Raw genomic sequence first — 144179 nt, 5'->3', positions numbered from 1 at the left:
CTGTGAAGTGTCTGACATAAATGTACGATCGAAAATGGTTTATTGCCCAATGGATGGCTGCCAGTTCTTGTTCCGTTGTATTTTTGTTACTTTCCCCTTTTATGAATGATCTTGTTTCATACGCTACCGGTAGCTGTGTCCCATTATAATTATGTTAGTACAGCCCCACAAGCTTGCTTCTTTGTTAAAATCTGGGTACTGTAACAACGTAGGCTTCATCAACTGGACTTTTAAATATTCGATTGCCTTTTTACACTCATCTATCCACTCAAATTTAGCATTCTTTCTACACATTCTTGTTATGTGCCGTGAATATTCCGTGAAAATTTTTATAAAACGTCTGTAATAATTGCAGAATACAACGAATCTTCTAGAGCTATCAGCGTCCGTTGGGACTGGGTACCTTTCTATGACATCATATTTCTTGCTGCCTGGCAAAATTAAGGGTGCACTTATGGGCCAAAAAGGTTACGTCGTGTCTGAAAAATGAACACTTTTCTGGGTGCAATTTAAGGTTGTGTTTTCTACACAAATCAAAAATGCTTGTACGATTTTGTTTTTCTGAACACACGGCAATCAGATCATACATATACAGGAATGCCTGAAATTCATATACAGGTTCTATACCAGAAAATGCGATTGTCATCATTCTTTGAAAGGAATTTGGTGCTATTTTTAAACCATATGGTAATCGTGTGAAGTGATAGGAATCATTGATCGTACAAAACGACGTTATATTTCTGGATCCTTCCTCAAGCTCTATCTGATGAAATCCTGACATATCGGATCCAAACATGAGAAGTACTTAGCTCTACCCAATTGATCGAGAATATCATCAATTCTGGGCTATGGAAATTTACCGGACAAGATTTTTTTTATTAATCTGGCGGTAGTCGACCACCAAGCGCCATCTTTAACTATCCGAACCAGGCAATGATTTCTTTGGAACTATCAATAATGGACTATTGTATTCTGAGACTGACGGTTCCACTATTATGTCTTTTATCAGTTTTTCGACTTGCTTTTCCACCTCTTCCTTTTGGCTATGTGGAATTCTATAGTTCTTAATATAGACTGACTAATATAGACACCAAAACAACAACAACAGAGAAGAAAAAATCTGGAGACCGTCCCTCCACAAAGGCCCGAAGGAACTGAAAGTTCCGCAACGATAGGAGCCGTGTCTCACCCACGCTCTGATGTTACTAAGACGAGGCAGAGCCACAATGGCAAGCATAGTCCCCATGCTCAGACCTCCACCGCCAACCCGAAGGCCGTTCCGAGCATATTACCCACCCTTGGCTGCTGGCACGCTTGCAACGGACGCGCCCGAGGGGAAAGCGATGGGTGGAAAACGAGCAGAGAAGATGCCAAGAGTAGATCCGGAGAAGGCCGGATACAGCGAGCGACGCGCGGCAGCTCGGATACTCGGAGCAAGCGACGAAAGAAGAATTCAAAAGAATCCAAGCGGACATTCGAAGCGGGGCGAAGCGGGTGTTACCCAACTTCGTTTATAAGCTTGAAGTTAGCAACTCCAAGAGACAGCGTTCGATGGATGAGGAGCAGAGTAAAACGCCGAAAAGACCGAAGACGCAGGGCAAGTCCTGGTCCAAGTCGTTTGCGGAGGTGGCCAAAGACCGCAAGGTCTTGGGGGTCATCGACCGCAGCAATGAAGAAGGCAGAATCCCAAGGCACCAATGGCGATGGGTTCAAGTAGCGATAGCCACGGTCGCGGTTTAGGTGCTGTAAGATAATCCTGGTGAACCTCCTCAGTACACTGATGCTGGATGGTACCAGGGCGGTATCAAGCTCATAGCTTGTGATGACGAGAGGTCGGCTGAGCTATATAGGCAGGCGATCAACAGAGTGGGGGAGGAATACCCGGGTGCACAACTAGCAGTGGTTGATGCAAAGGACATACCATCCCGTCCGAGGGCCAGGGCCTGGATCCCGGCCAAGCCCGCAGAGCCCGCAAAGATTCTGGTGCTCATCCAACTTTTCAACACGAAGGTTAACACCCAGGGTTGGAAAGTAATAAAAACTGAGGCGACAAAAAGAGCTACAATGCAGGTCGCCCTTATGCTCAAGAATGAGTGCATAGAGCAGTTGAATGCGGCGGAATGTCGCATCAACTACGGGTTTGACAAGATCAAACTAAGTATATACAAGGCGGACATGGGAGCCGCCCAGTGAGGACGAGATGGACGTCGACGCAGAAGACCCCTCTGGAGATCTACGGGACGACATCTCGACCGACTTCAATTATGGAAACACGCTGAGCAAGCTCTATTCCGAGCGGGAGCTTCTTGAAGACAGCAGTGGAGAAGCCGACGCGACGCTAACGGAGGAGAGTGCGGAGAACACCGGAGATGCAGGTCCTCCAAATAAACCTGCATCACTGTAAAGTAGCAACAGCTGCTTTAATGGTTCGTCTGGCAGCAGGCGAGGCGGACCTAGTCCTAATCCAAGAGCCCTGGGTAAATAACAGCAAAATCAGGGGTCTTGGATCACCAAGCTTCGACCTTTTTTACAGGAGCGGTAAGGGTAAACTTAGAACTTGTATTCTAGCTAAGAAAAAACTTAACGCCATTCTAATTCCTCAATTCAGCGATGATGACCTAACGACGATCAGTCTACTACTTGGGGACATAAATGGTGAGGCTAAAACTACCATACGAATGGCTTCCGTCTATATGGCCCATGACCAAGAAGGCAGCCCCCCCTCACAGCTGCTAAGAACCCTAGTCGGCAATAGCAGTGACAACAAAATTAGCACGATCCTAGGCAGAGATGCCAATGCTCACCATACCCAATGGGGTAGCAGTGACATTAATGAAAGTGAAAGGTGAGTCTTTATACGACTATATTATAAGTAGTAACCTGCTGATCTGCAACGTAGGGAACGACCCCGCCTTCGTTACTAAAAATCGCAGCGAGGTGTTAGACATCACGTTAGCGTCTGACTTTCTTTCGCATAGAATCCTTGCCTGGAGGGTCCTGAAGGATCTTTCATTCTCGGACCACAGGCTCATACACTTTAGGCTTGGGTACCATACCCCAGCTACAATTAAGAATTTGAACCCTAGAAAAACCAACTGGGGGTATTATCTGAGACTTCTTGTCAAGAAAGTACCCCCCCCCCCTTCAAAACTCTGAACCCAGTACGGGAGAGGAATTGGGCAAGTTGGTTGATACTTTTACTAGAACGTGCACGGAAGCGCTTGAAAAAGCCTGCCCTAGCACAATTTATAAAAACAAAAGCAAACCACCCTGGTGGCTCACCGAGATAGATGGTCTTCGTGTAGAATGTAGAAAGCAATTCAATGAGGCTAAGAGATGCAATACAGTACCCAGCTGGGAACTGTATAAACGTAAACTTGCAGCCTTTAAGTCAGCCATTAGGAGAGCCAAGCGCACCTCATGGGCCAATTTCTGCTCAAGCATCGAGTCAACGTCTGCAGCATCGAGACTCAGAAAAGTGCTGGCTAAATCACCCTCTCCACCAACCCTTCTTCAAGGGGACGATGGTAGGTGGTTGGAATCCTGCAGGGACTCCCTAGACCTGCTTATCAACACACACTTTCCGGGCGGTACTGACAGCAGCAGTGCAGCCCTCATCCCCCATACGAGTGGGATATCTAGGCATTTCATAGGTAGCATCGTTACCGAAGAACGCATACGCTGGGCAGTAAAAACTTTCCAGCCATACAAATCTCCTGGGCCGGACGGTATTGTCCCAGCCCAACTCCAATATTCCTTGAGGCACATCATGCCATGGTTACTGACTATGCTTAGAGGTTGTCTAAGAGTCAATCACATTCCAGCAGGCTGGAGAGAAGTAAGGGTAGTGTTCATTCCCAAAGCCGGGAAGGCATCACATGTAAAAGCAAAAGACTTCAGGCCCATCAGCCTATCCTCGTTTCTTCTAAAAACTTTGGAGAGACTCATTGAGATATACCTCAGACAGTCCATTAACCCGGCACTGCTGTCGAACTCTCAGCACGCATATAGCAAAGGCAGGTCCACTGACACTGCCCTCCACTCCCTTGTCTCTAGAATAGAGAACTCACTCCACGTTTCTGGACATAGAGGGCGCCTTCAACAATATATTACCTTCGGCAATCACCCAGTCGTTGACGGATCTTGGGGTGGATGACTCCCTGGTAAGCTTCATCAGCCAGCTGCTCACTAGCAGGACTGTGAATGCCGAACTAGGGGGACTATCTTGCCGCAAGTTCGTGAGCAGGGGTACCCCTCAGGGCGGAGTTCTGTCCCCGCTACTGTGGGTGCTGACGGTAAACCAGCTACTACGGCGCATGGAGATAGAAGGCCACGCGGTCACAGCTTACGCTGATGATGTGGCTATAATCTGCAGTGGTAAATACCCACAGACACTTTGCCACCTCGTGAGGACAGCAGTATCAAAGCTCTCGCAGTGGGCGTCCCCCTGCGATCTAGGAGTAAATCCTACAAAGACCGAGCTAGTACTTTTCACAAGGAAGTACAAGATTCCGGAACTCCAGCCACCCACGCTAAAAGGAGTTCCCCTCAAATTCAGCTGCAGTGCAAAGTACCTGGGAATAATCCTGGACAGCAAACTGCACTGGAACGAAAACACAATTGAGTGGGTGAAGAACGCCACTAATGCACTCTACACCTGCAAGAGGGCCATAAGCTCCAGATGGGGATTCTCACCAAGCATCGTACAATGGATATATACGGCTATCATACGACCGATCCTCCTATATGGAATTGTGGTATGGTGGCCTGCGCTGGAAAGATCGACCATCCTCACTCTGCTCAGCAGGGTGCAGAGATCGGCGGAAATAAGCATAAGCGGGGCTCTTCGCACAACACCAACGGAGGTCCTTAACATAATGTTCCACCTCCTCCCACTGGATATAGTCGGGAAGGAACTAGCCACAAACTCAGCCCTCAGGCTGAGAGAAACCTCTGCTTGGAAAAGCTCAGCACGAGGACATGCAAGTGTACTCCATCTGCACCCCGGGGTTCCTACCCACACGGACTACTGCATACCAAAACTTATTTTTGATAAGAAATATGTTGTCAGGATTCCCACTCGAACAGAATGGGACAACCTACCACACTACCAGAACAACGCCATCAACTTCTTTACAGATGGCTCAAAACTGGATCAGAGAGTCGGCGGTGGCATATTTTTTCCGGACCTGGGGATAAAACTGTCATTTCGCCTCCCAGATCATTGCAGCGTCTATCAGGCAGAAGTGGCTGCGATACAAGAGGTCACTAAGCGCCTATCCCCCGGCACGGCAGACGGCAGACCGATTTTTTTATTTTTCGGACAGCCCAGCGGCGCTCAAAGCGTTGGAATCCAATGTGGACAACTCAAAAATTATTACTGACTGCCGCAAATCTCTCAACGAGATGGCCCAGCAGGCCAGTACCACCCTCATATGGGTGCTAGGACACCAGAATATTGAGGAAAACTGCATTGCAGACGAGCTGGCAAGGGAGGGAACAAACGCAAGCATTCTTCCCGACAGAGAAGGCATGGGAATGCCGTTAGCAACCTTTCGGCTCATGACACGCAATCATGCGCATTTCATGGCACAGCAGCGCTGAGAGAGCACAAACACATGCGTTTGTGCCAGGCTTACCTGGCCATCCCTTGATACAAAAAGGACGTTAAAGCTTGTAAGGCTAAGAAGGGCAGATATGTCCATGGTGGTGGGGGCCCTCACGGGCCACTGTCCGATTGGCAGACATGCATCAAGACTGAATATTCCGTTCAACGACTTCTGCAGAAGCTGCAGAGACGAGGAGGAGGAGGAAAGTGTGGAGCACCTTCTCTGCCACTGCCCGGCACTGAGCAGGCGCAGGCTATGCACCTTAGGGAAACCTTTCTTAAGCGACCTCTCGGAATTAAAAGATGTGGAGCTCGTGGACTTAGCAAATTTTTTGAATACCACAGGGTGGCTGAAGGCTCACCAACAAAACTAGGGATTATCATCACCCCCGCCATTTCAACCTAACCTAACCTAATATAGACTGGTTCATCATTCTTCATTCTTATCTTTTGTTTATAGAAATTATTGGTTGATATCGATTCGGTTTCTATTCCGAATACGTCAATATATTTAGTGCATAGCTCGGAAGAGCGGGCTTAATTTTTATTTAGTTTATCCAAGACCTCAACGTGATTGTTGTACGCGCTTGTTTCTATTATTTCATAATCATTTAACGGTTCAAAATTTACTGCGTTTAATTGAATGATTGCATTTCTATCTGTTGTATTCAATATTCGGACAAAAATATTTTTAGAGTCTGCAGTGGAGTTTCCAATGTATACTGCGTTTTGAATTTCTTGATTTGCTTGCAGTGTTTATTGAAAATTTTCGTATGCTGTATTGGGATTTTTATTGAGTGATCAATATTGTTAGGTCTCAGTATGAGCCAATCCATTTCCTGATTTAAGTCTATTTGACAATTATATTTCTTAATAAAATCTGTACCTATTATTCCATCACATGGAATCGGAAAATCTGAATCTACTGTATGAAAGTCATGAGGGCTGGCATAGCATGTTGATAGAAGTTCTATCATTGCCGATCCTTTGGGATTGGTTGTTCCCTCACCTATACCGGACAATTGAAAAATATTTTTATAATCGACGTTATTAAACGTGTCTGTATCTTCCTATATTAAAGAAACGTCTGCACCTGTATCAACCAACAATGTGTACGACTTATGTGTTGCTTAATTTTTTAGATTATCGTAAAGACTGAAATTAATTAATTCTACTGTTTTGTCTATCTCAAGGGTTTTTTTTTTATTGGTTTTTCCGACGTGGTTTGCACCAGTCGGACATTGTTTTACTGTCTGTTGTTATTGGCGTTATTGTAACCACCACAATTAGTGCCGTTATTGGGTCTAGTACGATTATTTCCCCTGTAGTTTCTACGGCTTCTATTACAATTATAATTATTGCTATTTTGATTGCCATAACTTCTGTTGTAATTGTTATTATAATTTGTGTTATAGCTCGGGTTATTGTTTGAGCCATACCCACGGGTTCTTCCTCCGCCGCGATAATTGCCTCTATAGCTACTACCGCGTTGGAAGTGTCCTCTTTGGGCATAAAGTATAGCACTCTAACTGCCTGTCATTCCCGTACTGCATTGTATGTACTTGGTGACGGCATCGTTCACCGTTGTGAAATTTCCTGCTTCTACGATGGTCTTAGGTCGATAATGTTCACAATTTTTAACTATTGTGGTAATGGCTTCTTTGGTGCTAAACTTATCGGCATGCTCGGCTGTTAGACCCTCGTCGATATATGTAGCTTCTAGTAGCTTTCGTAAATTATTAATCTGCGAAGTGAATTTTTCAGCCGTTTTGCCCCTTTAACATTTTGCCATTTTTGCTTTTACTACGTCGGATGTTTCTCTAACAATAGTGTCTTGTCATTTCTTTATTATAGCCTTTGTTTGGTCAAGCAGCAGGCGCAGGCAGCGCAGTCGTCCGCAGCAGACGCATAATTACTCATATATACAAATTGTACCTTGCTCTGTGAAGCAAGAAGCGCTAAACGTTTAATAACTCTTATAATGTTTGCTTTGATCGCGCTCAATAATTGCTTTATTTGTACATTTCCTTTTGTTATCCTTTTCTTAGTCTCTGCAGCTGCTAGTGCAGCTGCAATCAAAGTTAGTTGACCTAGATTCGCCGTGCCAATCTAACGCTTCTCGCTGTGCTGTTGTACGAGACAACGCACTTCTACTTTTGCGCATATTGTTTAAAGGCTCAACTATTTGAGTTGGTGGCCTCTTAAATTCGTGTATATCAATTCGGTTTATAGACACACATAATTGGCCTGCGCGGCAAAATATACATATGTACATTTAAAAAGATTTTCAAACTGAGAGCAGTACCCATTAGAAAAACAAGTAAAAAAAGCTAAAGTCGGGTGTCCCGACTTTGAAATACTCTGTACATATGTTTACAATAATTATAGAAAATAAAAAAATTAAGAAAATAAAAAAAAAAAATTTGATCGATTTTACCTCTCTCGGTATTCGAACTCACGTAAAGGGTGTATAATTGCACATTTACATAGCAATTGCGTCTGTGTGAGTGTATGTATGCCTATGCGCATCTATTCGTGTCTGTGTAAGCATTTTCGCAGTCAACCAAACAGCAACATCAACAACAGCCGCGGGCAGCGCTTGAGCAGCGCTGCAGCAGCGCTGCATCAGCAAATATATTTATGGCTATAACTTCTTGTTAAATCGCTCTATCATAATGAAATTTGGCATACGAACACATAATAACCAACTGGGGGTATTTCCGAAATTTTAGTTCGAAATTCCAAGAATTACGGGAGTTCCGATTTGCTGGGTAGAGGGGGGAGGGAGGGGAATTCCAAAATATACATTTTCTGCGTATTCACATAAGGCATCTGGGACTAAAATTTGGTGTTCCTAGGTCTTATAGTCTCCGAGATATAGGCGATTATACGAATGGAAAATCGGGAAAACCCCCATAGGGGGGAAGTGGGGGGGAAAATCAAAAAAATAAAACAAACTCGTATAGAATACACACATAACGCATCTTTGTGCAAAATTTGGTGTCTCTATCTCTTATAGTCTCTGAGATCCAGGTGTTCATACGGACGGACAGACGGACAGACGGACAGACAGACAGACAGACAGGGCTAGATCGACTCGTCTCGTCATGCTGATCAAGAATATATATACTTTGTGGGGTCTGCCACGCCTCCTTCTGCCTGTTACATTTTTCAGCTCCCGCAAACCTAATATACTCTTGTACATTTCATGTACAGAGTATAATTACATATTTTTCTCTCCATTTGCACGCCTCTTTATTTTTTTTCGCAGCTAGTATTATTCATCTAGATTTCAATAATTTTAAAGTATGTACACGTATGTAAATACGAGTATATAAAACTTTATCATTTATGTAAGAAAACATAATTTCAAATTAAGTTAAATTTTACACTCTCGATGTCGCACGGGACCAACTTTATATTAGTTCCACGATCACAAATCTTCTTATTTTTTAGCAAGTTTTTTAAAATTTTATTGCATTCAAAATTTCAAATTTTCATTATTTTGAAATTAATTTTCCCTATTTTTCCATATTTTTCATATGTTTTTTGTATAGTGCAAATAATATGATAGTAAAAAATCGGCCAAAAAAATCTTGCCCCCTGGACTAAATCCTGGCTACGCCCATGGATTGCACAAACCAAGTTTGCAGCCAATCGAATGAAAATTGCAGATTTTTCATACAATCTTTGTGAGAGGGATTTTGTCTCCCAATTTCAGCTTCCGAGCTCTTACCGTTTGGGCTGTGCGTTGATTGCCAATCAGTCAGTTAGGACAAACTGTTTTATACATATATATAGAGATATATAGAGATACAACCTAACCAAACTTAGTTATATTTTGTATCGAAGCTAATGGTATAGTGCAGTCACTTCAAGCATATGTTTCTGCTGTACATGTTATGGATTCTTTTATCCTTTCAATTAGTTTTGCTAACAGGTGGGCGGTACACAATTCTAGCTTTGGGATAGTTTTTCTTTTATTTTTTTGATTTACTTAAGTTTTGCTCGCTATTATCGGAATCGAAGTACCTACTTTAGAATATACCACAGCAGCGTATGCTTTTTCGGGTGAGATAAACGTGAATCCCAAAGGCTTTAAAATCTCCCAAGTCCTTGTCTTCTTTAAACGGAATTGTTGCTTTTGATTAGGGCATCCGGATATAATCCAGCGAAAATATGTACTATGGCTGGGGATATAAATGCACGTACTGTGAATGGCCCATCAAAGCGAGGCGCCAGTTTGGCCGCAAACTGCTCTGCGGCGTTGGACCTCGTCGCCTAGTTGGGATCGCCACTCGCGCCTCCGCAGATTATACTGACGTGCCTGATCCTCACTGGCCACCACTTGGTTTCTTTTCGCTATTCGGGCAATGAACTGTACCAGTGTCGCGTGTGTTTGTGGGCTACCTGGTACTGCCTCAGGGGCGTCTGGATCCCTGCCGTACAGTGTGCGTGGATGCCTTGGTTCTCTCCCAAATAGGATGAAAGCCGGTGAGTAGCCCGTTGCGTCTGAAAGTGCTGTATTAATAGCCAATTGTGCTTCCGGCAGTTGTTCGTCCCACGTGTTGTGCTGCTCGTCCGCCAGTCCCGACCAGGCCAGTGGTATCGGTCTGCGACGCGCGCACATGTTCGGCGTACTCCCATATGGCCCGCCGTTGCGTCATCGTGGCATTCTCTCAACACCTCCTGTCGTAAAGGCGCGGCCACGCATAGCCTCCATGGTGACACCTCATCTTCTCCCAGCACGTTGGCAATGCGGCGGTACAGCCTGTCGTTCTGGGTATTTGCGGGGGCTCTCCAACACCGCTGCCGTCAGCCGCTGTAGCCATTTACAAGTTGGCGCTGCCTCTGGCTCCACGTGTGCGCGGCCGGCCACCTCGCGCGGCTGCCGTGACAGCGCGTCGGCCACCACGTTCAAGGCTCCTTTTCGGTACTGGACATCGAATGTATACTGTTGCAGCTCCAAGGCCCAGCGTGCAATGCGCCCAGTCCATACTCGCTGGCGTCAGTCTGTAGGCAGAAGCGTTGTGTGAAATCGGGGCACGCTAACACCGGTGCTTCCATGAGCTGTCTTTGGATACAATCAAATGCCTCCTGCTGCGGTGTTCCCCAACTCCACTTGCGGCCTTTCTTTAACAGGTCGGTGAGTGGGCCTACCGTTGTGGCGAAATTGGGTACAAAGCGGCGGTACCACGAGGCCATCCCGATGTACTGCCGCAGCTGTTTTAGGTTGGCCGGGGGCTTCAGTTCACGTATGGCTGCCACCTTTTCTGGATCCGTCTTTATTCCGTCTTCTGTCACCAGGTGCCCCAGGTAGCGTATGGACCTGCGAAAAAACTCACACTTATCTTGATTTACCCGTAGGTTTGCCGCTCTCAGTCTTCGAAACACCTCCCTCAGGTTACATAGGTGTTCTTCGAATGTCTTCCCAACCACAACTATGTCGTCCAGATAGGCAAACGCGTGTGGAGCCATATCCGGTCCGATGACGCTATCTAGCGCCCGCTGGATGGTGGCTGGGGCGGAGTGCAGGCCAAATGGCATCACTCGCCATTGGAAAAGGTCCCGTCCGGGCACTGTGAAGGCGGTGTATTTGCGGCTGTCGGGCTCCATGGGGATCTGCCAATAACCGTTTCGCAAGTCGATGCTGCTGATGTACTTTGCCTGTCGTAACTGTTCGAGAATATGTTGGATCCTCGGAATGGGGTATGCGTCTGGCTCCGAGCGCTCGTTCAGCTGGCGGTAGTCGATGCACATTCGCCACGCCCCATTCTTCTTGCGTACCAGGACTATGGGCGCGCTGTACGCGCTATCGGACCGCTCAATGCAGCCCTTCGCCAGCAACTCGTCAACCTCGTTGTCAATTACCGCTTGCATCGCCGGATTCCTCGGATAGTAGCGCTGTTTAATGGGCCTGTCGTCTTTCACGCGGATCGTGTGTGTCGCCACCGACGATACGCCCACAATGTTCTCAAAGCGTGGTAATTCCTCCTGAAGGAACGTGGCAGCCTGAGCAGCCTGTTCATCTGTCAGCGTAGCCGCCGATGGAGCAATTGGCTCTGTGGTCACCAATGCCGCACATCGTACTCTGCGGCGCGCCTGACGCCTTCTCCGCCGTCGTCGCTCACGCACATCTCGCATCTCCAGCTTGTGGCTGCCGGCGGTGAGCGTACCATAGGCCTTCCTGATGAAATCCAGCCCTAGTGAGAGATCGTCCTCGCAGCCCGGCAGTGTCAACAGTGGTATCGAGATGCATTTGTCGTCCACTGTATGGACATCCTGATGTCGTATCCTGATTTTGATCGCTGGTCGGCTGTTGCGGTAGATGAGCCTCAGCTGCTCCTCTCCGGGCATGTCTGCATCGAGCATCAATTCCAGCATCGCTTGGACGTAGGTCGCAGTGGACTCCGACTCGCCCTAAAAGCGTCGTTGCGCATTCTGTCGCCACCGCTCAATATGAGGAGCGGCCGGGTACGCTTCTAGCAGTTCCGCGCGGAACTCTGCCCACGACTGGGTCGGGTTTCGCCTTGTGCGGTCCCACGTCAGTGCCGCGCCCTCCAGAATGTTTGGTAACATCGGCACCAAATTATCTACCGGCTCCCCACTCACTTCCGCTTTTTCTTCTAGCCTGCGCAAGAATGCTCGTGGGTCCCCGCTGCCGTCGAAATGCACTCCCCACTGTGCCACCTCCGTGCTCAGGGCTCTCCGCTCCGCTCGTGACATTGTCGAGTGGGCCGAACCAGCCGCGGATGCGGTTGACACGACCGGCCCGACCGTCGAGACCATCGACGGTGTGGCGAGGGTCGTTACCACCGTCGTGGCCACGATCTGGTTCGTGGTCACGCATGGCGCCGCTGGCGCTTCTGTCGTATAGGTGGTGGTGGCGGTCACGGTCACTGGAGCAGCCCCAGCGGGTGCTGTTGCCGCTAATACCCCCGTTGATGGTGTCTTGGGATGCTCGGTCGGTGTTCTTGGCGCTGCCGCAGCTTCCGTAGGCGGCAGGTGCATGCCGGGCGAACCTTCCTCTCGCTTGGGGACCTCCAGTTGTGCCTTCGGCGGTACAGGACTCACCGGACGTGACTCATAGCGGGCCGCTAGCAGTTCTAGGCGTGACTGGTGTTCCGGCCCCGCCGCTTTCACAAACGTGGCGAAGCGTGTTCTCAGCGTTTTCACGGTGCCCGCGTCGTCGATTCCAAACTCCTGCAGCAGCTCGATCAGCTCCTCCTTCCTCAACGCTCGCACCCAGCTCGTTCGCACCATCACGAGTCAACAATTCTCGCCTTACGTTTTCCAACTCGCCGCGTGGTCGCGGTCGTGTTTAACCTCACTTTATTTTGGGGTCCCTGCTCGGGCGCCACTTGTAACGTTGCTCTGGCCCGGGTATACTCGTCGGCCAGAGTCGCTGCAAAATTCTTGGTTTGGTCCCCCAGAAATAAAGCAAGCCCGCAGTTACCACTCAAATATGATCCTTTTATTTATCCAAATCAAATATCGAGGGTGCGCTTCAATGCGCGTTTGTTTGCCTCTCCAACCGAACTAACTCCAAAAACTCTCTTCAACTTACAACTACTTACACCTACTTAAAAACTACTCATCGGCATCGTGACGACGCGTTGCGTAGCTGGCAGCTGTGCGTCGTTACAGTATACAAGTCGGCACCTAATATTACATCTATTCTACTTGGCTTATCAAAATTAGGATCAGCTAATACATAGATGGGCCACTTTGTTTTATCGATATTCATCGATTTAGACAAAAAAGCCTTCATTGACTTTGGCAGGACAATTGCTTTAACTTAAAAGCATTTTTTTTATAATCTCTAGTTCTTACGAATAGCGCTACTTTCCTTTTAGTTGTAATTGTTTCGGTAGAGGATACTCCACTTATTTCTGTTTAAGTTTTTATTCTAGGCAATTTTTAAATTTGAGCCTCTTCCTCAGAAATAAGTGTCCTTTGAGAACTTGCATCAATTAAGGCTCTTAGAGTTTCACACATTCCATTTATTGATTTCACTCTTATGAGTGCCGTGGCTAACAGTGTGTGATCTTTTATCACACATGTATTTAATTTAAAATGAAGTTTAATGCAACTTTTATTACCAAAGAGCTAAAGGCACCTGGAGCATAGCTGAGCATGACTTTCCTAGCTATCTCAGCTCTTTCAATTCGAGTCATTTACTTAAATTTTGGCATTTCTGACAATTATCCTTCTAAATGATATTTGTCATTTTCACTGATTTTTTGTCCTCGTCGTTTACAGAACTTAACAAACTAAACCGCTGCTCCAAATATTCAATTACATCGCCCAATACTTGCATTTTCCTTAGTTTACATGATTTTCATAAGACAGCAGTATCTCTCTATTAAATGTTTTAAAAACCATGTGGGTAAAGATCACAATAATTTCTTCAGCGAAATACGATTTTATTTTAATAAAATGTACTGATTTATTTAAAGTACCAAGAAACATTTTAACATGTTTAGCTGAATCGTTATTTACGATGGGAAGCTCTATCAAACAATTCAGCTTCTCGGAGAATATTTTTTATTCTTATACCGCTTGGTTAGTAGTACCCAAGTGGCTTCAAAACTTTCATCTTTTAATGCGGAATAATTAAATTTCACAGAAAAACTAAGATCTTCTCTTGCGTAAATGAGTTATACAAATAACTTTGAAAATAGGTCCTACTTTTTGAAATCACCATAAAAGATTGGTACCTGTATTTTTTGTAGTTTTGAGAGGAATTTACAAACTTCTTTGATGCCTACTCCCTCAATTTTCAAATTTGACTAAATTTTTTTTCCTACAGTGCTTACAATATTATTGACATCAAATTCCAATTCACATAGTCTTTTTTCTTGTTTTTCCCCATACTTCATATCTCTGTTTTTCCTTCTGTAATATCTTTTATAACCTCCTCCACATATCTTTTTAGTTGGTCGACTTTGTCCTTGAAATCTTTTTTTAATTTGTGAACATTTACAAGGGCGTTATGGTTATGATCAATAGAAAAATTTCAAGAAATCCAACTTATTTCCATTTTAAGTCGAAATAGTGCGCCCTTGAATATTTATATCTTGTTTGATTAGTTTAGGTTGTAATGGCTAGGGTGATTATGCTCACCCTAACTTAAGCCCATGAGCCTCATTGTGATGCCATATAATCTCTAATTAGTCTACCCTTAGCACCCGGTGATATTTAACTCTTGTACATTTCATGTACAGAGTATAAAAATCTTATTAATCTCTCTCTATATTAATTTCTGCAGAGAAATCGTTTAGAAAAGGTTTCCCTAGAGTAAGTAATCTACGCCTGCACAGCGCTGGGCAGTAGCAGAGATGGTGCTCCATACTTTCTTCCTCCTCTTCGTCTCTGCAGCTTCTGCAGAAGGGATGCCTAGTCTCACAGCGGGTATTGCAATCGGACACTGCCCCGTGAGTGCCCCCATCACCATGTAGATTTCGGTTCGTTTCAGCTAAGATATCCTTCTTCCGTCAAGAAATGGCCAGATAAGCCTTGCTCGCATGCTTGCGTGTCAAAAACCGAAAGGAAGCTAACAATGCAATGCAGTTTCCCTCGATGCTTTTGTGATTTGCGGCAGTTACTGATAACTTTGGATTCCAATGCATATATAAATATCGGTCTGCTACCTGCTATTTTGGGGACGCTACAATGATCCGGGAAGCGCAGACTCTCTGATCTAGTTTTGAGAGAAAAATAAGTTGGAGTATGCAGTAGTCCGCGTGGGTTGGAACCCCTGGGTGTAAACGAAGTATGATTGCATGTCCTTTCGTTGAGCTCGTTTCTCTTAGCCTTATGGCTAAGTCCTTGGGAAGTTTGCTTCCTATAATGTCCAAAAAGGCTACCCGTTCTTTAACAAAAACTGAGTTCTCTATTTTAGAGGCAGATAGTGGAGAGTGAACTCCAGGTCAGTGGACCTGCCCTTGCTATACGCGTGCTGCGAATTCGACAGTAATACCGGGTTGATTGACTGTCTAAGGTATACCCTATTAGTCTCCTTAGAGTTTTTAATAAAAATGACGATAGGCTGATAGGCCTGAAATCTTTTGGTTTGACATGTGATGCCTTCCCAGCTTTGGGAATGCACACCAAGAACAATGAACAGAAATGATACTCTCCAGCTGGCTGGAATGTGGTTGACTGCTAGGCAGCTTCTGATCATTACCAGGATCTACATGAAGGAGTGTTGGAGCTGGACCGGGTCGATGCCGTCTGGTCCAGGAGATTTATTGGGCTGGAATGTTTTAATAGCCCTGCATATGCGTTGTTCAGGTACGATATTGTCTATTATGTGCCTAGGTATTTACCTCTTCACTGTGGTCCCCTAGTCTTAAACCGATCAACGTGGGGGAAGTATAATAGCGTCAAGTTGATTTTTCTATAAATACATGTTCTATGTTAACCTTTCGTACAGAACAGCGTCAAACTTGAGGAGCCAAGACCCCGGATTGAATTGTTGTTCACCAAGAGTTCCTGAATCAAGACTAGGTCTACATCGCCTGTTTCCAGACGAATCATAAGGGCCTCTAAATATGATACAGGCTTACTTGCAAGACTTGCTTCAACTGTTGTTCTTGTTGATTTTTTCGTGGTTTCATATGAAGCAAAATTTTAATCATAATTATGCAGAAATGTATGATTTTGTAGTTTCGTTGACGATGACACAAAATTTGTTTGTTTTTGTACATAAGCATCGCTTAAAGCCATTTTGTCAGATTTTTTTACTGGCACTACAAATGGCACGTCCGACAAATGCGTAAATCGTTATTATTCACGTATTTTATGTAATTAATATCGTTTTTATTTTAAATTTTTCTAATTGTAGCCGAAGATCCGAAATTTGTCACGGTCGCCATGTAAAGATATGTGGAGCCCCATCAAATGCTAGAATTGACAGGGCCGCATTATAAACACGCGGTGTGTGTTTTGTTGATACTTTATTAAAACTCAGAAGTCAAACTGAAACTAACTCTTACTTTTGGGCTTAAAGTAAAACTAAGCTAAGGCGCATAAGTGCGATCATGTTACGTCGTGCCTGAAATATGCTTAGGTCCCTAGTTTTTGTAACCACTGCAACAGAGTGTTACAGTGTGTGCTTTTATAAATGCACTGCGTACAGTGTGTGCTCTTTATGTGCGCATACTACAGAAGTATTTATTCTAAAAGTGCAGACTGATGTCATTTACATTTGACTCCATGTGTACCATGATCTTCTACTCTTTACTATACTTATGTATGCTGATGATGTGAAGATTTTTCTGTCTTACAAAAACCCTCTTCAACGCCTGCAGGATGATCTGAACTGCATGCAATCTTGGTGCTTAGCTAACCACTTGCACCTCAATTGCACTAAATGTAAGTTCAGGACCTTTTATCGAGCTTTGCCACTTTTAGTCATGTATACGATTAACAATGTGCCATTGCTGCGTATATCGACTGTTGAAGACCTTGAGGTTCTTTTTGATTCCAAATTGAACTTTAACCTTCACATATCCAGTATTGTCAATAAGGCCAAGGGATTACTTGGATTCATTACTCGTTGGTCTAAGGAATTTAATGACCCTTATACCACTAAGCTTCTTTACACTGCTCTAGTACACCGTGGGCTTGTTTGGTCTCCGCAGTATAGAAAGCATCAGGAAAGTATTGAGTCTGTTCAGAAGCAATTCCTTCTTTTTGCTCTACGTGGTTTAAGCTGGGATCCCAACCTCTGCTTGCCATTGTACTCTAGTAGACGGATACTTATAAACCTTCTGTTGAGCGACCAATATTTTTTGGTAGCTGTATGGACAACTATAATCAAGCTTGCTTTCCAACAAATAAAACAAGTTGATTTTCGACAACGACGTTATAAAGTTTATTGTAAATATGCACTGGCTTAGACCAATTGTCTTGCTTCGCCAAAAACAACAACAAAGGGCGAGATCGAATTAATCGTGCACGAAGAGACTAAACTGCGCGGGCGGGCTGCAATTTTAGACTAGACTTTGACGAACGCACGCCCTACCACTGCAGCTGCCTTTGCAGATCAGCCGCTGCAAATGAGAGCGAGAGCGTTGCCACATTATAATGTTAATTAGAACAAGAGAGCGCCGCATAAGCAGCCGAATTACATGATGTTATGTTATGAATTTACGTTACAAGTTATCAAATGTTAAATCTATTTTGATGACTTCGCTGCCGCTGCGCCGAACATACTCCCCCCGTTGGAAGCTTGTCTTTCAACAGAATCCTTGAGGGGCAGCAGGCACAACTTGTTGACGGCCCTCCTGATAACTCCAGATGCAGTCTTCAGATCAGCAACACGAGAAACGCCATCCTTTCCAGGAATGAGTTTGACCAATCGAGCCAGCGGCCATCGCATAGGAGGAAGGTTCTCGTCCTTTACGAGCACAACATCGTTGACACACAATGGACGCGCAGGCATGCGCCACTTGGCACGTTGCTGGAGGAGAGTAAGGTACTCCTCACGCCAACGGGCCCAAAACACCTGTTGCAACTGGGATACACGCTGCCAGCCATCTAGACGATTGTAGTTGAGCTTCGTAAGATCGGGCTCAATGATGGTTGCTGAAGGACCACATAGCAGGAAATGGGCAGGCGTCAAGACATCTATATCATCGGGGTTCTCTGAAATTGACAGAATTGGGCGTGAGTTTATAACTGCAGCTATCTGTGAAACAAGCGTGCGAAGCTCATCAAAGCTGAGCACTGCGCTTCCAGCACAGCGATAAAAATGGTACTTCGCCATCTTCACCGCCGACTCCCACAATCCACCAAAGTGAGGAGAGCGAGGGGGAATAAAACGCCAATCGATGCTATCAGCCAAGCAAAACTGATGAACCGCTTCCATGTGAGAATCGCTTAGTACGAGCTGCTTCAATTCCAGTAGTTCATTTTTCGCGCCGACGAAATTGGTAGCATTATCAGACCAAATCTGGCTCGGCTTGCCACGAGTAGATATGAAACGCTTCAGAGCGCTGAGAAATGAAGCTGTCGACAAGTCCTTTACCAGCTCTAAATGCACCGCTTTACTTGTGAAGCAAATAAACACGGCAACATAGCACTTGATTGGAGGCCTGGTGCGTACGTCTGATTTGTAGAAGAAGGGTCCACAGTAATCGACTCCAGTGACTGTGAATGCCCGGACGGCCTCAAGACGCTCCTTCGGTAGATCTGCCATAATATGCTCAACAAGTCTTGGCCGGGCCCTGAAGCACTTCACACACTTGCCAACTGCCTTTGAGACCGTTCGCAAGCCGCCGATTGGCCAATACTGAAGACGAATTTTTGCAAGAAGTGAACGAGGACCGGCATGCAAGTTCATTTCATGTGAATGAGCGATGAGTGCCATTGTGATTGGATGACGGCGAGGCAAAATGATAGGAAGCCGAGCATCATATCCAAGCGACGAATTTCCAAGCCGTCCACCAACGCGAAGAACTCCACTGTCGTCAATAAACGGAGCGAGAGAAACGACGGAACTCGATTTTATGACCATGCCGTTCGACTGCAACTCCTTGACGTCATCATACAGATTAGCCAGTTGCACAATACGAAGCAAAATCTGGGTGCCATGATGCACGTCCGACACAGTAAGGCCAGGGTGCCTTACCCGATTAATAAACTTGTGAATGTACCCAAAGGTTCGCTGCATTGAACTAAAAGAGTTTGTGTGCTTGCATCCAAGAGTGACATCTAAATGCGGAGATTTAACCAGCAGAGCATTTTTCCGCAATTCAAGTGTCTGCCGTTCGTGGAGACAGGAAACTGGCCAGTCGGCGTGATCACCAACCAAATATGAAGGACCATGCAACCATAGCTCAGATTGGGCTAGGGCTTCAGGAACAGCGCCTCTCGACAGAATATCCGCTGGATTGAGTGTTGTGGGAACATAATGCCACTCCATATTGGTAGTCAGCTCCTGTATGGCTGCTACTCGATTTGCCACAAATACGTTGAACCGGTAAGGTTCGTCTCTGATCCAGGAAAGAGCCACGGAGGAATCGCACCAGCAGTAGAACTTGCCGACGAAAATGTTTGTGTGCTGAATCTCATGCATAAGCTGAGCTAGTAGTTTAGCACCACTCAACTCGAGCTTTGGCACCGACAACGTCTTTAATGGCGCAACTCGGGACTTTGAGCATAGAAGATTACTTGCAGCAGCTTGCCCTCTGGACACAGCGTACACGCAGGCGCCATAAGCCTCAAAGCTAGCATCGCAAAAGCCATGTATCTCCACCTCAGCGCCAGCCTTGAGAGCAAATCTGGGAAACGACAGTCGACGAACGTTTCGAAAGCAGCTGCTTAGCTCAATCCAAGTTGTGTTGCGTTCAAAAGGCAAGCTCTCATCCCACGTCAGTTGGTCCTTGCAGAGCTGTTGAAGAAATATCTTGCATTTAGTAATGAATGGCCCAAGAAGCCCAAGCGGGTCGTAGAAACGGGCTATTGTAGACAACACTGAGCGTCTGCAAGGCTTTAGAATTGCTTCTGAAGGCGCTAAAGAAAACAACAGCTGGTCGGATGCAGGATCCCAAGCAAGGCCAAGAGCCGTGGTTATGTTGCTGCCGTCATCAAATGTGAGATATTTCTCCTTGTCTTCTTCATCTACTCCCTCGAGGACCTCTGGATGACTAGAGCACCATTTTCGCAGCTTAAAGTTGCCAAGAAGCAGAATACCGGCAGTCTGATGCATTTTATCTCTAGCTTCAGCCACTGAGTTGCCTCCAGAAATAAAATCATCCACATAGAAGTCTCTTCGCAGAGCAGCTGAGCCGACAGGGAATGAGTCCTGTTCATCGAGAGCCAGCTGGTGCATCGCACGAACGGATAAGAAAGATGCCGCCTTCGTGCCATATGTGACGGTATCCAATTTGTAAATTTCCACCTCCTTCTGAGGGGAATCTCTCCACAATATACATTGAAGAAAGCTATCAGGAATGTCTACTCGAACACAGCGACACATTTTGCAAATGTCTCCTGTGAGAGCCACCAAATACGAACGAAATCTAAGCAAAATATGAAATAGCTTCGGCTGTATAGTTGGTCCTGCCATCATCACATCGTTTAGGGAATATCCAGTAGACGTTTCTGCCGAGCCATCGAAAACGACACGAAGTTTTGTTGTTGTGCTGTCCTCCTTAACGACGCAGTGATGCGGGAGAAAGTACTTGCACAAGCCAACGGATTCAGGACCGACCCGAGACATATGCTTCAAATCAGCATATTCGTTGATGAATGCAGAATATTGCTCTTTAAGATGCGGATGTCGCATAAGCTTGCGCTCGAGGCTGAGAAATCGACGATAGGCACGGTTATAAGATTCTCCCACCTGATCAGCACTGTGCTTTAAAGGCAATCGAACGGAATATTCACCGGAAGCTAAGCGAGAATAGTTGCTAACAAAGTGCTCCTCGCATTATATTTCTTCCTTGCTGGCCTTAACAACGGCTTCTTCACAGCATTCAATTTCCCAAAATCGGCGAACTAGTTCATCCAGTCGTACATCAACATGAACATCATCTTCTTTTTCAACGCAGCGAGCTCCCAATAGCGAAGTGTTGATTAACCGTTCGCCACCGCCTGACACGATCCAGCCAAGGCGAGTTTTTTGTAGGAGCGGCAATCCTGTGACCAACTTGATTTGGCCGACACAAAGAAGCTCATAAAAGAGGCTCGCACCAATAAGAAGATCTACACGCTGTGGTCTGTTGAATGCAGGATCAGCTAATTCAATGTTCGACGGAATGTTCCAATTTGCTGTATCAATAGCGAAACTAGGCTGACTATCAGTGATCGTAGGCGCCACGAGAGCTGAGAACCTGGTGACGTATTCCGAGGTTCGAGATTTCAGGCAGATATGGACAGCGTTTCCATCGGTTGACACGCTTGTGTCACCAAGGCCTGAGACGGTAGCTGAAGATCTTGTTTTCCTTAGTCCCAATTGCTGCGCAAAGCGAGAAGTGACGAGATGCAATTGAGAACCTGAATCCAATAAAGCTCGACAAGGAACAAGTGTGCCGGAGCAATTTTTAACGAGAACGATGGCTGTAGCCAGGAGCACAACATTAGATTGGAGAACCTGGGCAGCAAGAGAGGTAGACGTTTGAGGCTGAATTGTAGGACTGTCAACATGAGCCGGCGAAAACGATGCAGCGACCTGAGGCGCTGCCGAAACATTTTGCAAAGTGGACATCGAGCTGCCAAAGTGCAGCAAGGTGTGATGCTTTCCACCACAAACGCGACAGTGGCCACTGCTACAAGACCGAGTTTGATGCCCCTTTTTTAGGCAGTTATAGCAAAGAGCGAGCTTTTTTACTTCCTTGTGGCGCAGAGAAGGAGACAAATTTCCAAATCTACTGCATGAGTAAATTCCATGCCCAATCGCTTCGCAAAACAGACAGTTATCTTGGTTAGTTCGGGCAGCAACGAAAGTCTTTCTACAGTTGTTAGTACTTTGGTTGGATTTTCCCACCTGAATGCTCGGCGTATTGGTTGCCATAGCGTGCTGCACGTTTTCCAATCTTCGGCATCGCTTTTCCAAGTAGTCATAAAACTCCGAGGCAGACGGTATCTGGTCCGCTGACGTTGCCTCTTCCCAACTGGCCTGAGTTGCAGCGTCAAGCTTTTGAAGCAGAATACACACAACCATGCAGCCTGAAATTTCCTCCAAATTGCCCAGCGTTTGCAAGGCGCGAATGTGCGAGTTCACCTTGTCCGAAAACTCACGAAGTTTTGCAGCGGACGACGAATCTACCCTCTTGAGCCCAAGAATCTCCTTTATGTGTGCCTGGAAAACAAGACGTTTGTTACTAAAACGTTTAGATAGGATATCCAGTGCCACACGATAATTGACACTAGAGAATTCAAGCGATCTCACTGCTTCTAGAGCTGGACCTAGCAGGCAAGATCGTAAATGCTGAAGTTTTTCGATATCCGTCAAGTCGACATCGTTGTCAATGACTGAATTGAACATTGCAATGAAGTCCGCATACTCCGTATATCCACCAGAAAAAGTAGGCAATTTTATTTCTGGCAGACGTGGCCTACTTGCCATGATCACGGTTTGGCTTACTGATTCCTCTAGACGGCCAAGCGTAGAATGGGCAGGCAAATGAGATTGGCGGCGTTGTTTGTTCTCACGCACGCGGACATCTAATGCGTCTACCAACAAATTAAAATCAGTTCGCGACGGACTTCCAATCTCACCATGATCCAGCTCTTCCAATGAGCTGTGCAAGCCCTTGAACTCTATCTCGAACTTCTCTATTCGATGTTGAAGCACTTCTAGGTCGTGGATGGTGCAACGATTAAATCGCTCATCAGTGTAGGCCTGATTAAGATTTCTCATCTCCTCAATCATTACAGAGACTTTGCGCGTCAAAAAAGGCACCCTGTTGGGCCCTGGCGCGCCAACTTGCACTTCATCTACCATTTTGACACAAGGCACGCGGTTTTACAACAACACGCAATCGTCCGATAAAACCGCAATGTCTTTGCGTGGGCACTGATGACAACGAACGGTAAACTAAAAGCAATTGTTTTTGCGCGGCCGTTAGCATATACGTATGTATGTATGCTAGCGCGACGAATTTGACGAACTGCAAGCAACGGTTCTTACAGCGTCCACTATGCATGTGCATATGTATATAATGTTCAAATTTAGCACTTTTAACAATGCACTTGCTTACGAATAGCACTAATGTTCGCTTATTAATTGTTTTTAACTCGCGACAAACGAAACCACGACATTCAATCTCGCCGGGGCCTCCAAATGTTGAGCGACCAATATTTTTTGGTAGCTGTATGGACAACTATAATCAAGCTTGCTTTCCAACAAATAAAACAAGTTGATTTTCGACAACGACGTTATAAAGTTTATTGTAAATATGCACTGGCTGTGGCTTAGACCAATTGTCTTGCTTCGCCAAAAACAACAACAAAGGGCGAGATCGAATTAATCGTGCACGAAGAGACTAAACTGCGCGGGCGGGCTGCAATTTTAGACTAGACTTTGACGAACGCACGCCCTACCACTGCAGCTGCCTTTGCAGATCAGCCGCTGCAAATGAGAGCGAGAGCGTTGCCACATTATAATGTTAATTAGAACAAGAGAGCGCCGCATAAGCAGCCGAATTACATGATGTTATGTTATGAATTTACGTTACAAGTTATCAAATGTTAAATCTATTTTGATGACTTCGCTGCCGCTGCGCCGAAACCTTCCTTTCTTGGTAAATCGTAGGACTGTTCTTGGATAACCGATTACGCTTTGCACAATCGCAATGAGCATGGCCCAACCGGTGGGGTCCGTGGGCTTGCAGATCCTCTCCAGGACCACTATCGGGCACTCGATGACCATGCTACCGGGACCCTTGTCCCACGCCACGTACGCCGGCCAGGGGAGCCGCCGTGGCGCCACTTGCGACGGTCGGGCTCGCAGCTCCTGGAGGCACCGGTCAAAACTCAACCGCGCCTCCACGTGCTGCTCTTGCCTGCGCTGCTGTTGTTCACGCTGCTGCTGCTCCCGCTACTGTTGTTGCAACTGTTGCCATTCCAGCATCTCCCGTTGCGCCCGTTGCCGGTTCTCCCGCTTACGGCGCCCTCCGCGGCATCCTCGGCATCTGCGTCGGTTGCCCTCTGGGGCCGGTGCCGTTGTCGTTGTAGACGACGCCGACCACTTCCCGAATGCGGCAGATCCGGGCCGATGACGCTGCTAGCACCGCTGCAATCGACCTGCCCCCCGGAAACCGGGCTCAACTAGCCTGTCGCTGCTGAGCGCGATGATGCGTTTTCGAAATGCGCCGCCAGCTCTTCCAGGCGGGATCGATCCCCTTCCTTGGCCGACTTTATGAACGAGGACAGGCGCGACCACAGCGCATCCACGTTGCCGGTCTCTTCGATATCGAACCCGCGCAGCACTGCGCTGAGTTCCTCCTTCCCGTGCGTACCCAGCTTGATCGTATCATTATGAATCCACGCGCTTCTCTTTTATATTTGGTCGAATGTATCCGTTTATTGGTGGGCCCCAAAGTACCACAGAATAAAAGAAAAAATATGCGACTTCTTTCTTAGTCCCTCCAAAACTCACTGACTAACCTCTCAATTCGCGGCCACCCCGCCCACTTAAAACTAGAGATCCGACTTCAAATTTCAACATTTCACTTATCAACTACTCTCATACTATTATTCTTGTTCTCTTTTCCTCTTTCTCTTTCTACTCCTTACTTTTTCTAATTAGTTCTTAAATATAATTAAATTTCATCCTCTACATACTTTTTGTTTAGTTTGTTGTGAATCGGGGCATAGCTGGCCAACTGGCAAATAAAATTCCCCCAACATGTCGGACGCATTAATATACGTTATTGTACAGCTTTTTGTTAGGCTTTCTTATCTTTTAAGTTGAGATTATAATGTTATATTAAGTTATATCATCATTTTAATTTTTTTATTTTAATATTTATAAAATGTTTAAATATATTTTAATAATTATAATCGACAGAACTATTGTTGAAGTACTAAATAAATAAATAAATAATTGTTGAAAAAATACAACACAAATGTTGAAGAAGCGCATCTGATCCCACAAAAGAATGTTGCTTATTAACAATTAAATTTATTTTACAATTTTTTATAACATCATTTCGATTTTGTCGCAATTACGGAGTGTACTCCCGGTAATTGCGTCGTGTTGTGGCGATCTATGTTTTGCAAAAAGTAGCATTTGAAATTGAATTCAGAAATTACAAAAACGTACTCACATATTATTTCCCTGAACCGTATTGTATATTCAAATGGCAGTTTACTTGTATGACCATTCACATTTTCGCTAACAAACATACTTGCGCAATCGGCGTTTGTTTAGTTAATACACAGATATGTGGTACTTATTTGAAACAATTGCATCAAATATATATTTTATTTTTAACTTTCGTTTGACTCACAACTTCACACTTAACTCAGGAAAATGTGATGTTCGAAAAATGTAATGTTAACAAGGCGCTGGCCAGCGAAGAACAAGCACGTCAATACAACTTAAGGAGACGTGAATGGCAACCTTGAGTCGGTACTTTGTAATAATGGCTGCTTCGTCGAGCAAATGTTGTAGTGAGATGGGTTGCTCCATGAAATGAAAAAGGCTGGTACTGCTTGTAGTTTTGTTTGGGTGTTTATTTGTATGTTAGGTTGTCAAATTGTGTGTATAGTATATGTATTTACAGTTGAGGAGCGGGAGTTGGCACCATAGAACTGCTGAAGACACGTTTCACCACGTTTACTAACGCCGCGGGACCGCAGCATCAAGACCACCTGGAAGAGCTGTCGGCACACTATGAGAGTCTCCAGACACGCTCGCTTAGACCCGCACCACCGAGAGTGCACCTAGAAGTCCACAAACGGGAGGAAAAGCAGAAAAATTTGTACCTGTCACGGCAGTGACCGGGCTGGTGGGCGCAGCCACCTCCCCGGTGGAAAATGCGTCGACCCAAACGGCGGCCACGACAACAGAAGCGCCCACCGCAGTAGTACCAACCGGTTTTTTGCTGGTCCATATGCTACCTGGGGCATCTGGTGACAGAAGACGGTATACAGACGGATCCACAGAAGGTGGCAGCCATACACGGGTTGAAAACCCTTAGGAACTTAAAACAGCTGAGGCAGTTTGCAATTTGTTACGCAGATGGTACCCCGAATTGGTGACGAAGTTCTGGTCAAACAGTACCAGCCAATAGCAGAACGTAGGGACACAACGGCACAAGTGCGAGACCTCAAAAATACGGCTGCCGAGGCACAACAGCATTCCAACAGCCTCGCAAAATTAAATTATTAAAAAAAAATGAATGAATTAATTAATTAAAATAATTAATTTAATTTAATTAGAATACATGTTTATGTTCAGTTTTAACAGCATACATTTACATCACGTACCTATGCGTGTATGTATGCAGCACAAAGTTGAACAAAAGCAGCAACAACAACAACAGCTGCGGGCAGCGCTGCCGACAGAGCTGCAGGCAGCGCATGAGCAGCGATTTTACTTATGGCTATAACTTTCTTCAGAATTGACCTATCATGATGAAATTTGACACACGGACACATTAGTACTAACTGGATGTACCTACCAAAATTGATTTCAAAATTCCAAGAATTACGGAAGTTATAAGAAAAAATACGAATTGCGGGGGAAAGGGGGGGGTGTATCAGAAAAAATAAACAAACTCGTTCTGCCTAGGGCTTATAGGAACCTTGATACCAATTTTGGTTATCCTAGCTCTTGTACTTACTGAGATCCTTGCGCTCATACAGACAGACAGACAGACGGACATGGCTATATCGACTCGTCTTCTCATCCTGATCAAGAATATATATACTTTGTGGGGTCTGCCACGCCTCCTTCTGTGTGTTACATACATGCGCACAAAACTAGTATAGCCTTTCACCCTTTGAGTACAGGCTATAAAAATGGTAAATCGCGAATTGCGGGGTTGAGGGGGAAGGAGGAAATTACAAAAGTACAAATTTTCTGCATATTTGGTTTCTGTAGATCTTATAGTCTCCGAGATAAAGGTGATTATACGAACGGCTACGGAAAACCCCCATTATCAGGCAAGAGAGGAGGAAACACAAAAAAATAATACAAGCTCGTATAGCATACACATATGAGGCATCTTTGCCAAAAATTTGGTGTCTCTATCTTATAGTCTCAGACGGGCAGACAGGCATAGGCAAATACCCCCCCTTAGTGATTTTGTGTCTGTATGCCGAATTTTATTATAGTAAACCGATTTAACAGGAAATTATAGCCATAATTATAATGGCTGCCCAAGCGCTGCCCGCAGCTGTTGTTGATGTTGGTGCTTTGTTGACTGCAAACATGGTCACACAGACATGAATAGACACGCATAGACATGCATACACTCACATTGACGCAATTGCTATGTAAATGTGCAATTATACACCCTTTAGGTAAGTTTGAATAGAGAGGTAAAATCGATCAAAATTTGTTTTTAATTGTTTTATATTCTATAATTATTCTTAACATATGTACAGATTATTTCAAAGTCGAAACACCCGGCTTTAGCTTCCCTACTTGTTACTTTATAACACTTAGTATGTTGTGGTATATCGTCTAATACAAGACAAAATCATAAATGACCGTTTGTGAGCGTGTTTTGTTTACTGTTTGGACATTCCCTTAAGCTTTTGCCGATTGATTTTGATGTTCATATTTATTAATATTTTTAGTTTAATAATAATATAGTATAATAAAATACAAAAAAGGAATCACCTGCCGGGAGCTGCCCAGCGTCATACTATTTTGATCCGAATGCAGCAGGTATTTGTGTTTTGCTGTTTGTGCTTTGCAATTGATTTGTCTTGGTTTTGTTATTGTTATATGTGTACACATAGTCAAATTAGTTTATGTTTTTATTTATTGTTATTAATTTTAAGTTCGGATTTTTCGAATTGTGTTGTTCTGTGATTCGTGTCTTAGCTCCTGTTGTGCATTTCATATTAGTATTTTATGTTTTTAGTATTTTAGTCCACCTGTCCGCCTGTCCGTCCGCCCATCCGTATGAACATCTGGATCTCAGAGACTATACGAACTGGGGATACCAAATTTTGCACAAAAATGTCTTATGTGTGTATGGGGGGCAAACATAGTAAGCCCTGAGACGAAGCTAAAGTTGAAGACGAATTGCTTGCCTTGTGGGCAAGCTGACAGTTGTTCATAGTGAAAGATGCGTATTTATTTTCGTTAGTCAGTTAGTCGTTAGTTAGAAATTCTTTACTACTTGTCCATCACTGAATTTTTATTTTAGTTTGTTATACTTTCTTTGGTTTTTGTTATATTCTTTAAATTTGTGAAAATATCGTTTGTTTTGAAACCTTTTGTATTTAATTAAACCATCACCTTTATAAATAAGATGTCAAATCAAATTGATGTGCCCCATGTATAGGCATTAATCAAACCTATTTGAAAATTCGTTAGTAGAGGTTCGACGCATCGATAAATCGATGTTTTTGGTTTTTTTTTTTAAATTTATATGCAAAATCTTGTATATGAATTCGCTATTAAACTAATAGTCGAAAAATCAATAGAAAATGCGCAATGACAATGAGAACCGCGATCATTGTCGGTGTCATGACCCGAGAATTACCCGTACTCTAGCGAACATTTGGGTCATTCAGGTGTGATTGTAAATACGACGTTCGATCATTGCTTGTATGCAGGCAAACCGTTGCGTTCATTAGTGATAATTTCTGAGTCATTGCAGTTTTAATTCGAATTGAATGTTCGTTGAGCGCCAATTCACAACCAGTCATTGCTTGTCACTATACCCAAATGAAATAATCATAAGGAGTACGAGTGAATACTCGGTTATACTTTGGTACTTCGCTTTCACCTTGGCGATTTCATCTTTAACAGATCCCACATTTAAATCTTTCCGGATATTTTCACTCCGTATGTACCTGGGTGCCCCAATGATGGTTCTCAGTATCTTCGATTGAGCTCTCTCGATTAACTCTAAATGGAAGCGTTTCCCATTGTGCAATAGTACTCCAGTTTTTGTGGTGAACGGACATTTATTTCGTAGCAGCTCTTCAATATGCCTGGGAACACGACTGCTTTTGTGAAGTGGTTTTTGGAGTGGAATGTTTGCCGCCAGTGACATTACAGACACTTATGCTTCAACTGAGGTATCTATCTCATCTTTACAGATAATGTTTGGGCAGCCATCAATATGGGAACTTACGTACTTCCTGTATTTAAGCCAATCTGTTTTTTTAGAAGTTAGAAAGTGTGGGCGCTCCGAGTACTGTGGGTGGTCATAGAGGTGAAGGATTGGCGAGTGATCCGATGATAGATTTTTTAAGTGCTTCACACAAATCTGAGCCTATGGCACTCTTCTTGTAACAGCAAAATCAATGAAGTCTGGTTGCTTCTTTGGATCTGTGCGCCAATATACAGGCCAGCCCGGAGAAATAAAATCACCAGCTGCTATAAAGCGGTCGCCTAGTAGGTCAAAGAAATGTACAAATTCTGCCTCAGAAACGGAGAATCGCGGTGGGCGGTATGCTGCGGCTAGGCTTAAATAGACACTTTGTATTTCGATATGAATTGTTGTGGGCTGTAGATAAGTTGTAGCAAATGATGGCAACAAATAGTGCCTGATGTGACGCTTTATCAGGATGCCAGTACCTCCATGAGCCTTACCATTGGGATGATTAGTCGCATAGAAGGTGTAGCCATTGAGATGAAAATAATTTTTGTTTGTTAGGTGAGTCTCTAATACAAGTATGAGCATGGCGTCAATGTCATGTTCATTGAGGAACTGCAAGAGCTCGCATTTATGCTGTGAAATGCCATTCCCATTCCAGAAACATATTTTTAGTGAAGCCATTTAAGTAGATTTCTGTTTGATTAGTAATTCCAGAAGGAGATTTTGGTTGCGCATAATTTCCTGCATCGTTTGTTGTGTTGCTACCATTTTATTTGTTAGAGTTGCCAGAATTGATTCAATCCCACTAGGCAATTGGGATGGATTTGCAGTGGTATGTTGGGTAGTAGTTTCATTATTCCTGCAGTGGTTTAGTGCTTAGAGACCGAGGCGTGCGACTCGTTGGTGTAACTTAAAGCCTTAGAACGAAGATCGTAGTTGATGGTATATACAGTTTTGTCGGATGACTGGATTTCGAGCTGCGGATTTTTGTTGGCTTAGGCGACTTTTTAACTCTTTGTATACAGGGTAACCTCTTTAGTTGGCAGTGTGGTTTCCCCCACAGTTGCTACATTTTTTAACAGAGGGGTCCTCCTTATCTACAGGGCAGGGTATATATACAGTATAGGTATACAGTCAGGTGTCAGTTCTACCTTGAACATTGGTTGGGGAATTTGATTTCTATTGCTATTTTGACTTCAAAGCCCTTATCTTTAAGTCCATCTTTCGCTGACTGGAACCGTTGGCTCGATTACTTTGATAACCACTTGTAATCTCTTGCTAATTTTAAGTTGGTAAATGTCGTAGTTCGTCTTTTCATCGTCGAGGTATTTGGCCACTGATCGATAGTTATTTTCGTCATTCACTTGTATTTTAGTTTCATTTATGCTACCTGAAAATTTATATGATTTTATATAAATTATTAAAAACAAAGAAAATGGGACGCTTGCTTTTAACTACTTTTATGCGGAAAATTGCGAACGATTCGGCGACAATTGTGCTTATATTTAGTTCTATTTTACAACTCGCTTCAAAATTCGGCTTACATGCTAAACTAAGCCTAAGGCGGCGAAAAAAGGGCGCGAGGCGACGTCCGCAAACGGCCGCTCTCGCGCTCTCTTTTCGCCCTAAACTAAAATTCAAATATTTCTCTTAAACTATCCTAATCTAAAACAGCATCTGCGCCAACACCGGCCCCCTTGGAGGGACATCGTCCTTCAACGGGCAATGGCGCCAGCCGGTGAATCGCCCTTCGAAGATTGCCGCTACTCGTGGCGACGTTGGCCACCCGCACCTTCCCGTCTGTCCCGGCGTGAGTCGTGGTGACCCTGCCAAGTACCCACTTTTGTAACGGCACGTTGTCTTCGGCCACCACGACGAGTTGTCCCACGACGACGTTGGGTTCCTCCTGGAACCACTTCGCTCGCACCTGGAGGCTCGAAATGTACTCCCGGGACCATCGCTGCCAAAACCTGTGCTTGAGACACGAGGCATTGCGCCATCGCCTTAAGCAGGTTTGGCTGTCGATGTCCGGGAGCGGTGGAGCTGGAGTCGCCAGAAGAGGCCGCCCGATTAGAAAGTGGCCCGGGGTTAGCGCCTCGCCGTCGCTGGGGTCCGCGCTGAGTGGTCCCAGTGGCCGAGAGTTCAGCACCGCCTCGACGCTCGCCAAGAGTGTTCCGAGCTCTACTGCGGTCAGGAGCGCATTGCCCATCGTCCGTAGGAACAGGTGCCTTGCAGACTTGACACCTGCCTCCCATAGACCGCCGAAATGAGGTGCTCTGGGTGGTATGTACGCAAACTCGCATCCTTTTCTTGATGCGAATTCGCGTACGCCTTCCGCCTCCTTCTGCCATCTCGCTCGGAACTCCTGCAGCTTCCTGTCGGCTCCCACGAAGTTCGTTGCGTTGTCGCAGTAAACTTTGCGAGAACGCCTCTCCTGCCGGCGAACCTTTCAAAAGCCAAGAGAAAAGCATCAGTGGTTAGATCTGACACAAGCTCTAAGTGAACCGCTTTCGAGGCAAAACAAAAGAAAAGAGCCACGTACGACTTGTACGGTGGCTTGCCACGGATGCGAAGCGTTGTGCTTACTGGGCCACAAAAATCAACACCACATACTTAGAACGGGTGGAACGACTGGAGCCTTTCTGCCGGAAGATTTCCCATTACTTGGGAGGCCAACCGGGGCTTCCATTTGAAGCAGAGGATGCACGAACGTATTGTTCGGCGACACACTTCCTGAGCGTTAACCAGCCAAACTCGCTCACGAAGTAGGCTCACCAGCGATCTAGGGCCAGCATGGCAATTTGACACATGCAAATAAGATACGTACGATCTTATGAATTGCGACTTTTTAGAAAGCAACAACGGAAACTTGGCTTCGTACGGGATAGGAGCATTTAATAATCTTCCCCCCACTCTCAGCAAGGAAAACCAGAAACCGTCTTCTCTTCTCTGTAGAAATGGACTCAGACGCTGTAAGTTAGCGTTAAGTGTTCTCTTTTTTCGAACCTTGTCGATTTCGTAACCGAACTCATTGTCCTGGATGACTTGAACAATTTTGTTGAATACTAAATTGAGTTCGCTTGGCTTGGCTATAGGATCAAAGGGCTTCGAGACCTTTCTGCACCTTTGTATAAATCGAAAAACCCAAACGAACACCCTCAGCAATTTTGAATGTGACGAGTAGCTTTCGATAACTTCGAGAATATAATTGGCTTGCCGATCTGCGAGTAAAACTACAGCAGACTTACGAATTTCTAGGGCAGCTGAATTTTTAGGCGGCTCGAAGTGAGCATTCACATGTCAATTTTCTTCCGATTCCATGAGGAAGGCTGGCCCTGTAAACCAAATGGAGCTACGCAACTCGTCTACATTACATCCTCTGGACACGATGTCTGCTGGGTTGGATTTCGTTGGGACATGTCGCCACGTTGCATTCTCGGACCACTCTTAGATTTGAGAAACCCTGTTTGAAACGAAAACTGACCATGATGGATGTGACTTGATCCACTGGAGCGTTATTTCCGAGTCAGTCCACATAACTATCTTGTCTATTGGAAAATTAAGCAACGGGCGGACTTGACGAAAAAGATCTGCGAGAAGGTGAGCTGCACACAGCTCAAGACGAGGCAAAGTTTTCGTCTTGAGTGGAGCTACTTTGGATTTTGAGGTCAAAAGTGACACTTTCCAACCATACGCAGTCGAAACACGAACATAAATACAGGCGCCATAAGCTCGCATTGAGGCATCGGCAAACGCATGTATTTGAATGGGTGACTGCGTATCTGTATGGACGAATCTAGGGACTTGAATACCGCTGAGGTTCAACAAATTCTGCTTAAATGAGTCCCAAACTGTATGAAGATTCTCAGGGATGGATTCGTCCCAATCTAGTTTTTGTAGCCACAAATCTTGCAGCAACATTTTTGCTTTGGTGATCAGCGGGCAAAGAAGGCCCAGAGGATCGAAAAGCCTGGCAGTCACCGATAATATGTTCCGTTTTGTCGAGCGGAGATCTAGGAAGGAATTTTCCAACTGGAACTGAAATACATCTTCCTTCGGCAACCACATAACGCCGAGCGCTTTGGTTGGGTCTGAGTCGACTGTGGCTACTGGAATAACTGTGCTATCAAATGCGGACAGTTCCGAGCAGTTCGAAAACCACTTTGCCAATTCGAAGCCTGCACTTTGAAGAACGTGCGACACTTCTGCTCGAAGATTTTTTAGCTGTTCAACGCTTTCCGCACCAGTTAACATATCGTCGACATAAAAGTCGTTCCGAATAACTTCAGCAGCTGTTGGATGTGAGGAACGGACCATTTCACTCAGCCTTGTTAAACACCGCACCGCCAAGAACGGAGCTGGCGACGTGCCATACGTTACAGTGTTTAACCTGAAGATTTTCAAAGACTCAGGCGGATCTCTTCGCCACACTATGAGCTGATAGTTTCTATCTGCTTCGTGCACCATCACCTGACGGTACATTTTTTTAATGTCTGCCGCCAAGGCGAACTTTCGCAAACGAAAACGAAGCAGCGTAGAATAAAGCTCCTCCTGAATTATTGGACCGACCATTAAGGTATCATTCAACGCAATCTGAGTGGACGTGCGGCAAGAGGCATCGAAAACGACACGCAACTTGGTCGACGTGCTTTGAGGCCGCAGGACACACTGATGCGGAATAAAATAGTGTGGAGTATCTGGAATTTTGTTGTCCGTTGAGGACATGTGACCGAGCGAAACATACTCGTCCATAAATTCCAGATACATGCTTTTCATTTGAGGGTCTTTTGACAACCTCCTTTCAAGCGACAAAAAACGACGTTTCGCAATTTCATACGACGAGCCAAGATTTTTTGTATTATCAACAAAGTGTTGTTCACAAAGCTGTTGCTCAGGTGAGAGAACTTTCGAATTATTAGGCAAGTCCTCAATGGACCAAAACTTTTGTATCGTTGCGTCTATCGAAAGTAATTGTTCTTCTTGGCAACTTAAATTCACTGCTCCTTCTATACTCGTTTTAGGTTGAGTAGAGCATCTGCCTGACACTATCCAGCCGAGAAGCGTTTTTTGTAATGTGGGAGACTCAGGGCCTTGCTTTATTTGGCCTACCGACAATAAGTCGAAGAATGACTCTGCTCCAATTAACATATAAATTTTTTGCGGTTTATGGAATTGAGGTTCGGCCAATTTAATATTTTTGGGGACCCTCCACCCGCTGGTGTTCACCGCTTGATCGGGATGATAACCAGAAATCGATCCCAAGATCAATCCGAAGCAGTCGCATGCATGGCATGCGAAGTGGAAGAGCTATCTTGAAGATGTGGTGGCTGAGAGGGTGGTGGTAACGCAAGATTTGTGCTAGCAGTATAAATATGTAGCAGTGTGTGATGAGAACACACGCTACATTTCATTGCCTTACACTTCGCTACTGTGTGGCCTCGTCGAAGACAGTTTATGCACAAAGGCGCACCTTTAGCAAAGTCAAACCTTTGCTGCACTGACAAGGCAATATATGCCTGGCAATTGCCAATCGAATGGTCAGCTGAATTGCAAAACTGACAAAGGTTATTCGACTTTTTGAGTCTGAGTGTTATTGCTCGACTGGCTGCCCTTCGCTTGAGCTTTACTAGCTTCTTCAGCAACAATATGCTGGTAGCGTCTGTTAAGAGCAGTCTCACAATCTCGCCATAGTGAGAGCGTTGTGTAGTCGACCTGCTCTTCCCACTTCTTTTTTGTGGTAGGATCGACTTTGCCCATAACTAAATAAATTAAAATGGCATTAGCGATTTTCTTGTCGTCACCAATTGACAGAAGTGAGTCATAGGTGGCCGACACTGTGTCGATCAGGCTTCTCAACGCTGACGCAGATGGCTGGGAAATCTTTTGCAGATTGAAAAGTGTCGATATGTTATCGAAAAATATTAGGCAGTCATTATCGTACACCCGCTTTAGACTTTCAATGGCTTTGCTATAATTGTCTTCCGTCACTTGGAAGGCGCGAACTGTGCCTAAAGCGTCACCAGCCAAACATGATATTAAGTGATTGAATTTTTCAATATCATGTAGTGTGTCATCATTGTGAACAAAAGTTTCAAAAAGACTCATGAAATTTTTAAATTCAGAATGCTTGCCGCTAAAAGTTGGAAGAGCGACCGCTGGCAATCGACACCTCGGCTTTTTTGAAGTAGACGGTGCAATACCGTTTGCCGAACTTGAATTGTCGATGCTTTTTCTTCTTAGTTTTTCCAGCTGGCCTTTTAATAAGGATTTGGTCATAATGCAAGTTTCTTCCAATTCTTCACGGTAGTCATCTTCTGTATCTTTTGCTTCAATTTTGCTTTGCAATATATTTGCAGTTTCTATATGAGTTGTTAGAAGCTCTAACCTGCATTCTAACTCGATTGGCTCTAACGAAATCGAGCCTTCTTTTAATTGCCGTTGCATACGACATATACTCCTCATATAGCCCTCGCGCTTCCTTTTAAGTTCTTCGATCAAGTCCTTACTCATATTGATTTAAGGTTTTAAACTTTGATCGAACGAAAATTGTCGAGTGACAAACGAGAAATCGAAAATAATATGCTGTTCTCAGCAAGTGTAGGGGAGCGCAACAGATGGTCGTCTAGCAGTGCGAACGAAAACGAGAAGAACTGCAGTTGACTGACCGTCGAAGGCAATACTTTTGGAAGCAGCAGCGAAAGTGGCGACAAACGAAAAGAATAATTCTAATACAAATGCCTTGTGTGCGTTAGCAGAACAGCTAATTCTTATGCATGTATTATGCGAAGCGCAGGCAAACAAAAGATGCAGCAGCTTAAGCGCGAACACGACAGCAATGTATTAGCTAAGTTATGTATGCGAGTATGTCGGTATATATGTACATATGTAACAACGACAACGGCAAATTTGATGAGAACAACGAGAGCAAGCAACAAACGAAAACTGCCGACGGTTGGCTGAGATTGACGTGGGGGGGATGCCGTATGTAAAAGTGGCTATGTATATTTATGTATGTATGTATGTATAACAAAATCAACGACAATAAATTGGCACTTTAAATAATTGCCTATAGCGGTTCACTTTTATTTAATATTAGTACGACATGCGATTTATATTTGTGTTAATTATGCCCAACTATCTACCGTATTATATTATGGTCACGTATGTGCCAAAGGTTGAAAGTTGAAGGCCGAAATAAGCAATTCGCTGGTTAAATTTCACTTTCAAACTTTAGCACAGTACCTGTGAAGTCGACTTTGGCTCAGGAACTTCCCTTTGGTCGACTTGACTCATCCTCCAAATCCAGTTGACGTGGCAGCAACACAACACAATCCCCAGTGCAGCAACAACAACACGACCGACGCGGTTCCGCACAAATTAAAGTTTTTAATTTAAAAAAAACAAGCAAGTCCCTGCTCGGGCGCCAATGAAAATTTATATGATTTTATATAAATTATTAAAAACAAAGAAAATGGGACACTTGCTTTTAACTACTTTTATGCGGATAATTGCGAACGATTCGGCAACAATTGTGCTTATATTTAGTTCTATTTTACAACTCGCTTCAAAATTCGGCTTACATGCTAAACTAAGCCTAAGGCGGCGAAAAAAGGGCGCGAGGCGACGTCCGCAAACGGCCGCTCTCGCGCTCTCTTTTCGCCCTAAACTAAAATTCAAATATTTCTCTTAAACTATCCTAATCTAATACAGCATCTGCGCCAACACTACCCCTTTTTATAGACGTAACATAGAATTTGTTTTCGCCAATTTTAGTAATGAGTATTTAACTAATTCTGTACAATTTGCCTGACGCACATAAATAGGTGGTGGCTTTAGTTGCTTGGCCTTAGCTGTTTCGGCGTTATTTTCTTCAGGTAAACTGAGAATCGCGAATCTATTGTTTTTCAGCGGCTCAGTTGGCACAGTGTTTTTAGCTGTTTTAGTTATTTTGGATGCGTTGTTTTTCTTAGTCATTTCTGGGCCTAGTTTTCGTTTAATTTGCACATAGCGATCGAGTTCAGTCTGTATTAACGCTCCGTTAGCGCTTTGCGTACTTTTCGGTTGGGAGATGGGGAGGACGCTGTAAGTTGACAATACCGGGCGCTGAGAGACTGCTGTTGTTGTAGTTTTCAAAATGGACGACACAGCTGTAAGCGAGGGTATTATACTGGTCGTTGTTGTTATTAGCAATTCATTGGTAAAACAGTACTCCATGTCCCACTTTGCAATGTACTGGGTGAGCATATTATCGCAGGGGACAGCGAGCGTTCTCTTTCCGAAATTACATCGAGTTACATCGGGTGCGCGTATAGAAACGTACGCGTTGTTACGAAGTGACAGAAGTCGACTTTCGTCTTGTTGTTGTTGCTGCCGAGCACGATTCTGGTTAATTTTTTCTTTGTTGTTTCCAGAGCTTATGCTCTTACCCGTTGGCATTACTTTATTTTTTCACAAAATTTAGTTCCTTTTTCTTAGTTTTAATCACAATATATGATAAATTTACATGGGTCACAAGAGTATACAAGTATACAAAGAGCATGAGCATGAGCGTCTTTTCGCGAATTCATTTGGTTAATTTGTCGTTAATTGCACTATATTTTTAACACACGGCGGAGCGAAATAAAAATACGTCCGACGTCTTCGACGTTCACTTGATTGGCTTCGTATACTATTAGGAAACAAGATGGAACGCTACAGTCAAGCAAGCCCGACAGTAAAATAGCCTGTACTCTCCACATAAAAGAAAAATTAAAAAAAGAAAATATTTAAAAAAAAATTAAATAATTAAACAAATTTAATTAATTTATTAAATTAATAGATTAAATGATTAAATAGATTTTCTATTTAATACATACATATAAGACATGTTTATGTACAGTTTAACATTTACATCACCTGTCTATGCGTGTTTATATGCGTGTATGTATGCAGCACAAAGTTGAACCCAAGCAGCAACAACAACAACAGCTGCGGGTAGCGCTGCAAGCAGAGCATGGGCAGCGATTTTATTTATGGCTATAACTTTCTTCAGAATTGACCTATCATGATGAATGGCATACAGACACATAATCACTAACGGGATGTAGTTACCAAATTTTTTTCGAAATTCCAAGAACTACGGGAGTTATGAAAATAAACATGAATTGCGGGGAAGTGGGGGGGGGGGGGGGTGGGGGGTGTATCAGAATAAAAAATAAACTTGACCAGCCTAGGGCTTATGGGAATCTGGATACCGAGTTTGAATATTCTAGCTCTTGTACCTTCTGAGATCCTTGCGCTCATACAGACGGACGGACGGACAGACGGACATGGCTATATCGACTCGGCTTGTCACCCTGATTAATAATATATATCCTTTGTGGGGTCTGCCACGCCTACTTCTGTGTATTACATACATTCGCACAAAACTAGTATAGCCTTTTACCCTTTGGGTACAGGCTATAAAAACTTAGAAATTTTAAAAGTTAAGAATTTAACAATATAAGTATATCATACAGTTCTATGGAAGCTTTAAGATGCAGTTGACGTACGAAGTAGAAATTTAGAGAATGAGTGATGAATGGGTTAAAAACGAGCTATTAATAAATTTTCCCAGCAGAGCTATGTGGCCCACTGTGGTTGGGTTTGATACGCTCACTAGTTATTACATGTGCCAAGAAAATGGTCTCCTACCGCATGTAACCTAACTTTAAGTTTGCGTCAGGCAATTTTTCGAAAACCAAATGCAAACAAGTAAAAAGCTAAGGTCGGGTGTCCCGACTTTGAAATACTCTGTACATATGTTTAGAACAATTATAGAAATTAAAAAAAGTAAGAGAATTACAAAAAAAAATTTTGATCGATTTTACCTCTTTTGGTATTCGAACTCACGTAAAGGGTGTATATAGTAATTGCACATATACAAAGGAATTGCGTCTATGTGAGTGTATGTATGTATATGCTCGTATATTCGTGTCTGTGTAAACATGTTAGCAGTCAACCTAACAGCAACATCAACAACAGCCGCGAGCAGCGCTTGAGCAGCGCTGCAGCAGTAAATATATTTATGGCTATAACTTCTTGTTAAATCGGTCTATCATGATGAACCTTGGCATACGGACACATAATAACCAACTTAAGGCATTTGCAGCGCTGCAGCAGCAAATATATTTATGGCTATAACTTCTTGTTAAATCGGTCTATCATGATGAAACTTGGCATACGGACACATAATAACCAACTTAAGGCATTTACAAAATTTGCGTTTAAAATTTCAAGAATTACGGGAGTTAGAGAAAATCGGGAGAGGGGGAAGGGAGAGAAATTCCAAAATACACATTTTCTGCGTATTCACATAAGGCATCTGGGACAAATAGACGATTATACGAATGGAAAATCGGGAAACCCCCAAAGGGGTTCCGTAATTCTTGGAATTTCGAACTAAAATTTTGCAAATATCCCCAGTTAGTTATTATGTATGACAGGTTTCACTATGATAGACCGATTTAGAGAGAAGTTATAGCCATAAATATATTTGCTGCTGTAGCGCTGCTCAAGCGCTGCCAAAACGTTGCCCGCGGCTGTTGTTGATGTTGCTGTTTGGTTGACTGCTAACATGTTTACAAAGACACGAATAGATGCGCATAGGCATTCATACACTCACACAGACGCAATTGCTATGTAAATGTGAAATTAAACACCATTTCCGTGACAATACCGTGAAAGGTAAAATCAATCAAAAAATTTTTTTTAAATTTTCTTAATTTTTTTTATTTTCTATAATTATTGCAAACATATGTACAGAGTATTTCAAAGTCGCAACACCCGACTTTAGCTTTTTTACTTGTTCCTTATGTACTAACAGTATTCAATATTGCCCTTTCTTATACTCTAAGCATCGTACTTATTCTAAATGTACATACATATGTATATTGTTTGTCTTATTTTATCCTGACGATCTCAAGTGATTTTCCCCTGAATATGTATATTTCTGAGCCTTTCTTTGTCTGTCCCCTTAACCGCTGTCGCGGTCCTATTTATATGCCTTCCATGCGTTGGCCTGCTGCATGTATGCATGTGGGTATATTAGGCTTGTGCAGAGTAGAAGGAAGCATATCCGACCCGAAAAAGTATATATGTATATTATTGATCATCATGACGAGAGAAATCGATCTAGACATGACTGTCCGTCCGTCCGTCTGGATGAACGCTACGACCTCAAAGCTGGAATAATCCAAGTTGGTATCCAGATTCTCCTAGGTCCGAGGAACGACACAATTTCGCTACAGAATTTCATCACACCCACAAACTGCAGCACCAAGTTCGCTGTTCTTCTTCTGCCATTACCGCATATAACTGAGTGCCAAAGAACCTGAGGCAAAAGATATTCAGACACATTAGTGAGTGTACATCAGATGCGCTAATAATCAAAAAATAAACAACAGTTTTAACAAAAAAACCGACTTCAAACAATTCTAACACACATTTATATACACTAACAAGTAAAAAAGCTAAAATCGGGTGTCCCGACTTTGAAATACTCTGTACATATGTTTACAATAATTATAGAAAATAAAAAAATTAAGAAAATAAAAAAAAAATTTGATCGGTTTTACCTCTCCCGGTATTCGAACTCACGTAAAGGGTTTATAATTGCACATTTACATAGCAATTGCGTCTGTGTGAGTGTATGAATGCCTATGCGCATCTATTCGTGTCTTTGTAAACATGTTAGCAGTCAACCAAACAGCAACATCAACAACAGCCGCGGGCAACGTTTTGGCAGCGCTTGAGCAGCGCTACAGCAGCAAATATATTTATGGCTATAACTTCTCGCTAAATCGGTCTATCATAGTGAAACTTGGCACATAATAACCAACTGGGGGTATTTCCAAAATTTTAGTTCGAAATTCCAAGAATTACGGGAGTTACGATTTGCTGGGTAGAGGGGGGAGGGAGGGAAATTCCAAAATATACATTTTCTGCGTATTCACACAAGGCACCTTGGACTAAAATTTGGTGTGCCTAGCTCTTATAGTCTCCGAGATATAGGCGATTATACGAATGGAAAATCGGGAAAACCCCCATAGGGGGAAGTGGGGGGGAAAATCAAAAAAATAAAACAAACTCGTATAGAATACACACATAACGCATCTTTGTGCAAAATTTGGTGTCTCTATCTCTTATAGTCTCTGAGATCCAGGTGTTCATACGGACGGACAGACAGACAGACAGGGCTAGATCGACTCGTCTCGTCATGCTGATCAAGAATGTATATACTTTGTGGGGTCTGCCACGCCTCCTTCTGCCTGTTACATTTTTCAGCTCCCGCAAACCTAATATACTTCTGTACATTTCATGTACAGAGTATAAAAACAAGATAGAAGCTACAGTCGAGCAAGCCCGACAGTAAAATAGCCTGTACTCTCCACGAAAAGGAAAAATGCGGGCAGCGCTGCCGACAGAGCTGCAGGCAGCGCATGAGCAGCGATTTTACTTATGGCTATAACTTTCTTCAGAATTGACCTATCATGATGAAATTTGACACACGGACACATTAGTACTAACTGGATGTACCTACCAAAATTGATTTTTAAATTCCGAGAATTACGGAAGTTATAAGAAAAAATTGCGAATTGCGGGGGAGTGGGGGGGTGTATCAGAAAAAATAAACAAACTCGTTCTGCCTAGGGCTTATAGGAACCTTGATACCAATTTTGGTTATCCTAGCTCTTGTACTTACTGAGATCCTTGCGCTCATACAGACAGACGGACAGACGGACATGGCTATATCGACTCGTCTTGTCATTCTGATCAAGAATATATATACTTTGTGCGGTCTGCCACGCCTCCTTCTGTGTGTTACATACATGCGCACAAAACTAGTATAACCTTTCACCCTTTGGGTACCACAAAAAAACGAAGTAACATTCTTTGTCCATTTGGATAGACGGCTTACTTAGCGTAAACATATCGAAGCGATGAGAAATCAACTGAAAAGAAAGGCTAGTAATCTACATTGCACTATGGTTTTTTGCCCGTTTTTTTTTTTTTTTTTTGACAGAAAGTCCAAATAACTTTTTTTTCCAAATATAAAAAATTTTATTTTTATTTTATTATTAATTGTTTATTTAAGCGAAAATTAAATTAATTCCTTCTTATATGACGACACCATTTTCTTGGCGCGCAGTCAAAGTTACCTGATTGTGTGAAACACATATTAACTATTATAAGTATGTATGTTTATAATTGAATTACTAAAAAACTTCGTCCCAATTTGCACGATTTCTGTAAAATTGCGTTTGTTGCAGCAAAACTACTGTTTGGACATGCAGAAATTGTTGACATTTGTAGCAGCAACAAGGACTCGGAACACGCATTTATTGCAGATAATTAACGTAAGCATCTTAGATGAATACAATACTATGTTAATATCGGAAAAAGTAAAATCCACGTTGTAATCGAACTTTAAAGCGAATCAAAAAAACACTAATTGTTTTGCTTTTAACATGATTGTTGATGTTAATGGCCATTTTGAGCCGTGATAGAAAATGCTTCAGTCGAGTAATCCCGACAGTGAAATACCCTGTACCCAGACAAACTTCAAGCACTGAATTATATACGCCCATTGCAGAAGAAAAAAAAGAGAAGAAGATGAGGTAACTTGATGCTGTACCTTGTGGGCGTAGTAAGTACTAGAGTAAAATTTTTTTGTCTAATAACTTTTCTAAAAATTTTCCGATTTGATTGATATTTAATAATAGATAGATGATTGTATATAAATTACGTGCGCAGCATTTATGTAGCTTTCGAAAAGTCGACGGAATTAACGAAATTCTGTAGCGTGGGAGAGAGGGGAGGGGGGGGAATCAAAAAAATTAAATAAACTCATATTCAATTATTTTGAAAATGCAGCTGATAATTGAAGCAACGCAAACTTTTTGTATAATTTCTATTTGTTGGAGCGATTACACAAACGCACCATTCACGAGCACCATTCATCCAGTTACTGCTTATGTGTCTTTATATTAAGTTTCATCATTATAGGTCAATTATTAAGAAAGAAAGTTGCCATAAATGTAATGTCTGCCCAAGCTCTGTCCGCAGCTGTTGTTGGTGTTGCTGCTGTAACATAATTATGTACTTCGTATATACAAGTGCATAAGTATTTAACTTAATTAATTAATTCAGTAATTCTCTTAACTTTTTCTTTTGTGGGGTGGGTACAGGGTGTTTAAGATTTGAGCTTACCCGACTCTAGCATTCATTTCTTGTTAAAAAAGTTATAGTTATATATAAATGTAATCAGCTATAGCTGTTGGCAAAGCAGCTATACCTCAAAAATCAAAATTAATAAACGAAACTAAATTCATTAAGGAAATTTAATTTTTAACTTTATAGCCTGTCTCCACTTATGCATGTATGTATTGAATATTTTTTACTTAATTAAGTTAATACATTTAATTAACATTTACAGGGTATTTAAGAGTTGAGCCCGCTCGATTCTAGCATTCCTTTCTTATTTTATATTTTATATTCTAAGTATACATTTTTATCTGAGCTATAAGTCATTGTACGTTGTCAATTAATTTGTAGACTTAATTTGCAGTAGATTATTCTTCCCATACTAAAGCTGGAAATTTTGGAATTTCTAACTCACGTTATTTGCAGAAACCCAATTGGGAGAAGTCCCATTTAAAAACTGCTGGTTACAGCAGCTATTACTGACGACGCGTCGTGACGTCACGAAAGAGAACATAGAAAATGGCCCTGTGTCTTGCCATACTATTAACAAGTAGTTCATTATACCATGGAGAATTTAATTCTTTAAATATGAACTTGCTCACTATACGCTTGATAAAAGAACGTAACAAAGTGAGCAGAGTGGACACTGAAGACAAAGAGCCAGCTGTGCGCTCACAAACTTAGTCAAACCAGCCAGCCAGCGCCGTTCCAGTGAAGCTTGTCGACAAGTCAGTTAGTAGCTATCGAGTTCTGCTTAAAGTTGGTTGTCAAGTCGTTGGATCGGTTGTAAGAACGCGCTTTAATATCTGGGCCACATCTTAGCTATTTGTTTCTCGTTGTCATAACCTCGTGAACGGTGCGTTTGTGTAATCGGTCCGACAAATAGAAATTATACAAAAAGTTTGCGTTGCTTCAATTACCAGCTGCATTTAATCGGATTTCCCGGCATAACCTTCAACGATTTTCTAACAACATGTTGACGCATTGATGTAGGCATGTGTGTATATTAGCAGAGTTCGATACAACTACTAAAGATGTATACATAAATAAGTAAAAGTTATCATTGTGTATGTTATCAAAAAAAATCATTCTTAAAAAAAAAATATATATATATATATATATAGCTGCAGAAACAACAACATTAACAAAGAAAACGGAACATTTTTGCAAACAACCAAAAATTAAAATAAAGAAAAATTAGTCAACAGCAAAAGATCACAAAAACACGCCTTCGTTGCTTTTAATTTTGTTACTATGAGCAAAATAACATCGGAAACCTGTACATTTTCTATACATTCACGTCAAGTCATATCAAAAGGCTCCATATATTTTCTTAACAGCAGAGATAAAGTTTTCGTTACTCATATGTATGTATGTACATAAACACACGCGCAAGGCGATAACGAATTTTTAGTTGATGGATGTTTATAGTATGTAAGCACATACTACGTACATTTAAACCCAAACGCTTACTAACTTAGCCACTGCACATTGAACCCAAATGAAAACTTTTTTCGCGGAAACGCGAACAATGTACACATATACAGACCTTTTGGTTGGTACATCTGATAGTCCTAATAACAACAAAGAACATACGTTTTTTCAAATCATCAAACTTTACTACGAGTATATGATCTTCCCATGTTTTTGGATTTGCCCCACAAATCACCTTAACAATAAATCGCGATTTCCGGAAAATATTCAAAGATAAAAGCACTTTCCATAAGCTCCGGAGGGTTTTCGAAAGTCAGACCATTATGCACTAATTATGGTTATCACCTACAACTTGAAACAAACGAGAGAGAACGCTACAGTCGAGGAAAATAGCCTGTACTCTCCACAAAAAAGGAAAATTAAAAAAAAAAAACAAGAGAGAACGCTACAATCGAGCAAGCCCGACAGTAAAAAAAAAATTAAAATTAAGGGTAAAAGTTTTGTGCGAATGTATGTAACACAGAGATGGAGGCGTGGCAGACCCCACAAAGTATATATATTCTTGATCAGGATGACAAGACGAGTCGATATAACCATGTCATTCAGTCCGCCCGCCTGTCCGTCCGTCTGTAAGGATCTTAGAATGTATAAGAGCTAGAATAAAATTTGGTATCTAGATTCTCCTAAGTCCGAGAAAGGACGAGTTTGTGTCAATTTGAAAGAAAGTTATAGCCATAAATATAATCTCTGCCCAAGCTCTGCCCACAGATTTTGTTGTTGCGCTTAATGCTTACATACACGCATATAAACATGCATAGACATGATTCTGATGTAAATGTATGTTGTTGTAAACTGTAAATATGTCTCTATTTATGTATGCATTTAATATTTTTGATTTAATTTAATTTATTAATTTAATTTTTTTTTAATTATTTAAAAAAAAATTTTTTTTTCTTTAAATACCTATTTTGTGGGAATAAGTACAGGGTATTGTATCCAATAATTTAGAGACGACAAATAATTTACCTCTCTTTTTGAGGAGCGGAATAATGAAGGAATTTTTCCAAATATTTGGAAAAAATACATTATCAAGAGACAAATTTAAGAGCTTTGCAATTAGGTTGTTGTCTACCCCCTGGGTCAGGAGAGCATGGAGATTTTGCAGACCTAATGCTAGAAAGAATGCAGCATCTGCTTATTATGGGCGAAGATATAGAATTTAAAGAGGGAATCCTAAAGGTGCACGAATTGCGATTATAGGGAGGATAAGTGAAAAATATCCGATTCATTGCGAAATTTATATTTTGAAGAAAAAAGAAGAAGGTAAAGCTGACGATTTACGTTTTCAGCTTACAAAATTGTAAAGCTGCTTAGGAACTTGGACAAATAAAGCTTTACAAGTACAGTGTTCAAGATACTCAAAGTAACATTGAGATTTGAGATTGCTTTAAATTTAAGCTATTATTTAATTCATTCGAAATAGAGAAGTCATGTTGTGCTAAGGGAGTAATTTGGTTCAAGCCATCAAAATACCAGGAAATATTTGCACTTAGGTAGTATATCCTACAACGCTTTGCTGGTTATCAACATTTGGATATAAGAGCATTCTTTACTAGCAAATATTTAAGCGCTCGACGAGTTAGCAAACTTTGTGGCGCAGAAATCGATTTCGATATCTTACTTTTTTTAAATCCAACGAGATATTAAAATGTAAATCGACATTCTGCGCGATGTTAAAATCTTATGTGTTATTTAATGTGGAAATAAAGGAATATGAGTTCCAGAGATCAGGATTAAACCACAAAAGCTACCGTTATTATCTACTACTACTCAAATAAAACTATACATATATATTCATCTCATTCATAATAAGCTTTCCAAGTCGCGTCAGTCCATAAAAACTTTATAACAAAGTAAAAAATAAGATTCTAACCTGTTAGCAGGCCAGTCCTTCAAAAAAAATAAATTTGCTGCATTAATAGGCCCAATTGCAGCTATGATACTTAGTGCACCGATTAAGATGCAATTTCAGATTACTAAATTTCGGTAAAATATCTTAATAGCCATCAAAGTTAGTCTAATATATGTATATGACTCTTAGACAGATGAAGGCAGTGACAGGCGGACATGTCTATATTGATACTCGTAAGCCTGAGATGTGCCACGCTTAGACTTTCTAGTATACTTTATATCAGCGATGGGCACGTAATGGCTCTTTGGGCTCCCAGGGCTCTTTCCGTTATGTTTTGGTAACTGGCGACAGCCAGACGCACAAGCAAAGTACCGATCTCGAGCAAACTTACAATAACAAAATACACGCAGTGTTGTCGCCAGCCAGACGCACAAGTAGATCGATGCAATAACAAAATACACACAGTGTGTGTACTGATGATCGATTTGCAATACCCGCTGACGGTCACTTATGCACTGACATTCAAAGTGTATTGACAAATTATAAATTATAGTGTTTCAGTAAAACTTTTATGATTTTCGTCAAGTTATTTACTTATAATCTTACTTATATTTGATTTAAAACTGAACAATGGCTAATGAAATTAATATTTCCGAGATTGAGACGCGGTATTTGAAAAACGATTCAACGATTTCGATGAAGCTAAAAAGTTGATAAAAATATATTTGAGTCCAAAAGATATAAATATAAAAGAACAAGACTCAAAATATCAAATGGAGCTATGTGACTTACAATCCGACTACCAAATACTTTCAGTGAAGGAATTTGGAAGTGAATTTTGAAAAAAGTGTGTGGCAAACAGTATCCAATGCTTCAATTAGAAGCAAGTTTTGCCAGCACTTATGTGTGCGAAGCTGCATTTTCAAACATTTAATATATTAAAAATGTTTATAGGAATAAATTAAGTGACATAAATTTATCAGATTTATTACGAATTGCTTTAAGTGAAGAGGAAATAGACTTCGAAAAATTATTAAATAAATGTTCATAAATGTGATCAACATTTTTTTCGGCGTACTTTTTTTCCCTAATTTTTGCTCGCAGTTTATGATGTTCTCATAACCCAAAGGGTAGTTTTTGTTGTAGATGTTGTTGTAGGACTCCCAAACTAAAATTTCGTGCCCACCGCTGCTTTATATAGTACATTGCGGGTATTATGAAGGTATAAATGAGGGTGTAATGAGGCGCAAATTATTAAATCCTTTTAAGAAGACTTTTTACCTAACTTGAAAATAACCACCGTTGGTTTATTAAAACACGCTTGGAGTGAATTATGTTTTTTTCTTTCCAATGAAACGTGCAGATTTTATCTATTCTAAAGGGGCAACTGTTGGATATTTTTGCATATAGACTGAGGAAAAAACGCATTTAAAACCAAAAATGGATTACATCGTTAAGGCCTACAAAGATTGGAAACTGCACTCGCAGGTAAGCTTGGCGAATACAAAAGTGTACATTATTGACAATCATAAACCAATATTTCCTGATATATTAGTGTAATTCTATAAGTCTTTACCTAGACATTTTTATACCCTGTACCCAAAGGGTTAAACGGTATAATAGTTTTGTACGAATGTATGTAACAGGCAGAAGGAGGCGTGGCAGACCCCACAAAGTATATATCAGTATGACAAGCCGAGTCGATATAGCCATGTCCGTCTGTCCGTCCGTCCGTCCGTCCGTCCGTCTGTATGAGCGCAGGGATCTCAGAAGGTGCTTGAATCTCTGCCCGCAGCGCTTCCCGCAGCTGTTGTTGTTATTGCTGCTTTGGTTCAAATTTGTGCTGCATACATACACGCATATTAACACGCAGAGACGCGATTCTGATGTATTTGTATGCTGTTGAAGCTGTAGACATGTAGCTAGAATAACCACTATACTATACTATACTATACTATACTATACTATACTATATTATACTATACTATACTATACTATACTATACTATATATACTATACGATACATATACTAGTACTAACTATACTAGACTATACTATAACTATACTATTACTATACTAATACTATTACTAACTATACGATACTATACTATACTATAACTGATACTATAACTATACTATACTATACTATACTATACTATCTATACTAATACTATACTATACTATATACTATCACGAGACGAGACGAGACGAGACGAGACGAGACGACGAGACGAGACGAGACGAGACGAGACGAGACGAGACGAGACGAGACGAGTACGAGACGAGACGAGACGAGACGAGACGAGACGAGACGAGACGAGACGAGACGAGACGAGACGAGACGAGACGAGACGAGACGAGACGAGACGAGACGAGACGAGACGAGACGAGACGAGACGAGACGAGACGAGACGAGACGAGACGAGACGAGACGAGACGAGACGAGACGAGACGAGACGAGACGAGACGAGACGAGACGAGACGAGACGAGACGAGACGAGACGAGACGAGACGAGACGAGACGAGACGAGACGAGACGAGACGAGACGAGACGAGACGAGACGAGACGAGACGAGACGAGACGAGACGAGACGAGACGAGACGAGACGAGACGAGACGAGACGAGACGAGACGAGACGAGACGAGACGAGACGAGACGAGACGAGACGAGACGAGACGAGACGAGACGAGACTATACTATACTATACTATACTATACTATACTATACTATACTATACTATACTATACTATACTATACTATACTATACTATACTATACTATACTATACTATACTATACTATACTATACTATACTATACTATACTATACTATACTATACTATACTATACTATACTATACTATACTATACTATACTATACTATACTATACTATACTATACTATACTATACTATACTATACTATACTATACTATACTATACTATACTATACTATACTATACTATACTATACTATACTATACTATACTATACTATACTATACTATACTATACTATACTATACTATACTATACTATACTATACTATACTATACTATACTATACTATACTATACTATACTATACTATACTATACTATACTATACTATACTATACTATACTATACTATACTATACTATACTATACTATACTATACTATACTATACTATACTATACTATACTATACTATACTATACTATACTATACTATACTATACTATACTATACTATACTATACTATACTATACTATACTATACTATACTATACTATACTATACTATACTATACTATACTATACTATACTATACTATACTATACTATACTATACTATACTATACTATACTATACTATACTATACTATACTATACTATACTATACTATACTATACTATACTATACTATACTATACTATACTATACTATACTATACTATACTATACTATACTATACTATACTATACTATACTATACTATACTATACTATACTATACTATACTATACTATACTATACTATACTATACTATACTATACTATACTATACTATACTATACTATACTATACTATACTATACTATACTATACTATACTATACTATACTATACTATACTGCCACGCCTTCTTCTGTCTGTTACATACATTCGCACAGAACTAGTATACCCTTTCATCCTTTGTGAACAGGGGTATGCATGTGTTGAATATTTTATATTTTTTATTTCGCTCTGGCGTGTGTTAAAAATATATTGCGATTAACGCCAAATTAACCAAATTAATTCGTGAAAAGACGCTCAGGGTATGCATGCTCGTGTGACCCATGTAAATTTATCATATATTGTGATTAGAACTAATAAAAACGAACTAAATTTTGTGAAAGAAATAAAGTAATGCCAACGATTAAGAGCATAAGCTCTGTAAACAACAAAGAAAAAACAAGTAAAAAAGCTAAAGTCGGGTGTCCCGACTTTGAAATACTACTTAAAAAACAATTTTTTTTTTCGATTTTACCTCTCTCGGTATTCGAACTCACGTAAATTGCACATTTACCTAGCAATTGCGTCTGTGTGAGTATATGTATGCCTATGGGCATCTATTCGTGTCTGTGTAATCATGTTAAACATGTTAGCAGTCAACCAAACAGCAACATCAACAACGGGGGGCAGCGCTGCAGAAGCAAATATATTTATGTCTATAACTTCTTGTTCAATCGGTCTATCATAGTGAAACTTGGCATACGGACACATAACAACTAACTGGGCGTATTTTAGTTCGAAATTCCAAGAATTACGGGAGTTACGATTTGCATGGGAGAGGGGGGAGGGAGGGAAATTCCAAAATACACATTTTCTGCGGATTCACATAAGGCATCTTGGACTAAAATTTGGTGTTCCTAGGTCTTATACAAGGTGTGTTCCAAAGCAAACAGGACTTTAAAAAAAAAACAGAACAAATGGTTTTTTCGGCAAAATCAATTTATTTTATTCAAAATAGTCTCCTTCTGCCTCAATACAGCTTTTTGCACGATCCAAAAGCATGTCGAACGAGTGTTTTACCTCGTTGGTCGGTATGGCCGCCAGTATGCCGGTGCAAGCCTTTTGAATGGCCTCTACGTCTGCATAACGCTTTCTTTTCATGGCCAAATGCATTTTTCTGAAAAGGTAGAAGTCGCACGGTTCCATATCAGGTGAATACGGCGAGTGGTTAATGGTTAAAATGTGGTTTTTGGTCAAATAATCCGCCACAAGCGTTGATCGATGAGACGGATTCTGAGCAATTTTTGGTCGTCAGTCAATTTGTGCGGAACAAACCGTGCACACACCTTTCGTAAGCCCAAATGTTCGGTCAAGATGCGATAAATCGATGTTCAATTCAATTTCCATCAATTTCAATTATGATTTCGTCTGATTTTTGATTAATTCACGCACAGTTTCGATGGAATTTTCGGTGATCACGAATTTTGATTGGCCCACATCTTGATCATCATTTATGTCCTCACGACCACTTTGAAAATGTGTGTAGGCAATCATCGCCATAAACTTGTTCCATCAATTGAAACGTTTCGGTAAAAGTTTTACCAATTTTAAAACAAAATTTAATGTTGGCTCTTTGTTTGAAGCTCATTTTCGCACCGATAACACAAACATACTAACACTTAAAACGCAATAACTTCACTTCCAATCAATGAAATGTCATTAAATTCTCACTGGACAATCGATAAGGATAGCAGATTCTAACGCACCAGTCGACATATAGATAGCGCCACCAGGGTGCGCTAGATTCAAAAAGGCCAGTTTACTTTGGAACGCACCTTGTAGTCTCCGAGACATAGGCGATTATACGAATGAAAAATCGCGAAAACCCCCATAGGGGGAAGTGGGTGGTGAAATCAAAAAACTAAAACAAACTTGTATAGCGTACACACATAAGGCATCTTTGTGCAAAGTTTGGTGTCTCTATCTCTTATAGTCTCTAAGATTCAGGTGTTCATATGGACGGACAGACAGACAGGCAGGGTTAGATCGACTCGTCTTGTCACGCTGATCAAGAATATATATACTTTGTGGGGTCTGCCAGGCCTCCTTCTGCCTGTTACATTTTTCAGCTTCCGCAAACCTAATATACTTCTGTACATTTCATGTGAGCCAGAATCGTACTCGGAAGCAATAACAACAAGACGAACGTCGACTTTCGTCACTTCATAACATCGCGTACTTTTCTATACGCGCACCCGATGTAACGATACCAACAACAACGGCATTACTGCAAGCTAATTGGGAAAGAGAACGCTCTCTCTCCCATGCGTTAATATACTCACCCAGCACATTGCAAAGTGGGTCATGGAGAGCCCAGTGCCCGTCTCCAGACCCCTACTGTTTTACCACTGAATTGTTGATAACAGCAACGACCAGTACAGTGCCCTCGCTTACAACTATGTCTTCAACTTCGACAACTACAACAACACCAGCAGTCTCTCAGCGCCCGGTATTGTCAACTCACTGCGACCTCCCCATCTCCCAACCGAAAAGTACGCAAAGCGCTAACGGAGCGTTAATACAGACTGGGCTCGATCGCTATGTGCAAATTAAACGAAAACTAAGCTCACAAGCAACTAAGAGAAACAACGCACCCATAATAACTAAAACAGCAAAAAACACTGTGCCAACCGAGGCGCTGAAAAACAATAGATTCGCGATTCTCAGTTTACCTGAAGAAACGCCGAAACAGCTAAGGCCAAGCAACTAAAGCCACCACCTATTTATGTGCGTCAGGCAAATTGTACGGAATTGGTTAAAAAACTCACTACCAAAACAAATTCTATGTCAATAATAAGGGGTAGCATATATGAAGCTAAAATACAAGTCAACGATGAAAACACCTATCGATCACTGGTCAAATACCTCGACGATAAAAAGATGAACTACTACACCTACCAACTTAAAAGTATCAAGGGATTACAAGTGGTTATCAAAGGAATTGAGCTAACGGTTCCAGTCAGCGAGATAAAAGATGGACATAAAGATAAGGGCTTTGAAGTCAAAATGGCAATGAACATAATAAATAGAAATAAAATTCCCCAACCAATATTCAAGGTAGAACTGACACGTGACTGTGTGCCTATAAATAAAAACGAAGTTCACCCAATTTACAAGCTGCAATATCTACTACACAAAAACCTATTGTATCCTACGAGCAGTCTGTGTTGCCTGCGGGGATGTACATCTCAATGAGGCCTACCCTGTAAATAAGGAGGACCCCTCTGCTAAAAAAATGTAGCAACTTTGGGGGAAACCACACTGCCAACTAAAGAGGTTACCCTGTATACAAAGAGTTAAAAAGTCGCCTAAGCCAACAAAAATCCGCAGCTCGAAAACCAATCATCCGACAAAACTTGCCGTACATACCATCAACTACGATTCCAGGAGTATCTTTTGTTAAGGCGGTAAGTTACACCAACGAGTCGTACGCCTCGGTCTCTAAACAAACCACTGCAGGAATAATGAAACTACTACCCAATATACCACTGCAAATCCATCCCAATTGCCTAGTGGGATTGAATCAATTCTGGCAACTCTAACAAATAAAATGGTAGCAACACAACAAACGATGCAGGAAATTATGCGCAACCAAAATCTCCTTCTGGAATTACTAATCAAACAGAAATCTACTTAAATGGCTTCACTAAAAATATGTTTCTGGAATGGGAATGGCATTTCACAGCATAAATGCGAGCTCTTGCAGTTCCTCAATGAACATGACATTGACGCCATGCTCATACTTGTATTAGAGACTCACCTAACAAACAAAAATTATTTTCATCTCTCATGCGACTCATCATCCCAATGGTAAAGCTTATGGAGGTACTGGCATTCTTATAAAGCATCGCATCAGACACTATCCGCTGCCATCATTTGCTACAACTTATTTACAGGCCTCAACAATTCAAATCGAAACTCAAAGCGGCTAAAATTCTTCGATCTGTTAGGTGACCGGTTTATAGCACCTGGTGACCACAATGCCAAACACACACATTGGGGATCCCGACTCATCAACCCAAAAGGAAGATAGCTATATAACGCTATAACACCACGAAACAAGCTTGACTTTATTTCTCCGGGCTGGCCTACATATTGGCCCACAGATCCAAAGAAGCAACCAGACTTGATTGATGTTGCTGTTACAAGAAGAGTGCCCCACTTCACCACTTCACCACTTCATAAAACCAGTCGTGTTCCCAGGCATATTGAAGAGCTGCTGCGAAATAAGAGAAGGCTTCGGCGGGAGTGGCAAGCGCACAGATCACCTGACTCAAAGGAGCGGTTAAAAATAGCCAACCATCTACTACGCAAAGCCCTAGAAGATGAGAAACACCGAGCTCAAATGGACTACGAGATATATGGATCAACTCTCCCCAAACAGTAAACGATTCCCATTGTAGAAAGCTAAATCAGGCGTATGTCCACCAATCGAGAGTGAATCACCATTACGTACAGAAAGGGAAAAGTGGGCTCGCAGCAACGCAGAGAAGGCAAATCTATTTGCCGCCCATTTAGAAAAAGTCTTCAAACCACATCCAGCAACAAATAGCTTTGTGCTCCCACTAACCAATCATCTTGAAGCTACCACGCCTATCGTATTTCAAGTTGGAGACGTTACAAGTGTCATTAAGGGCCAAGTTTCAAAGCAAAAACAAGATAGAACGCTACAGTCGAGCAAGCCCGACAGTAAAATAGCCTGTACTCTCCACAAAAAGGAAAAATTAAAAAAAAAAAAAAATTTTTTTTAAATAAATTATTAAAACAAGTAAAAAAGCTAAAGTCGGGTGTCCCGACTTTGAAATACTCTGTACATATGTTTACAATAATTATAGAAAATAAAAAAATTAAGAAAATAAAAAAAAAAAACTTTGATCGATTTTACCTCTCTCGGTATTTGAACTCACGTAAAGGGTTTATAATTGCACATTTACATAGCAATTGCGTCTGTGTGAGTGTATGTATGCCTATGCGCATCTATTCGTGTCTGTGTAAGCATTTTCGCAGTCAACCAAACAGCAACATCAACAACAGCCGCGGGCAGCCCTTGAGCAGCGCTGCAGCAGCGCTGCATCAGCAAATATATTTATGGCTATAACATACGGACACATAATAACCAACTGGGGGTATTTCCAAAATTTTAGTTCGAAATTCCAAGAATTACGGGAGTTACGATTTGCGGGGTAGAGGGGGGAGGGAGGGGAATTCCAAAATATACATTTTCTGCGTATTCACATAAGGCATCTGGGACTAAAATTTGGTGTTCCTAGGTCTTATAGTCTCCGAGATATAGGCGATTATACGAATGGAAAATCGGGAAAACCCCCATAGGGGGGAAGTGGGGGGAAAATCAAAAAAATAAAACAAACTCGTATAGAATACACACATAACGCATCTTTGTGCAAAATTTGGTGTCTCTATCTCTTATAGTCTCTGAGATCCAGGTGTTCATACGGACGGACAGACGGACAGACGGACAGACAGACAGACAGGGCTAGATCGACTCGTCTCGTCATGCTGATCAAGAATATATATACTTTGTGGGGTCTGCCACGCCTCCTTCTGCCTGTTACATTTTTCAGCTCCCGCAAACCTAATATACTCTTGTACATTTCATGTACAGAGTATAAGAATAAAAAAAAATTGGATCGATTTTACCTCTCTCGGTATTCGAACTCACGTAAAGGGTCTATAATTGCACATTTACATAGCAATTGCATCTGTGTGAGTGTATGTATGCCTATGCGCATCTATTCGTGTCTGTGTAAGCATTTTCGCAGTCAACCAAACAGCAACATCAACAACAGCCGCGGGCAGCGCTTGAGCAGCGCTTGAGCAGCGCTGCAGCAGCAAATATATTTATGGCTATAACTTCTTGGTAAATCGGTCTATCATAGTGAAACTTGGCATACGGACACATATTTACTAGCTGGGGGTATTTGCAAAATTTTAGTTCGAAATTCCAAGAATTACGGGAGTTAGAGAAAATCGCATTTGCGGGGGAGAGGGGGGAGGGAGGGGAATTCCAAAATATACATTTTCTGCGTATTCACACAAGGCATCTTGGACTAAAATTTGGTGTGCCTAGGTCTTATAGTCTCCGAGATATAGGCGATTATACGAATGGAAAATCGGGAAAACCCCCATAGGGGGGAAGTGGGGGGGAAAATCAAAAAAATAAAACAAACTCGTATAGAATACACACATAACGCATCTTTGTGCAAAATTTGGTGTCTCTATCTCTTATAGTCTCTGAGATCCAGGTGTTCATACGGACGGACAGACGGACAGACAGACAGACAGGGCTAGATCGACTCGTCTTGTCACGCTGATCAATAATATATATACTTTGTGGGGTCTGCCACGCCTCCTTCTGCCTGTTACATTTTTCAGCTCCCGCAAACCTAATATACTCTTGTACATTTCATGTACAGAGTATAAAAAATGAATGAATTAATTAATTAAAATTTATTAATTAAATTAAATTAGAATACATGTTTATGTTCAGTTTTAACAGCATACATTTACACCACGTACCTATTCCTGTTTATATGCGTGTATGTATGCAGCACAAAGTTGAACCAAAGCAGCAGCAACAACAACAGCTGCGGGCAGCGCTGCCGACAGAGCTGCAGACAGCGCATGAGCAGCGCATAAGCAGCGATTTTACTTATGGCTATAACTTTCTTCAGAGTTGACCTATCATGATGAAATTTGGCACACGGACACATTAGTACTAACTGGATGTACCTTCAAAATTCCGAGAATTACGGAAGTTATAAGAAAAAACACGAATTGCGGGGGAGTGGGGGGGGGGGGGGGTGTATCAGAAAAAAAAACAAACTCGATCTGCCTAGGGCTTATAGGAACGAGCTATGCAGTATATTTTCTCACCATCATTTTCAACAGCATGATGAAATGGGGCTATTATCCTCAACAATGGAGAAAACTTGTCATCACAATGATCCATAATGCCGGAAAGAACAAGTCTCAGCCATCATCATATAGACCTATCAGTCTCCTGCCGCGCCTATCGAAGATATTTGAATATACACCTGAATCACATCAAGCAGCACCTACATACCAACAGTGTAATCCCAAATCACCAATTTGGTTTTCGCGAAAAGCATGGAACCATTGAAGAAGTCAACCGAATAACCTCTGAGATACGAAATGCATTTGAAAAACGAGAGTATTGCTCCGCCGTTTTTCTAGATGTCGCCCATCCAATTGAAGCTGGTGTACCTTAAGGAAGCGTGTTTGGACCGACACAGCAGATATACCGACAATCAGTCAACAACAATTTCGAAATTTACTGATGATACTGCCATCCTAAGTCGCTCCAAGTGCCCAACAAGAGCTACAGAACTCTTATCATCTCACCTCCATAAAATAATGACTAGCAAACTGGCGCATACATGTAAACGAGCAAAAGTGCAAACATGTCACCTTTACCCTAAATAAACAAACTTTTCCTCCATTGTTGCTAAACAACATCAATATTCCACAAAAAAACGATGTAACTTACCTTGTTGTCCATTTGAATAGACGGCTTATTAAAAGTTATTAATCTACATTGCCTTATAAACGTCCGTTCAACACTAAAATGGAATATAAAGTAATCTTGTACAATGCAGTTCTCAAACCAATTTGGGCATATGGCTCTGAACTATGGGGAAACGCTTTCATTAGTAATTTAGAGTTAATCGAGAGAGCTCAATTGAGGATACTGAGAACCATCACTGGGGCACTCAGGTACATAAGAAGTGATAATATCCGCGAAGATTTAAATGTGGGATCTGTTAAAGATGAAATCGCCAAGGTGAAAGCAAAGTACCAGCTTAAGCTTCGGAACCATCCAAATAGACTTGAGACTTTAACTTGGCAGGCTAGCCAAACACGGCTCCGACGAAGAGACCTCCCAACCCAGCAAGGGCCGTAATTCAAATATTTAATTGTAATTAATTAAAGAACTATATTAATATAAGATTTGACTACTTATCGTAAGTCTCCGAGAGAGAAGACTCAATGAATAAGTAAAACTTCAAAAAAAAAAAAAACAAGTAAAAAAGCTAAAGTCACTTTGAAATACTCTGTACATATGTTTACAATAATTATAGAAAATAAAAAAAATAAGAAAATTAAAAAAAAAAAAAAAAAAACAAGAAAGGTATACGGATTAATAATCACTAACTGGGTGTGTCTACCAAATTTTATTTCAAAATTCCAAGAATTACGGGAGCTATAGAAAATCGTAGGGGGGTGCATCGGGAAAAATGAACAAACTCGTACTTTTTCGGGCTCAGGAGATCTGTATAAGTTCGGTTATTCTAGCTCTTATACTTTCTGAGATCCTTGCGTTCATACAGACAGACGGACACACAGACAGACGGACATGGCTATATCGACTCGGCTTGTCACCCTGATCAATAATATATACACTTTGTGGGGTCTGCCACGCCTCCTTCTCCCTATTACATACATTCGCACAAAAGTAATATAGCTTTTTACCCTTTGGGTACAGGCTATAAAAATACTTTTCATATCTGGGCATCCCAGGTATGTATGCTGTTGAAACTGTACTTTTTGCTGTTGAAACATACACGTAGAGAATGATAACTATCGATAGTAGAGTATGAATCCTTCGATACTATCAATAGTTCCATCGAAGTTTGAATGCAATGAAAAGAATTAAAGAAAACCATAATTTATTTATTTATTATTGTTAATTATTGAGAAGATATATTCTTGTACATGTTAGTGTTGAACAAGCGTATTTTGTTTTAAATGCTTTTTTCCATCAAATGTGTCCACAAAGTTTCTCTCTTTGCTGTGGCGCTTTCAATTTTGGGTACAGAGACTGTTGTTTCTTAAAAAGAAAGTCTTACTCATTGAAACATGATACCTTTAACTTTTGAGTAATTTGTCCACTTTTTTCCAACTCCAACCTCAGCCTACACCACCAATCGACTTCCACAAATATTATATTTGTGTTGTAAACAAATCATTGTTATTTAGATTTTTCATGCAAACGTTTGAGCTCGTTTTCCCCCCTTTGGAGCTCGAATTTTCCAAAATCTTCTTAGTGGGCACCTAGACTATGAAAGGATACTTGAGTCCAAATATCAGCTTCCTAGCCTTTACCGTTTGGGCTGTGCGTTGATCACCAATCAGTCAGTCAGTCAGGACAAACTGTTTTATATATATAGATTAATAAATTAAAATTGCACTTACCTATTTTCTGTATTCCTTTTAACGTGCAGTTCTACGAACGAACTATATAACTATTAACTTTAATTTTCTTTTCTATGGCAGTAGGTACAGAGTATTAAAGAGTTGAGCCCGCTCGCAAAGGCAAAACTTATAATTCTTGTTAGCACTATATGTACTATGATTGTTGCTAAGGTTGATTCACGACAATTGCTCTTTTTCAAGATAATTCCAAAAACAAGTAAAAAATCTAAAGTCGGGTGTCCCGACTTTGAAATACTCTGTACATATGTGAAGAATAATTATGCGTGTATGTGTGTGTTTGTGTATGTCTCCTGTGCCTGAGCAAAGCAGTAACAACAACAACAGCTGCGGGCACTACTTGGTCTTATATACATATATGGCTATAACTTCCTGTTAAATCGGTCTACACGAACATTGTGGGGCTTGCAACGCCTCCTTCTGTGGGTTGCATACCTTCGCACTAAACTATTCTAGTTTAGCGTATTCACTCAACATTTAATGTACAGGGTATAACAAGAATGGAAGGTTGGTGTTGAATTTGAATTGTCTATTTTAATTTCTTAACTAAAAAAAATTACAATATATCGATCGGTTTCCTTCTGCTTTATTTTCACTTAGCCAGTATACCCTTTTTCTTTTGGGTAGTGGGTATAAAAAATACGGTGCTTATACAAATTTCATGCTTATAGCCATGTACATATTTATATATCACCTAAATTTTACGTTTGTAGAAAGCTCTGTATCTCCGAAAAGTATACTTTCATAATGCGACCTCATTCATTATAATTTGACTATTTAATCTCCCAGATTACGCTAGCTATTAGTGCTTCGTTATTTGTAAAATCTCTTCTATATATATAGTACTAGCAGGTATTGCCCGTCAACCCGGCTCAATATAATGTTTCCAATTGTATTTATTTTGTATGTGCATAACCTACCCATATGTTTTCACCTTATAAGTTACCAGTAGGAAGGCATTTAAGGTATTTAAATGAACATGTTCTGTTCTTGACAAAAAATTGTTCAGTAGTCCGTTACATTTTTGTTCTTGCCAAACTATTTCGTTAAACGTACATGACCACTATAACTAATATTTTTTAAAGCTCGTTTTCCCCCCTTTGGAGCTAGAATTTTCCAAAAGCCTTTCTTTGTGTGCTCCTACACTATGATGGATACTATGAAAGAATACTTGAGTCCAAATTTCATCTTTTACCGTTTGGGCTGTGCGTTGATCACCAATTAGTAAGGACAAACTGTTTTATATATAGATAACGCAACGTTTTAAGATAGACTATGTGCAAAAAAGGGGAATAATTATAAGGGTATATCCTAATTTTAAATTCACATTTGAGTCTTTTCGTGCCATATTGAGTCAATACGGTCACGCACAAACTCGGAATATGAAACACGGCCTTCGTGTCAATGCCGTGCAGCGATGAGCCACGATCAAAAAGCACTGACAATTCTCATCTCAATTTGCTAGAGTAAAACTTTCGATATTTGAAGCCACCGATACGATTAAAATATCGAAGTTTGAATGCAATAAGCAGAATATTTAAATAATATAATCTAATTATTTATTGAGATCAATAAGAACAAATCATATACATACATACATCTGCCCGCAATGCGAAGCAGAATATGCGTAGCTCCGTTATTCGGTTTCTTCTTTACTATCGCTTACGCAGTCGTTGCCTAGCGACGGTAACTGTAAACTTTTGGCGTTTTGCCTTTGCAATTAACATTAAATGGTCAACACGAAAGAAGAAGAGCGAGCCAATGACTTGCAGTTGTTGTTGTTTTTAGAGCATTATTTTTTTTACAATCAAACAACTGTGTTCGATTGCCCAATGTATACATTAATACGAATGTACATACATGCTATATTCATACACAGGCATACATACATACATATGTATGTTTCTCTTTACTTTTTCAACCGTACGTAGAGAACCGCACACATAGACACGAACTGTTGCTTGTTGTGTGTGTGAGTGTGTGTATGTGATGTCCCCAACTATTTGATATTTGTTGTTGCTGCATAAAGTTATTAATGAAAACACTAATGCCAAATGCACTAAACAAAGAAAAAATTACTTTTAAAAATGTTATATAATTTTCAATTAATTAACATATCTTGCTCTGTCAGTGCAAGACGAATGTACATACATACATAGAAGTGCATATATGTATGTATGGACATTCACACATTAGTGTCTCACATTTTGCTTTGGCTATTTCAATCGTTTGCACGCAACTACACGAACAGCTGCTTGCATGTATGTATAGTATACTTAGTTGTCCCCAACTGTTTGATATTTTGTATTGTTTGTTCTGCCTGCTTTGGTAAAATGCATATTTTGAAAATCCTTGAATGCAAAGTTGTAGATTTAGTTACGTAGATTACATTACCCAAATTTTAAATCGAACGGACTAAATTTATAACACAAACTTTTCATTTGAAATAGTGAATAAATATTAAAACCCCAATAATTCAAGCTCCAACACAAATTTCGAAAATCTAAGTATGCAGTTTTGATTGTATTCTTTAATTGATTTGATTTAGAAACCAAGTTTTATGTCGATCGGCTAAAAAATGCGGATTTTTCAAACAAACTTTGGAGCTCGTTTTCCCCCCTTTGGGGGGCGCATCTACACCATGATAGGATACTTGAGCCAAAATTTCAGCCTCCTAGCTTTTACCGTGTGGGCTGTGGGCTGTTGACGCGGTTTGCTTTTGTGCCCCAAAATTTTTTTACAGGAAAACTCTATTTTAGGCTCCAAAAAAAAATATCAAAATACCAAGTATACAGTTTTTCTTGGAATTGTTCTGAGAGTATACAAACTAAGTTTGAAGTTAATCAGATGAAAACTGTAGATTTTTCATACAAACGTTGGAGCCTGTTTTCCCCCCTTTGGAGCTAGAGTTTTCCAAAATCCCTTCTTAGTGGGCACCTACACTATAAAAGAATACTTGATTCCAAATTTCAGCTTCTTAGCTTTTACCGTTTGGGTTGTGCGTTGATCACCAATAAGATAGGACAAACTGTTTATACTCTGTACATGAAATGTACAAGAGTATATTAGGTTTGCGGGAGCTGAAAAATGTAACAGGCAGAAGGAGGCGTGGCAGACCCCACAAAGTATATATATTATTGATCAGCGTGACAAGACGAGTCGATCTAGCCCTGTCTGTCTGTCTGTCCGTCTGTCCGTCCGTATGAACACCTGGATCTCAGAGACTATAAGAGATAGAGACACCAAATTTTGCACAAAGATGCCTTATGTGTGTACGCTATACGAGTTTGTTTTATTTTTTTGATTTTCCCCCCCACTTCCCCCCTATGGGGGTTTTCCCGATTTTCCATTCGTATAATCGCTTATATCTCGGAGACCATAAGACCTAGGAACACCAAATTTTAGTCCAAGGTGCCTTGTGTGAATACGCAGAAAATGTGTATTTTGGAATTTCCCTCCCTCCCCCCTCTCCCCCGCAAATGCGATTTTCTCTAACTCCCGTAATTCTTGGAATTTCGAACTAAAATTTTGCAAATACCCCCAGTTAGTAATTATGTGTCCGTATGCCAAGTTTCACTATGATAGACCGATTTACCAAGAAGTTATAGCCATAAATATATTTGCTGCTGCAGCGCTGCTCAAGCGCTGCTTAAGCGCTGCCCGCGGCTGTTGTTGATGTTGCTGTTTGGTTGACTGCGAAAATGCTTACACAGACACGAATAGATGCGCATAGGCATACATACACTCACACAGACGCAATTGCTATGTAAATGTGCAATTATACACCCTTTACGTGAGTTCGAATACCGAGAGAGGTAAAATCGATCCAATTTTTTTTTTTTCGTTTTTTTTTTATTTTCTATGATTATTGTAAACATATGTACAGAGTATTTCAAAGTCGGGACACCCGACTTTAGCTTTTTTACTTGTTTCTTATAACTTCCGTAATTCTCGGAATTTTGAAATCAATTTTGGTAGGTACATCCAGTTAGTACTAATGTGTCCGTGTGCCAAATTTCATCATGATAGGTCAATTCTGAAGAAAGTTATAGCCATAAGTAAAATCGCTGCTCATGCGCTGCCTGCAGCTCTGTCGGCAGCGCTGCCCGCAGCTGTTGTTGTTGTTGCTGCTTTGGTTCAACTTTGTGCTGCATACATACACGCATATAAACACGCATAGGTACGTGGTGTAAATGTATGCTGTTAAAACTGAACATAAACATGTATTCTAATTTAATTTAATTAATTAATTCATTCATTTTTTTTAATAATTTAATTTTTTTTTTATTTTTCTTTTTTGTGGAGAGTACAGGCTATTTTACTGTCGGGCTTGCTCGACTGTAGCGTTCTATCTTGTTTGAAATTTGTCTTGGAGCTTGAATTATTGAGAAGGAGGCATGGCAGACACTCCAAAGTATTTCCTGTGAAAATTCCCTTGGTCGGGCACTCACATCCTTGCATCCTTTTGGGCATTATGAAACCGGCAACATAGATTAGCTATATTTTTTGCCGCGCAGCTTAATTTATCTCGCTACTTGGATGAATTAAGCTGTGCGGCAAATTATCACTAAGGGCACAATGCAAATGTTATGGCAATAGAGCCTACTGTGATGTACATAATATATACTACATACATATGTATGTACATACGTGCGCAGTAAGAGCGAACAAATTGCAGTCTTCTAGTCTCCCACGTACATACAAGTATTCAAATTATAACACACACAATTTGTATATACAAAGAACATATCTACAATATAGCTCCTTCAGTTTGTACTGTTTGTACATAAGTATGTATAAAAACTAACAAACTATTATAAACTATATAATAACTTCGAAGTTGGGTTTGACGCCTTAATTGATATAGTAGTTTCCTTCCAGAAAAAAATCTCATATACCGAAGCTAGAAGTTATTGTACATTTCTAACACTATGAAAGCAAATATATTCTATACATATGTATGTATATAATCACAAGTTATTAACAGCCATACTGCGGCGACCGTAAATATTTATTTTTATACACTGTACCCAAAGGGTGAAGGGGTATACTAGTTTTGTGCGAATGTATGTAACATGGAGAATAAGGCGTGGCAGACCCCACAAAATATATATATTCTTGATCAGCCATGTCCGTATGTTCGTCCGTATGTCTGTATGAACGCAAGGATTTCAGAAAGTATAAGTGCAAAAATTAACAAACTTGGTATCCAGATTCTCCTAAGTCCGAGAAAGTACGAGTTTGAGTTTTTTTTTGAAAAATCGCTGGTCACGTTCTGCCTGCAGCTCTGCCCGCAGCTGTTGTTGTTGCTGCTGCTTTGGTTCAACTTTGTGATGCACACATTCACGCATATAAGCACGCAGAGACACGATGATGTAATTTTAATCTAATGAAATTGTGCATAAACACTTATGTATGTATGCATGTGTTGAATATTTTATAAATATTTAATTTAATTAAATAATTAAATTTTTTTAAATAATTTTTTTTCTTAAATTTTCCTTTTTTGTGGAGAGTACAGGGTATTTTACTGTCGGGTTTGCTCGACTGTAGCGTTCTATCTTGTTTCAGCTGTTAAGTTGTATTTTGTTTTTGTTCTTGCTGTGCAGCTGACTTCTTAAACAGGTTTAACATAAACAAAAAATTACAAAACTCTCACCACAACACATTGAAAAATACAATATACTTACACATACAACAGCCTACGATTGTTATCACGGAAAATATAAGTCGACATCTTGCTGTTTAAGCAAAAACACTCTTTGGTGACGTGTTCCATCTGAAACAGTATTATACAAGCTCTGAATGCTATAGCCGTGCGCGGTAGACCTCTTAATAGAAGACAATTTCGCCTACCCCAAAGTTACTTACTTACGAGTACATAGCACCGAAAAGAGCTGTACTGTGCTTTACATAAAAAACTATGGGCTGCGATAATTAATTAATTAATTTTTTCCTTACTGTCTAACTAGAAAGAATTTTTTACATATACTGCAGCATCTTTTCAAAACGCGATTCAGCTCCAATATTTCTACATATAAACAATAAAGTTATCTCTTTAAATTATGTTTTGATTTTTTTCGTCAGGCCTATTATATACATATGAATATATACATATGATAAAGTGAATGCCTCTTATATTTCCGGTATTACGGCAAAAACCTATATATTGTATTCCTTTACACTTTTCAATTCAAATTAATATACATATCAGAAGCAAACATTGGACTGTCTAGTTGTAGATCTAGCATCGGAAAAAATTAACAAACCTTATATTTATATTTATCTATATTTATGTATATAGTATGATAGGTATAAATCAAGGCGAGTAATTTCTAGAACTAAAAGATGTACAATTTGACAAAGTTATTTGGTCAACTTATGTAACTGCACAACATTTCAATATGTATATACATATGGATATCATAATTATTTCTTCTACTCTTTAATGTAAAGTTACTCAAATACAACGCAGTTTATCTTGTATTCTTTCTCGAGTAAATACATAAACCAAGTTTAAAGTTAATTGGTTTTCTCATTTTCTAAAACCTCTTCTTGGTGCTCACCTACACTTTGACAGCTTTTAAACGCTTACCATTTGGGCTGTGCGTTGATTGCACATACTTACATACATATGTATGTAAATTATAAGAAGAGTGTATTTGGTAGGAGATATATTTATTTTATTTAATTCTCCTTTTTACCTCCTTTTACATCTCTTTTTTATTTAATTAGTTACTATTATTCACTATTATTATCTGATCACTTCAGGAACTGGTTTAACCAAGCACTTGAGTGCCGTAGTCTAATTAGGATAGCTTAAACCAGTTGTGAATTACTATGTAATTCTATTGTAAATTCGGGTCGCCGCGCCGGTGTAACTCCGCTGCAGCGCCAGTGGCAGAAGCCGTGACGGTGTGACGTCACTGCAACACCAGTGGCAGCGCCGATGCCTCGCTTACAGCAGAGGCAGCGGTACGCCGTTCTAGACGTTTCTTTGCTGGTGATAACTTCTCCTCTGGCTAAGTGAAGGCCGTCCTCGGTCTTCGTTAAGGCCGTTTCTGCATCTGCTATCTGCTTGGTGTTGTCCTCCACAGAAGTACTACCTTCACTACAATGTCACGTTCACTAATGGCAGAGATTCTTGTGCCACAGTCGGCTACCATGTTACTGTTTTTATAGCCTGTACCCAAAGGGTGAAAGTATGTAACATGCAGAAGGAAGCATCTCCGACCCCATAAAGTATATATATTCTGAATCAGCATGACGAGAGAAATCGATCTAGACATGTCCGTCCGTCCGTCTGTCCGTCCGTCTGTCTGTCCGTCTGGATGAACGCAAGGATCTCAGAAACTATAAAAGCTAGAATAACCAAAGTTGGCATCCAGATTCTCCTAGGTCCGAGAAACGACGAGTTTTTTTTTGTTTTTTTTTTTTAATTTTCCCGCCCTCCCCCCGCTACAGAATTTCGTCAATAGCGTCCACATTTCAAATGCTACTTAACCCAAACTTTGCACACATTACATAACATATAATTTATATATAATTATCTCCTGTTGCTTAAAATTTTATTCAATTCGGTCAATTCTAAGAAAAGTTATTAGCGAAACAAATTCTCGCCAGTACAACCCCCCCAAACTGCAGCAATAAGTTCGCTCTTCTTCTTCCTTTTTTTGCTACTGCTTTGGGCGCATATAACTCAGTGACGGAAGTTTACCTGGGTACAGGGTATTACACTGTCGGGCTTGCTCGACTGTAGCGTTCTCTCTTGTTTTTAATTATTTAAAAAAGTTTTTTTCCATTTTTTCCTTTTTGGTGGGAGGTACAGGGTATTTACGAGTTGAGCTTGCTCGACTTTAGCATTCTTTTCTTGTTTTATTTTAATCTAATGTTGAACTGTATTAATTTTCTTACAGAGGTACCAAATTTCATTACTTTTCTTAAAGCTAGTTTAATTAAGAGGTACAAATTTCATTACGTTTCTTAAAGCTAGTTACGTTAACATTCATGAGGTGCTTGCTGGTCACTTCTTTATATTTTATATATTGATTTTGCCAGAACCATTAAGTTAAGTATGAAGCATAATGAATTATTATTGTCTGAGGTTGTCCTTTTGGACCACCCTCCCTTTTATAAGAACTGTCGTGCCCAAGTACGCTTCTACAATACCCTCTATGCATAATGGTGTTAACTTATTTCCCAGGCGCTTATTTGACCTAACCCATACTCTGTCTCCGACTTGATATTTTTTGTTTTTCCGATTTTTATTTTCTTGTTCCAACTTCCTGTTTTGCGCTTTCTCAATTCTTTCCTTAATTTCTAATTCTATATCTGTCATAGTTGATTGAATTACCTTAATTGGTTTTTTATTCGTTATGAATTGTCCTATTATACTTTATTGTTGCTACTAGGATAAGGTCGGCAGTTTCACTAAGGTGTCTTTCGAGTTTCATGCAACCGCTCCACCTGCCCGTAGGAGAGACTATGCAAAGGGGGTGCGTTTGAAATTTGGATGTTGAAATTATTAGAATTATGGCAGATCGGTTGAACAACTGCAAACTTTGAGAATTTACACGTCAGAAAGTATTTTCGATCCCTGGAAAAGATATCGACATGTAGAATCTCTCCCGCATAAGACTGAGTGAGAGTTTCTCCCAATATTTTTTTCTTCGGATGACGGTCATATTTTGCCATTGAGCAGACCCTACAGTTCGCAACAATTTCTGTTGCCAATCTGCTCATATTCGGAAAGAAATAGTCACGCAAAATTTGTTTTTAACATTTTCCTGCCCTGCTCGGTGAGCCCTATTGTGCTCCGCTGTCACTATTTCTCTTTGTTCGATTTTATCCGGAACATCCATTATGAGATATTTAGAATATCTGAATGTCGTTATGGGAAATCGATTGATCAAGTCATGTTGGATGAAGGCAAGAATGGGAATGGAATGTTTTAACGGCGGGAAAATCTGCCACTTCAATAACGATTTGGTTACGGAAACAGTTGATCGGTTTGTCAGTGGTGTCAATAGTGTATGTTAGGGATTCTTCGCTATGAATTGTAGCAAGGTCCGAACTTGGGGAATTATGAAGGGCGTTTATATTTTGGCGTGACAAAGCATCGGCCACATAATTCTACCTGCCGGGCTTGTAAATTAAGTTGGCTTTATGCTCATCCATAAAGGCCTTCCAGCGCTTTATTTTAGCCGCAAAAGTTAATGGTTGGTGGTCGGTGAAAATATTCAGGTCCCCGACTCCGTACAGGTAATTCCAGAGGCTTTTTAGGGCCCAAACTATTGCCAAGAGTTCTCGCTCGTTTGTAGCGAAATTGGCCTCCCTGTCCCTTAATGTTCTTGAGATCATTGTAACAGGACAACCACTCTGAGATAATACCGCCCCCAGACCATGTGCTGACGAGTCTGTCGTCAAGTCGAAAGGTTTCGTAAAATCAGGGTATCTCAACATCACATCCTCGGACGCTAATATATTTTTTAGCCTTTCGAATGCTTCTAGCTGTAAACTCGATCTGGACTTTCCTCGACTGGTTGGCACTAACTTTGCCATTGTCACCTTTCAGTATCTCTGTTAGGGGCTGTGCAATAGCGGCATAACTTTTTATGAAACATCTTTAATAGCTGGACAAGCCCAGAAACGACCTTAAGCTGAACAGGGAAAAGATGATCACGCCATCAACATAGACGTAACATGTTTTCCCAAATTGTTCCCTGAGAACGTCATCTATTGCTCACTGAAAAATGATTGATGTACAGGTGGTACATCTGAGTCATTAATTTTAATCAAATTGACATTGGTGCATCCTTGAAATTGAATCTGCTTTGAGCCACCGTTATACCTAATAGTATCGATTGTAAAATTGATACCTGCGTTATTTTTTTTTTTTTTAAAAAAAGATCGAGACCAACTATGCCATCAAAATCGATTAAAGTTGGCAAAATGAAAAAATAAGATTTTACATTAAACAAATGTATTAAACATTTATGGCTAATTGTTGTACTGCCATGGTTTAAATGGTTTTTCAACCGGCACTACATGTGTTAATTCGGACAATGGTTTTATGTAGCTTTTAGAGCCGCCTGTATCTAACAGTAACCTAATAGTACGTCCAGCTATTTTTCGTGTGATATACGGGAGCAGGGACTTAATCCTAAAAAATTGCAAGTGTCGTCAACTAGTAAATCATCCTCTAATGCAGCAACCCCCTCTTCTGCCGCAGACCGATAGTTTTATTTTTTATCCCTATTATAATTGTTTTAGGCTTTTACAAAATGTGGATTTTTACCCTTTTTTTTATTCTGATATTCTGAATCTTTTCATTTGTGTTTTTAGCAAAATTTGCAGCATCCTGTGCATACTCATTGCTGACCTCCGCTTCCTGAGCTAGCGCCAAAGCAGACGGCAAGTTCTGTGGTTGAGCCGGGAATACGGCTGTTTTAAGAGATTTTCTAAGACCTGACGCGAATGAGTGGAGCGCGTCGGATCTAAATTGTTCGTTAAGGATAGCTGCAGCTGCAGCATCGTAAGACATGATTGTTTTATTTGTGATAAGAGCAAGGTTCTTCTCAATTTCGTCGTAATAATCTAGTAACGATAGCTCACCCTGTCGAATGGTGCTTAGTTTTTGCTGAATTACACGTATTGGTGTTTTATCAGCATAGGTAAAATCTTGTCTGGCTATAATGGCTCTAAAATTCAAAACAGTGTTGTATGATGTTAATGTTCCACTTGCTACGCCTTTTATTTTGTTGCGAATGATACCAACTGCTTGATAATGTTTGGAACTGGTAGTATGGCTGGAAAACTTCGTTGCTGCGGATCGCCAAGCAGCATATTCCTCTTGCTTGCCGTCAAATTCCAGCAAAGACTTTACTATATCTAGAGGTTCTTCACATTTTACACCTTCGATAATTTTTACTTTATGAAATACCTCTACATCAGGCACTGTTATTTTCAGGTCGTTAATCTGTTCTGTAACGACACTAATTTTTTCATTCATTTTTGTTTGGAAACGTTTTTCCATTTCGGCTGCCTGGTAAACGAGTGCCGCATTCACGACTGCTTCTATTACATTAATAAGTTCTTGTGAAGCCATTTCTTTCTTGACACTAAAACCTGTTGCAGCTACAAGTTCCCTACTGACTTCTTTGTCACTACTGTTTAAGTCTTCCGTGGTGTTCCACATGGAATGCAAAAGGGTTCCCTTTATTTTTAACGCAAAATTAACTGCCCGAGCCTGTTATATTTACATTTTTTTTTTTTTTGACAATAAAAGTGACCAAATAACACCTCACTTACATGAATTCCATATTGTTCTAAGGCAAGGGCTGGTTCGCTGAAGACGTGGTAGTGACGTGGTAGCGGTAGTGACGTTATAGTCGGCTGGTGATTGTCCGCTGCTGATGATTAAGTTTTTTACTCGCTCAACACAGTGCTGGGGTACAATTTTTTTTTATTTTTTTTTTACTCGCTCAACACAGTGGTGGAGTTTTTATACTCTGTACATGAAATGTACAGAAGTATATTAGGTTTGCGGGAGCTGAAAAATGTAACAGGCATAAGGAGGCGTGGCAGACCCCACAAAGTATATACATTCTTGATCAGCATGACGAGACGAGTCGATCTAGCCCTGTCTTTCTGTCTGTCTGTCCGTCTGTCCGTCCGTATGAACACCTGGATCTCAGAGACTATAAGAGATACAGACACCAAATTTTGCACAAAGATGCCTTATGTGTGTATTCTATACGAGTTTGTTTTATTTTTTTGATTCCCCCCCCTCCCCCCCACTTCGCCACTATGGGGGTTTTTCCGATTTTCCATTCGTATAATCGCCTATATCTCGGAGACTATAAGACCTAGGAACACCAAATTTTAGTCCCAGATGCCTTATGTGAATACGCAGAAAATGTATATTTTGGAATTTCCCTCCCTCCCCCAAATCGCGATTTTCTCTAACTCCCGTAATTCTTAGAACTTTGAACTAAAATTTTAGAAATACCCCCAGTTGGTTATTATGTGTGCGTATGCCAAGTTTCACTATGATAGACCGATTTACCCAGAAGTTATAGCCTTAAATATATTTGCTGTTGCAGCGCTGCTCGCGGCTGTTGTTGATGCCGGTACTTTGGTTGACCTCACACATGTTTACACAGACACGAATAGATGCGCATAGGCATACATACACTCACACAGACGCAATTACTATGTAAATGTGAGTTTACGTGAGTTCGAATACCGAGAAAGGTAAAATCGATCAAATTTTTTTTTTTAATTTTCTTAATTTTTTTATTTTCTATAATTATTGTAAACATATGTACAGAGTATTTCAAAGTCGGGACACCCGACTTTAGCTTTTTTACTTGTTCTTTACTGTTATAGTTGTACCATTGAGTTAATGGCAATTTTTAAACATTTTCGCAGTTTTTCAAGAAATCGCGGCGTAATCTACACGATTTGTTATTAAATTCATATACTGTTAATTGTTCGTGGAAAAATTGTTTCCAATTTTCCCTTTTTTGTCAGAAATCTTGCACTTTTTTGTTTTTACAAATTTGCACTTTTTTTTACAAATCTTTCACAATTTTATTTGTAGTCGCGGCACAAACTAACACGATCTTTTTCTTTTGTGAGTTTATGTTGCCAGTTGGGCGCCAATTATAAGAAGAGTGTATTTGGTAGGCGATATATTTATTTTATTTAATTTTCTTTGTTTCCTCCTTTTACATATCTTTATTATTTAATTAGTTACTATTATTCACTATTATTATCTGATCACTTCAGGAACTGGTTTAACCAAGCACTTGAGTGCCCTAGTCTAATTAGGATAGCTTAAGCCAGTTGTGAATTACTATGAAATTCTATTGTAAATTCGGGTCGCTGCCGCGCCGATGTAACGCCGCTGCAGCGCCAGTAGCAGAAGCCAGGCCAGCGCCGATGTGACGTCAATGTAGTGCCGGTTTGACGTCACTGCAACGCCAGTGGCAGCGCCGATGCCTCGCTCACAGCAGAGGCAGCGGTACGCCGTTCTAGACGTTTCTTTGCTGGTGATAACTTGTACATAAATACATACCATTTTTTTCGTGCACCAATAAAGCAACAATACTAAAAATGTGTTGAAAAAGCAGATATATTATACAAACTATTTTACATATGTATGTACTTGTATATGTATGTATGTACAAGTATGTACAGTGAAACATGTAACAACATAAAATAGACAACTTTCTGTTGACTAAAATTCTGAAGGAGTAATACTTACATAGCTCGTAGTAGCTTTTTGGTGACAACATCGAGGTGCGCAGTCCGCTGAGCATCATACTCGCTCACTTAAGCGCATCCAACATGCGTTCCTTAACTAGGAAGTGGTTCATTTGGAATGCCTGCTTTCGCGCCGAACCGACCGTCTCGGCGAGCAGCTTCTCTTGATCTTCCAAACCATTTGGCATGGTCTGAAAAGAGACAATAAATGGTGTTGAATATCAATGGCCGGTCATTTGTTAGCATGAAATATACTTAATTGAAGTATACATACATACATACATATATTATACAGATGAAAACATCAATGACAATAACAAACAAGAGAGAACGCTACAGTCGAGCAAGCCCGACAGTGTAATACCCTGTACCCAGGTAAACTTCCGTCACTGAGTTATATGCGCCCATAGCAGCAGCAAAAAGAGGAAGAAGAAGAGCGAACTTGTTGCTGCAGTTTGGGGAGGTTGTACTGGCGAGAATTTGTTTCGCTAATAACTTTTCTTAGAATTGACCGAATTGAATAAAATTTTGAAGATCAGTAGAAAATTATATATAAATTATGTGTGCAAAGTTTGGTTTAGGTAGCATTTGAAATGTGGACGCTATTGACGAAATTCTGTAGCGGGGGAAGGGGGGGGAAAATTCCAAAAAATAAAATAAACTCGTCCTTTCTCGGACCTAGGAGAATCTGCATGCCAACTTTGGTTATTCTAGCTTTTATAGTTTCTGAGATCCTCGCGTTCATCCAGACGGACGGACAGACGGACAGACGGACAGACGGACGGACGGACGGACATGTCTAGATCGATTTCTCTCATCATGCTGATTCAGAATATATATACTTTATGGGGTCGGAGATGCTTCCTTCTGCATGTTACATACTTTGCACAAACCTAATATACCCTTTTTACCCTACGGGTACAGGGTATAATAAATGAAAAAATAAAAAACGCTGTACATTGAGGGCTAGTAGTTTCTAGAATAAAACACTGTCAAATTTAAGAACGACATACATACATACAGTCCTCATTTATTTATATATTCCGAATAGCCAAAATCGGAACGTCTGGCAACGCTGATACGTACATACATTTTATATATATATATATATATATATATATATATATATATATATATATATATATATATATATATATATATATATATAACACAACGTTTTAAGATAGAATTTGTGTAAAAAACAGAAATAAATATTAGAGTATTTCCGAAATTCCGCACGAAATTGGAATATGAACCACGGCACTCGTGTCCACCAGTGCAGCGATGTGCCGCGAACAATAAAAAGCACCGACTTTGCCCATTTCTGTTTGTGTCTGTGAGTGTGTCACTGTGTCTGTTTATGTGATGTCCCCAACTGTTGCTGCTTATGGCAAGTAAAAAACATATTTCTATATTTCGTAAATAGTTGAATGCCAATGTGTATATATACATACATAGTTATGTTGATTACTGATACCAAATTTTAAATCGACCGAACAACATTTATAACACAAACTTTTCATTTGAAAAAAAAGTGAAGAAATATAAATAATAAATAACAAGAGAGAACGCTACAGTCGAGCAAACCCGACAGTGTAATACCCTGTACCCAGGTAAACTTCCGTCACTGAGTTATATGCGCCCAAAGCAGCAGCAAAAAGAGGAAGAAGAAGAGCGAACTTGTTGCTGCAGTTTGTGGGGGTTGTACTGGCGAGAATTTGTTTCGCTAATAACTCTTCTTAGAATCGACAGAATTGAATAAAATTTTAAACAACAGTAGATATTTATTTATAAATTATGTGTGCAAAGTTTCGTTTAGATAGCATTTGAAATGTGGACGCTATTGACGAAATTCTGCAGCGGGGGAAGGGGGGGGAAAATTAAAAAAAAAAAATAAACTCGTCTTTACTCGGATCTAGGAGAATCTGGATGCCAACTTTGGTTATTCTAGCTTTTATAGTTTCTGAGATCCTCGCGTTCATCCAGACGGACAGACGGACGGACAGACGGACGGACATGTCTAGATCGATTTCTCTCGTCATGCTGATTCAGAATATATATACTTTATGGGGTCGGAGATGCTTCCTTCTGCATGTTACATACTTTGCACAAACCTAATATACCCTTTTTACCCTACGGGTACAGGGTATAATAATAATAATTCAAGCTCCAAGACCAATTTAAAAAAACCGAGTATGCAGTTGTATTTGTATTCTTATATTGATTTTAGAAACCAAGTTTTAATCGGTCGATCTGTTGAAAAATGTGGATTTTTCAAACAAGCTTTGGAGCTCGTTTCCCCCCTTTGGAGCTCGAATTATCAAAAATCCCTTCTTAGTGGATACCTACATTATAATAGGATACTTGAGACCAAATTTCATCTATTACCGTTTGGACTGTGGGCTGTTGACGCGGTTTCCTTCTGTGCCCCAACATTTTTTTCAGGAAAGCTCCCATATTTCAGGCTCCAAGAAAAATTTCATAAAACCAAGTACGCAGTTTTTCTGAATTTTCTGGAATATACAAACTAAGTTTGAAGTTAATCAGATGAAAATTGTAGATTTTTCATACAAACGTTGGAGTCTGTATTCTGTATTCTGTTCGTTGCGAACGGGTACCAGCCTTGATTGATTTGTTTTCAAACACTTCAAGCTCGGTCACTTCGTTTAAGATGACTGGGTCCTGATCGAAGCAAACCAGACTTTGCAAAATGAGCGTTTGATCGAACGAGTATAGTGCCGTTATTGGTCGAGTATTGTTTGGGTATTGCGCGAGCTATACTTGGGTATTACTCGAGTATTGCGCAGGTTTTACCCGAGTATGTCTCGAGTATTGCGCGGGTTTTACTCGAGTATGACCGTATAAAATATGCATGTATGTACATATTTATGTATTTGTGCGTGCATGTGTTGTTTGCAATTATGCGCAAACATGTGTATATGTATGTACGTATTTTAAAGAAAGAGGTACAGAATGAAAAAAAACATATGTATACATATACATATTTATTTTTATATTATGATATTTAGCATGATTTTATTTCTTAAAAAAGGAACTCAAATATCTTAAAATAAACAAATTAATATAAATTTAAATAGCATAACTTTTTTTAATTTAAATAAAAAAGAGGGTATTTCTTTTCGCTAATAGTTTTGTTGGCTTCTTTAATTTATATGCATATACATACTTGTATATGAAGTTACTATTGAACTAATAGCCGAAAAACAATAGAAAATGCAAGTGCACGTGCACCCGCCGATATCATTGGTCATTTCTTGCACGCAGGCAAAAAGTTTCAGTCACCGCCGCTCATTCTGAGTCTTTGCAGTTGTGAGTCGAACTGACTGGTTGGTGAGCGTTTGTTCACAACCGGTCATTGCTTGCATTCATGCAGGAAGTTTCGGTCACAACCGCTCACTTCTGAGTTTTTGCAGATTTGATCCGAACTGAGTGTTCATTGAGGGCTCATTCGCAACCAGTCATTGCTTGTCACTATACCCAAATGAAATAATCATACCGAGTATGGGTAAATACTCGAGTATGACCGAAAATGTAGTACTTGTTGCAGTTCTCTGGTGGGCACCTACACTATGAAAGGATACTTGAGTCCAAATTTCAGCTTCCTAGCTTTTACCATTTGGGCTGTGCGTTGATCCCCAATCAGTCAGTCAGGACAAACTGTTTTATATATATAGATATCCAGCGACATCACAACCTTGAACTACAATTAAAAGGTCTAAATTCCGGGAAACACAACACAGGAAATACCTTGACCCGCAATCATTAATCAAGCAATTGCATTCCTATTTAAAACACAAATGTAAAACAAGTGAAGTGAAAGTCGGACGTCCCAATTTCAGTACGGCTTGTGACAATTGTCCGCTACCAGGACCGGTCCTAAATGCAGCAGTGTCAGCACTAGTCCCTTTAGGAAGGCAGCGCAATACCGGTAGGACATCGACACAAAACAGAATTACGAAAAAATATTGCCTCGTCTTTCGTTGCCCGAACATTAAGCTTTTGTATTCTTTTGCGTTTCCCCTGTCTCCGGTTGCTTTGTCTTGTTCTCACATTTAATTTGCCGCAAAGTGTTGCCTGTGACGCGTGTGTCAATTGCGCAGTGAAAAACAAATATTGTTTTGAAAAGTGCAACATATAAAAAGGTAAGAATGAACTATTTATACAATTAAATGATACACTGTCCAAGAAGAGAACGTACAGAGGACAGGAAAAAAAATAAAGAATTAATTTAAATGTTAATATTTTTACATATTAGTTTAATGTATTATGTAATTAATATGTATTCAATAAACAGAATTATAATAAATAAATTTTCATTTGTGTATGGATTCATCTGTCTGGCAGAACTATACCGGGGTAGTCACGTACCAATCCATTGGGCAGTTCACTCGTTATAAAAGGAACCGGTCCATTTACCAGTCCGATGAAAATTGTCCGCTTCGTATGACATCGTGTGTAAATTCGAAGGGAGGCATGGCATGAAGTTTGGATTAGTGGTGGTGCGCTGCGGACCGGTATTTAGACCGGTATGCCGTACTGCTTGGTCTGTAAGTACATACATACATATGTATGTGTAAAATAATTATGCGTGTCTGTGTACGTCTCGTGTGCCTGTGCAACAACAACAACAGCTGCAAGCAGTGCTTGGGCAAAGATGACATAGCTACAACTTTCTGTTTAATCGGCCTATGTTATGGAGGCATTATGGCATACAGATTCATAATCACTAACTGGAGGGATTTTCTGAATTTTAACGAAAAATCCAAAAATCTCTAATTGCGGGCGAATGGGAGGGAAATTCCGAAGTGCACATTTTTTGCATATCCACATGAGGCCTCTTGGATTAAAATGTACGGTCCCTAGGTCTTATAGCTTCCGAGATATAAGTGATTACACAAACAGAAAATCGGGAATTTTTTTTATAGAGGGACAGTGGAGGGCTCTATCACGCCTTCTTCGGACTGTTACATTTTCCAGCTCGCGCAAACCTAATATGTATACTCTTGTTCATTTTATGTATAGAGTATATAAACAACTTGAGAAGTAAACAAGTTGTAAATAATTGACAATCATAATCTAAAGGCCTTAGTGGCTATAGTTTAAACCAACGTTGGGCGAGAGCGCTTACAAAAGCAAAATAATTGCAGTGGTCACCAGCTAGACGCACAGGCAGATTGCCGCAAATCAAAATACACGCAATACGAGTGCCCTTGCTCGATTTTCAGCAGGATTTACTGCGGACTGATAGTAATAGTCTTACATATTTAAAAATTCGTTCCTAATGCTGGCTGAAACTATAAACTACTTGCAATTTGTTAGTAGAATTGTAACAATAATAATTTTGTCCAAAAAAAGAGACATTGCAATCTCTTCAAATCAATTTCGTGCGATAGGTCCTCGGGCATAATGCTATGTCATCTGTGATTATGTTGTTTCGCTATCCATGCCGATATGTCCTTTATAGCTGTAACAGCGAGTTTTACCTCTTTGAATTAAATCTCATGACGCAATGTGATTATGTTCCATATGTTTTCTGGGTTTCAACGAGAAGCATGATATCGAAGTCAAGAGTACTTGTAAAATTTAATAACTGTCCAATGCAGAACTTTAAGATCTTTAAGTAAAAAAAAACAGTGTTAATAAGTAACCGTCTAAATACATATGTCGCTATAAATAATTATTTTAAATAGCAAATGTACATTTTTGAATAGCATAAATACTATAAGTTTAAAATCAAGTACATAATTTGATTCCTTCGTCACTACATAGATTTGTTCCACCATGATTAGCGATTATAATTGTGACATGGTAAACCAGTCGGAAAACAATCGAATTTCTTATTTTGAAGTCTATCGACAGTTTGACATCACCAACGGGCAGAGCAAGTTTGGTTTTATTTTGTAGTGTTTTATTTAATTCATTTTAAATGTAATCAGCTAACACAGACGGCACATGTAAAAAGCGCTTGTTAGTGCTAAGCGTATACAGTATTTGGTGAGCGAAATGTTCGAATAAGCTTAACATTTACGACGCAAAGTGGAAACTAATAAAATGTCAATTTTGCGTCGTGAGATTGATATATGCGTATGCATATAAATACATACATATGTATGTATGTACATATGTTTGATGTGTGGAATTGCGAATCAAAATCGAACAAAATATTAATGCTTATTCCATGTTCATTTGCAGTTTCAGGAGATTGTACCTGATATGGATGACACTGAATTCATGTTTAACGAGAAACAATCGATTCGCGACTCAGCCCGTACTCTTAAAAAGTATGGTAGCACCTGCTCTAATAACAGATCTAATGAGACCCTAATGCTTATACGACACGAGGTTGAGAAAAATGACACACTTCAGGGTATTGCACTTAAATATAACTGCACGGTAAGTTCTAGAATTAAATAACAATAATTCATTCAATTATCCAAATGCATTTACGGAAACAAATATCGACTGACTAAAATTACAGTTCAGTTATTTTATTTATTTATAAAAGAGAAGGTTAACAATTAATTCTTAAGTTACTTAAATTTGGAGCACTAGCTGCCAGGGCAGGGCTTCCAGCTCGCTTATGTATTATTTTGATCATTTCAGAATATTTGTGAGGAATTCTTTTATTGATTGTATGTTGTCTATTGTTGGTGATCTTAGAGCGGTTTCTGGTGTAATGTTCGGTCTGTAAGGTGTCAGGTTTGGACAGTTAGTAATGATGTGTTGTGCAGTGATGGTGTAGCAGAATTTGCAGATTGGAGGATCCTGTTTCTGGAGTAAATGTCTATGAGAGCAGTATGCCCGAGACGAAGTCGGATAAAAACTCGCATTGGCATAGTTTTGGCTTCAGGTGGGTATGCAGTATATAATCCCGCTGGGTTGTATTTTTTTAGTGGTGAGTAAAATTTGTCCAGTTGGCCAAGTGTTTCAAATTGATGTGGTTGGAGATGAGACGGAAAACGTCGGCTTTCTCTGCTATGCTTATCGGTGGTGATGCATCCAAAGTAGCTAGTTTTTATCAGAAAATTCGTTCCCACGTGTCTTGGGATCCACATAAATTTAATGTTATTTGTTTGAGCCAGAATATCTCGGATTTGGGATATAATTACATATGTGTGAAATTTTGGGATTTTTTCCAATTTTCATTTTTATACTCTGTACATAATACAGCCGACGGCATAAGTATTTTGACATGGAAGTTACCATACGATTTTGTTTATAACTTTTTTAATGGACAAGGAATAATATTGAAATAAATATGGCGTAAAGATATGTTTATTAACTTTCAAATTAATTTGTAAGAGTTTATACAAAGGTACAAATAGTAAAAATAAGTTATATTTCAGAAATGAAAGGTGGCATATGTATTTTGACTTATTTTTTAGTTAGATATAATTAACAAAAGTAAATGGTTAAATATTTTATTATTTACTAGCAGGTCTTGCCCGTCTTTGCTAGCTGGTATTTGTATTTGTAGCAGTATTTGTACAATTATACGTTAATTTACTATATGATATTTCTCTTCCGACACTCTAAATTTCTAAAGAGTTCATTTCCCAAAAAATAATTTACTTTCGAGAGCTAGGACATAAAGTACAATAAATACTATGTATGGTTATATGTGCATACATACATATAAATAAATCAAGGCGAGTAATTTCTAGAATTAAAAGCTGTACAATTTGGCAAAGTTATTTGGTCAACTTATGCAGCTGCACAACATTTAAATGAGCATACACACATGTATATACATATATGATAATTTCTTCTACTCTTTAATGAAAAGTTACAAAAATAAAACGCAGTTTATTCTCTATTCTTTCTCAGAGTAACTACATAAACCAAGTTTAAAGTTAATCGGATTTCTAATTTTCTAAAACCACTTCTTGGTGCTCACCTATACTTTGAAGCTTTTTAACGCTTACCATTTGGGCTTACTGACCCACAATTCTTTTCGTGCACCAATAAAGCCCAAAAAATGGGTTCAAAAAGCAGATATATTATACAAACTATTTTATATACATATGTATATGTATGTACATACATACATGTATATACATGATACATAAAATACATACATATGTATATACACATGCATAAATATAAAGATTGTGACATTGAGGGCTAGTAGTTTCTAGAATTAAACACTTTAAAATTTAACACCGATATACATACAGTCCTCACTTATAAGTGCAACTCGTCTTAAATTCCTCAGCACTCTACACGCATGGTTGAGCTATTCCCGAAACGTGGGACTGAGCCTGTCCCGCGCGGGATATTTAATTATGATTTAAAAATCGGGATGTCCCGCCAAAATCGGGACGTTTGGCAACGCTGTTATGTACATACATACAAATGTACATTTTATTTTTTGATTCAGGCGCGCTATCTATCCTCATATGCATGTACATACATATGTATCTATATGTAAATGTATGTATTCAATTGTACAGTTAAACACTTATCCATATGTGTTTTTTGAATATGAATGTTGTGAGTGTAAAAGGCGTGTTTCTGCTATTGTTAATTGGAAGAATACATTTACAAAATAAGCTTAACGCCTAATGTCTCCCAGAATTCTTCAGAATACATTTGTAGCGTTGTTAGCTGACGCAACCGTTTAACACAAACGGTAAGTCGCTTGTAAATATGCGATCAGCTGAGATGCTAGAGATGGGCATGTGTCGGCTTTTTTCGGTCTGTCACGGCGCGATTGGCTGTAAAAATACACGAATCTGTATGCACGGTGAATGGATACACACATTTTTTTTTGTAAATAATAAATCGGCCACAAGCGTAGAACGATGAGACGATTCTGAGCAATTTTTGGTCGTCAGTCAATTTGTGCGGAACAAACCGTGCACACACCTTTCGTAAGCCCAAATGTTCGGTAAAAATGCGATAAATCGATGTTTTGGAGATGTTCAATTCCATTTCCATCAATTTCAATGATTTCGGTTGATTTTTGATCACGCCCAGTTTCGATGGAATTTTCGGTGATCACGAATTTTGATTGGCCCACATGTTGATCGTCATTTATGTCCTCACGACCACTTTGAAAACGTTGAAAGTGCACTCTGCTACGGGATAGGCAATCATCGCCATAAACTTATTCCATCAATTGAAACGTTTCGGTAAAAGTTTTACCAATTTTAAAACAAAATTTAATGTTGGCTCTTTGTTCGAAGCTCATTTTCGCATCGATAACAGTGTCAGTATGTTTGGCACTTAAAACGCAATAACTTCACATCCAATCGATAAAATGTCATGAAATTCTCACTGGACAATCGATAAAGATAGCAGATTCTAACGCACCAGTCGACATATAGATACCGCCACCAGGGGGCGCTAGATTTCTGTTTACTGTCGAACGCACCTTGTATACAGATTATTAATAGAAAATATATCCTCCCTTAGCAGTTATAACTTTTTGCAGCCGTCTGGGAACCGAATTGATCAAAGTTTGGATATAATCCAACGGAATATTCTTCCAAAGTGCTCCTACCTCAGAAATTGTATCCTCGCGCGTCCTTGTTAAATTTGCACATCGTTTTTGTTTTATATAAGCCCATAGATTTTCAATTATATTTAAATCTGGACTTTTGTGCACAAAACAACCACCAACCGGCTGCCACATCTACCTACACCTACGCTGGATATGCACGCACCGACTCAGCTAGCTGGATACAATACCAAAGCGACGATATATTTTTAGACACTTGGATTAGAAATAATTAGACTTACGCACATTCTCAGTATTGTATATAAACCCCTGCATTTCAATCAATAAACAGAATGAACCACAAGAACACTCGTACACACTCACATTCCCTTTCAGCTCCTCCGACTTACACTTGGTTCAAGTACCGATTGTAAAATACTCAACTACTAGTTTATTACTAGAGGCTAACTCAACAAACAACAACATATTTTTGGTGACCTCGACGTGATCCTTACCACAGGATCACAATCATTGAGGACGCAACTGGAAAGGAAGGTTGGTCAACAAAATTACCAACGTCAACGCAATAAATCGCACCTCTATTGAAGAGAGCTTTGTCAGGCTCAGGCAGCAGTTCTGGTCGTGCTCACAGAAGCCGCAAAAACCTCAACGAGGGACAACTTGGTATTGAACCAAGGAAAAGGTTGGTCAACAAGGTGACCAACATCAACGTAACTCTATTAAAGAGAGCTTCCGTTGGGCAGCAGTTCTGGTCGTGCTCAAAGAAGCCCAAGAAACCTCAACAAGGCAAGGTTGACGCAACAAGGAAACTGTGCCAGCTGAATCTACGTGCTAGAGATTCCGCTATTGGGCAGTTTTCTGAAACCTTGGTATTGCACCAAGGAAACAATTAGTCAACAAGGCGACTGTTGTCGCCTTGTACCCCAGCGACGATATATTTTTAGACACTTGGATTAGACATAATTAGACCTACGCACATTCTCAATTTTGTATATCAATATAGAAATTTCATAGAAATTTGAGGAATAATTCTAGCAACATAGGTGCCATAATCAGCTTCTTCAAGACGCCTGCGTACTGTCTTTTCGCTAATATTAATTTTTGTGTAGTTAGTTAGTTGCATTGCAACAGTCTTAGGTGTTTCTAACGGATTATTCTTAAACTGACGCAGAATAAAACGATCATTCTGTTCTGTTGTCTTACGCAGTCTGCCACAACTTTTATACTTATTTATTTGATAATATACAGTTTGGCGAGATGTATTGTATAATTTACTGGTATTATCTACGGAAATACCAGAGTTATACTTCGCCACCATATCATTTTTAACAAATTCATTTAGTTCTTTTATTTTATCCATTTTAAACCATTGAAGTAAGGAAAATTGTTCTTATCAGCACTTCCAATCAGTTATTCACGATTTACAGCTAAGCTTTAGCTCAATAGCAGATCAATACAGACTAAATAGATAGAATGTCAAAATACTTTTGTCCAGCTCTTATCAGCTCGCGAAGGACAACAAAGCGAAATTAAAAAAACGCATAAAGGAATTGAAAAAAATACTTTACACACTTCTTTATGGTCACATGCAATGTGCTTTGGAAAAGATAAAAGAACCGTTATATATTACAATTCGCCAAAGTAAAACGCAGAAGATGTGTATTTTCATCTCACATAACTCCCATAATTCTTGGAATTTCGAGCTAAATTTGGTAAATACCCCCAGTTTTATGTTTATATTTCATTATAATAGACCGATTTAACAAGAAGTTATAGCCATAAATATAATAGCTGCCCAAGCGCTGCCTGCAGTTGTTGTATTGGGAGTGGATGTTTAGATCGAGTGAAGAGAGAGAATACCTCAGAAAATTGATATTGTATGTGCAACAATCAGTTACATCCAGCTAGTGCTTATGTGTCCGTGTGCCAAGTTTCATCACGATGGGTCAATTCTGAAGAAAGTTATAGCCTTAAATAAAATCACTGCCCATGGGCTGCTTGTAGCTCTGCCCGCAGCTGTTGTTTTTATTGCTGCTTTGGTTCAACTTTGTGCTGCATACATACACGCATATAAACACGCAGAGACATGATTCTGATGTAAATGTATGCTATTGAAACATTACATGCACATGTCTCCACTATCGTATATACTATACACTGCACGTCATCAGGTTAGAACACCCCTGATTTTAATAGTTTTCGTTCATTTCTATTAAAACCGTCCGTCCGTCTGTCCGTATGAACGCAAGGATCTCAGAAAGTATAAGAGCTAGAATAACCAAACTTGGTTTCCATATTCTCCTAAGACCGAGAAAGTACGAGTTTGAGTTTTTTTTCGATGCACCCCCCCACTCCCCCGCAATTCGTGTTTTTTCTTATAACTTCCGTAATTCTCGGAATTTTGAAGGTACATCCAGTTAGTACTAATGTGTCCGTGTGCCAAATTTCATCATGATAGGTCAATTCTGAAGAAAGTTATAGCCATAAGTAAAATCGCTGCTCATGCGCTGCCTCTGTCGGCAGCGCTGCCCGGAGCTGTTGTTGTTGCTGCTTTGGTTCAACTTTGTGCTGCATACATACACGCATATAAACACGCATAGGTACGTGATGTAAATGTATGCTGTTAAAACTAAACATAAACATATATTCTAATTTAATTTAATTAATTAATTCATTAATTTTTTTTAATAATTTAATTTTTTTTTTAAATTTTTCTTTTTTGTGGAGAGTACAGGCTATTTTACTGTCGGGCTTGCTCGACTGTAGCGTTCTATCTTGTTTTATTTTATTTTTTCCTTGCTGAGATATTGAATTTGGAAGCAATTCGTACAACTTTCCAATATAGCTTAAAGAAATGGCTGACTAAGCACTTTAAATGCCTTCAATTAATTCCTTTTTGGTAGAATACTGTCAGCCAGATTCGTAAACTTAGTGAACCAGCCATCCCCACACGTTTTAAATTATATTGATGTCCGGTGAGTAAGGCGGCCGCTTCAATAAATCGACATTTTGTGCTTCAATGCAAGATTTGATCACCCGGCAGTACGAATCGAAGGATTGTCGTTTTCAAAACATCCATGGAAATCACCAAGCAAATTTTTGAAATGGGAATAAGCAGTTTCCAATACGTTTTTATAAGTGTTTGCATTCATATTCGTTGTAAAGAAGTTATTTTTCCAGCTGGGGTATGGCTCAGCTGTCCAGGGTTCTTTTACAAGAAATTTGTAAATTTGTGATTTGGTAGTCACATTAGGTTAGTGATTATACTATATATCCGTATATCAAGTTTCATTATGAAAGAATGATCGGAAAGTTATAGCCATATAACCAGGCCCAATGCACACATACATACATATGTACAAGTACACAAACACGCATAGGCACGATTGTGATTAATCAATTAATTAATTAAATTAATTTAATTTCTTTTTTGTGGGGTGGTACAGGGTATTTAAGAGTTGAGCCTGCATTTAGCAGGCATTCCTTTCTTGTTTTTTCAAATGAAATATCCTCCGATCTTTTAAAAATTTATTGCACACTTCTCATGGATATCTGCAGAGACAATTTGCTCCTTATTTGTGATGCGCTGATATTTTCATTGGCTGCAAGATTTAAAAATGCGTATTTTGTCCCGGTTGTTAACCAATGGGGGGCGCCCGGAATGGGGGTTTTCCATGAATTTCGGGGTCCTTCAAAAAATTTTCCACCGAGACCTTATTCCCGCCAATACTTTCCCCATTTTGGCATATTACGCATCCACGCTCTTCATCTCTTTAACGGACGAAACTCGACATTTCCTAACAAAAAAAATCATTTAACAATTGCTACAAATAATTATTTTTGTTAAAATTTACTTACTTTTAATTATTCTTTTAGTTTAGCATACTACAACCGAAATATAGGAGGAAGAGAGAAAACAAAAAATTGCATTTTGTGGAAAATATAATATGCCAAATCTTTGTCCTAGTTAATTATTTCACGCACCTTTTAATGTGCAATAATAATGGAACTAATGTGCAATATTAAGTCTAATATAATAGGGATTAACAAATATAAATATAGTTAATTGGGACGCAGCGGGATTCTGCGTCACACCCTCTCCTTCCTTCGGGGGGCCAAACTGATCAAAACCCTTCCGGTCTTCGTCCGTTCCACATGGAATCGTGTACCGCCCAGTTCTTTGGTGTAGCGGGCTCGGGTGCGCTTGTGCATCCCTGACATGAAGTCCGCGACAAGGGCCTGGGGTATCTTCGACCGTGTCGATCTTCCAATCCGCCGGTGCCACAACCCATTCCGATAGTACTGATTCGCTGGTGGTCGCGTTGGTCGGGTTTCCTGAGTACCGCCGGCGGAACATAGGTTGGTCGTCATCCTCTCCCGACGTTTCTGACTCCCAGGTAGGCTGTGGGACAGGGTTGTGTGCGTTGTCGTGGTTGCCGCCTCTGCGGGCTATCGCCTCGTATATCCTTTGCCGCGCCTCGCTTCGGCGCTCTGGTCCTGTCATCGATGCGCATGCATCGAGCCTCATCACGACCCCTCAGTGCTTCCCGCGGTGCTTCCGGGATGTTAAACATCGTACCCATCGTCTTTCCCGGGGATAGGAACAGGTCCAGGGTAGGGGTGATGGTGCGGGTTACTCGGGCACCATAGGGTGTGGCGACGTGCTGGTACTTTCCAATTCTCGGTAGTAGGTGAGTTCGTCGTCGCTGCTGGGTTCGCTGGCCGGACTGCCTGTGTGGTGTTCCAGATCGGTCGGTGGCTCGGCGGGCTTATATAGACACCTCGTCCGTGTCTCGGGGCTCAGGCGTCGGGGGGGTCTCGGTTGTGAACTGCTGTCGGAGTTGCTGTCCCGATGGCCCTGGAACCGGGGCGGATATGTGGGGCTCGAAAGCCGAAGTGATGTATATATATATATATATATATATATATATTTATATATATATATATATATAAGCAACTTTATTTGTTTTATATATATAATAAAAACAAAAAAATGTTTTTTCTTTTTTCCTTTTTGGTGGGAGGTACAGGGTATTTAAGAGTTGAGTCTGCTTTTTCTTTTCTTGTTTTTTCTATAGTTTGAGCCACGCAGCAGCTGTGTTATTGCTGAATGTTTATTTGTAGAAAATTGTGCTGGGAAATTGGAATCATCTCATTCATTTTGCTAGTGTAGGGCGAAGGCATTTGCTATGTTTTGATTTTTGTTAAGTATTGATTTGTTATTGGGTCTTGGATAGTGTAGATTGTTTTCGGAAGGTTAAGTCCGCAGAAGCGGCTGATGTTGTGCCAGGTTTTGGAAACGGAAGTGTTTGGGTTGATTTCTGACGTAAATTTTGTGGTCGATCTACGTTTTGGTTTTTTAATTTCTAGTCTATACCCCTGTAAAAGAATGATATGTGCAAAAACTGTTTTCTGTGTTTCTCATTGTAAAGTAACGGTACTTTGTTTTTTGGTATGCAGCTTTTTCTTTTAAGTATTTTGTGCATATTTTAAGTGAAATATTCCTCTATCCACCTCATTTGTGGTTCCGGTATTACTGATAAACCATAGAAGTCGAGAATTTCATAGAAATTTATATGTGGAAAACAATTGGATTTAATTTCTTTACAAATTGCAACTATAGTAAAAAAGTGAGAAGAGATTGCGTAAAGAAAATCGAAAGATTATTAATATTAGTTAATTTAATAGTAAGAAATGCCACGTGGAACGGAATTGTCGGAAGAAGAGTGCGGTAGGGTACGGGCAATGAGCGATGCTGGTATAAAAATTGGACAAGTATCCCGATACAGTAACAAACTTTTCAAAAAAAATCAGATAATTGTGGCGTTCCCAAGCGGAGCGCTCGCATTGCGGCTATAGATGAGCGGACTAAAGGACATATCCGACAGTTAGTTACTAACAATAGCATGAGCTGTAGGCAAATAAAGGCGGAATTAGGGCAGAATATCACTAGAAAAGGTGTGCAGCAAATGATGAAGCACAACCTTGGCTTTGATTATGTGACAAATCTCGACAAACCTCGACTATATCAACGGCACCAAGATGCACGTATGGCATTCTTCAATAAGTACCGATTTTAAGAGGAAGAATTTGAGGATGTCATTTTTAGAGATGAAAAAAAGGTAAACTTGGACGGTCCTGATGGTAACCATAAATATTGGAGGGATATTCGAAACCCAGGCAGACCTGCTACAAGCGCAACCATGGGGGAGGATCGCTAATGGTATGGGCTGCCTTTAGCTCAAAAGGCAGGTTCCAAACACGCTATGTCCCGAGTAAAATGAATGCCGAAAAGTTTATAGAACTGTTGGACAGTGAGTTCATATCATTTGAGAGCAATTCCAGCTTAAAAATACAATTATAGAGGAGTGGGCACAAATTGAATAGGTCACATTAAGAAATGGGTGAATTCTATGCCATGGAGAGTGGTAAATGGTAAAGGAGCACAATGGAAACAGTATACCATACTAAAAATGTACATATTATTTAAGTTTTAAGTCGATTTTTACAATAACATACTATTATAGTACATATTTGTAGGTATTTTGTTATTTCGCACATATAATTATTTGTCGAAAACAAAACTAGGTTTTTATACTGCATACTGTACCCAAAGGGTGAAAGGCTATACTTGTTTTGTGCGAATGTATGTAACAGGCAGAAGGAGGCGCGGCAGACCCCACAAAGTATATATATTCTTGATCAGGATGAGAAGACGAGTCGATATAGCCATGTCCGTCTGTCTGTCTGTCCGTCTGTCTATATGAGCGCAAGGATCTCAGTAAGTACAAGAGCTAGGATAACCAAAATTGGTATTCAGATTCTCCTAAGACCGAGAAAGTACGAGTTTAAGGTTTTTTTTCGATGCACCCCCACTCCTCTGCAATTCGTGTTTTTTTCCATAACTTTCGTAATTTTTGGAATTTCATACTCAAATTTGGTAAATACCAGTTAGTAAATATGAGTCCGTATGATCATCATGATAGGTCAATTCTGAAGAACGTTGTTCCACCATGGGACATTCCGGGTTACTTTTCTTAGTGGAGTTTGGGGTATGATTAAGTAAGCAGACTGAAGGATTATTTTATTGATATTTGCTGTTTCTTTGTTTATGTTTGAAGATATGTTTATTTTTGAGTTGAATGTTGAGGTAAGAGTGTGAAATTTGGGCCAGTTAGCTTTGTCTAATTTAAAGATTGGCTTATGGTGTGATGTGTTATTGTGGTTTTGAAACAAAGTTATTAGTATTTGAAAGTGGTCGCTTCCATTAAGATTGTCTGTGATGGACCAGTTTGCTTCTGTTATGATATCCGGTGTACAAAGGATGAGATCTATATGTGTGAATATGTTGTGTGTTGTAAAGTGAGTAGGTGACTTATCTTCATTAGTATTAGATTCGAATTTTTGAGGAATTTGGCTATTGTGTTGCCCTTTTTATTTTTATTTTTTTGGGACCCCCATAGTTGGTGCCTACTATTAAAGTCTCCAACTATTATGGTGTTATGTTGGAAGTTAAGGACATTTTAGAAGTTGAGAATGGCTAATTTCTTTTGTGTGGAGGGAGTTGTGGGTTAGTATTGCCACACCACCGAAGTGCGTTGAAGTGATGAGTGTATGTAGTGCGTAATTTATTAGTTTTGGGATGTTTGTGGAGGTGTGTTTCTTGCAGTGCTATTATATTTGGGTGGAATTTATTAATTAGTATTTGTAATTCTAGATAGTTGTTGAGGTAACCTCTAATATGCCATTTCGTGTCCTTCTCTTGAGAGGAATTATAACAAGTTTCGCTGCTTTTGCAGATCGCTTTTAGGTGACCAAAACGAAGGCAGTTTTTGCATCGTAGTTGAGGAGGGACGTAAGGCCTTACGTGAACTTTTTCATAACCGATTGAAATCTTTTCTGGGAGTATGTGTGTGGCGAACGTAACGATAATAAGTCCCTTTTCTAGAAGTTTGTCTTCTTGCTTTCTTAATATTTTGCGGACTTCTGTTACTTTTTATGGCTTTAGTTCTGAGAGTATTTCGCACTCTTTGTTTGAGTAAATGACACCCTTTTTTGTGTTTAGTGTTTTGTGTTCGGTTGCTGTAACGCTGAGATCTGCTATTGCTTTAATTTTAAGTAGTTTGCTGTTTTGGAGAATGTTTTTATACTCTGTACATGAAATGTACAGAAGTATATTAGGTTTGCGGGAGCTGAAAAATGTAACAGGCAGAAGGAGGCGTGGCAGACCCCACAAAGTATATATATTCTTGATCAGCATGACGAGACGAGTCGATCTAGCCCTATCTGTCCGTCTGTCAGTCTGTCCGCCTGTCCGTCCGTATGAACACCTGGATCTCAGAGACTATAAGAGATAGAGACACCAAATTTTGCACAAAGATGCGTTATGTGTGTATTCTATACGAGTTTGTTTTATTTTTTTGATTTTCCCCCCCACTTCCCCCTATGGGGGTTTTCCCGATTTTCCATTCGTATAATCGCCTATATCTCGGAGACTATAAGACCTAGGCACACCAAATTTTAGTCCAAGGTGCCTTGTGTGAATACGCAGAAAATGTATTTTGGAATTTCCCTCCCACCCCCCTCTCCCCCGCAAATGCGATTTTCTCTAACTCCCGTAATTCTTGGAATTTCGAACTAAAATTTTGCAAATACCCCCAGTTAGTAATTATGTGTCCGAGTTTCACTATGATAGACCGATTTACCAAGAAGTTATAGCCATAAATATATTTGCTGCTGCAGCGCTGCTCAAGCGCTGCCCGCGGCTGTTGTTGATGTTGCTGTTTGGTTGACTGCGAAAATGCTTACACAGACACGAATTGATGCGCATAGGCATACATACACTCACACAGACGCAATTGCTATGTAAATGTGCAATTATACACCCTTTACGTGAGTTCGAATACCGAGAAAGGTAAAATCGATCATTGAATTTTTTTTTATTTCCTTAATTTTTTTTTATTTACTATAATTATTGTAAATATATGTACAGAGTATTTCAAAGTCGGGACACCCGACTTTAGCTTTTTTACTTGTTTTTATTTCATTTATTGCTTTTTTTAAGGCTGGTCAATCACTTGAAGGCTGTGGTTGAAGTGAAACTCGAAGAAACCTAAAATACTATTGTATATTTCATGTACAGAGTATAAAAACTTTGGTAATAAGTACATATGTACATTTTTGAGCACTTGCTTTTATTTTAGTTAATCTCCGTACATATATGTATATAAAACAGTTTGTCCTGACCGACTGATTGGCGATCAACCCAAACGGTAAAAGACAGGAAGCTGAAATTTGGACACAAGTTTACTTTAGCCATATACTCCGCCACCGTGTTGCTAAGTACCACGCTGGGTTGCTTTTCAGATCGCCAGGAAATCGGTCCTCCAGCCAAGTAGTATGCATAGCCAGTATACGACATGCGATCGATGCGGTCGCCACCACAGTCCTCATCCACATAGCCGGTAAGGGTTTGTCCGCACTCTAGCTCAACCCTAGCTCACTCTAGTTCAACGTTATGCCAACAGTGGATGCCAGGTATCGACAGACGCGTTTTAACGCTCACTAGGTCCCCGGAATGCGGATCTTGATTACGTTGAGCCGTTGCCCACGCCATAATAAATCGCTCGGTCTCCAATCTACAAACTGGTATGCTCATTCACGCCAGTATGCTGAACATGTGCTACCAATCGCCTCATAAGTTCTCGGAACCATTACGTCACTAGCGATCAATTCTCCAAGCACATTGTATTGCTTTCTTGGACGACCAGTTTTACCAGTTCGAACAATTTTAGGCCGGCCTGGCCCAATCTTTACATCGTTCTCGACATCACGATTCAGGGCAATCGTCCTCGCCACTGGATCGTACAATCGATAGCCTTTGGCTGCTATTGAATGCCCAACCATTCCATAGTATTTCATGAAACTGTTGAACGTTGTGTTGACAAACTCGCCTCCATTGTCGGTTCGAATAAATTTGAGCTTTTTATATGTTTGCCGTTCAACCAAGTTTTTGAGTATGACGAAATTACTGAATACTTTATCTTCATCAAATATACGACTGGACTTGTCATCGATGAAAGTCAGTATTTGGATCCAGAAAGTGACTTCGTGTCGAATGGGCCGTATACATATGCAGGAACTACCAATTAGCACGTTTAGTGCTTACCTTGGGAAACTGCTGTACATGTATTTTGCTCATCATACACGTTTTGCAATTCAAGTTGTCCGGGAAAAAAGCCTTTCCAATACCACGTACTAGCTCTTTGCTCATCATTTCCTTCAAGCTGGTAAAATTTAAATTGCCATTTATGCCACAATGTACCCTACTAATACAGTTGCAGAATAACATTTATTTTGTTTGCTTAAAACATATAAAGGTTTCCAACTTTATCCACTTTAAATATGCACTCGCTGTTTTGTATGACTTTAGCAAAATGTGGCACGGAGCGGCTGACGGACGTAAAGTAGCCATTCATTTTGGTACATACATTACATTTGACAACACCAAGGTCGTCTGAAAGAATCAGTAAGCCAAACCGTGATCATGGCAAGTAAGGCACGTCTGCCAGAGATAAAGCTTCCTACTTTTTCTGGTGGATATACGGAGTATGCGGACTTCATTGCAATGTTCAATTAGGTCATCGAAAAATATGCCGATCTGACTGATATTGAAAAACTTCAGCATTTGCGGTCATGCTTGCTAGTCCCAACTCTAAAAGCAGTGAGATTGCTTGAATTCTCTAGTGCTAATTATCGTGTGGCACTGGATATTTCATGCACATTTCAGGCACACATAAAGGAGATTCTTGGGCTCAAGATGGCGAAGCAAGACAATTGATCTGAGCCACAGCCATAGTAGTAGTTGCCATTGCATATTTACAATAAACATTTATAACGTTGTTGTTGAAAGTCAACTGTCTTTGTTGTTGGAAAGCAAGTCTTGATTTTAGTATTCAGCACAAATAGATCAACATTTGGAGCAAGCAAGTGCATTGTTAAGAAATGCTACAACATTTGATATTATATGTACATGCATAGTCCGCTGGAAAACTTCGTGAGTTTTCGGACAAGGTGAAATCGCACATGCGCGCTTTGCAGACACTGGAAAATTTGGAGCAAATCTAAGGCTGCATGATTGTGTGCATTCTGCTTCAAAAGCTTGAAAGCTTGGCGCAACATGGGTGGACGAGATACCGCAAGCCGAAAATTTGAAAATGTTCAGCACGTTATGGCAACCAATACGCCGAGCATTCATGAGTACAAACCACTATAGAAAAGTTTTCGTTCCTGCCCGAACTAACCAACTGTCTGTTCTGCGAAGCGATTGGAATTAACTCATGCAGTAGATTTGGAAATTTGTCTCTTTCTCTGCGCCACGAGGAAGTAAAAAAAACTCGCTCTTTGCTTCAACTGCCTTAAAAAGCGACATCAAACTCAGGCTTGCAGCAGTGGCCACTGTCGCATTTGTGGTGGAAAACATCACACCTTGCTGCACTTTAGCAACTCGATGACAACGTTGCAAATGGTTTCGACTGCACCTGAGGTCACTGCATCGTTTTCGCCTGCTCATGTCGCCAGTTCTACAATTCAGTCTCAAGCGTCTACATCTCTTGCTGCCCAGGTTCTCCAATCAAATGTTGTATGGCTACAGCCATCGTTCTTGTTAAGAATTGCTTCGGCTCACTCGTTCCTTGTCGAGCTTTAATGGATTCAGGTTCTTAATTGCATCTCGGCACTTCTGGCTTTGCGCAGCAATTGGGGCTAAAGAAAACAAGATCTTCAGCTACCGTCTCAGGCCTTGATGACACAAGCGTGTCAACTGATGGAAACGCTGTCCATATCTGCCTGAAATCTCGAACCTCGAAATACGTTACCAGGTTCTCAGCTCTGGTTGCGGCTACGATCACGGATAGTCAGCCTAGCTTTGCTATTAATACATCAGATTGGAACATTCCGTCGAACATTGAATTAGCTGATCCCGCTTTCAACAGACAACAGCGTGTAGAGCTTCTTATTAGTGCAAGCCTATGAGCTTCTTTGTGTTGGCCAAATCAAGCTGGTCGCAGGATTGCCTCTCGATTTAGCTGCATCGTGTCAGGAGGTGGCGTATGGTTAAGCAAAACTTCGCTATTGGGAGCCCGCTGTTTGAAAAAGGATGTCGATGGAGCACGATGTTCATATTGATGTTCGGTTGGATGAACTAGTTTGTGAAATTGAAAGCTGTGAAGAAGCAGTTGTTAGGGCCAGCAAAGAAGAAATAGAATGCGAGGAGGTGGAAATTTACAAATTTCATACCGTCATATATGGCACGAAGGCAGCATCTTTCTTATCCGTTCGTGCAATGCGCCAGCTGGCTCTCGATGAGCAGGACTCATTCTCTGTTGGCTCAGCTGCTCTGCTTCCAGAGTTTATGTGGACGATTTTATTTCTGGAAGCAACTCAGTGTTTGTTGGTAGAGACAAAATGCATCAGACAGCTGGCAAATGGTGCTCTAGTCATCCAAAAGCCCTCAAGAGATTAGATGAAGAAGACAAGGAAAAATATCTCACATTTGATGTCGGCAGCAATGTAACCAAAGCACTTGGCCTTGTTTGGGATCCTGCATCCGATCAGTTGTTGTTCTCTTTAGCACCTTCAAAAACAATTCTAAAGCCTTGCAGACGCTCGGTGTTGTCTACTATAGCCCGTTTCTATGATCCGCTTGGGCTTCTTGATCCATTCATTACTAAATTTAAGATATTTCTTCAACAGCTCTGTAAGGACCAACTGTCATGTGATGAAAGCTTGCCTCTTGAACGCAACACAACTTGGATTGAGCTAAACAACCGCTTCCAAAACGTTCGTCGACTCTCGTTTCCCAGATTTACTCTCAATTCTGCTCCAAGTAATCTTCTTTGCTCAAAGTCTCGAATTCCGAAGTTAAAGACGTTGTCGGTGAAAAATCTAGAGTTAAGTGGTGCTAGGCTGCTGGCTCAAGTTATGCATGAGATCGTACACACATGCATTTTAGCCGGCAAGTTTTTTTTGCTGGTGCTATTGCCTTGGCTCTTTTCTGGATAAGAGATGAACCTTACCGGTTCAACGTATCAATATTATGTTCCTACAGCCCTTAATCCAGCGGATATTCTGTCGAGAGGCGCTGTTTCTGAAGCCCTAGCCCAGTCCGAACTCTGGTTGTATGGCTCTTTATATCTGATGGTTGATCACGCCGAAACTCCACACAAACTCTTTTGGTTCAATTTTCATTATATGGCAGATCTTCCGAGGGAGCGTCTTGATGCCATTCACAGTCACTCGAGTCGACTATTGTGGACCCTTCTTCTACAAATCAGATGTGCGCACCAGGCTCCTATTGACTGCTATATAGGTGTGTTTATTTTCTTCACAATAAAGCGGTGCATTTAGAGCTGGTGAAAGATTTATCGACAGCTTCATTTCTCAGCGCTCTGAAGCTTCTCATATCTATTCTTGGCAAGCCGATGTTCTGATAATGCTTCCAATTTTGTCGGCGCAAAAATGAACTAAGCGATTCCCACATGGAAGCCGTTCATCAGTTTTGTCTAGCTGATAGCATCGATTGGCGTTTTATTCCCCCTTGCTCTCCTCATGTTGGTAAAAAGCGGTAAAAATGGCGAAACACCATTTTTATCACTGTGCTGGAAGGGTATTGCTCAATTTGTATGCCTTTTGCTCATAAACGACGAGAACTTACCTCCCATGCGATGGCCGCTGGCTCGAGTGGTCAAACTCATTCCCGAAAAGGATGGCGTTTCTCGTGTACTTACTCTGAAAACTGCACCTGAAGCTATCATGAGGGCCGTCAACAAGTTCTTCCTGCTGCCCCTCGTTGAAAGGCAAGCTTCCAACGGAGGGAATATGTCATCCAAATATAATTAACACTAGCAGGTCTTGCCCGTCTTTGCTGGGCTAAGTAAAATGTGCTTTTAATTATAAGTTTATTTAATATATGATCTTCTTTCGACGCTCTCTAAAGTTTTTTAAAGAGTTCATTTTCCAAATAGCAAATATAGTACAATAAGTACTATGTATGGTTATACGTACATACATACATATGTACATACATATCTTCGTTACGCACCAGGTGGACTGCCAGTCCTGACTTAACTGTGTGCTTCCTCAGCACGTTGTACGCACGGTCGACTTATCCCCGAAAAGTCCGACGCGGGACATTTAATTTTGATTTATAAATCGGAGCGTTCGGCATATGTACATACATTTAAATTTATCATTCAGGTGTTTTCCGCCATACCGAAATTATTTGAAAAAATAGTTTGCAGCACCTCTGTAAATCTGTCATATCTCCATATATATATATATATATATATATATATATATATATATATATATATATATATATATATATATATATATATATATATATAACAGTTTGTCCTGACTGACTGACTGATTGGTGATCAACGCACAGCCCAAACGGTAAGAGCTAGAAAGCTGAAATTTGGGGTCAAGTATCCTATCGTAGTGTAGGTGCACACTAAGAAGGGATTTAGGAAAATTTGAGCTCCAAAGGGGGGAAAACGAGCTCCAAAGTTTGTTTGAAAAATCCGCATTTTTTAGCCGATCGACATAAAACTTGGTTTCTGAAATCAATAAAGAAAACTGCATACTCGTTTTTTTTTTTAAATTAAAATTTTTTGTTGGAGCTTGAATTATTGGGGTTTTAATATACATTCACCTTTTCAAATGAAAGGTTTGTGTTATACATTTTTGCCGATCGATTTCAAATTTGGGGACTGTAATCTACGTAACTAAATCTACAACTTTGCGTTCAAGGATTTTCAAAATATGCATTTTACAAATGCAGGCAGAACAAACAATACAAAATATCAAAAAGTTTAATTAATTAACAATTATTTAACATTTTTAAAAGTAATTTTTTCTTTGTTTAGTACATTTGGCATTAGAGTTTTCATTAGTAACTTTATGCAGCAACAACAAATTACAAAGAACGCAAATATCAAATAGTTAGGGACATCATTTACACACACTCACACACAGAACAAGCAACAGTTCGTGTCTATGTGTGCGGTTCTCTACGTACGGTTGAAAAGTAAAAAGTACATATATAGTATGTATGTACATTCGTATGTATGTATGTATACACTAGCAGGTATTGCCCGTCTTAACCCGGCTCAATGTAATGTTTCCAATTGTATTTATTTTGTGTGTGCATAACCTACCCATATGTTTTCACCTTATAAGTTACCAGTAGGAAGGCATTTAAGGTATTTAAATGAACATTTTCTGTTCTTAGTGTACTCTTACACTATGATGGATACTTGAGTCCAAATTTCATCATTTCATTGATCACCAATTAGTCAGGACAAACTGTTTTATATATAGAGATAATGCAACGTTTTAAGATAGACTATGTGCAAAAAAGGGGATTAATTATAAGGGTATATCCTAATTTTAAATTCACATTTCAGTCTTTTCGTGCCATATTGAGTCAATACGGTCACGCACAAACTCGGAATATGAAACACGGCACTCGTGTCAATGCCGTGCAGCGATGAGCCACGATCAAAAAGCACTGACAATTCTCATCTCAATTTGCTAGAGTAAAACTTTCGATAGTTGAAGCCACCGATACCATCAAAATATCGAAGTTTGAATGCAATAAGCAGAATATTTAAATAATAAAATCTAATTATTTATTGAGATCAATAAGAACAAATCATATACATACATACATCTGCCCGCAATGCGAAGCAGAATATGCGTTACCGTCGCTAGGCGACTGCGTAAGCGATAGTAAAGCAGATACCGCGTTGCGGGCAGATGTACATATGTATGTTTGTATATGATTTGTTCTAATTGATCTCAATAAATTATAAGATGTTATTATTTAAATTTTCTGTTAATTGCATTCAAACTTCAATGGAATTATTAATTGTATCGACGGATTCAACTATCGATAGTTTTGATGCTCTAACACATAGAGCATCCGACACATGCTCATCTCTAGATTCACAGCTGATCGCATATTTACAACGACTTACCGTTTTAGTGTTAGCTAACAACGCTACAAATGTATTCTGAACAAATCTAAGAGTCATTTACCGTTAAGCCTATTTTGTGAGTGTATTCATGCGATTTACAAAAGCAGAAACACACCTTTTACATTCACAAATATCATATTTGGAATTGAAGACACAAATTAGTATTGAATTAAAAAATTTAATGGATACTTATGTATGTATATATGTATGTATATAGGCGGAAAACGCCTGCATGAAAAATTTAAATGTAGGTACATATCAGCGTTGCCGAACGCTCCAATTTTGGCGGGACGTCCCGATTTATAAATCAAAATTAAATGTCCCGCATCGGACTTTTCGGGGATAACTGGACCGTGTGTACAACGTGCTGAGGAAGCACACAGTTAAGTCAGTAGTTTCATAAAAAGACGGTCTATTACGACCAATTTGCTGGAATTTACTTCCTTGGTAAATGAAGCATTTATTCTCAAAATGCAGACTGATGTCGATTACACTGACTTCAGTAAAGCATTTGACTCTGTGAACCATGATCTTCTGCTCTTTAAACTAAGTCGTATAGGATTTCCGTCCGCTTTTTTGTGTTGGATTTCATCTTATCTAAAAAATAGGACCCAACGGATCTTGCTTAGGTCGCACATTTCTAAGCCCGTGCTTGCATCATCAGGTGTGCCTCAAGGTAGCCATCTTGGCCCCTTACTTTTTACATTATTTATTAATGACCTCCCCTCTACCTTGTCACACTCTCATATTCTTATGTATGCTGATGATGTGAAACTTATTCTGACTTATAAAGACCATACTCATTCTCATCGCCTGCAGGATGATCTGAACTGCATGCAATCGTGGTGCTTAGCTAACCACTTGTACCTCAATTGCGCTAAGTGTAAGTTCATGACATTTCACCGAACTTTGCCTAATTTAGGGACGTTTACGATTGACAATGTGCCATTGCAACGTATATTGACTGTTGAAGACCTTGGGGTTCTTTTTGATTCCAAATTGAACTTTAACCTTCACATATCCAGTATTGTCAATAAGGCCAAGGGATTACTTGGATTCATTACTCGTTGGTCTAAGGAATTTAATGACCCTTATACCACTAAGCTTCTTTACACTGCTCTAGTACGCCCTGTGCTTGAATACTGCTCATGCGTTTGGTCTCCGCAGTATAGAAAGCATCAGGAAAGTATTGAGTCTGTTCAGAAGCAATTCCTTCTTTTTGCTCTAAGTGGTTTAAGCTGGGATCCCAATCTCTGCTTGCCATCGTACTCTAGTAGACTGATGCTTAAAAACCATCCTTCCTTAGTAAATCGTAGGACGGTTCTTGGAGTCGTTTTTCTCCACAAGTTGGTTATCGATGAGGTTGACTCCTCTGCCCTCTTAGGTCGCCTTAATTTTCCAGTTCCTTGCAGACCAACAAGGAATTATTCGCCGTCCATATTGGCTAGATGCATAACCGATTACGCTTTGCACAATCGTTTTCGGGTCATGTGCAGCCATTGTAATGATCTTTCACATTTACTTTCGACAGGACTCTCTCTCTGTTCTATAAAAATTATTCTTTATAATTATCTTCGGAACAATCTTTGACCACTTACTGCTGTGAGTTGGGGCATAGCTTGCCGGACTGGCATTTAAATTTTCCCCCACCGGGTTGGACATTTCCCTCTTTCTCTTTTCGTCTCTCTCTTTCCCTGTTTCTCTATCTCTCTTTCCATCTTTTTTTCTTTTCCTCTTTCTACTTCTTACTTTTTATACTCTGTACATGAAATGTACAAGAGTATATAAGGTTTGCGGGAAGTGAAAAATGTAACAGGCAGAAGGAGGCGTGGCAGACCCCACAAAGTATATATATTCTTGATCAGCATGACAAGACGAGTCTATCTAGCCCCGTCTGTCTGTCCGTATGAACACCTGGATCTCAGAGACTATAAGAGCTAGACACACCAAATTTTGCACAAAGATGCCTTATATGTGTACGCTATACGAGTTTGTTTTATTTTTTGGATTTTCCCCCCACTTCCCCCCTATGGGGATTTTTCCGTACCGCCGTTCGTATAATCGCCTATATCTCGGAGACTATAAGACCTAGACCTCCCTCCCCCTCTCCCCCGCAAATCGCGATTTTCTCTAACTCCCGTAATTCTTGGAATTTCGAACTAAAATTTTGCAAATACCCCCAGTTAGTTATTATGTGTCCGTATGATGATAGACCGATATAACAAGAATTTATAGCCATAAATATATTTGCTGTTGCAGCGCTGCTCAAACGCTGCCCGCGACTGTTGTTGATGTTGCTGTTTGGTTGACTGCTAACATGTTTACACAGACACGAATAGATGCGCATAGGCATACATACACTCACACAGACGCAATTGCTATGTAAATGTGCAATTATACACCCTTTACGTGAGTTCGAATACCAAAAGAGGTAAAATCGATCAAATTTTTTTTTTTAATTCTCTTCCTTTTTTTAATTTCTATAATTATTGTAAACATATGTACAGAGTATTTCAAAGTCAGGACACTTTAGCTTTTTTAATTGTTCCAAATAATTTAGGAACGGCAGACAGTTTGGCAATGCCTCTATAGTTAGAAATGTCTGGCTTACAAGCCTTTTTGTGGAGTGGTTTAATAATCGATTCTTTCCAAAAAGCAAGAAAGATTTCGTTGTCAAGGGACAGATTAACAAGCTTAAGTAACGGCTTACAGAGGGAAGTACTGCACTCTTTGAACACACAACTAGGAATGTTGTCAAGCGCAGGAGAGAATGAATTTTTTACAGATTGTATATTAGACAAAATACAACTTTGGTTTCAGATTTTATAGTTTTTGAGATCTTTGCGGTCATCCAGACAAACAGACAGACGGAAATAATATAAATACTTTATGGGGTCTGAGATGCTTACTTTAGTTACATACTTTGCATAAACCTAATATAAATACCCTTTGTACCCTATAATGGGTATTAAAATCACTATGAAATTTAAGTGCCGGAGCGCATAAAATAACAGTCTCTAGTTCCATATATTTAATTGTTTAGGATTATTATTGATGAAAACTCATTTTTGAATAACTTTAATTAATTATGGAAACAATTTTTTTCTGTATTTTTCTGAAAAACAGATGGAGCAAATTCGCCGCACCAATCGCCTTTTTGCATCTGATAGCCTATTTTTGCGACAATTCTTGCTAGTTCCTGTTGAAAAGGCGTCGCCCTATTATCCTCAAGCTAGTCTAAATATCAGCGCATCAGCTGCGGGACTAGCCGATGCGCTGGCCGTTTCGGCCATAACAACAAAAGAGCAACTGGACGCTGTGCATAATTCCAACAACCGACGGCAATCAAACACCTACAGAAACAGCGATTATACAAATAGCAACAGTAGTTCCAGCAGTGTTGGTAGCAGCAGCAACTGTCAAAGTACACGTCCTGGTCCTTTACATGCCCGTCCTTATTCAATTGCTGGCGAGGTACTCGTGCATAGCGCCGACGAGGATCCTGCTCTGATGATCAATCATAAAGCATGCAGCAGTAAGCAAAGCAAGTCAATGGACTCGGTGTCTACGATGACGCCGGAGGAAGAAAATAGGAAGTGCATGAACGATTTTCTCAATAAAATTGATAACACTATTTCGGAGTCGCGAAAATATGTGGAGCGCTCTAAAGAGTAAGTTCAACTATTGACTATTTTCATACCAGCCCGTCGATGCCTAACTATTATTTTACTCTGTACCTGAATATATTAGGTTTGCGCAAAGTGAAAACTGTAACAGGCGGACGCCTATATATATATATTCTTATTCAGCTTGACAAGATTTTGTGCTGCCTGTCTGTATGAACACCTAGCTCTCAGAGATTATAGGAGCTAGAGCGCACATTTCTTATATGTATAAGCAGAACAAGCGTATTTCAAAATTTGTATCCCAACACCACTCCCCAGTGATTTCCCAAGATTGTTTTTTTTTTTTTTTTTCAATTCTTTTCAATCAAATTTGACAATCATGCATTGTTTATTGGAAAGAGAACTAAGGATCATATGATCATTTCAGTTTTATCGGTCGTTGAAAATAATATCATAAATTACATACAGTAATAATACCGGATATATGTGTTATTAAGAGGAGTGAATATGCGCAGAAACTAAGCTTTTTATCTATGTACCCAAAGGGTGAAAGGGTATACTAGTTTTGTGCGAATGTATGTAACAGGCAGAAGGAGACGTGGCAGACCCCACAAAGTATATGTATTCTTGATCACGATGACAAGGCGAGTCAATAGCCATGTCCGTCTGTCCGTCCGTCGGTATGAACGCAAGGATCTCAGACAGTATAAGAGCTATAACAACCAAACTTGGTATTCAGATTCTCCTAAGACCAAGAAAGTACGAGTTTAAGTTTTGTTTTTCGATGCACCCCCACTCCTCCGCAATTCGTGATTTTTCCATAATTTCCGGAAATTTTCCGGAATATTGTACTCGAATTTGGCAAACACCTCCGTATGTTAAGTTGCATCATGATTGGTGAATTCTGAAGAAAGTTATAGCCATAAATAAAATCGTTACCCATGCGCTGCTTGCAGCGCTGCCCGCAGCTGTTGTTGTTGCTGCTTTGGTTCAACTTTGTGCTGCATACATACACGCATATAAATACGCAGAGACACGGTGATGTAAATGCATGCTGTTAAAACTGTACATAAACATGTTTTCTGTGTATGTATTAATTTTATTTATTAATTTAATTAAATAATTCAATATTTTTTAACAATTTAATTCAGTCTTCGACTACCTCTCGTTGCGAGCAGACGTATTGTCATTCTAGCGGAGTTTAATCGGTGTTTATACTCTGTACATGAAATATACAGAAGTATATTAGGTTTGCGGGAGCTGAAAAATGTAACAGCAGAAGGAGGCGCGGCAGACCCCACAAAGTATATATATTATTGATCAGCATGACGAGACGAGTCGATCTAGCCCTGTCTGTCTGTCCGTCTGTCCGTCCGTATGAACACCTGGATCTCAGAGACTATAAGAGATAGAGACACCAAATTTTGCACAAAGATGCCTTATATGTGTACGCTATACGAGTTTGTTTTATTTTTTTGATTTTCCCCCCCACTTCCCCCCTATGGAGGTTTTCCCGACTTTCCACTCGTATAATCGCCTATATCTCGGAGACTATAAGACCTAATAACACAAAATTTTAGTCCCAGGTGTTTTGCAAATACCACCAGTTAGTAATTATGTGTCCGATGCAATTGATTCCGAACAACAACGATTTATAAGTTGTTGGTTGTGCGAGAATTTTATGCATATTAAGTGTGCTGGACTAAGTGGTCGTGACCTTGATAAAATTTACCCGCCTAAAAAAGGTTGTGGTGGTTTGAAATGGTCATGCCCTGTTTGCATAGACATACAATTTAATTCCTCTCGTATGTATGACAATGTGAGAAATAAATTTTTGAGCTTGCATAGAATTACTAAGCAACTCTCAAGTGAGTTTGACACAGGGACCGACTTGCTTAGTAAATATAAGTTCGATTCTCCTCCCAAGCGTAGGCTTGAACCTCAATTCTTAGAGGTGCCACCTAGCTCGGCTCAGATAGCTTCTCCGATTCCCTCGCTATTAAATGTAGATGTGTCGCCGGCAATTTCATTGTCTACGTCGCCTGGAAATTTATTTGAAATTTCCCCTCTGCCTTCGCCGGCTCATGTTATGTTGGCCCCGTTGGTAGTTCCTCATGTGTCTAATATATCTAAACCTGTAAGAACAAGGGCTTCTTCTAAAACGTCGGCACCACCTCCTATAGTTTCTTCAGGAGCCGTAGAATGTGCGGCAGTCCCAGCCCTTCCTCTGCCCCCGTCTCTTACAGTGGTAGCTCCTAGAAAGCAAGTTTTCGTGTCTCGGTTGTCCCCTGATACTTCTTGTGAGGCTATCGCTGCCTATATCGCAAGTAAGTCGACAGCTGCTGTATCTATTTCTAAGTTTAGCTTTTCCGAGCCCCGAGAAATAGCCTCGTTCAAAATAAGTGTACCGCCTGAATCATTTACAACTATTTGTGACCCAAAATTTTGGCCGCCACAAATGATTGTACATGAGTTTAGGCAGAAAAAACGAGCTCGCTCTTTGCCGGTCAACTTACAGTCTGCTGGCCAAACTTTGCAGCCAACCTCAAGCTCGACTTCAAAAAACTAGGAGCTCGTCCACTTTCGTTAAACATTCTATATCAGAATGTTAGGGGAATCTCTAATCTCCTACGTGACAGTGACGCGTTCGTTGTGGTAGGTGATTTTAATTTGCCTAACATTGAATGGTCATTCTTCAATCAGTCTAATTATTTGGTACCCTCGGCAGAGCATGCCTGTTTAGACTGCTTGTTTGACCTTTCATTGTTCCAAATTAATTCTATACGTAATCACTTAAGCAGAATGCTTGATCTCGTCTTTGTCACCGACCCTGCTAGTACAGTTATCTGTAGGTCTTCTCCCCTTATACTGCCTGAAGATTCTTACCACCCTACTTTGCAAATTTCCCTCTCAATTTCAAACCCTACCTCTATACCAGCACTTATTCCCAAAAATACTAGTTTGTGCTTTCGCAAAGGAAATTTTTCTTTGCTAAACGAACTTATTGCAGCAACTAATTGGTCCTATTTGTATAGTGCTGTTGACATCAACATAGCCGTAAAGTTTTTCTATGACACTATTATTGCTCTTTTTGATGTCTGCATCCCAAAACGTGTCATTTCGTCTGCGTCATGAAAACCTCCTTGGTTTTCACCAAGACTTTCAAACTTAAAAAATGTTAAATCTAGATGCTTTAAAAAGTATAAGCAGTCGGGCTTATCTATTGACTTCTATAAATACTCTAGCGAAATCCAATTTTGCTCTCCTTAATTCACAATGTTATAATAATTACCTTGCCCGATGCAAGATACAATTTGCACAGGACCCTAAACAATTCCATAAGTTCGTTAACTCTAAACGTAAATCTGCTTCCCTTCCTTCGTCATTTTTCCTTGGTGACAAAAAAGCCAGCAACGATTCTGAAGCTGTTGACTTGTTTGCCAACTTCTTCCAATCAACATATTCCTCTGTCTCTATTAGTAATACCTCTTATCCTTATAGCATTTCATCTTCCCACACTATTTACGCTCCCATAATTTCTGATAGCTGTCTACTCTCTGCTATCAAATCCTTAAAATCTTCATACTCTCCTGGAGCAGACAACATTCCTAGTTGTGTTCTCAAGGAGTGTTCTAGTTCCCTTTTACAACCATTACTTAAACTTTTTAATCTGTCACTTGGTTCCTCAATCTTTCCAACTATTTGGAGAGAATCTTTTATTATTCCTCTTTATAATTTATTATTCCTCTTGAAAAAATAGTTTGCAGCACTTTGCAGCACCTCTGTAAATCTGTCATATCTCCAGCTCAACATGGATTCATGAGGAGACGGTCTACTACGACAAATTTGCTGGAATTTACTTCCTTGGTAAATGAAGCATTTATTTTAAAAATGCAGACTGATGTCGTCTACACTGACTTCAGTAAAGCATTTGACTCTGTGAACCATGATCTTCTGCTCTTTAAACTAAGTCGTATAGGATTTCCCTCCGCTTTTTTGAGTTGGATTTCGTCATATCTAAAAAATAGGACCCAACGGATCTTGCTTAGGTCGCACATTTCTAAGCCCGTGTTTGCATCATCAGGTGTGCCTCAAGGTAGCCATCTTGGCCCCTTACTTTTTACATTATTTATTAATGACCTCCCCTCTACCTTGTCACACTCTCATATTCTTATGTATGCTGATGATGTGAAACTTATTCTGACTTATAAAGACCATACTCATTCTCATCGCCTGCAGGATGATCTGAACTGCATGCAATCGTGGTGCTTAGCTAACCACTTGTACCTCAATGGCGCTAAGTGTAAGTTCATGACATTTCACCGAACTTTGCCTCATTTAGTTACGTATACGATTGACAATGTGCCATTGCAACGTATATCGACTGTTGAAGACCTTGGGGTTCTTTTTGATTCCAAATTGAACTTCAACCTTCACATATCTAGTATTGTCAATAAGGCTAAGGGGTTACTTGGATTCATTAAACGTTGGTCCAAGGAATTCAATGACCCATATACCACTAAGCTTCTTTACACTGCACTAGTACGCCCTGTGCTTGAATACTGCTCATGCGTTTGGTCTCCGCAGTATAGAAAGCATCAGGAAAGTATTGAGTCTGTTCAGAAGCAATTCCTTCTTTTTGCTCTACGTGGTTTAAGCTGGGATCCCAACCTCCGCTTGCCATCGTACTCTAGCAGGCTGATGCTTGTAAACCTTCCTTCTTTAGTTAATCGTAGGACTGTTCTTGGAGTAGTTTTTCTCCACAAGTTGATTATCGGCGAGGTTGACTCCTCTTCCCTGTTAGGTCGCCTTAATTTTTCAGTTCCTTGTAGACCAACAAGGAATTATTTGCCATTCGTCTTGTCTAGGTGCACAACCGATTACGCTGCGCACAATCGTTTTCGAGTCATGTGTTCCAATTATAATGAGCTTTCTCATTTACTTTCAACAGAACTCTCTCTTTATTCTATAAAAGTTCTTCTTTATAGTTATCTCCGTGGAAATCTCTGACCACATACTGCTGTGAGTCGGGGCATAGCTGGCCGGACTGGCTTAAAACGTTCCCCCACCGGGTTGGAGATTTCCCTCTTTCTCCTTTTGTCTTTCTTGTTCCATCTTTCTCTTTCCCTGTTTCTCTCTTCCCCTTTCTCTTCCTCTTCCTTTCTCTCCCTCTTTACCTCTGTCTCTTTTTACTCCTTACTTTTTCTAATTAGCTCCTAAGTAGAATTAATTTTCCTCTTCTACATACTATTTGCTTAGATTGTCAGGTCTATAATGTCTCTGACCACATATGGCTGTGAAATAAAATTCCCCCAACGTGTCGGGGGCATTTATAGACGTTATTGTACAGCTTTTTTGTAGGCTTTCTTATCTTGTAAGTTCAGACTTTGTTATATTAATCATATTTGTATTTTTAATTTTAATCTTAATATATATATAATATGTTAATACATATATATTGTTTTGGAATAAATCGACAGAACTACTTGTTGATTTAAATAAATAAATAAATAAATTTACATTGGAGTGATCATTTCCATATATCGACGGTTGTTCAGACACATTTTAAAACTATAAAGACCCATCCAATGATCAAGTACCACACGGATCAAGCCAATTGGAAAATCTTCCAGGCAGTATGCAAACAACGGTTTGATTTTCCAACTACAAACGACTTAAACCTGTTTGCAGCTAGAATATCAAGGGCAATTAAAGCAGCGGCTAATGTTGCAATCCTCCAAACGAAGTCTAATTTACGTACAAAGAGTATTGTTTGGTGAAGCCCAGAGCTTCAAGCACTGAGAGAACAGAAACAGCAGCTGTGGCACAAATATAAACAAACTCAATCCACCGGCAATTTACTAGCATACAAACAAGCCAACGCATTATTTAAAAAAGCTGCAAAAAGGCCAAACGGGAAAGTTTCGAAGCATACACTTCCAAAATAACGCCCTGCACAACAACAAAGAAAGTATGAGCTGGTATAAACGCACTGATAGGAAACCCGCCTTCCCCACTTAAGGTAATAATAGATAGAGGGGAAGAACTTCATTCATCAATTGATATTGCAAATGCCTCTGGAAGTACGTGGTCCAACTACTCCAAAGATGAAAATTTCGCCCAGGAGTACAAGTCATGCAAGGATCGCTTCATATCCCAACAATATTCTAGATCCAACTTATCTCCGGATGCGCTCGACCTCGAATCCAATTTCACTCTTATTGAGCTAGAATTGGCCTTACACCATGCTAAAGGGAAAAGCTCGGGCAATGACCGTATATCTTACCTAATGCTCAAGAATTTACCAATGGAGTCGAAGAATAGGCTATTGGATATTTACAACATAATTATTGAATTAGGTACCAACCCTCATGTATGGCGGTCTGCTATTATTATCCCAATGCCGAAGCCCAATAAACCAACTCACAAATTAGCATCTTTCAGGCCTATCTCCCTCCTCCCCTGCTTAAATGAAATATTAGAAAAAATCCTTGCAAAACGATTTATGTGGTATATCACTAAGCACAATTTCATTAGCCCCCACCAAACGGCATTTAAACCAAAACACAGTACGCTGGATTCCCTCCTGCACCTCAACCATTACGCATCAGACGCCCTTTCGACCAAAAATCATGTTACCATCCTGGCAACTGATTTTGAAAAGGCCTTTGACCGCGTAGGGGTGCATACTGTTTTGGATCACCCGTTGGGGTGTAGGTCCTAGGATCTTCAACCTGGTGAAGGCGTTCATGACCAATCGCTCCTTTCGTGTCAGAGTTAACAACACTATCAAAATTCTACACACTCTACAACGGGATCCCCCAAGGAGCCCCACTGTCAGTCGTATTGTTCATGATCGCCTTCCAATCGTTTAATAACATCACACTGAATAATAGAAAAATAGAACTATCAGTTTATGCGTCTGATGCGTTAATATTTAGTAAAAGTAAAGACACAACAATTCTAAATAATACATTTAAAAAAATACTAAAAGATATTAAAAACTGGGGGAAAACTTCTGGAGCCACGCTCTCTATAGAAAAATGTAAAATATTACATATATGTAAGAAACACCATTGTACTTATCCTACTTTAACTTTTAATAACGTAGCAGGTAAACTTCTTGAAAATTCTCGCCATTATAGTACATTCGACAAACGACTCACATTCAAACAACATTGTTATGATCTCAGAATTAATTTAAACCAACGCCTAAACATAATAAAATTTTTAACCACAAAACGATCCCATATTCATCCAACAATACTGATTCATGCTACAAGAACATTAATGTTATCCAAAATTGACTATGGGCTGCCCATTTATGGTTGGCGTGCCACGTCTAACATCAAAATGGGTTTTCCCCCTAATCACGCGGCAGTACGACGGAGCATAGGCGCTTATCCAACGACGCCCTCAAAATGTATATTAGCGGAAGCGGGTCTGCCAGATATAGCGACCAGAGTTGCCGAAACTACTTTCAAGCTTATACCCAAAGTATTGTGCTCCACGAATCCTATCTTAAGGAAGGACTATCAGTGTGCATATAAGCATCGGAAAAGGTTCAAAGTTATGTCTACAATTCTGCGATGTATCGAATTTAGCAAGGGACACGACATTGCAATATCGCATTGCTGGAACAAAGTCAGCCCATCACCACCATGGAAACTACGCAATACTACCATAAACACAGCGTTGTATAGCTTCCACACAGCGTTGTATAGCTTCCACTTCATCAAAAGATACAAGGTGCGTTCCAAAGTAAACAGGACTTTTGGAATCTATCGCCCCCTGGTTGCGACTGGTGCGATAGAATCTGCTACCTTTATCGATTGTCCAGTGAGAATATCATGACATTTCATTGATTGGAAGTGAAGTTATTGCGTTTTAAGTGTCAGTATGTTTGTGTTATCGGTGCGAAAATGAGCTTCGGACAAAGAGCCAACATTAAATTTAGTTTTAAAATTGGTAAAACTTGTACCGAAACGTTTCAATTGATGGAACATGTTTATGGCGATGATTGCCTATCCCGTAGCAGAGTGCACGAGTGGTTTCAACGTTGTCAAAGTGGTCGTGAGGACATAAATGTCGATCAACATGTGGGCCAATCAAAATTCGTGATCACCGAAAATTCCATCGAAACTGTGCCTGAATTAATCAAAAATCAGACGAAATCATCATTGAAATTGATGGAAATTGAATTGAACATCGATTTATCGCATTTTGACCGAACATTTGGGCTTACGAAAGGTGTGTGCACGGTTTGTTCCGCACAAATTGACATTTCAACATTCGAAGGACCGATTATTTGACCAAAAATCACATTTTAACCATTTACCATTCGCCGTATTCACCTGATATGGAACCGTGCGACTTCTACCTTTTCGGAAAAATGCATTTGCCCATTAAAGGAAAGCGTTATGCAGACGTAGGCTTAAACCGGCATACTGGCGGCCATACCGGCCAACGAGCTAAAACACGCGTTCGACATGCTTTTGGATCGTGAATTGATTTTGCGGAAAAACCATTTGTTCTTTTTTTTTTTTAAAGTCCTGTTTACTTTTGAACACACCTTGTATGTTTCTGCACTTCTTTGCAGAGGAAACTGCAAAATACCCAAACTGGAGAAGACTCTACACCGATGGATCCAAAAGCGATACAGCATACTTTTTCTGTCGTTGACCAAGTCGGATCTATTATATCCTGGGGCTATCTCCCTCAATACTATTCCGTTTTTACAGCCGAAGCTGTAGCGATCCTAAAAGCCATCAAACACGCAGTATACCATAAAGGCAAGCACATCATTTGCAGCGACAGTTTATCCACACTCCAAAGTGTAGCCAATCTATACAACACAAGCAATCTTCTATCTGAGATCCGTCATTACGCTTTACAACATCAAAACAAAATAAAGCTCATCTGGGCTCCAGGATACATGGATATAGAAAGCAACGATCTCGCTGACAAAGCGGCGAAACTGGCAGGAAGAGCACCATGTTCTAAAATAATACCTTGCTCACAAATGGACATCGCCAAACATATTGGTACAATTTTGAAAACTAAAGAAATTGCCAAATGGGCCTTATTCCAGCATTGGTATAAAGCCTCCAATCATAATAAGTCCAAAATGCACTATAACCCAATTTTGAACAGAAAAATCTGTAATACGCTGACTAGGCTCAGAACTGGTCATAGTGATCTAACACATAAGCACATCCTCAAAGGAGAACCTAATCCTAACTGCCGCGAATGCGGGAAAATCTGTCAATTGAACACCTATTAGATAATTGCACTCACCTCCACTATCCTAGAGTTAAGAATTTTGGGGAATCCAAACCATCCGGCCTATTAGTCAACCCTACAAGCCAAAACACCGAACAAATTATAAAATTTCTTAAAGACTAATATTTTCCATAAACTGTAAATACTTTTCTATTATCTAAAAGTCGAGTCGGTGGCGAAGGTAGCTAGCACTCCTAATTTGTAATTAGTTCTTATATTATAATATACTTGTAGTTATGTTGATTACGGATACCAAACTTGAAATCGATCGGACAACATTAATAACACAAACTTTTCAGTTGAAAAAAAGTGAAGAAATATAAAAACCCCAATAATTCATGCTCCAAGATAAATTTCAAGAAACCGAGTATGCAGTTTATTTGTATTCTTTTATTGACTTTAGAAACGTTTTAGGTCAATCGGTTGAAAAATGTGGATTTTTCGAACAAATTTTGGAGTTCGTTTTCCCCCTTTGGAGCTCGAATTTTCCAAAATCGCCAGTCTACGCTATGAAAGGATACTTGAGTCGAAATTTCAGCTTCCTAGCCTTTACCGTTTGGGCTGTACGTTGATCACCAATCAATCAGTCAGAACAAACTGTTTTATATGTATATAGAGATTTGCTAAGAACTATTTTTTTTAATGTAATTTACAAAATTTAAAGTTGAAGCTATTGGAAAATGTTGTGTAATATTTTTCAAATCTACTCATTAGTACTACAAATTAAAAATATAGTTTGATTTGTTCGGTTGCTTATAATACTTTTATTTTAAAAAACATCTATGCACATATACGTCTTTCCATGAGGTACATTTAATGTTTATAACATGTTCGTGTTGGGCCGTGTTTAGAAATATTTTATTTATTTTTAATGTCTTTGTAATACTGTAAGATATCTTGCGGTGGGTCGGTGATTTTGAGGTTGGGTCATGTGTGTTATTGTGTGTTTTTTTTTTCATTTTGGTAATTTTAATTTTTTTTTTATAATTATTCTACAAATAGGTATAGTATATTTCAAAGTCAGGGCTTAAGGTTGTTTGAATTTAGGATGAAAGGAATCTTTTTTGTATGTTTAATCGATTTCAAAATGGAGGCTAAAGAAAAAGATGGGAGTTGATGACATCAGAGTATGACACTAATTTCCGGAGTTCGCTGGCTTTTGTTGCTGTTATTGGAGCGTTCGCTGATAATAATTTCTGGACTTTTCTTGTCCAATGTTTCAAATTGCAGTTCCTTTTCTTGCTTATTTAAATTTATTATAAACAATTGGAAAAGCTAAAGTGTGATCGATTATACCTTTTAGGAATTAGAACTCAGGTAAAGGGTATATGAATGCACATGTACATCGGAATTGTGTCTGTGTGTGTCAACGCGTGTCTGTGTGTGATCATGTGTGCAGTATAAAGTTGATCCAAAGCAGCAACAACAACAACAGCTGCGGGAAAAGCTTGGGCTATAACTCTACATTTAACGTATCATGATGACACATGAGCAATAATTTTAGTACAAAATTACAAAGATTACAGGCATCTCATTTCATAAGTTGTTATAGTTTCTGACTCTAGGTCTTTATACGGAACGACAGGGCAAAATCAACTTGTCTTGGCTTTGTGGCGTCAGCCACGCCTCCTTCTGCCTGTTATATATTTTACTTTGCACTTTCAGGGAGTGGTATGAGATCATTGTACTGGGTACAGGGTGAAATTGTTGAACTTGAGAATTTGATAACCAAAAATTACCATCTAGCAGCATGATCAACTATCAGATGGACGTGGATGTTTACGTGAACAACATAGATTTGTTTCCACACCGGCGTAATAATCGTCCGCCACAACAGCTGTGTCCCAATTCCACCCACAGCGGCAACTCGGAGGCGGGGCAACAATTGTTTACCGCACAAACACGGCGTGTGCAGAACTCCTTAAAGCGCCTGGAAAAGCAGCAGGATGAGTTTTTTGAGTTGTAGCATATATATACATATATGTATATATATATATATATATATATAATTTTTTAATTTACTATTTTCCCGCTTTTAATGATTAAAGCGAATGCACCTAGTATTATTCAAAATTTTAAGACATAAGCTTTAACTTTCACTGTGTATACATATAAATATATTATGAGAATTATTAATTTTATTATGGCCCCTACTCTATTAAAATGAAGTGCTCTTCGAAATTGGTAATCAATTAACAGCCTATCTAAATTCGCATATCCATTTTATGTTCTTTAATAATAAATGTATGTATATTCATACATATTTCCAAAACAAGGTATATGAAAGGACGCTCATACTTACCTGATTTTAGACACTTGATTTTGATTGTTTTATTCTTTCAATATATGAAAATATTTAGTTGTTCGGAAGTGTATATAGCGATATCAATAGCAACACAATATATAATGTACATAAAAGCACGAATGTCCATAAATATGTATATTTAATATGTTCACTTCCATGACCAGGTTTTGTAAATTGTAAAAGTGTATCGAAAATAAATAAGGAGAAATGAAAATAAGTAAAACAAATTGTTTAATATAAATTAACCTATAGACAACTTTTTTGAGGTGTGGTGGTTTCGACGTGTAATCAGTTTGCAGACATAAGAACGTTGCATTTAACGGGTTTTTATTTCAAATAGAAAAGATGTGTAATTTTAATTTAATTATTGTAATTTTGATGATAATTGTTATTTATCTTGAAACATTTCTCATTTCTAATTTATTATTCAAATCTTAACCAAGCTACTTAGTTGAGTTTAGCTGGCCATCCATACGAGAGCATGTTGCCTGAACTTGCTCGGCAGCACAAATACATTTGCCCACTAACGAAACAAAAATTGTCCACTATCATCATTTGCTAAAAAAATTTCGTTAAGTGCGCACATTAAAATGGACGCGGACGCAAACACAGTTCTCGTTTGGAAAATATGTGGCGGATATAGCAAGCCACAGTTTGAATTTAAGGACCTTTGATTGCGTAAATTGTATGATATCGATGCTAACTGACCTTAGTGGATGTCACAAGTGTGGGCTTTCTTGGAATATCTGAGGTATACTTCTTACATATATAGGACTTAAAGACGCTGACCAATTGACAATTTATCTTATCCATCAGACCATCCAGGGATTTCAACAGTTTTGATATACTTGAAAACGCTTGTACAAAGGTACTCATATCTTATCATCAAAATAACTGACATTTTCCACTATTGACATTTTTCAGTAAAACCGGTCACGTTGCAACCATTGGCTTGGAGGATCGTATAACAGTTCGCCATGTCATCACAGCAGAAAATCGAATTAATGAGTCACTTCCCATATTCACCAGACTTATCTCCAAATGATAGAGTTTTGTTCCTAACAAACAAACCAAACCTTTACAACACCTGAAGCATTCAAATATCTTGATTTGGACGTACCTGCTCTTGAATGGAAACAAGAGACAACGCTACAGTCGAGCAAGCCTGGCAGTAAAATACCATGTACAAACTCCCACAAACAAAAAATAATTATTATATATTATATTTTAATAATTATTTTAAAAAAATTAAATGTATTTAATTAAATTAAAAATATTTACTACATAATTACATACGCACGTGGAGACATTCAGTGATGGAAAAAATAATATAAACGACAAAAGTTTCGCTATGATAGACCGATTTAACAGGAAGTTATAGCCATAACTTCATATTTGCTGCTCAAGCACTGCCCGCGGCTGTTGTTGATGCTGATGCTTTGGTTGACTGCAAACATGTTTACACAGACACGAATAGACGCGTATAGACATTCATACACTCACATAGACGCAATTGCTTTGTATATGTGCAATTATACGAGAGAGGTTAAAATCGATCCAATATTTTTTTTATTTTTCTTAATTTTTTTAATTTCTATAATTTCTGTAAACATATGTACAGAGTATTTCAAAGTCGGGACACCCGACTTTAGCTTTTTTACTTGTTTTTCCTAAATATTCATCAGATTAGATGTTTAAATTTAGAAAAAGATAAGTTTTTTCAACGGTGGTACCTTCTCTTGCCAGTTCGTCGGCTATGCAGTTTCCCTCTATGACCCGATGGCCTGGGACCCAAAGGAGGTAAACTGAGAACTGCCATCTCGTGAAGAGGTTTCCGACAGGTCTGCAGTGACATCGAGTTCGATATGATGTTGTTTAGGGATTTTATTGCCGCTTGGCTATCCGAATATATGCAGATTTCTTCTTCTTTAATAGCTGTGATTTCGGCCTTGAATACACTACAGTGATCCGGGAGCCTGAAGGCATTTCTGATGCCAAGTTCTTCGCAGAAGACATCCCAGCCTACGCGGTTTTCCAGCTTAGAACCGTCTGTATATAAGTTAATTTTCACAATGTTTATTTATTGGAAAAATTATATTTATTTATCGGCCAATTAAGACCTTTTCGTTTTGATATAATTTTAAGACTGAATTTACAAACTTAAGTTTAGCCCTACGCTAGCTGAGGACGCTTTCAGTGACGCTGGCAGCGGCGCTTCCCGTCGGTCGGCGATGCAGCGAACCTCACGTTGACGAAACTTGGCCATGTCAGCATATTATGACTTAGAGTGAATTTTATGTTGCAACTGCGCTGGCTTGGCATGTGGCGGAAGCCGACGAGACGCTGATTCTGTGATTTTGTGTATCGTGCCAGTGCAAGCTGGTGCAACCGAATCGGACCGTTGACCAGAGTACTTTTAATGTTGTTATTGTTAACTTACTTTTAATGTTGTTATTGTTAACTCCTCCCCCTTTAATTGACGCTTGTCCTCAAGCGGTTTCGTCTTCTCCAAATAGCATCAAAAGAATGGTATATTGTTAAAATTTAGTTGGTCATTTCTTTGTGGCTGTAGGTCTTGTATCGCTTTGAGTTGAGGTTGAGGAGCCATTTGCAGTATTATCTTTTGCTGTTTCTTCTTGTTGAGGTAGAATATACTGATGAGTATTACCACAATGCAGATGACAGTGAAGACCCATGAGCTGTGAGCTGCTATGCGTAGTTTATTCAGCTGCTCGGTGTTGTCGATGTGTAAAGCTTCTAGAGCTTCCAGAGACAATATTTTAAGTCGCTTGGTCTCTTCTGGGGTGATTTGGATTACTGGGGAGCCCGTTTTTAGTACTGTGGTTTCTAGGTTGGCGAACACTCTGTTGTCAATTGTGATGGATTCATTCCAGAAGTTAATAAGGTAAGATCCGGCCAGGTTCCTCGTGTTGTTTTGCCGTAAGGTCAGAATCCCGTTGAAGTCGTTGAGCATAATGAGTCCGCTGCTGATTTCTTCAATTTTGCCGATGTGGTTGGCGTTACTGAATTCACACAGCGATTTCTCTCCTTTTAGGAGCCTAGGCAAACAAGTGTTATTTCTGAGGCTTACAATTTCATTCTTATGACAAATTTTTATATTATTATAACTCTTGCAATTCTTTATGATCCCGTACATATTTTCTTTGTTCGAAAAAATTTCTCCAAATTGGGTGTTGACAATTGCGTTGTTTTTTATTATTGGTTTGACTAAAATATTTTCATAATCTATTTCTTCCAAATTTGGTATTTTCACCATATATAGTAGTACAGTTTTATTATGTAAAATTGATACTTCCGAGAATTCTAACATCTCTTCGACTGATAAAGAAGGCATATTTCCTATTTTAAAAATGTTGTCTATTTCATGTATTTCCTTTTCACCGAGTAGAAAGGTGTTTATTATGTTCAGTTTTGCCCATTGTATGGCGTATTTAATATTAATAACTTCTTCTTTGATTAATCTTATCTGGTTTTGGAGGCTAATGGCAATATCATTATTAAATTTGTCATCTTTTTTTATGGTGTTTGTCAAACTTTTAGTTATTCTAGTCAAGCTATTTAGTCTTTGTTCTAGTTGGTTATTTATAATTATTTGTTTGTTATTGTTTGAAACTATTTTATTAATGTGTTCTTCCAATTTAATAAAATCGTCGTGGTCAGGGCTTCCTGCCACGTACTTCCATGTTCCTATCATGTCTATGGCTCTGGTGGTTCTTTTATTAAAAGTGGAGGTTATGGTGTAGAAGATCGAATAGGTTTGGTTTATTTCATGGTGCAGAGTATGGTAGAGGCTGCTAAATTTTAGCCCTTGTTCTGTGTGAAGTCTGATGGTGTCCAATGCTTTCTCTATCTGATCGAGATCGAGGACGTGAATAATTCTGGTCGTTGCGGTAAGTATTTTGCCTAGTCCTAGGTATATTGTTGCAGTTTGTGCGTCTGTGTAGTTCGTTATGTCGACTCCGTACGTCCCAGTTGTTGTCCATGACAACCACCTGTAATTAAGTGTTTTTGATGTTACTCTTGTGTACTATCTTGCCTGTTTTTGTGGTGATTGTGTCGTTATTTTCGTCTACAATCTCTTTCCTGAATATTGCTGATAATTTCGACCCTAACGTAGTGTTGACTTTAACGAATATTTCGTCACCGGGTTGGTATGTCCTTAGGGATTTCCTACTCCTGTTGTGGTATGCTAGGTCAGTGCTCTGTTTTTGTTTAAGTCGGTCTATTTCGTCCAGTCTGGTCTTTTCGTATAGTTCTGGGTCAGTAGTTACTATTCTTCCAAAAAACACTTCTAGTGGTCGTTTTTTTGTGACGGAATGAAAGGTGTAGTTATACTCGTAGATAGCTCTGTCAACAAGTTCTTCGAATGTTCTATGAATTTTGACTTTTCTCACAACCCGCATTATTTCTGACAGTGTAGAGTGGTATCTCTCAATCTGTCCATTAACTGTGCTCTTATAAGGTGGGACTGTAAAAATTTCGATTTTAAGCTGATCAACGAGCATAAACTTGATTGAAGCGGAATTCAGTGATTTTTCATTGTCCATGACAAGGTATTTAGGGACGCCAAAATAAAAAATTAAATCTCTTAGTGGGGTTTTTATGTCTTCAATAGATTTTGACTTTATAATCCTTCCCTGTGCCAGCTTTGAAAACTTATCAATGGCAGTCAAAACCAATTTCCCCTCTGTCGAGTAGATATCTATATGGACAATGTGGCCGGGGTATTCTGGAATCGGAGTTTCTTTTAATTTTGGATTTGTTGGATGCCTATCGTATTTTTGTTCTTTACAGGTTACGCATTGTTTAACCAAACTCTCTATCTGTTGCTTCATCTTTGGGAAGTAGAATCGTTCGGACAGTTGGATTTTATTTTCTAGCGCATTGCGATGAGCACGGAAATGAGTTTTTATAATTTCTTCCTCCTGTTGTGCCTCGTTTGTCAAATCTTTTACCATTCTTTGGGTAAATCTAACCTTGTAACTACGAAAATTATCTGGATAAATTTCCTGAATTTTGCCCATTACTTCTTCTGTTGTATAAATTCCGTTAATAACCGAGAGATTAAGATATTTTTTTAAAAGCGTCTTTAGTTCGTTGTTGTCATATGTCTGGCGGTAAATGTCATGCCTGTGAAATGTCGGAAAGGGTATGCTAAATATGTACTCGGAAGAATCTGCTTTATGAAGAAATATTTGATTTCTGAAAACGTTGATGGTCACCTCCATGCTAAGTATTAGGTTGTGGCTAGAACTCTCGTCGCTATGCTGGGTGCTAACTGAGTTTAATTCAATGGGGTTCGTTATGCGAGACAGAGCATCTGCCACGACATTATCTCTTCCGGGTTTGTAGAGTAATTCGTAGTCGTACTCTTCTAAAAATGCCTTCCATCTTTTAATTCTGGGATTACCATTCCAATTACTTAGTGAATGGGTAAGAGGCTGATGGTCAGTGAAGATTTTTACTTTGGCTCTGCCATATAGATAATTTCGCAGGGCTTTAACATTTCTTTCTCGTTAGCTGCATAGTTTTCTTCTGCCTTTGAGAGTGTTCTAGAAATAAAGGATATTGGCTGATTATTCTGCGATAAAACAGCGCCTATTGCGAAATTGGAAGCATCTGTGGTGAGATGAAATTCTTTACTAAAGTCGGGGTACTTTAAGACTACTTCGTTGGATATAAGAGAATTTTTTATTTTGCGAAATGCCTCTGTTGCCTCTTGATTGAAATTGATTGCCTTTGTTTGAGAAGTTTTTTTGCTAACGTGTCCATCCACACCTCTCAGCATAGAAGTTAGAGGCTTGGCCAGCTTTCCGTAATCTCTGGTGAATCTTCTGTAGTAACCTGAGAGACCTAGAAAGGCTCTCAGTTCTCGGACTGTTTTCGGACATGGGTATTTGGCTATTGCCAAAACTTTTTCTGGGTTGGTCTCCACTCCTTTGTCGGAAATGACGAAGCCTAAAAATTCTACCTTGGATTTGAGAAACTCGCATTTGTCCAATTGGCATTTTATATTGGCCCTTTGTAAAGTTTCAAATATTGTTCTGATATTCATAAAATGGGATTTTTCGTCTTTACTGAAGATTACGATGTCATCTATATAAATGTAGCAAATTCTACCTATGAGCTCGCGTAGGATGTCGTCCAAAGCGCGTTGGAAGATAGAAGGGGCATTTTTTAGCCCAAAGGGTAGTCGTGTGAACTCATATTTCGCATTGTTTATTGAGAACGCTGTCTTTTCAATATCGGACTCTTTTCATTTTATTTGATGGAACCCGCTTTTAAGGTCAAGCACTGAAAAAAACTTGTTGTTACCCAACTGAGAAAGAACCTCGTTTATTTCGGGAATAGGATATTTGTCGGCCACTGTGACTTTGTTAAGCTTCCTATAGTCGATTACTACTCTGTATTTTTTTTCCTTTGAGGCGTCCATTTTTTTTGGTACTACCCACACGGGTGAGTTATACGGGGACCTAGAAGGTCGAATAATACCGTCTTCTAATAGTTGGGATATTTGCTTATTGACTTCGTCCTTAAGGGATATCGGGTACTGATAGAATTTGGAATAGACTGGGGTTTCTGAATTTGTTCGTATTTCTGCAGTTACGTTAGTAGTGTAAGTGAGTTTTTCCTCCGCTTTTGCAAATAACTGTGAATATTTCTTGAACAAATTATGTAGTGTTGTTTTCTGTTCTTCGGTCAAATGGTCTGTTCGTGGGCTTATATTTTTTACCGCTTCTATTTTTTTTTGTTTTATTGGAATGGTGACTTGGTTATTAACTAACATAAGATTTTTGTAAGTTGAGATTATTGTTTTTAATTCCTTCAGACTGTCATTGCCTAGAATGGCATCAAATGATTTCAGAGTGGGCAGTAGGAAAAACTTAATTGGGACAGCGGACATGTTAAATAAGTTCGCAATTTTATGGTGTGTGACTTTTATATTGCCACCCACTGATATGGCTTCGAAAGGTTTATTATTTGGGATTGGGTTTGAAACTAGGGTTGGTTTGATATAATTGCGGTTGGAGCCGGTGTCAATGAGAATCTTCAGAGTTGGTCCGCCCCTCACTCTTGCTTCAAAGTAAGGTAGCGAGGAGCTTTTTACTCTAAAAAATGTACGTCGGCATATTCAGCTTGTGGTGTATCAGTACTGTAGTCGTAATTGAATCGTTCCTGGTATTCTTCTAATGTTTCCCCAGGTTCGTCGGTCGCTTCGTAATTGTCGATTGTTTGTTCGTAGTCACTGTCACTGTGTTGTCTGTGCCGTTCGTTTCGTTTTCGTTGCTTTCGATATTGAAATTCCTTTGTCTTTTGTCTGCTGGAAGCATATTACTTGAAGGTCGCTTACCAGTCTCGAAATTTGGTCGGTTCATGTAGTTGATTTGTCTAGTTCGGATGCTGGGATCCACGTCCATAGGTTTTGGGCGTGGCAGCGGTTTTGGTGCCGAAGGGCGAGGTGGTGCAATTGGTTGTTGTTGGTAAATATGTCTGTCACGTTGTTGGAGGTTTGGATAATTTTGGAAATTTCTCTGGAGTTGTTGCCACCATTGTGGTTCTTGACGAAAGTGGGTTGGCTGTTGACGGAAGTTGATTGATTGTTGGTGGTTAACTGAATTATTTGGTGTAATTGTTTGTCTGGGCTTTGGAATTGGTTTCTGTCCTAATGGTCGGAAACCGATGGGCTGTGCCCTAGTGGCTGCGTGGTTAGACCTGAAGGTCTGATTCTCAATTTTCAGGCACAAGTGCAGGGCTTGTGGCAGGTCAGCTGGTTCCTTCATGCCCAGTAGACGTGGGAGGTCGCCTCTAAGACCCCGAACAAATGTATCTAAAGCTTTATCTCGATAAAGTTTAGTCATTAATTGTTCTGATTCCCGTGGCAATTCCATGCAACCAATTTTATTTAAAATCAGAGACAGATGTTTGTAGACCGCTTGGTGGAATTCCTCCACTGTTTGGTTGTTGGTCTGAACTATCGTTGTCATCTGATATTCTAACGTACTCAAGTCACGTTTGTCTGCATAGTGCAGTGTTAAGCACTTCGAGATGGCACCCCAATTTAATGGAACATTGTATGATTCCAAGGCTATGTCGACATTGCCAATTATTTTGTTGCGTATGGTATGCAAGATGCCAAAATATTTTGGGGTGACCCGTTGAGACTCATAGTTCTCTAATATCCTGTCTACTCCCTTTTTCCATGAGTTAAATTGAGAGGGATCTCCTGAGAATTCGCGAAGACACTTCACCACGTCTGGCACTCTATCTAAGTCAGCCAAATTTGCCCGATGTTCTGGCCTAATCTCTTGATCTGGTTCATTTAAGAAATTCTGACTTGGGTTGACTATTTCTCTAACTAGAGCTGGCACTTGTTCGTTAATTGCTAATGTGACGGAGTCTGTAATAAGGGCTAGCAGTGCTTGCTGTTCCTCCATATTTCTCTGTTGTTGAAATTCTAACTGTCTCTGTAACTGTCGTTGCTGCGATCTTAGTTGTCGCTCCCCTTCTTGTATTTGTTCGTCTAAATCAGTAACGGCTGGTCTAATTAAATTATCTTGATTTGCCATATAGCTTATTCGGGAAATTTGGTGTCGTAGTTAATCGAAGTGTCAGTGTATCAAAAATAGAAATACAAAATGTCAAAATGCAAAAAATACAAAGGTATAAGAATATAAATATGAAAATTAAAGCAAATGTATTGAACGTTTAAAAATAATGAAATATAACATGCAGATGTAAAATCCAAAGTGTGAAATGGTAGGACTAAATGCCAACTTTATCAATGCACTAATATTTTTCTTCGTTGTTTTGACAATGTTGCCCCCTGTATTTGTTATTTGACGTGAGTGTGTGTGTTTGTGTGGTATTTTATTTGCCTTTATTTTATTTGTGGCTTCGGATTTCAAATTCGTGTGTGTGTGTGTGAAAATATTGGGCAACAATTGTCACTTATTATTTCTTACTTCTTGCTTTACAAGGGATTTTTTCGAGGTTTTATTTATAATTTATTTGTAAAAGGTTCGTATTTATTTATGAAAACTTGTTGAAAACCAAGTAGCTGGTTTTACCCTTTTACTCTGGAGGGTCCTTTAAGGATTCGCAGGATTGGGTTATATTATACTGCTCGAAGGAAATAAATTTCCTTTGTCAACGCAGTTAAGACGTAGTATTTGATCGTTTTGCAATGTTTTATTTAATCACCTTGTACTATTCACTTAGCTTAAGACTTTTTGCTATGTTGTCCGACCGCACACTTAGAAAACTTTTTGTTCTATCGCGCGTCGTTGGTCCCTGCTCGGGCGCCAGTTAATTTTCACAATGTTTATTTATTGGAAAAATTATATTTATTTATCGGCCAATTAAGACCTTTTCGTTTTGATATAATTTTAAGACTGAATTTACAAACTTAAGTTTAGCCCTACGCTAGCTGTGGACGCTTTCAGTGACGGCAGCGGCGCTTCCCGTCGGTCGGCGATGCAGCGAACCTCACGTTGACGAAACTTGGCCATGTCAGCATATTATGACTTAGAGTGAATTTTATGTTGCAACTGCGCTGGCTTGGCATGTGGCGAAAGCCGACGAGACGCTGATTCTGTGATTTTGTGTATCGTGCCAGTGCAAGCTGGTGCAACCGAATCGGAGCGTTGACCAGAGTACTTTTAATGTTGTTATTGTTAACTTACTTTTAATGTTGTTATTGTTAACTTATACACTGCCATGCACGGAAAGCAAAACACCTTAAAAGATTAAGACTAAAAAAAAAAACCACCTCTGACAAAGCCACGTAAAGACATGCGTCAGCTCTTTGCCCGAAATCATATGACATGGAATAAGGAGTGGCATTGAGTGTTTTTTTCTGATGAAAAACGATTCAATTTAGATGGACCTGATGGTTTCAACTTCTATTTCCATGATATACGTAAGGAGGAACACTACCTGGCTCGTCACCATAGCCGTGAAGGGGGTATTATGGTATGGGGCGCAATTTCATATTACGGGACAAGCGAGCTCAAATTTGTATCATCAAAGTTAAACGCTACTTCATACAAAAGCTTGCTTGAGGAGGCATTTCCTTACTTTGGCAACATTTTTGAGCCTATATCTTGGACTTTCCAGCATGATAATGCCCCGGTTCATACCGCACGTGTAGTCAAAAACTGGATAAGCTAGCAGAACGTGTCCTTATTGGAGTGGCTTCCTTACTCTCCTGATCTCAATGTAATTGAGAATGTATGGGGATAGCTTACACGTAAAGTGTACGCGCCTGGAAGACAGTTTGCAGACGTCCTATCATTAAGCCATAGAAAGCGCCTGGAGCGAAATTTCATTAGACTATATAAAGTCCTTATATGATTCCCTTCCTCACCGAATCTACGAGGTTATTTCCAATAAAGGCGGTTACACACATTATTAATAAAGCCAATATTAATATAATAAAAAAACTGTGTTTTTGGCATAGTCAAAAGCAAAATAGTGATAATTGATAACTGTTAATCATTAAAAGCTAACTGTAAATTTTAACAGTTCCCTCCTGCTGCATTCTAATTGAAACACCAAAGCATCTAAAGCCAGCCCTTTCCCCAAAATAGAAAAACACAATACAAATGCTAGAAAATCTTGTCCCTATTCAAGTGCATGGCAGTGTATTTTTATTGAATTTTCAGGGCCGGGAGGGCCGGAATTCTATTCATCCCTGGAGGGAATGATGGTGTGAAAGGGAGTATGGAGGTACTCCTTTGGGGTACAATAGTCAGGATTTTGGCGTGACCAACACATTCCTCTGACCATTGGTTGGTTTCTCTCATGCGAAGGGCCGCCAGCGTGGCGTTCATTTTCCACATGAGATGTATTGGGAGTATTCCCAGAATCGGATCTAGTGCGTCGCTGGGGGTGGTGGGGAGTGCACCAGAGATCGTTAGTTCAGCTTGTCGTTGAACTTTATTTTGTCTCTGAAGAGACGAATTTCTTGTCAGCGATGGCCACCATGTAGAGACTCCATATAGGAGTGTGGGTCTGATAATTGCAGTATATAGCCAATGGACCAATTAGGGGGCCATGCCCCATTTCAGTCCGATGGATTTCCTGCAGGTGTAGAGTGCGATTGTGGCTTTCCTCACTCTGTCTTCGATATTCAAGTTCCAGTCCAGTTTCCTATCTAGTATCAAGCCTAGATATTTGGCTGAACTGCTGAAGGATAATGGTACCCCATTCAGTAATGGGGAATGAAGAGGTGGGATTTTGTATTTCCTTGTAAATAGTACCAGCTATGTTTTGCTGGGGCTTACACTTAGGCCACTTGACGACATCCCCCTATCCCATCCAAGGATCGTACGAGTGTATTGACTGCCACGTTCCATAGGAAGGGTGAGAGGACACCGCCCTGAGGCGTTCCGCTGCTTACATATCTGGATGATGTGGACAGCCCCAATGTGGACAGTCCCACAGCCCCAGCGTGGAGAGCCGTTTCTGTGGATCTGCCTTTACAGTATGCATGTTGAGAGCTTGAAAGCTCTGAGAGCGGAATCTTGCTTCTTAAATGGAGGCCTAAAAGTCTCTCGAACGTCTTGACTAGGAAAGATGAGAGACTTATGGGTCTAAAATCTTTGGGGGTGGTGTGCGAGGCTTTACCCGGCATGCCTCTGCAGACCCAAGGTTCCTGAATGAGGACTACGTCGACATCGTATTTGCTAAGACGATGCAGTAGGGCAGCTGCTGCTGCTTTGCAGTGGTGGAGATTAATCTGTAGAAGCCTCAAGGGCATCTACATCCATCTCCACCACTGTTCTGTCGACCTCGTCGTCGTCGAGGATGGAGTCCTCATCATCCTGGCCTAAGGTAGCGAGTCCCCTCACGAGCTCTGAAGTCTCAGAGGAATATCCCTCAAGGATATCCCCTTCGCCCGACGCGACCACCATTCCAGGACTTTCTGGAACGACTGGCTCCGCGTCTACTAGTTCCACGTTCTCCGTGGTTGGCTTACCACACGATGTGTCTCCTCGGTAGTCTCGAACGGCTGCCGACTTGTAGCCATACCTTGCTAGACCGCCGCTTTTGGCTAGCTCGTCCACAGATTCTTTATTTATGATTAGGACGATCTGACGCATGGTCCCTTCCGCCTCCTCTACTTTGACCACACTCCAGTCGCCCGTCTTCATATGGGGATTGCAGATCTGGAGAATTTTCAATATCCTCTGGTTTTTCCAGCTTAGCCGATACCCTAACTCTGGCACGTAATCTACTGGGTATGTCACACTAGTCCACTGCTACTAATTTTGCACCTGGGTACACTTCTCCAAGCGCTGCCACCGATTTCTTGTATGCTTCGGCCGACCGCTTGTCGTGACAAGCGATGGCCTGCATCATCGCAGATCCGTGGTGGTCCTCCATTTGAAACCAGGTCCATCAGAAAACAACCCTGCAGCTCGTTTTCGACTACTGCCCATCTGTGCCTCGGGATAAGACCATCTTTGCTGCCCATGTCTAGGATACCAATGAGTATTTTATCCTTTGCCACTTCTGCGAAAGTTCGATGCGGAGGCTGCGGAGGCCGTGTTCGCTTCGCTGGTTGTGGCGGCGTATCTTCTGTCGACCTCTGCCTTTTCAGAGCATTTTTGTATCTTACCGGAGCTGGCTTGAAATCCGGTAAGACTTTCTTTGCCCATTCTACCATCTTCCGACTATCTGGTGACGACTCGGGGGCAGAATTGTTCTTTTGCAGTATTTTTGCTGCACGTCTCTTGTCTAGAAACGACGTTTTTGTTTTCTGTGGTAACTTCGCAGAAGTGCCTGGCTCTGCAGAGTTACCAGCCACCTCCCCTTCGACTGCTGGCTTAGCTGCTTCGCCTTGGAAGTGGAGGGGGTCTGATGCTCTCCAGATTATGACACAACCGATTGGCTTGTCGGATTGTCTCCACCTGCACTGGCAGCAATGGGATGGGAACTGCTGGGAGTTCCCATCCTGGTGACAGTTAAATCTATGACCGTATGGTTTGAGGGATTAGAAATCCCGTCCGGCTTATGGCGAGATCCGGACTCAGTGTTTTTGTTAGTTTTGTTTTGCTTTTTTAATTAGTTGCATGTTTTTGGTCTCACGAGTAGACGGGAAGGGGTGGGTCACCCATGGTATAGCCCGGGTACCACGGGAAGCCTGTCTTGAAACTGGAGGTCGGCAGGTATCCAGAGTTTGCATTGTAGAGACTGAGCACCCCTCAGTCACACATCCATCAGCCCACGCTGTTCCGCCTTGGATTGGGACGAATTTTATAGAGTTTTCAGTTCTCGCCCGACTACCATTAGTCAGCACCACGAAGCAGAGACATGACCGTGTCAAGGGGCTGATTCCGCCAGTATGGACCAAACGTTGGGGGATCAATGTCATACCATACGGTCTGCACATTTTGCCATAAATTCTCTCTGTTTTTGGACTTAAGCCCAAAAGTATTCATTATTTATGTCTCCCATAGGTGCCTCTATGGGATTTAGGTCGCGTATAGATATTCATACACTCACATAGACGCAATTGCTTTGTATATGTGCAATTATACGAGAGAGGTTAAAATCGATCCAATATTTTTTTTTATTTTTCTTAATTTTTTTAATTTCTATAATTTTTGTAAACATATGTACAGAGTATTTCAAAGTCGGAACACCCGACTTTTTTACTTGTTTTTCCTAAATATTCATCAGATTAGATGTTTAAATCTAAAAGAAAAGTTTTTTTCAACGGTGGTACCTTCTCTTGCCAGTTCGTTGGCTATGCGGTTTCCATCTATGTCCCGATGGCCTGGGACCCAAATGAGGTAAACTGAGAACTGCCATCTCGTGAAGAGGTTTGCGACAGGTCTGCAGTGACATCGAGTTCGATATGATGTTGTTTAGGGATTTTATTGCCGCTTGGCTATCCGAATATATGCAGATTTCTTCTCCTTGAATAGCTGTGATTTCGGCCTGGAATACACTACAGTGATCCGGGAGCCTGAAGGCATTTCTGATGCCGAGTTCTTCGCAGAAGACATCCCAGCCTACGCGGTTGTCCAACTTAGAACTGTCTGTATATATTTTTATTGAATTTTGAGGGCCTGGAGGGCCTGAATTCCATTCATCCCTGGAGGGAATGATGGTGTGAAAGGGAGTATGGAGGTACTCCTTTGGGGTACAATAGTCAGGATTTTGGCGTGACCAATACATTCCTCTGACCATTGGTTGGTTTCTCTCATGCGAGGGGCCGCCAGCGTGGCGTTCATTTTCCACATGAGATGTATTGGGAGTATTCTCAGAATCGGATCTAGTGCGTCGCTGGGGGTGGTGGGGAGTGCACCAGAGATCGTTAGTTCAGCTTGTCGTTGAACTTTATTTTGTCTCTGAAGAGACGAATTTCTTGTCAGCGATGGCCACCATGTAGAGACTCCATATAGGAGTGTGGGTCTGATAATTGCAGTATATAGCCAATGGACCAATTAGGGGGCCATGCCCCATTTCAGTCCGATGGATTTCCTGCAGGTGTAGAGTGCGATTGTGGCTTTCCTCACTCTGTCTTCGATATTCAAGTTCCAGTCCAGTTTCCTATCTAGTATCAAGCCTAGATATTTGGCTGAACTGCTGAAGGATAATGGTACCCCATTCAGTAATGGGGAATGAAGAGGTGGGATTTTGTATTTCCTTGTAAATAGTACCAGCTATGTTTTGCTGGAGTTTACACTTAGGCCACTTGACGTCGCCCAAGTAGACAGTATGCTCAGTGCAGCGGTCATGCGGTGGCACAGAGTTTGAGGGAATTTTCCCGAGAAGGAGATGGTCACGTCATCCGCCACCGCGCGGCATCCCCCTATCCCATCCAAGGATCGTACGAGTGTATTGACTGCCACGTTCCATAGGAAGGGTGAGAGGACACCGCCCTGAGGCGTTCCGCTGCTTACATATCTGGATGATGTGGACAGCCCCAATGTGGACAGTCCCACAGCCCCAGCGTGGAGAGCCGTTTCTGTGGATCTGCCTTTACAGTATGCATGTTGAGAGCTTGAAAGCTCTGAGAGCGGAATCTTGCTTCTTAAATGGAGGCCTAAAAGTCTCTCGAACGTCTTGACTAGGAAATATGAGAGACTTATGGGTCTAAAATCTTTGGGGGTGGTGTGCGAGGCTTTACCCGGCATGCCTCTGCATACCCAAGGTTCCTGAATGAGGACTACGTCGACATCGTATTTGCTAAGACGATGCAGTAGGGCAGCTGCTGCTGCTTTGCAGTGGTGGAGATTAATCTGTAGAAGCCTCAAGGGCATCTACATCCATCTCCACCACTGTTCTGTCGACCTCGTCGTCGTCGAGGATGGAGTCCTCATCATCCTGGCCTAAGGTAGCGAGTCCCCTCACGAGCTCTGAAGTCTCAGAGGAATATCCCTCAAGGATATCCCCTTCGCCCGACGCGACCACCATTCCAGGACTTTCTGGAACGACTGGCTCCGCGTCTACTAGTTCCAAGTTCTCCGTGGTTGGCTTACCACACGATGTGTCTCCTCGGTAGTCTCGAACGGCTACCGACTTGTAGCCATACCTTGCTAGACCGCCGCTTTTGGCTAGCTCGTCCACAGATTCTTTATTTATGATTAGGACGATCTGGCGCATGGTCCCTTCCGCCTCCTCTACTTTGACCACACTCCAGTCGCCCGTCTTCATATGAGGATTGCAGATCTGGAGAATTTTCAATATCCTCTGGTTTTTCCAGCTTAGCCGATACCCTAACTCTGGCACGTAATCTACTGGGTATGTCACACTAGTCCACTGCTACTAATTTTGCACCTGGGTACACTTCTCCAAGCGCTGCCACCGATTTCTTGTATGCTTCGGCCGACCGCTTGTCGTGACAAGCGATGGCCTGCATCATCGCAGATCCGTGGTGGTCCTCCATTTGAAACCAGGTCCATCAGAAAACAACCCTGCAGCTCGTTTTCGACTACTGCCCATCTGTGCCTCGGGATAAGACCATCTTTGCTGCCCATGTCTAGGATACCAATGAGTATTTTATCCTTTGCCACTTCTGCGAAAGTTCGATGCGGAGGCTGCGGAGGCCGTGTTCGCTTCGCTGGTTGTGGCGGCGTATCTTCTGTCGACCTCTGCCTTTTCAGAGCATTTTTGTATCTTACCGGAGCTGGCTTGAAATCCGGTAAGATTTTCTTTGCCCATTCTACCATCTTCCGACCATCTGGTGACGACTCGGGGGCAGAATTGTTCTTTTGCAGTATTTTTGCTGCACTTCTCTTGTCTAGAAACAACGTTTTTGTTTTCTGTGGTAACTTCGCAGAAGTGCCTGGCTCTGCAGAGTTACCAGCCACCTCCCCTTCGACTGCTGGCTTAGCTGCTTCGCCTTGGAAGTGGAGGGGGTCTGATGCTCTCCAGATTATGACACAACCGATTGGCTTGTCGGATTGTCTCCACCTGCACTGGCAGCAATGGGATGGGAACTGCTGGGAGTTCCCATCCTGGTGACAGTTAAATCTATGACCGTATGGTTTGAGGGATTAGAAATCCCGTCCGGCTTATGGCGAGATCCGGACTCAGTGTTTTTGTTAGTTTTGTTTTGCTTTTTTAATTAGTTGCATGTTTTTGGTCTCACGAGTAGACGGGAAGGGGTGGGTCACCCGTGGTATAGCCCGGGTACCACGGGAAGCCTGTCTTGAAACTGGAGGTCGGCAGGTATCCAGAGTTTGCATTGTAGAGACTGAGCACCCCTCAGTCACACATCCATCAGCCCACGCTGTTCCGCCTTGGATTGGGACGAATTTTATAGAGTTTTCAGTTCTCGCCCGACTACCATTAGTCAGCACCACGAAGCAGAGACATGACCGTGTCAAGGGGCTGATTCCGCCAGTATGGACCAAACGTTGGGGGATCAATGTCATACCATACGGTCTGCACATTTTGCCATAAATTCTCTCTGTTTTTGGACTTAAGCCCAAAAGTATTCATTATTTATGTCTCCCATAGGTGCCTCTATGGGATTTAGGTCGCGTATAGATATTCATACACTCACATAGACGCAATTGCTTTGTATATGTGCAATTATACGAGAGAGGTTAAAATCGATCCAATATTTTTTTTTATTTTTCTTAATTTTTTTAATTTCTATAATTTTTGTAAACATATGTACAGAGTATTTCAAAGTCGGAACACCCGACTTTTTTACTTGTTTTTCCTAAATATTCATCAGATTAGATGTTTAAATCTAAAAGAAAAGTTTTTTTCAACGGTGGTACCTTCTCTTGCCAGTTCGTTGGCTATGCGGTTTCCATCTATGTCCCGATGGCCTGGGACCCAAATGAGGTAAACTGAGAACTGCCATCTCGTGAAGAGGTTTGCGACAGGTCTGCAGTGACATCGAGTTCGATATGATGTTGTTTAGGGATTTTATTGCCGCTTGGCTATCCGAATATATGCAGATTTCTTCTCCTTGAATAGCTGTGATTTCGGCCTGGAATACACTACAGTGATCCGGGAGCCTGAAGGCATTTCTGATGCCGAGTTCTTCGCAGAAGACATCCCAGCCTACGCGGTTGTCCAACTTAGAACTGTCTGTATATATTTTTATTGAATTTTGAGGGCCTGGAGGGCCTGAATTCCATTCATCCCTGGAGGGAATGATGGTGTGAAAGGGAGTATGGAGGTACTCCTTTGGGGTACAATAGTCAGGATTTTGGCGTGACCAATACATTCCTCTGACCATTGGTTGGTTTCTCTCATGCGAGGGGCCGCCAGCGTGGCGTTCATTTTCCACATGAGATGTATTGGGAGTATTCTCAGAATCGGATCTAGTGCGTCGCTGGGGGTGGTGGGGAGTGCACCAGAGATCGTTAGTTCAGCTTGTCGTTGAACTTTATTTAGTCTCTGAAGAGACGAATTTCTTGTCAGCGATGGCCACCATGTAGAGACTCCATATAGGAGTGTGGGTCTGATAATTGCAGTATATAGCCAATGGACCAATTAGGGGGCCATGTCCCATTTCAGTCCGATGGATTTCCTGCAGGTGTAGAGTGCGATTGTGGCTTTCCTCACTCTGTCTTCGATATTCAAGTTCCAGTCCAGTTTCCTATCTAGTATCAAGCCTAGATATTTGGCTGAACTGCTGAAGGATAATGGTACCCCATTCAGTAATGGGGAATGAAGAGGTGGGATTTTGTATTTCCTTGTAAATAGTACCAGCTATGTTTTGCTGGGGCTTACACTTAGGCCACTTGACGACATCCCCCTATCCCATCCAAGGATCGTACGAGTGTATTGACTGCCACGTTCCATAGGAAGGGTGAGAGGACACCGCCCTGAGGCGTTCCGCTGCTTACATATCTGGATGATGTGGACAGCCCCAATGTGGACAGTCCCACAGCCCCAGCGTGGAGAGCCGTTTCTGTGGATCTGCCTTTACAGTATGCATGTTGAGAGCTTGAAAGCTCTGAGAGCGGAATCTTGCTTCTTAAATGGAGGCCTAAAAGTCTCTCGAACGTCTTGACTAGGAAATATGAGAGACTTATGGGTCTAAAATCTTTGGGGGTGGTGTGCGAGGCTTTACCCGGCATGCCTCTGCATACCCAAGGTTCCTGAATGAGGACTACGTCGACATCGTATTTGCTAAGACGATGCAGTAGGGCAGCTGCTGCTGCTTTGCAGTGGTGGAGATTAATCTGTAGAAGCCTCAAGGGCATCTACATCCATCTCCACCACTGTTCTGTCGACCTCGTCGTCGTCGAGGATGGAGTCCTCATCATCCTGGCCTAAGGTAGCGAGTCCCCTCACGAGCTCTGAAGTCTCAGAGGAATATCCCTCAAGGATATCCCCTTCGCCCGACGCGACCACCATTCCAGGACTTTCTGGAACGACTGGCTCCGCGTCTACTAGTTCCAAGTTCTCCGTGGTTGGCTTACCACACGATGTGTCTCCTCGGTAGTCTCGAACGGCTACCGACTTGTAGCCATACCTTGCTAGACCGCCGCTTTTGGCTAGCTCGTCCACAGATTCTTTATTTATGATTAGGACGATCTGGCGCATGGTCCCTTCCGCCTCCTCTACTTTGACCACACTCCAGTCGCCCGTCTTCATATGAGGATTGCAGATCTGGAGAATTTTCAATATCCTCTGGTTTTTCCAGCTTAGCCGATACCCTAACTCTGGCACGTAATCTACTGGGTATGTCACACTAGTCCACTGCTACTAATTTTGCACCTGGGTACACTTCTCCAAGCGCTGCCACCGATTTCTTGTATGCTTCGGCCGACCGCTTGTCGTGACAAGCGATGGCCTGCATCATCGCAGATCCGTGGTGGTCCTCCATTTGAAACCAGGTCCATCAGAAAACAACCCTGCAGCTCGTTTTCGACTACTGCCCATCTGTGCCTCGGGATAAGACCATCTTTGCTGCCCATGTCTAGGATACCAATGAGTATTTTATCCTTTGCCACTTCTGCGAAAGTTCGATGCGGAGGCTGCGGAGGCCGTGTTCGCTTCGCTGGTTGTGGCGGCGTATCTTCTGTCGACCTCTGCCTTTTCAGAGCATTTTTGTATCTTACCGGAGCTGGCTTGAAATCCGGTAAGATTTTCTTTGCCCATTCTACCATCTTCCGACCATCTGGTGACGACTCGGGGGCAGAATTGTTCTTTTGCAGTATTTTTGCTGCACTTCTCTTGTCTAGAAACAACGTTTTTGTTTTCTGTGGTAACTTCGCAGAAGTGCCTGGCTCTGCAGAGTTACCAGCCACCTCCCCTTCGACTGCTGGCTTAGCTGCTTCGCCTTGGAAGTGGAGGGGGTCTGATGCTCTCCAGATTATGACACAACCGATTGGCTTGTCGGATTGTCTCCACCTGCACTGGCAGCAATGGGATGGGAACTGCTGGGAGTTCCCATCCTGGTGACAGTTAAATCTATGACCGTATGGTTTGAGGGATTAGAAATCCCGTCCGGCTTATGGCGAGATCCGGACTCAGTGTTTTTGTTAGTTTTGTTTTGCTTTTTTAATTAGTTGCATGTTTTTGGTCTCACGAGTAGACGGGAAGGGGTGGGTCACCCGTGGTATAGCCCGGGTACCACGGGAAGCCTGTCTTGAAACTGGAGGTCGGCAGGTATCCAGAGTTTGCATTGTAGAGACTGAGCACCCCTCAGTCACACATCCATCAGCCCACGCTGTTCCGCCTTGGATTGGGACGAATTTTATAGAGTTTTCAGTTCTCGCCCGACTACCATTAGTCAGCACCACGAAGCAGAGACATGACCGTGTCAAGGGGCTGATTCCGCCAGTATGGACCAAACGTTGGGGGATCAATGTCATACCATACGGTCTGCACATTTTGCCATAAATTCTCTCTGTTTTTGGACTTAAGCCCAAAAGTATTCATTATTTATGTCTCCCATAGGTGCCTCTATGGGATTTAGGTCGCGTATAGATATTCATACACTCACATAGACGCAATTGCTTTGTATATGTGCAATTATACGAGAGAGGTTAAAATCGATCCAATATTTTTTTTTATTTTTCTTAATTTTTTTAATTTCTATAATTTTTGTAAACATATGTACAGAGTATTTCAAAGTCGGAACACCCGACTTTTTTACTTGTTTTTCCTAAATATTCATCAGATTAGATGTTTAAATCTAAAAGAAAAGTTTTTTTCAACGGTGGTACCTTCTCTTGCCAGTTCGTTGGCTATGCGGTTTCCATCTATGTCCCGATGGCCTGGGACCCAAATGAGGTAAACTGAGAACTGCCATCTCGTGAAGAGGTTTGCGACAGGTCTGCAGTGACATCGAGTTCGATATGATGTTGTTTAGGGATTTTATTGCCGCTTGGCTATCCGAATATATGCAGATTTCTTCTCCTTGAATAGCTGTGATTTCGGCCTGGAATACACTACAGTGATCCGGGAGCCTGAAGGCATTTCTGATGCCGAGTTCTTCGCAGAAGACATCCCAGCCTACGCGGTTGTCCAACTTAGAACTGTCTGTATATATTTTTATTGAATTTTGAGGGCCTGGAGGGCCTGAATTCCATTCATCCCTGGAGGGAATGATGGTGTGAAAGGGAGTATGGAGGTACTCCTTTGGGGTACAATAGTCAGGATTTTGGCGTGACCAATACATTCCTCTGACCATTGGTTGGTTTCTCTCATGCGAGGGGCCGCCAGCGTGGCGTTCATTTTCCACATGAGATGTATTGGGAGTATTCTCAGAATCGGATCTAGTGCGTCGCTGGGGGTGGTGGGGAGTGCACCAGAGATCGTTAGTTCAGCTTGTCGTTGAACTTTATTTTGTCTCTGAAGAGACGAATTTCTTGTCAGCGATGGCCACCATGTAGAGACTCCATATAGGAGTGTGGGTCTGATAATTGCAGTATATAGCCAATGGACCAATTAGGGGGCCATGCCCCATTTCAGTCCGATGGATTTCCTGCAGGTGTAGAGTGCGATTGTGGCTTTCCTCACTCTGTCTTCGATATTCAAGTTCCAGTCCAGTTTCCTATCTAGTATCAAGCCTAGATATTTGGCTGAACTGCTGAAGGATAATGGTACCCCATTCAGTAATGGGGAATGAAGAGGTGGGATTTTGTATTTCCTTGTAAATAGTACCAGCTATGTTTTGCTGGAGTTTACACTTAGGCCACTTGACGTCGCCCAAGTAGACAGTATGCTCAGTGCAGCGGTCATGCGGTGGCACAGAGTTTGAGGGAATTTTCCCGAGAAGGAGATGGTCACGTCATCCGCCACCGCGCGGCATCCCCCTATCCCATCCAAGGATCGTACGAGTGTATTGACTGCCACGTTCCATAGGAAGGGTGAGAGGACACCGCCCTGAGGCGTTCCGCTGCTTACATATCTGGATGATGTGGACAGCCCCAATGTGGACAGTCCCACAGCCCCAGCGTGGAGAGCCGTTTCTGTGGATCTGCCTTTACAGTATGCATGTTGAGAGCTTGAAAGCTCTGAGAGCGGAATCTTGCTTCTTAAATGGAGGCCTAAAAGTCTCTCGAACGTCTTGACTAGGAAATATGAGAGACTTATGGGTCTAAAATCTTTGGGGGTGGTGTGCGAGGCTTTACCCGGCATGCCTCTGCATACCCAAGGTTCCTGAATGAGGACTACGTCGACATCGTATTTGCTAAGACGATGCAGTAGGGCAGCTGCTGCTGCTTTGCAGTGGTGGAGATTAATCTGTAGAAGCCTCAAGGGCATCTACATCCATCTCCACCACTGTTCTGTCGACCTCGTCGTCGTCGAGGATGGAGTCCTCATCATCCTGGCCTAAGGTAGCGAGTCCCCTCACGAGCTCTGAAGTCTCAGAGGAATATCCCTCAAGGATATCCCCTTCGCCCGACGCGACCACCATTCCAGGACTTTCTGGAACGACTGGCTCCGCGTCTACTAGTTCCAAGTTCTCCGTGGTTGGCTTACCACACGATGTGTCTCCTCGGTAGTCTCGAACGGCTACCGACTTGTAGCCATACCTTGCTAGACCGCCGCTTTTGGCTAGCTCGTCCACAGATTCTTTATTTATGATTAGGACGATCTGGCGCATGGTCCCTTCCGCCTCCTCTACTTTGACCACACTCCAGTCGCCCGTCTTCATATGAGGATTGCAGATCTGGAGAATTTTCAATATCCTCTGGTTTTTCCAGCTTAGCCGATACCCTAACTCTGGCACGTAATCTACTGGGTATGTCACACTAGTCCACTGCTACTAATTTTGCACCTGGGTACACTTCTCCAAGCGCTGCCACCGATTTCTTGTATGCTTCGGCCGACCGCTTGTCGTGACAAGCGATGGCCTGCATCATCGCAGATCCGTGGTGGTCCTCCATTTGAAACCAGGTCCATCAGAAAACAACCCTGCAGCTCGTTTTCGACTACTGCCCATCTGTGCCTCGGGATAAGACCATCTTTGCTGCCCATGTCTAGGATACCAATGAGTATTTTATCCTTTGCCACTTCTGCGAAAGTTCGATGCGGAGGCTGCGGAGGCCGTGTTCGCTTCGCTGGTTGTGGCGGCGTATCTTCTGTCGACCTCTGCCTTTTCAGAGCATTTTTGTATCTTACCGGAGCTGGCTTGAAATCCGGTAAGATTTTCTTTGCCCATTCTACCATCTTCCGACCATCTGGTGACGACTCGGGGGCAGAATTGTTCTTTTGCAGTATTTTTGCTGCACTTCTCTTGTCTAGAAACAACGTTTTTGTTTTCTGTGGTAACTTCGCAGAAGTGCCTGGCTCTGCAGAGTTACCAGCCACCTCCCCTTCGACTGCTGGCTTAGCTGCTTCGCCTTGGAAGTGGAGGGGGTCTGATGCTCTCCAGATTATGACACAACCGATTGGCTTGTCGGATTGTCTCCACCTGCACTGGCAGCAATGGGATGGGAACTGCTGGGAGTTCCCATCCTGGTGACAGTTAAATCTATGACCGTATGGTTTGAGGGATTAGAAATCCCGTCCGGCTTATGGCGAGATCCGGACTCAGTGTTTTTGTTAGTTTTGTTTTGCTTTTTTAATTAGTTGCATGTTTTTGGTCTCACGAGTAGACGGGAAGGGGTGGGTCACCCGTGGTATAGCCCGGGTACCACGGGAAGCCTGTCTTGAAACTGGAGGTCGGCAGGTATCCAGAGTTTGCATTGTAGAGACTGAGCACCCCTCAGTCACACATCCATCAGCCCACGCTGTTCCGCCTTGGATTGGGACGAATTTTATAGAGTTTTCAGTTCTCGCCCGACTACCATTAGTCAGCACCACGAAGCAGAGACATGACCGTGTCAAGGGGCTGATTCCGCCAGTATGGACCAAACGTTGGGGGATCAATGTCATACCATACGGTCTGCACATTTTGCCATAAATTCTCTCTGTTTTTGGACTTAAGCCCAAAAGTATTCATTATTTATGTCTCCCATAGGTGCCTCTATGGGATTTAGGTCGCGTATAGATATTCATACACTCACATAGACGCAATTGCTTTGTATATGTGCAATTATACGAGAGAGGTTAAAATCGATCCAATATTTTTTTTTATTTTTCTTAATTTTTTTAATTTCTATAATTTTTGTAAACATATGTACAGAGTATTTCAAAGTCGGAACACCCGACTTTTTTACTTGTTTTTCCTAAATATTCATCAGATTAGATGTTTAAATCTAAAAGAAAAGTTTTTTTCAACGGTGGTACCTTCTCTTGCCAGTTCGTTGGCTATGCGGTTTCCATCTATGTCCCGATGGCCTGGGACCCAAATGAGGTAAACTGAGAACTGCCATCTCGTGAAGAGGTTTGCGACAGGTCTGCAGTGACATCGAGTTCGATATGATGTTGTTTAGGGATTTTATTGCCGCTTGGCTATCCGAATATATGCAGATTTCTTCTCCTTGAATAGCTGTGATTTCGGCCTGGAATACACTACAGTGATCCGGGAGCCTGAAGGCATTTCTGATGCCGAGTTCTTCGCAGAAGACATCCCAGCCTACGCGGTTGTCCAACTTAGAACTGTCTGTATATATTTTTATTGAATTTTGAGGGCCTGGAGGGCCTGAATTCCATTCATCCCTGGAGGGAATGATGGTGTGAAAGGGAGTATGGAGGTACTCCTTTGGGGTACAATAGTCAGGATTTTGGCGTGACCAATACATTCCTCTGACCATTGGTTGGTTTCTCTCATGCGAGGGGCCGCCAGCGTGGCGTTCATTTTCCACATGAGATGTATTGGGAGTATTCTCAGAATCGGATCTAGTGCGTCGCTGGGGGTGGTGGGGAGTGCACCAGAGATCGTTAGTTCAGCTTGTCGTTGAACTTTATTTAGTCTCTGAAGAGACGAATTTCTTGTCAGCGATGGCCACCATGTAGAGACTCCATATAGGAGTGTGGGTCTGATAATTGCAGTATATAGCCAATGGACCAATTAGGGGGCCATGTCCCATTTCAGTCCGATGGATTTCCTGCAGGTGTAGAGTGCGATTGTGGCTTTCCTCACTCTGTCTTCGATATTCAAGTTCCAGTCCAGTTTCCTATCTAGTATCAAGCCTAGATATTTGGCTGAACTGCTGAAGGATAATGGTACCCCATTCAGTAATGGGGAATGAAGAGGTGGGATTTTGTATTTCCTTGTAAATAGTACCAGCTATGTTTTGCTGGGGCTTACACTTAGGCCACTTGACGACATCCCCCTATCCCATCCAAGGATCGTACGAGTGTATTGACTGCCACGTTCCATAGGAAGGGTGAGAGGACACCGCCCTGAGGCGTTCCGCTGCTTACATATCTGGATGATGTGGACAGCCCCAATGTGGACAGTCCCACAGCCCCAGCGTGGAGAGCCGTTTCTGTGGATCTGCCTTTACAGTATGCATGTTGAGAGCTTGAAAGCTCTGAGAGCGGAATCTTGCTTCTTAAATGGAGGCCTAAAAGTCTCTCGAACGTCTTGACTAGGAAATATGAGAGACTTATGGGTGTAAAATCTTTGGGGGTGGTGTGCGAGGCTTTACCCGGCATGCCTCTGCATACCCAAGGTTCCTGAATGAGGACTACGTCGACATCGTATTTGCTAAGACGATGCAGTAGGGCAGCTGCTGCTGCTTTGCAGTGGTGGAGATTAATCTGTAGAAGCCTCAAGGGCATCTACATCCATCTCCACCACTGTTCTGTCGACCTCGTCGTCGTCGAGGATGGAGTCCTCATCATCCTGGCCTAAGGTAGCGAGTCCCCTCACGAGCTCTGAAGTCTCAGAGGAATATCCCTCAAGGATATCCCCTTCGCCCGACGCGACCACCATTCCAGGACTTTCTGGAACGACTGGCTCCGCGTCTACTAGTTCCAAGTTCTCCGTGGTTGGCTTACCACACGATGTGTCTCCTCGGTAGTCTCGAACGGCTACCGACTTGTAGCCATACCTTGCTAGACCGCCGCTTTTGGCTAGCTCGTCCACAGATTCTTTATTTATGATTAGGACGATCTGGCGCATGGTCCCTTCCGCCTCCTCTACTTTGACCACACTCCAGTCGCCCGTCTTCATATGAGGATTGCAGATCTGGAGAATTTTCAATATCCTCTGGTTTTTCCAGCTTAGCCGATACCCTAACTCTGGCACGTAATCTACTGGGTATGTCACACTAGTCCACTGCTACTAATTTTGCACCTGGGTACACTTCTCCAAGCGCTGCCACCGATTTCTTGTATGCTTCGGCCGACCGCTTGTCGTGACAAGCGATGGCCTGCATCATCGCAGATCCGTGGTGGTCCTCCATTTGAAACCAGGTCCATCAGAAAACAACCCTGCAGCTCGTTTTCGACTACTGCCCATCTGTGCCTCGGGATAAGACCATCTTTGCTGCCCATGTCTAGGATACCAATGAGTATTTTATCCTTTGCCACTTCTGCGAAAGTTCGATGCGGAGGCTGCGGAGGCCGTGTTCGCTTCGCTGGTTGTGGCGGCGTATCTTCTGTCGACCTCTGCCTTTTCAGAGCTGGCTTGAAATCCGGTAAGATTTTCTTTGCCCATTCTACCATCTTCCGACCATCTGGTGACGACTCGGGGGCAGAATTGTTCTTTTGCAGTATTTTTGCTGCACTTCTCTTGTCTAGAAACAACGTTTTTGTTTTCTGTGGTAACTTCGCAGAAGTGCCTGGCTCTGCAGAGTTACCAGCCACCTCCCCTTCGACTGCTGGCTTAGCTGCTTCGCCTTGGAAGTGGAGGGGGTCTGATGCTCTCCAGATTATGACACAACCGATTGGCTTGTCGGATTGTCTCCACCTGCACTGGCAGCAATGGGATGGGAACTGCTGGGAGTTCCCATCCTGGTGACAGTTAAATCTATGACCGTATGGTTTGAGGGATTAGAAATCCCGTCCGGCTTATGGCGAGATCCGGACTCAGTGTTTTTGTTAGTTTTGTTTTGCTTTTTTAATTAGTTGCATGTTTTTGGTCTCACGAGTAGACGGGAAGGGGTGGGTCACCCGTGGTATAGCCCGGGTACCACGGGAAGCCTGTCTTGAAACTGGAGGTCGGCAGGTATCCAGAGTTTGCATTGTAGAGACTGAGCACCCCTCAGTCACACATCCATCAGCCCACGCTGTTCCGCCTTGGATTGGGACGAATTTTATAGAGTTTTCAGCTCTCGCCCGACTACCATTAGTCAGCACCACGAGGCAGAGACATGACCGTGTCAAGGGGCTGATTCCGCCAGTATGGACCAAACGTGTGGGGATCAATGTCATACCATACGGTCTGCACATTTTGCCATAAATTCTCTCTGTTTTTGGACTTAAGCCCAAAAGTATTCATTATTTATGTCTCCCATAGGTGCCTCTATGGGATTTAGGTCGCGTATAGATATTCATACACTCACATAGACGCAATTGCTTTGTATATGTGCAATTATACGAGAGAGGTTAAAATCGATCCAATATTTTTTTTTTATTTTTCTTAATTTTTTTAATTTCTATAATTTTTGTAAACATATGTACAGAGTATTTCAAAGTCGGAACACCCGACTTTTTTACTTGTTTTTCCTAAATATTCATCAGATTAGATATTTAAATCTAAAAGAAAAGTTTTTTCAACGGTGGTACCTTCTCTTGCCAGTTCGTTGGCTATGCGGTTTCCATCTATGTCCCGATGGCCTGGGACCCAAATGAGGTAAACTGAGAACTGCCATCTCGTGAAGAGGTTTGCGACAGGTCTGCAGTGACATCGAGTTCGATATGATGTTGTTTAGGGATTTTATTGCCGCTTGGCTATCCGAATATATGCAGATTTCTTCTCCTTGAATAGCTGTGATTTCGGCCTGGAATACACTACAGTGATCCGGGAGCCTGAAGGCATTTCTGATGCCGAGTTCTTCGCAGAAGACATCCCAGCCTACGCGGTTGTCCAACTTAGAACTGTCTGTATATATTTTTATTGAATTTTGAGGGCCTGGAGGGCCTGAATTCCATTCATCCCTGGAGGGAATGATGGTGTGAAAGGGAGTATGGAGGTACTCCTTTGGGGTACAATAGTCAGGATTTTGGCGTGACCAATACATTCCTCTGACCATTGGTTGGTTTCTCTCATGCGAAGGGCCGCCAGTGTGGCGTTCATTTTCCACATGAGATGTATTGGGAGTATTCTCAGAATCGGATCTAGTGCGTCGCTGGGGGTGGTGGGGAGTGCACCAGAGATCGTTAGTTCACTTTTCGTTGAACTTTATTTAGTCTCTGAAGAGACGAATTTCTTGTCAGCGATGGCCACCATGTAGAGACTCCATATAGGAGTGTGGGTCTGATAATTGCAGTATATAGCCAATGGACCAATTAGGGGGCCATGCCCCATTTCAGTCCGATGGATTTCCTGCAGGTGTAGAGTGCGATTGTGGCTTTCCTCACTCTGTCTTCGATATTCAAGTTCCAGTCCAGTTTCCTATCTAGTATCAAGCCTAGATATTTGGCTGAACTGCTGAAGGATAATGGTACCCCATTCAGTAATGGGGAATGAAGAGGTGGGATTTTGTATTTCCTTGTAAATAGTACCAGCTATGTTTTGCTGGAGTTTACACTTAGGCCACTTGACGTCGCCCAAGTAGACAGTATGCTCAGTGCAGCGGTCATGCGGTGGCACAGAGTTTGAGGGAATTTTCCCGAGAAGGAGATGGTCACGTCATCCGCCACCGCGCGGCATCCCCCTATCCCATCCAAGGATCGTACGAGTGTATTGACTGCCACGTTCCATAGGAAGGGTGAGAGGACACCGCCCTGAGGCGTTCCGCTGCTTACATATCTGGATGATGTGGACAGCCCCAATGTGGACAGTCCCACAGCCCCAGCGTGGAGAGCCGTTTCTGTGGATCTGCCTTTACAGTATGCATGTTGAGAGCTTGAAAGCTCTGAGAGCGGAATCTTGCTTCTTAAATGGAGGCCTAAAAGTCTCTCGAACGTCTTGACTAGGAAATATGAGAGACTTATGGGTCTAAAATCTTTGGGGGTGGTGTGCGAGGCTTTACCCGGCATGCCTCTGCAGACCCAAGGTTCCTGAATGAGGACTACGTCGACATCGTATTTGCTAAGACGATGCAGTAGGGCAGCTGCTGCTGCTTTGCAGTGGTGGAGATTAATCTGTAGAAGCCTCAAGGGCATCTACATCCATCTCCACCACTGTTCTGTCGACCTCGTCGTCGTCGAGGATGGAGTCCTCATCATCCTGGCCTAAGGTAGCGAGTCCCCTCACGAGCTCTGAAGTCTCAGAGGAATATCCCTCAAGGATATCCCCTTCGCCCGACGCGACCACCATTCCAGGACTTTCTGGAACGACTGGCTCCGCGTCTACTAGTTCCACGTTCTCCGTGGTTGGCTTACCACACGATGTGTCTCCTCGGTAGTCTCGAACGGCTACCGACTTGTAGCTATACCTTGCTAGACCGCCGCTTTTGGCTAGCTCGTCCACAGATTCTTTATTTATGATTAGGACGATCTGGCGCATGGTCCCTTCCGCCTCCTCTACTTTGACCACACTCCAGTCGCCCGTCTTCATATGAGGATTGCAGATCTGGAGAATTTTCAATATCCTCTGGTTTTTCCAGCTTAGCCGATACCCTAACTCTGGCACGTAATCTACTGGGTATGTCACACTAGTCCACTGCTACTAATTTTACACCTGGGTACACTTCTCCAAGCGCTGCCACCGATTTCTTGTATGCTTCGGCCGACCGCTTGTCGTGACAAGCGATGGCCTGCATCATCGCAGATCCGTGGTGGTCCTCCATTTGAAACCAGGTCCATCAGAAAACAACCCTGCAGCTCGTTTTCGACTACTGCCCATCTGTGCCTCGGGATAAGACCATCTTTGCTGCCCATGTCTAGGATACCAATGAGTATTTTATCCTTTGCCACTTCTGCGAAAGTTCGATGCGGAGGCTGCGGAGGCCGTGTTCGCTTCGCTGGTTGTGGCGGCGTATCTTCTGTCGACCTCTGCCTTTTCAGAGCATTTTTGTATCTTACCGGAGCTGGCTTGAAATCCGGTAAGATTTTCTTTGCCCATTCTACCATCTTCCGACCATCTGGTGACGACTCGGGGGCAGAATTGTTCTTTTGCAGTATTTTTGCTGCACGTCTCTTGTCTAGAAACGACGTTTTTGTTTTCTGTGGTAACTTCGCAGAAGTGCCTGGCTCTGCAGAGTTACCAGCCACCTCCCCTTCGACTGCTGGCTTAGCTGCTTCGCCTTGGAAGTGGAGGGGGTCTGATGCTCTCCAGATTATGACACAACCGATTGGCTTGTCGGATTGTCTCCACCTGCACTGGCAGCAATGGGATGGGAACTGCTGGGAGTTCCCATCCTGGTGACAGTTAAATCTATGACCGTATGGTTTGAGGGATTAGAAATCCCGTCCGGCTTATGGCGAGATCCGGACTCAGTGTTTTTGTTAGTTTTGTTTTGCTTTTTTAATTAGTTGCATGTTTTTGGTCTCACGAGTAGACGGGAAGGGGTGGGTCACC

General features: G+C 41.1%; 1 protein-coding gene across 5 annotated transcripts; it reads left to right on the top strand.

The window, feature by feature from the left end:
• Positions 1–44341: 44341 nt before the first annotated feature.
• Positions 44342–114991, top strand: LOC115629447 (peptidoglycan endopeptidase LytF). Of its 5 annotated transcripts, none has more exons than XM_030525908.1 (5): positions 44342–44567; positions 48288–48412; positions 79172–79372; positions 101612–102156; positions 113140–113585. In XM_030525908.1, exons 2-5 carry the CDS (start codon positions 48365–48367, stop codon positions 113357–113359), a joined length of 1014 nt encoding a protein of 337 aa, XP_030381768.1. In that variant the 5' UTR covers positions 44342–44567; positions 48288–48364; the 3' UTR covers positions 113360–113585. The 5 variants fall into 5 exon arrangements, with proteins under 5 accessions (XP_030381768.1, XP_030381769.1, XP_030381772.1 ...); XM_030525909.1 differs by having other exon boundaries at positions 44342–44575; positions 48306–48412; XM_030525912.1 differs by lacking the exons at positions 44342–44567; positions 113140–113585 and adding an exon at positions 114623–114991 and having other exon boundaries at positions 48296–48412.
• The last annotated feature ends 29188 nt before the right edge of the window (positions 114992–144179 follow it).

Source organism: Scaptodrosophila lebanonensis, unplaced genomic scaffold, assembly GCF_003285725.1.
Source record: "Scaptodrosophila lebanonensis strain 11010-0011.00,11010-0021.00 unplaced genomic scaffold, SlebRS2 tig00000150-arrow-arrow-pilon, whole genome shotgun sequence".
NCBI classification, from domain to species: domain Eukaryota; kingdom Metazoa; phylum Arthropoda; class Insecta; order Diptera; family Drosophilidae; genus Scaptodrosophila; species Scaptodrosophila lebanonensis.
Note: the sequence above shows the minus strand (reverse complement) of the source record. Positions and strands in the feature narration are given on the sequence as shown.

Bases quoted from the DNA above. Each gene is read 5' to 3' on its own strand.
- LOC115629447 (XM_030525908.1), top strand. From the start codon at position 48,365: ATGGATTACATCGTTAAGGCCTACAAAGATTGGAAACTGCACTCGCAG. The intron at 79,373-101,611 runs GTAAGTTCTAGA...TCTGAAAAACAG, and splicing joins CACTTAAATATAACTGCACG to ATGGAGCAAATTCGCCGCAC. The intron at 102,157-113,139 runs GTAAGTTCAACT...ATTACCATCTAG, and splicing joins TATGTGGAGCGCTCTAAAGA to CAGCATGATCAACTATCAGA.